General features: G+C 40.0%; 6 protein-coding genes across 7 annotated transcripts in view; 2 read left to right on the forward strand and 4 right to left on the reverse strand.

Moving 5' to 3' along the window:
• The window catches only part of LOC135462431 (disintegrin and metalloproteinase domain-containing protein 10-like), a 46323-nt gene extending 42563 nt beyond the window's left edge, over positions 1-3760 (reverse strand). The window contains 1 exon segment of the mRNA XM_064739657.1: positions 3569-3760. Coding sequence (XP_064595727.1) covers positions 3569-3626 — 58 coding nt within the window. The 5' untranslated portion in view covers positions 3627-3760.
• An 11142-nt stretch (positions 3761-14902) lies between these two features.
• Positions 14903-35496, reverse strand: LOC135462859 (ras-related protein Rab-27A-like). Of its 2 annotated transcripts, none has more exons than XM_064740145.1 (6): positions 35403-35496; positions 21536-21616; positions 20345-20451; positions 19440-19525; positions 18063-18290; positions 14903-16355 (listed from the first exon to the last, which is right to left on the reverse strand). In XM_064740145.1, the coding sequence occupies exons 2-6, from the start codon at positions 21606-21608 to the stop codon at positions 16163-16165; spliced, it is 687 nt and encodes a 228-aa protein (XP_064596215.1). In that variant the 5' UTR covers positions 21609-21616; positions 35403-35496; the 3' UTR covers positions 14903-16162. The 2 variants fall into 2 exon arrangements, with proteins under 2 accessions (XP_064596215.1, XP_064596217.1); XM_064740147.1 differs by lacking the exon at positions 35403-35496 and adding an exon at positions 28001-28012.
• Positions 29879-38828, forward strand: LOC135462540 (uncharacterized). Its single transcript, XM_064739765.1, has 2 exons — positions 29879-29992; positions 38136-38828. The coding sequence occupies exons 1-2, from the start codon at positions 29879-29881 to the stop codon at positions 38826-38828; spliced, it is 807 nt and encodes a 268-aa protein (XP_064595835.1).
• A 2172-nt stretch (positions 38829-41000) lies between these two features.
• On the reverse strand, positions 41001-49011 carry LOC135462743 (AP-3 complex subunit sigma-1-like). The gene is made up of 6 exons (XM_064739975.1): positions 48859-49011; positions 48009-48100; positions 46678-46789; positions 44874-44945; positions 43615-43722; positions 41001-42510 (listed from the first exon to the last, which is right to left on the reverse strand). Exons 1-6 carry the CDS (start codon positions 48925-48927, stop codon positions 42391-42393), a joined length of 573 nt encoding a protein of 190 aa, XP_064596045.1. The 5' UTR covers positions 48928-49011; the 3' UTR covers positions 41001-42390.
• A 2816-nt stretch (positions 49012-51827) lies between these two features.
• LOC135462814 (double-stranded RNA-specific adenosine deaminase-like) lies at positions 51828-86700 on the forward strand. The gene is made up of 11 exons (XM_064740088.1): positions 51828-53100; positions 54560-54710; positions 61897-62102; positions 65305-65452; positions 67395-67572; positions 68214-68307; positions 69910-70065; positions 82619-82722; positions 83286-83468; positions 83987-84227; positions 85664-86700. The coding sequence occupies exons 1-11, from the start codon at positions 51872-51874 to the stop codon at positions 85893-85895; spliced, it is 2922 nt and encodes a 973-aa protein (XP_064596158.1). The 5' UTR covers positions 51828-51871; the 3' UTR covers positions 85896-86700.
• A 5844-nt stretch (positions 86701-92544) lies between these two features.
• Positions 92545-111075, reverse strand: LOC135462541 (GA-binding protein subunit beta-1-like). Its single transcript, XM_064739766.1, has 12 exons — positions 110552-111075; positions 107275-107396; positions 106501-106698; positions 103784-103882; positions 102455-102523; positions 99324-99543; positions 99053-99145; positions 98639-98758; positions 96857-96996; positions 96400-96523; positions 94076-94158; positions 92545-93415 (listed from the first exon to the last, which is right to left on the reverse strand). The coding sequence occupies exons 2-12, from the start codon at positions 107380-107382 to the stop codon at positions 92909-92911; spliced, it is 1761 nt and encodes a 586-aa protein (XP_064595836.1). The 5' UTR covers positions 107383-107396; positions 110552-111075; the 3' UTR covers positions 92545-92908.
• Positions 111076-144179: the final 33104 nt, after the last annotated feature.

Genomic DNA, 144179 nt, shown 5'->3' on the forward strand with positions numbered 1-144179 from the left:
TTTCATACTGCATCTGAGTTTCTAATCCGAGCAAACTGACAGTTCATTAAGGAATATTCGGATACGCCTGTTGGAGACGGTTCAGGTGTTCATGGGACCCAGTCTATAAATGACGAGGTAAATGGCCGTTGTGTTGAACTCACTAGCGACATGGCCTAGAGGAATTTTACGCGTGAAACGATACTTTATTGGATTATCATTACGAAATTTTGTGTGGTGATTGGAAGGGGGAGCTGTTACGATGGGGATTTGGTTCAGCTACTGGTATTAAGTGGAGTGGTTATTCCGTCTGCCACGGGTGTCCAACCATTTAAACATCGTTGTTGGTCTCTGACTGTACATGTAGGTTGAGTAGCCATGAATATGGCGTATCCAAATACACTGTATTCCTCAAAGAACAATCAGTGTACTCAGACTACAAACGTACTAAGTTTATACCTTTACTCATGGAATTTGCTGAGGGTTAAGGGTATATTGAAGAAAACCAGTAGCAGATATAGGTATATGTAACCTAGCATTGCTTACAACTGCTTCTGTCACCTAATGGTTAGAGCCTCAAAGAGAAGTCGGGAGACCCCGAGACCCCAAGACCCCTAAGTTTACACCTTTACTGATGGAATTTGTTGAGGGTTTAAGGTATATTAAAGTAAACCAGTAGTAGATACCAGTCCATGTAACCTAGCATTACTTACGACTACTTCTGTCACCTACCGGTTAGAGCGTCAAAGAGAAGTCGGGAGACCCCGGGACCCCTAAATTTATACCTTTACTGACGGAATTTGTTGAGGGTTTAAGGTATATTAAAGTAAACTAGTAGCAGATATAGGTACATGTAACCTAGCATTGTTTATGACTACTTCTGTCACCTAACGGTTAAAGCGTCAAAGAGAAGTCGGGAGACCCCGGGACCCCTAAATTTATACCTTTGCTGATGGAATTTTTGGAGGGTTTAAGGTATATTAAAGTAAAGCAGTAGCAGATATAGGTACATGTAACCTAGCATTGTTTATGACTACTTCTGTCACCTAATGGTTAGAGCGTCAAAGAGAAGTCGGGAGACCCCGGGACCCCTAAGTTTACACCTTTACTGATGGAATTTGTTGAGGGTTTAAGGTATATTAAAGTAAACCAGTAGTAGATACCAGTCCATGTAACCTAGCATTACTTACGACTACTTCTGTCACCTACCGGTTAGAGCGTCAAAGAGAAGTCGGGAGACCCCGGGACCCCTAAATTTATACCTTTACTGACGGAATTTGTTGAGGGTTTAAGGTATATTAAAGTATACTAATAGCAGATATAGGTACATGTAACCTAGCATTGTTTATGACTACTTCTGTCACCTAACGGTTAAAGCGTCAAAGAGAAGTCGGGAGACCCCGGGACCCCTAAGTTTACACCTTTACTGATGGAATTTGTTGAGGGTTTAAGGTATATTAAAGTAAACCAGTAGTAGATATCAGTCCATGTAACCTAGCATTACTTACGACTACTTCTGTCACCTAACGGTTAGAGCGTCAAAGAGAAGTCGGGAGACCCTGGGACCCCTAAATTTATACCTTTACTGATGGAATTTGTTGAGGGTTTAAGGTATATTAAAGTAAACCAGTAGCAGATACCAGTCCATGTAACCTAGCATTGCTTATGACTACTTCTCTTACCTAGTGGTTAAAGCGTCAAAGAGAAGTCGGGAGACCCCGGGACCCCTAAGTTTATACCTTTACTGATGGAATTTGTTGAGGGTTTAAGGTATATTAAAGTAAAACCAGTAGTAGATATCAGTCCATGTAACCTAGCATTGCTTACGACTACTTCTGTTACCTAGTGGTTAGAGTGTCAAAGAGAAGTCGGGAGACCTCGGGACGTTAAACCTCTAGCCTACATACATATGACTGTATTGCGAATGTATATGATAAAGTATGTGTACATGCATGACCCATACATCCAGGAAGCAATCTTACTATTACAGTGTCATGTTCTTATCGTCATAGACACCTTATCTGTCATCAGGTATGATCATGTACAGCACATGTAGTACAAAGGCCATATGCAGTTCATTCTGTGTTTCCTGTCTCAAGCTCTTATTTTATCTTATTCTGAGAGTTCTACTTGATACTAAAAAGGTGTTTTGAAGTTTTCTTTGAAGATAGCACGATAACCAACTGGAAAATTGTCTCCTTATTTTTAGGACAAATGTTAGTAGCGATGAATTTTCTCTTCTAGTATCCCAATCATGCCAATATGGCTGAAGAGACTCTGTGACAGATCCGTTCGGCTTTCAGTTGCGATCTATTTACCACACACCGTTTCACACCAACAAGTCATTTTTAAATGATGTCTGCAGATGTCAACTGTGGCACTTACTTCTCACACAGTACACACCCTATATTCCATTTATACTTCACTCAGTATGGGCAAGCCAGACCCAAATTCATGACCAGGCAAACTATTTACATTTGACTCTTATTTTCAGGTTGAACGCACATGCGGGAACAACAATTTTGTCAAGACCCATAACTGTCATGAAGGCAGATGAATTTGGATCTGGAATGCCCTTGTGGGTGCAGGTGAGCTGACAGGTAAAGAGCCACGGCTTACACCTGCTTTGGGATGCAGACATTGTTTAGAAAGGACTTTGTCTCACACTGTTTGGCATGAAATGGAATGTAATTATAATACTCATAACCAAGAGAGAAGCTGAGAATTATTCACAGTTTTGAAGTGATGTCATTGCTGCTCTGAACCAATCATAAGCACAGTATAAGTCACGTGACTAGACTACTGGAGATGAAAACAAATCAAATTTAATCCAGGCGAGATAGGCACTGAATAAGATTTTAGCATGAAAAAGGAAAAATATAGCTTTTAGATAGGAGTTCTTTCTTGAAAAGTAATCAGAATGCGCCTAACCTTCAAATATGATAGTCTCAATGTCCCGTAGTACTTACAACTTTAGAAATCTGCAAAAATCGGCAGTACGCCCATTTAGCTTCATGTTATTTATCACCACCTGGCCCTTGAGAAGAACCAGGATGCCTTATGATAATTATAACCAGAAAGGGTTCCCGTAAAACATCAAAAGCCTGACTCGCTGCAATCAGTAAGATGGCTGACATCATAATCTTGAGTATGATATTAAACCTGTCAGTAAGTAAAGATATCAGTGTGTAAAACTCCAAAGGTTGTTCAATAACTGAAGTGTGGAATTGTATACAACTGCTAAAAGGGACAGACGTGTGTGTGTGTGTGTGTGTGTTTGGGAGTGGGGGTGAGGGGGAGGCATCCTGTACATTTTTTCTCTATAACTGACTGACTTAGTCTTCACGCGGAATCCATTTCTTCATCTTCAATAACTTTCAGTTTCAACGCAGAATGTGAACAGTAAATAGTGATATCACAGATGAAATAATGAAAACTGAACATGTTCAAGAAAACACCGGTTCTTCTCATCGTAAAACAGAGAGACACGCCTATCAGTTGTCGAGATAACAATCAGTGTTTTTACCACTGATTCACTTCCATTCTCAGCTTACTTCGTTTGTTTTCAGTGCAGGGGTTGAAAACTTACCCGATACAACAACAACGTCCAGAATAACACATAGTAGCAGGGAAATTTCGACCCTCATCGCACCAAGCGATCTTCAGACAGCGTTTCCTCTCACAGTCCTTGCCGATCGTGATAAAAATCGACTATCAGATACACAAACAAAACAAAATACCACCATTCACAGTCCCCACAACTTCGCCGATCAAGTAGGTCTTCGATCACCACTGAGCATGCGCTCCGCTCAAAATGACATCAGAAATCAATTTTTACTTCCGCGAGGGTCCAGAGGGTAAAGGCAGAGGGTAAAGAGTATTGCGGATTGCGAGAAGCGGGCAGATATTGTTAAACTCCTCTAGTGGGTATGAATCAGGCTACGTAAAACCGTTGCATTTATTAAAAATTATTAAAATGATATTTAACCGTTTTCTGCCACCTATATTTTTGTACTTCTCGTTCACTTTACAGAATTCTCATTTTGTTTTGTTTGTTTTTCTGTTTATTTTGTTTGTTTGCCTATCTATGTGCCTGTAGGTCTATGCCTGTCATATAGAGTCCATGTGTATGCTGCGATTGAAACACTTGTGTTGTGTCCTACGCACATGATACTGTGGTTTCAAAGCGGTATGACGTCATTGTATATAGTACTGTGTACGTCATTCTATGACGTACCACGTGTAGCGGAAAAAGCCTTGTCCAGGGCTGGACGGATGTAACAATGGGGTCTGAAGGGTATAGAATCGTAAAAGTGACATGTTGAAAATAAACAGCACATTACAGGCGAGGGTCCAGGGGACGCTTTTGCCTCGGAGACTCCGCGACCCTAGACTGCCATAGACGTACGTATATTGTTAAGCAGATTCAAAGCTGGGGCGCCAAAACATGCACGGGGTTTAAATAGTCGTAAAAGAGACATGCTTTCCCAAAAAATGAAACATTAAAAGTTAGAGGGAGTTTGGGGGGGGGGGGGACCATTTATCCGAATACATTAGGCGAGGGTCCAGGGGGGCCAGAAATAAAGGTGCTGGGAACCTCACTACCATGCAGAATTAGAAATAGTCCACGGACTCAATGTGTTTTTTTTTTTTAAATTCTGGCATTCATCGTCACACTAAATCCATCAACGCCTTTCGAACAAATTGCCGCACATCTACGTAATCCAACTCGACAAATTTACCCGCACTAAAAATACTTTTTTCGCCTTTTTGGATTGAATTAAGGTTTAAGTTGTTCTTGCAGACTGCAATCGCAATAAAATACTTTTCTACAGGATTTCAATACCAAAACTCAGTTGCATTTCAAACTCAGAAGTAGATCACGTGGCATTGTAAAATAGCCGTCGACAGGCGAGGCACTTGGTATCGCCGAACTTCTAGCAGTCAACGTGATTACCACGCATCGAGTTAATTGGATTCATAGGTGAGGGTAGAAACTTAAGAGGATAGTATTAGCGATTCCACCATAAAATTTCATCAGTGAGCAGTGGAGGTGAGTTAGATTGCCATACGTCGGAAGGAGATGGGAGTTTGAAATCCGCGCCATGTATTTTGGGACGCGTTGATGTTACGATAACAATCTAAATTTTTAAAAAGCACACTATCTCTGGATCATCTAGATGGACTAACTTAGAAACAGAGGTTCTGGGAAGAACCATAAAGGGTTGTAGGCGGAATCCTCTTAAAAGCCTCGAGTGTCACTGACTTGTGGTAAGGTCTGCAGCCGGCTGCAGATAAGTCGTAGGCCTATAAGGGAAATATTCTTGGATACGGCGTGAAACACAAATCAAATATAAATAAATAAATAAATAAATAAATAAACAAGAGAATAGAACTGACGGTGGCATAAGAATTGGAGCGTCCGCTTGGGAGTCGGGAGGTAGGGGATCAGACCCAAAGACTTTTAAAAATAGTACTTGTTTCTGCCGCGCTTGGCACTCAGCACTGAGAAGTTAGAGTAAGGAAACACGACTGCTGGGTCAGGCGTCAGTATAACGCGACTGGGTGGAGTGTCATGCCTGGTGTCCTCGGCGTAATGCTTGAATGACAGCAGAGAGAGAGAGAGAGAGAGAGAGAGAGAGAGAGAGAGAGAGAGAGAGAGAGAGAGAGAGAATAGATTAAAACATCACTCAGGTAACAGACTTTCTGTTCATTTTGAGAGGTTATTTTTGAGAGCATATAGATGAGGGTTAAAATCTGTCCTAAGGAATTTGTAGATTTCGGGACGTTTATACTTTGCGTGAGCTCTGGGTGACAATAAGCGCTGCACAACGGTCTAATTTCCACAATCAATCGTTAGTCTAAGGCCACTTATTGGTCTGATTGGTGTTTTACGCCGTACTCAAGAATATTTCACTTATACGACGGCCTCCAGCATTATGGCAGCAGGAAACCAGGCCTGGTGGAAACCTACGATCATCCGCAGGTTGCTGGCAGACCTTCCCACGTACGGCCGGATCAACGCATGAAATTGTAGCGCCACTGTATATATGTGCAAAATTCTGAAGTATATAAACACGGTCGTTATACACATGGTTATATCTGTATAAATATATATTCTTAAAGGATGGTTGCAAAAGCACTATAAAATGAAGAGTAATATGGTTTTATTTATTTATTTATTTATTTGATTGGTGTTTTACGCCGTACTCAAGAAAATTTCACTAGTACGACGGCGGCCAGCATTATGGTGGGAGGGAACCAGGCAGAGCCCGGGAAAAACCCACGACCATCCGCAGCCTGCTGACAAACCTTCCCAAGTACGGAACATAGTTTCAAGGAACGTGAAGAAGGATATGCTAAGAAATGAGAAAAACTTCTCCAGTTTTGAGGCATATCTTATAATTCAGAATAAGGCTTCTATTTTATGCATATTTCCATCAATCAATGGTCGGAATTATTCGGAAATGATGATAACGCTTAGCTTAGCTATCCAAATTCGGACAAAATTGTTTTCAAAGCTATCACCGTTGACGTCATCACAGCAGGTTACCTAATTTCCGGACTGACTGCTGGAGCGTCTGGAAAACTGTAGTTTAAAGCCACATGTATGCCCCAAGAAGAAAGCCGATAAACTTTTTTTATAGTTTTATATATTAGGCCTCATCTTGTACTACGCATTAAGAAATAAAAACCATACATCCTTTAATTAAATGTGGACGCGTCATCTTTTTCCTAGAAAGTTTATCCGGAGAGAAACACAAGAATAAATCAATGTGAACCTATTAATTCCTCTTCCTGTGTGGAAAACGATACAAGAAGTCAGGAGGTTTGGCTGATGGAAACGAAGAAAAAAAAATAATAAAAAAATAAAAATTAAATAAATAAATAAATAAATAAATAAAACAAAATAACAAACGACCAAAATATTGACAGTTACAGCGTGGGGGAAACTCACGACCATCCGCAGGTTGCTGGAAGACCTCACGTACGGCCGGAGAGGAAGCCAGCATGAGCTAGACTTGAACACACAGCGACCGGATTGATGAGCAAAAAATATAGATATGTGACGTCAATGCTACATGCAAGTAGATTACTACAGACCACTGTAGAGTCTGTATGATGTTTAAGAAGCATTTACTTTGGTTTAAAAAAATTCTATTAAAAAATTCTCAGAACTAATTTCTTAGACAGTTTTTGATGGTCTGCCATCTGATGTAGCCTATATTTAGTGTTGTCACTTGTCACCTGACGAATTTTCCCACGCGCCAGACAATTGAAATGTTCAATCAGGGAGGGATATCAGGATGAATTGATTTTCAATTAGATTTACTAAACCATTGAAATGGCTACCACAGGCTAATAACAGTTCACTCAAAATACAATCTGCCAATTTTGACAGAAAATCTGGCGTGTGAGTGGTGCTACAGTGTATATTCTGTGATTATAAGATAATACAGTGTCATAATGAACATTACACCCTCTTAGTCTAATAAAGCTTTGCGTTAAATTAACAGAAAATGTGTAGGCCTATGTGTGACGTGGAACAGAACGAATAAATTCAATAGCATCACGCATGCATAACAACAGGGTCTCTCTTAAATCCACTAGGTTATATTATGAGAATTGTGGATGCTTCCACGAAACCAATTCTCCATGCACTCGCCCCTCCTCTCCTAGTATAGCACAGCGTTATCTCAACAACAGTGCTGTGCTCGTGGCGAGTTTCGGTAGTTCATTTAATAACAGTGTGTTTCTCGTCACCACAGCAGACAATTCTGCGCAAGGCCAGTTGGGTAGCAGACTCGAACCTAGCGTATGATGCGCTTCCGTTAATGTATCCTCCGTGAAATCCACACCCGGAGTGACCCATATGACATTTGCCTCTCATTTCACGTGCACTTAGAAAATTAATATGTTAATTTTAACAGAAAGTTAGTCAAGAGTGATGTCTAGAATGTGCTCTGTTGTTATATTCAACAAAATATTCTGTTAGCCTATAATAGAATCTTTATGTTGAATTCCTATAATGTGAGTGGTTTACATTGAACAGAATAATCTGTTATAATAACAGAATTTTATTCTAATTAATGCATGTGAGCTATTCGGCGGGCTCACAAGGCTCCATACAAAAACAATGGAAGCCGGAAATCCTAAAAATGGGACTGAACCAACGTCTGGAACCCAGCGACTGGAAAGGGCGAGCGCTCTAAACGTTAATACTAGATCAAATGTATACATGCATCAATAAAGTATTCTATTTATTAAGGTTATTTTTTTTGTAATGTTGCATCACACAATTCAAGCATAGGTTACACATGCGCAATTAAGGTAAATGTGTAAAGAATTGGCCTCCAAACTGAAGAGTGAAAGAGCACTGATTGGGTAATTCTGTCATACATTTTAGGTTGTTGATGCACTATAAATGTCTGCACTGCTGGTTGGCAACGAGATAAAATGTATTAGAATTTTGTCTGTTTTGGATAGAACTGGAAACTTTTTACCAGTGTTAGTTCCTAACCCCCTGGAGGTTACCAAGGTAATATGACCTATGACCTCACTTCCTGCAACCACATGTTAAAAAAAATGGTGCTCATGCTGGGTTGCTTTTTGATATGTTGGAGAGAAAAGTGCAAGCTGCATGTGGTGGTATGGCACTGTACGACCCGAAAGTTAGGGCATACATATATTTTTGAGGTTGAAGTCGACAGATTCACTGCATAAATAGTAAGGAAAATCAATGCGCCCGTGTAATCTATAAGCTAAAATCGAAAGCCCACGCGCGTTATAAAGTTTAAACATCGGGCGTGGGTTATTTCTAAAGCCCGAGAGCGCGTCTGTTTCCGCTCTTGTCACCCGACCCCTGTTTTGCCTTTTAGCCATACCATGGAGGTATATATGCCCCCATGGTCATGCTAGCGTGCATCGCGTGCCAGTGATGAGACAAGGTGTTTTCGGGTGAACGCAGCGCATCATGAGGTGAACCTGTACGTCTCGATTATCTGCGATTATCGTGTCACATCTTTGTTTAACTGGGCCCTCAGTGGATCGCAGGAATTCCAGGTTAAAAGTTGACTAGGAGTTACCAGGTACATCAGAAAAAGACGACTCTGGCCATTTTACGTCTCCTCCCTCTCCCTCTTGGGAAATAAATAAAATTAGCCTCCAGAATTTGTTGTATTTCGTTGTAACCAAGCATACACATGGTCACAGCCCGTTCCCTACTATCGACAAGACCAACCCTACACCGTTGACTTGAGCCAGCTTTGTCCAGCAATTTATTTATTTATTTGGATTGATGGTTTACACCGTACTGAAGAATATTTCATTTATACGACGGCGCCCAGTATTGTGGTGGGGAAAAATCGGGCAGAGCGCAGTGGAAACCCAAAACCATCCGCATGAGCTCGACCGCATTTATGAGTGGCTCCTGGGTCATGGCGCCGCGTTGGTGTGCTGACCCTTTCGGTCACGGAGGCCGCTCTTGTGTCCTACGCCTAGATTTGTATACAGAAAAAGATAAAGAGCACAAATTAGAAGTTAAAACAGATGACATGTTTATTCTTGTTTAGAGGAATGAAAAGGTAGGGACTGCAGTTTACTGTTACACGTATATACAGATCAAAGATCAGCAGAAAAATATATAATATATATACACATAAGTAAACAGAACAGGAGGACACTGAATTTGTTTACAGGTATGCTCTTGTCTTGTCTCCTTGTTTCACAACTTTATCTGACCTTCCACCTTGGAAATAAAATATTTCATAAATCACAGGTACAACAGAATCACAGTAGGAGTGCTTGAGTACACAAATGACGGTACAGACAAATCTGCAGAGCAAGTACAGTTAGTTTAAATCGTCAACCTTTTCAACCACCAGAGCACTGTTTTCAGTGGAATTTATGAATACAATTATACTTAAAAATGATTTCTTTGTGTCCTTAAACACGTAATCTGTATAAACCTTTGCAAATTATTTCTCTACAATCTATGGTTCTCTCAGAATGTCTCAAAGTATGGTTACAGAAGTGGTTGAAAAGGTTGAAGAATTAGGGTAGGTTAAAACTGCCATTTACCTTGCTGTGAAACAATGGTATTTCTATTCCACAGCTTCACAGTATGCTTAGCCTTACCTGACTAGTGCTAGTACCTGGCATTTCACAGTATCATAACTTGATAGTTCTAGGCATTTCACAGTATCATTATAATTTGACAGTATTAGTACCTGGCATTTCACAGTATCATAACTTGATAGTTCTAGGCATTTCACAGTATCATTATAATTTGACAGTACTAGTACCTGGCATTTCACAGTATCACAACTTGATAGTTCTAGGTATATCACAATATCATTATTTGACAGTACCACTACAGTAATTGGCATTTCGCAGTATCATAACTCACCAGTGCTGGGAATTGACATTACAATGTGTCACAACTCAACAGTTCTAGGTATTTCAATATATCATTAACTGACAGTATTTATACTTGACATTTCAAAGTGTCATTTACTTGACAGTCCTAGTACACGGTACTTTACAGTAGGATTACCTGACATTTATAATACTGGACATTTCACAGTATCATTAAATATACCTCACATTTCAATGATAATTTTCAGTTGCCATTTGACATTATGAGAACCTACCATTGTTCACTATGATTTGACCAAAGAGTTGCCCGTTTTTGTTTTTTTTTTCAAAATTACACATGATGCTTGATGTTTTGAATTTTAGGCTTGTCTATTCAACATATTGATTATTCACAGAAGTTTTAACTGAACTTTCACACCAATGCTGCTTTGACAATACTCACTCATCCACAATAAATTATTACAGAGTTTTGGCTATATACTCACTCTAACTTTTTCACCACAATTAAATTATCTGGCCTTTTTGCTATAACCACCCTAACTTTTCAGCAGTAACGTTGTGTAACTTTTTAAACAATGTTGCCAATAATCCAGGCATCATAAATTATCTGGCTTTTTTACTATAACCACCCTAACTTTTCACAGCAACGTTGTGTAACTTTTTAAACAATGTTGCTTTGACTTTCCACACTCAGACTAACAATCCAGGCATCATAAATTATCTGGCTTTTTTGCTGTAACCACCCTAACTTTTCAAAACAACGTGTAACTTTTTAAACAATGTTGCCTTGACTTTCCACACTCAGGCTAACAGTACAGGCATCATAAATTATCTGGCGTTTTTGCTATAACCACCCTAACTTTTCAAAACAACATTGTGTAACTTTTTAAACAATGTTGCTATGACTTTCCACACTCAGGCTAACAATCCAGGCATCATAAATGATCTGGCTTTTTTGCTATAACCACCTTAACTTTTCACAGCATCATTGTGTGACTTTTTAAACAATGTTGCTTTGACTTTCCACACTCAGGCCAGCAGTACAGGCATCATAAATGATCTGGCTTTTTTGCTATAACCACCTTAACTTTTCACAGCATCATTGTGTGACTTTTTAAACAATGTTGCTTTGACTTACCACACTCAGGCTAACAATCCAGGCATCATTAAATTATCTGGCTATTGTACTACGACCTCTCTGTGACCTCTTATAGTATTTTCGCATGGTTTTTCCCTGTAGCATTGATTAATGTTTTAAGACACAACAATTTTATATTGAGCTTGATATATTTTCAACTTTGCAGTAGCCTGCAGCACTAATTCGGCTTGCCTATTCACCATAATCTTGTCGGTAATTTAACAATTAATTAACTAATTAATAGACTTTTGAGTTACAACAATGATACAGTATGCCATTTCTAGAAAAAGTAAACTAACAAATATATCTGTCCCATATATACATCATGCAAAAAAGGAAAATAGAAAATTGTTAATAAAAATACAAGCTTTAGTCGAAACAATTATCCATGACATATAAGGTGAGTAAAGGTTGAGATTTACCTGAACAATACATATGAGTGGAGAGAAAATAAAAATGGCAATATATGATATAATTTCTTTACAACATCCACTCTGTCGTCATTATTTCCCTCTGCCTAAATTAGAACAATTAGTACATCACAAACAAACCACGTTTGTGGTGCAGGCTACACAGCTGCCATACTTTGAACTTTACCACAGCAGTTATCTCCCCTAGATCAGTTCCACACAATGTTCACTTTCTATTGTTTAGAGCATAAACGAGCTCATGCTCTGAAACTGATTATCCAATTAAATTACATTTATGTGATGGCTTGGAACAGCCAATTGGGTTGTTTGCAGATAACACTTCCTGACTACATACATCAGTGTGTCACCTGGATACTAGGTACACAAAACAAAGTTTCACATGACCAGCTTGTCTACCTGGAATGCTGTGCCCAATGAGGTCGGCCAGCCTTCTACAAAGGGAAGCAAATCTTGTAACTGATAAAACAGCAGTGCCCTCTATCTACTTAAATAACAATACCACTCATTTCAATGCCATCACCAGTAATCATAAATAATAAGAGCTGACATTGTTATTCAAATAGGTAGGGGGCACTGTTGTTTAATCAGTTACAAGATTTGCTTCCCTTTGCAGAAGGCTGGCCGACACCACTGTTCAAAAATGTATTAGACCGTTATTGACCTTAGCCTAGACTAAAGTGCCATTTACTTTATACTTGGATGAGACTGGTATCAAGAGATAAGCTTAGATTAACTCTAATACATTTCTGAACAAATGGCCCCTTGATATTGATTCAGCAAGGTATTAGTTGGAACATACAATAGAATAAACATACCAGATTCAGTAACTAGGATTTTTTCACATATCGTTAAGCAACTTTAAGAATTTCTAACATCCTAGTAGGCAATTCCCTATTCACAAACGCGTTGCACTACGTCTTAAATATTCAAAAATTTTCTGCTTCCCTCACTGTCTCAACAACACCTGCTGCTCCGAGTTTTAAAATATTTTTTTTTAAATTTTACTTCTTGCAAGAAAAATGTAAATGAAGTTGTGAATGAAGGTAGGATTCAAATGGTTGTATTTATTTGATTTGTGTTCCAAGCTATACTCAGTGATATTTCACTTACCGGTACTGGCATACAATAGCACAACAGACTGATTGCACCTCTGTACAAGTCTAATTACTGACAAGGGATTGATTTTTCTGGAAGTGCTAAAACTAGTTACGCCCAAAAGTAACACAAATTCATATCCTTTTCCAAACTTACCCTAATTCCTCAACCTTTTCCGCATATGAAAGAGTAACTTTCAGTGCAATTTATGGACATTCATAACTAGATTTTGGAGACAGAACTACCTTTGTTGGGCTTTGCAAAAAAGTATAATTTCACTAGTGAACACAGAATAAAGCCTTCAGAATATACCTGAATAAACACCTTGTGAACATGCGGTTGATATATTAGAGAAGTAGTGGGTTTCAATTTCTCAAATAAACGAACTATGTATGATTATGTATGAGCTTTTTTCCACGACATTTTTATCGGAAAACAAGTAATTTTTTTATCTTGCCTTAAGCTTTATACAAGAGCTTCCAGTTTACTTAGGGGCTGTCTTGGGCCTATTTTAAATAATACAATTTACAATGTCACCATTTCTCAAAACAAATCCATGCCCTCAACACAAATTTTGTGCCTACTATTGAGGGGGCCAGTTGTGGCCATGAAAACCCTGAAAATATACTGGCCGAGTTTTAATAACCCGCTACAGAAAATGAACTAGTGAAATGTTCACCCGGGTAACAGCCTTTCAACAACATTGTTGTTGGTTATATCATTATGTGAGAGTGTTTCATCTTTCATTTAAAAGTTCCAGTTCTTTTCCAAAACTTGTCGTTGATTCGTCATGTAAGTTACACCCAGTGGAGAGAATTAAGACATGCTTTGTGAAACCAACATAGCAGAAAAAAAAAAAAGAGTTACAGTCTATCGCTAAGTTATGGTACTTTGAAGAAACAGATCCCTGGAGAAAAAAAAAGACGGATGAATGAATAGCCTTAATAAATGGACTTGTTCAACTTTGCAAACCCATACAGGACATGTTTACATGTAGCTTGTCCTGGTGCCATGTCAAATGCAGCACTCTGAGCACATAAGACAAATCAGTCCCAGTGGTGTACTTGTTTGTTACTTTTTGTAATGTCTCACAATTTCTGCCCAGCTCTGCTTGTAAAGCACAGAGCAAGAAGAATGTGTTTAAACACAGATTGGAAATGACAGTCCAGATTGGCCACAGATTGGCCAAGGTCAATGCACATCATTCCAAGGTCATTGCACATCATTCCAAGGTCACTGCACGTTCAAAGGTCACTGCACATTCCAAGGTCACTGCACATTCCAAGGTCACTGCACATTCCAAGGTCAATACACACTGCACTCACAGTCATGCTATTAGTGGCAAGTATGCACAGTTTTCACTCACAGTTTCGGGCTGTTTTGAATTTTCAAAACCCAGAATCTAGCTAGTGTGTTTAAGAATCACTGTGTTATTTACATACACATGTGAGCAATTAGTCTGTTCCTCACTAGATGGGATTTGATGCCTGCAAATGTCCGGTGCTCACTGGCAAGCTTGGAAATATACATATATGTAATGAACCTTCAACCTGCTTCTACAAATAATAAATTTCATTCTCCATGTAAATAAAGTAATCTTCCTCGCCCCTAATATTATTTAAATCACAACCAATATTAAAAGATGTAAATAGATCAGAGGAAAAAAGTTAGATGTAAATATTAATATATATATATATATATATGTGTATAGTATATATATATATATATATATATATTAAATATATGCGTATAATATATATATATATTATATATATATATATATGCGTATAATATATATATATATATATATACACACACACACACACACAGAGTACAATCACATTTGAGTCTTATGTTTTGTTTCTTTTTGTAACATGTGGCAAGTATTCCAGCCAAAATGGTTACCAGGTCTTCACTGAATTACCTCCCTTGTGATACAACAGGTGCTATGACAAAAGTGCAAGATTAGCTTTTGACAGGTGAATCCACAAGTGCGACCTTGTCTGGTTTAACATGCAGTCTGAATAATACAGTGCCATATTTATAGGCAAAAGAATGTAAAAGAAGCATGACATTGGAAGTCACGGAAATCTCTTGAGATCTTCAATTTAAACACTGTTTTTCACAGAGCAGAATTAAGTGCATGTGTAGCAAGCCAATCAGCTTTCAAGATACATGTGGAAGGACCAATCAGGAAAACCAATAAATCAACACTCTTTTTCAACACAACTTTTACAAAAACCCCATCAAAAAAAAAAAAACAATTCGGAACCTGTAGACTGATCTGCTTATCTTTGGCGAATCATCGCATGGACATCCTGACCAATCAGACATTTGATGACTTTCTTGCTTATCAATTAGTGAACAATAAACCAGTAATCACTCTGACCAATAGGGAAGTTTCGAGTTCGAACTCTTCTATTGATGAAGGTAAAAAAAGTTCAACTGTCTCATGTAGCCTGTCAAAAATGTTAGGCAACTATTTTGGATCACATTTACTATGACATGGGCATCCGAAAAAAGTTCCACAAAAGTAATTTAGAGACGAATGATTGAGAAAACTGAGAATCTGAACGTTTGTGAATTTGAGGAGTTCGTAAAGGAACAAGGTGTTATTTGTGCCTCCGGAAAAGGGTGATCGGTGAATTAATGTCAACAAAAGTTGCCTAACATTTTTTAGAAGTCACAAGACACAGCAGGAATGTGGCAACAAAACAATTCCAGCTCGAATTCCCAATGAAAAGAGTAGGTGATTTTGACCAGGGAAAAAAAGTCTGACAATTTACCAATAAGACAGCATCCAGAACAATCAAAAAAAAACACAAGACTCGCACTAGTGAACCAAGGCCAATCAACCGTGACCACTGATGTGTTAAAAAAAAAAAAAAACGGCAAAAAGGCAGTAAGGCATTTTGACCATTCAAAATAGGTTTTCACACTACCCTACAGCTAACAAGTGCTCCAGATAATCTGACGGATCAAAGTGACCTGTCCTACTGACCAATCCATGAGCTCTCCCAGCTTTTCTCACTGGTCAAGCATACATGTACTGTACCGTGTCTGTGGCGTGACCAATCAGAAAGCAGAGTAAGATATTCTGACAACTTGAAATATAAACATTTAACACTTGACTTGTAACAGATCAGCAGGCACATTTGCTCTCTCCTCCCGCTTCGTCGACGTTCTGGTGGGGACGTAACCTGTGGCCATTTTTGGTCGGGATGTCTTTCTTGCCGATGAAGTGCTCCATTCTATGCATTACCAGATCTAGTAAAGCCTCGACGCTCTTAGCCACATTCTGCCCTGTGGCTGCACTTGTCTCGTAGTACGAAAAACTGAAGTGAGAACGAAAAGGTCTTAAAAAGGTGCTTTTGAGAAAAAACACATAATGAAATTCTTCAAACTTTTCGCATGTTTAAAATATGTTTATTTAAGTATATTCTGAAGGCATTTTTCTGTGTTCGCTGAAGCCCAGAAACTGGCTAATCCACCCAATGTAATTTTATCTACAAAAATATCCATAAGTTTCTCTTTCATATCCGAAAAGGTCAAAGAAACAGGAAACATCTACATGTACTTTATTTTGTTAAGAAATTAATCAAAATTCACAATTAACTCTTAATAGATGAAATAGGTGAAAATTAAAGCTGTGTACTAAGTTTCAAATCAATACGATTAAGATCCAAGAACAATCATAGTTTTGTCGAAACCACACAAAGTAGCCAAGCCATGGGTTAAGCGCAAGTATAAGTGGTGATAAGTCCTTGGAAGAATGCATCCACAAACTGTGTCAAGGGGCAGGAAAATCCTCCAATCAAAACAGCCATACTCCTTATATTGCATATCAATGTCGCTCTCTACATTCACTTTACATCACTGCATGTCTATTGGTGGCAGTGATGTAAAGAGAGCTCAGGAGTGACACATGGGCTGTACTAAGGTGTAAGCAGAAAGTCTCCCCTGAACAATCGGACCAATGAACACCATTTTGACAGCCGTTATATAGCAGCGAATGTTACCTATTGGCTGATTAATGGGTCAGATGGGGGCCTCCGTGGCTCAGTTGGTTAGCACGCTAGTGCAGCGTAATGACCCAGGAGCCTCTCACCAATGAAGTCGCTGTGAGTTCAAGTCCAGCTCATGCTGGCTTCCTCTCCAGTCGTAAGTGGGAAGGTCTGCCAGCAACCTACGCATGGTTGTGGGTTTCCACTGGGCTGTGCCCAGTCTCCTCCCACTGTGATGATGGCCACCGTCGTATAAGTTAAATATTCTTGAGTACGGTTTAAAACACCAATCAAACAAATAAATAAATAAACAGTTGGTCAGAAACTTTTTCTCCCAATGAAGAGAGGCCTGTTTTAATTGGATCATAACCTAGGAAAACAATCAGCTCAACTGAAGTGCACCTACACAAGTGTTTGTATGAATGCATAAATGTGCACTGTGTACAGGTACCACTAGTTACCCAAAATCACCATAAATTTAGTCCATGACTAACATGCCCATTTTTCCTGATTCAGAGAGGTCTATTGATTTTAAAGGAATGTTTTGGGGTTTGCTCGGAATATAGGATGCTATTCTACTTGAGCGTTCTAAGTTTCAGCGCCAATAATAATCTTTTGCAACATTTATTTGGTATATCCGGAGTTTACCTATTTGAGGAAACCCACCTGATAAAGGTTTATCAGACTAATTGTGAACTTCTACAATCAAAGGTCAACATGTATATCTGTTGTGAGCACATTAAAGGGAGGCAACCCACCCATAAGAGTTCATAGTTTTGCAAAACTAATTGTGAACTTGTATGATCAAGGATACACACTCCGTGCACACTAAGGGCAGACAACTGAGCCACAGCATTTTTGCCACACTAATTCTAAGCTTCTATGATCGATGGTCTAAAGGCAGTGTCTGCACTACAAGGAGGCAACCCACTTGTGTGAGTTAGTTCAATGACATATATACACCTTGTGCACACTAAGGGGAGATAACCCACCTGTGTGACTTTCAATGCAGTCTTGCTAGAATACATGTACACTTACCCATGTTTCTCTGCAAGCTCCTTAGCCCTTTGTTCAGTCACGGCTCTCTGGTCCTCGAGATCAGACTTGTTCCCGCACAGAATGATGTCAGGGTTCTCGCAGTACGCGTGCGTCTGCAGCTGGGCAATCCAGTTCCTAATGTTCATGAAGGACTGCTCATTGGTCAAGTCAAACAGGAGCAGGAAGCCCATGGCGTCGCGGAAAAAAGCCGTCGTCAAGCTACGGAATCTGAAATATACAATATAGGACTATATTCTGTCAGGTGGCGCTAAAATGAAGCATGGCTTCCTGCTACTCTTTAACGTCAAAAATTGATTGAAGCGCAATGTTTATAATGTTACAAAGTAGCAGTTTGTACATTTATACCATCATTTTGTGTCCATGTGATATCATCATAAATTCTGAGGTCAGTAAAATGGTGTCTGCGTCCTGCTGTCTGCCACGTGCCGAGTTCCCATTTTGATGATGAGGTAGTGCATTATGGTTATGTTGATTTATTTACTTATTTATTTACTTGATTGACGTATAATGGGTGGAGGAAATCAAAGTGCCTCGGGTAAACCACTGACCTTTGACAGGTTACTGACAAGCATTCCCATGTGTCAGTTTCAGATGTACACACCACATTGGTGGATCGCAAGTGTCTTATATATAACAAAATACTGTACTAAATCAACTGTCACACAAACTCTGCTAACTGCCACTTTTATTTCTTTATTTATTTGATTGGTGTATTACACCGTCCTCAAGAATATTTCACTTGTATGACGGTGTCCAGCATTATGGTGGGAGGAAACCGGGCAGAGCACAGGGGAAACCCACGTCCATCCGCAGGTTGCTGTCACACCTTCCCACATACAGCCACAGAACTCACAGCAATCGCATTGGTGAGAGGCTCCTGGGTCATTGCGTTGCACTAGCTCACCTACTCTTAGAGCTAACCATAAAACTATACAAACATTGAAAGCGAGAGGAATCATTTAAGTATCTTTTCCATGGTCGGTATTGAACTCATGTCTGTCCTAGTAAATGGGTATCCCACATTTCATTTCCTCCCAAATAATGGCACCTAATGTGTACTTCTGGTCAAGGAGGATTGTTACATCAAACCTGTATTGTTACTGAACGTTCACTGTACTTCATGTTGCAATGTCTTTTGTGGAGTTGTACTGTGACATCATAACCGTAGGCAGGAAAACAATGTAATGTGTCAGAAAAACTTATGTTACAATGAAAATGACACCAATGTGGAGTCCTGAGTACTTGGGTGTCAACCAGTGTGGTTTAGAATGCCTATTGACATCACAACATGTAAACAGGATTTACCACCACCCCACAACCATCCCCACTAACAATCTTTCACAACCAGGCCCTCACCTTTCCTGACCTGCTGTGTCCCACAACTGAAGGTGGATTCTCTGACTCCGCCCTACTGACCCATCAGCCCCCGGAACACGATGAACCTAGATAACGGCAACAACAACACTGTCATCATGTCATACGTGTTTGTGTGAAGTCATTTACAAAATTAGAAGTCATGAAATAAAACCTCATTCACTATACGTGTGCATGTAGTAAATCTTCATTTTGTTTTCCCTTGTCTGCATCTTCCATAATTTGTGTTTCCATGTCTGCATGTTACATACATGTACTTCACACATTTTTTTTTATGTCTACATGTTCCACTCTTGACTCATTTTCCACATCTGCATGTTCCACACTTGACTCATTTTCCATGTGTGCATGCTCAGTGGGTCACACTTGTAAATACTGGACACCAGTTGTGGAAAATTAGTGGAAAATTAGTCAAGTGTGGAACACACTTGACTCATTTTTTATGTTTGCATGTTCCACACTTGACTCATTTTCCAAGTGTGCATGTTCTACGCTTCACACATTTTCCATGTCTGCATGTTCCACATTCGACTCATTTTTCATGTCCGCATGTTCCACACTGCACACATTTTCCATGTTTTTAACGCTTCACATTTGACACAATTTTTTGTTTGCATCCTGCACACTTCGCACATTTTTATTTTTGCATCCTGCTCACTTGACACATTTTTATGTTTGCATCCTGCACACCTTTCCATGCTTTTACTTCTTCACATCTGACCCAATTTTTTACGTTTGCATCATGCACACTTCACACATTTTTTTTTGGTTGCATCCTGCACCTGCACACATTTTTTTTGGTTGCATCCTGCACACATTTTTTTTGGTTGCATACTGCACACATTTTCCAACCACGGGCAATAAACTACATGTGCATCTATACTCACCACACGCTTTTCTCTGAAGTCAATGCCTACGGTTGATATAAATTTCGAGTTAAACTGTCCATCTGTGTATTGGTAAAGGAAACTGGTCTTCCCTACACCAGAGTCTCCTGAAATAATCATACAACGCATTTTATCTATTTATTTATTTTACAATGCCTCTTTCAATGAAAGAACAAATCTATTCTTGGCCAAATATTGTTCAAACAACTCAAGGTGCACTGGAATTCATGGGCACACCTAGAGACTCCTCGACCGACATATGACTGAAAAATTGTTTAAGTACGACATTAAATCTCAAGCATGTATGAGCACTGTCAACTACATGTACATATTGTTAGCAATGGTCAGACCAGGGGGATCAAGAAATTCCCTGTTCTGGGCCGAGGTTGTACCTTGTGTGTCCTATAGACTGACAGTACATATTACTTACATGTACCACTGTATACTTTCTGTGAATCACCAGTTTAGTGTAACTTACCACCATAAAGTAACTTACTAGTGCAATGTACATGCAGGTGAACAGTGTAGTGAAATTTATCAGCATACTGTAACTAGACACTTACACAGCAGAGAAACTTACCAGCATACTGTAACTAAACATTTACACAGCAAAGAATCTTACCAGCATACTGTAACTAAACACTTACACAGTAAAGAAACTTACCAGCATACTGTAACTAAATACTTACAGCGTAGTGTAGCCTACCAGCATTCAGTAACTACACACTTTCAGTGCTGTGTAACATACTAGTAGACTGTGACTAAACACTTACAGTGTAGCACTTACCAGTAACTAAACACATACAGTGCAGTATGACTTACCAGCATATTGTAACACTTACAGTACAGTGCAAATTACCAGCATACTGTAACTAAATATTTACAGTGTAGTGTAATTTACCAACATACTGTAACTATACAGACTTTCAGTGCAGTATAACTTACCAACTTACCAGCATACTGTGACTAAATACTTACAGTGCAGTGTAACTTACCAGCATACTGTAACTACACACTTTCAGTGCAGTGTAACTTTCCAGCATATTGTAACTAAAACTCTTCCGATGCAGTGTAACTGTACCAATGCCAAGTAGACTATGTTACCAAGTATTCTGTGACTTACCTGCACATGTACTGTTAAAATGCAGTATACTGTACACGTACAACGTAAATGTACAGGTGTTAGCTTACCGAGGGCTAGGAACTTGATGAGGTAGTCATAATCCGTGGTCCCCGTGCCGTGGGAGGGGGTGGAGTCCCCCATCCTCAGATCTACAACACAGGATAATTACACCAGCGTGGTAAATTAAGATAATTACGTTTACGGTCAGTACATGTGTAAATCAGTCCCTGTCAGAGAGTGCTCAGTGGGTCACACTTGTAAATACTGGACACCAGTTAACATCATAAATATTTTTGATACATGTACATGTACAATATTTTCATGGTGCGTTCATACTTACAACCAACATCCACAGACCCCCAACCCCCACCCCTACCCCCCCACTCTGAAGTGCTCATAAATTAAAATGTTTACACATGTATGGTCTCTGACTCCGCCACTGCTAAAATAATTTAATTTTGATTTAAATTTACCCATGAGTACATGTAACCTGGACTATATGTACACTGGTACATGTACTATAAATTTCCATTCGGTGTGTATTCGGTTAAGGCACTTGATAGGATATTTTACAAGTATGCTTTTCAAAGATTGAGATCTACATGTAGTTGAGCAAAAAAGTGTGTCCTTTTGACAGTTTGAGTACTTTGTTTCCAAAACAAATGTTTTTTTTTAGTGAGTAAAACTTATGTAAGCGTATAAGACAACTGTGTACATGTAATCTTGTTCTTAAACAGTTTCAACCATCTCTGCAAGCACTATTTTGAAACATTCAGAGAAAACTACGGGGTGTAGAGAAAAAAATTTGCAGAGTATTATGAAGCTCGCATCTTTTAGTCACACAAACGACTTGTTTTTAGTGTCATTTTCAGAATAACTGTTTACAACTTCCACTAAAGAAAAAGTGCTTTAGAGGTCAAAAAGGTTAAAGATTTCAAAAAGGTTAGAGGTCAAAAAGGTTAAAGAGATCATGTCGCGAATGTGAACAGTAACAGCTGTGCACATATGAACAAGTTCATAAATAGATTTATTTATATTTATTTGATTGGTGTTTTACGCCATACTCAAGAATATTTCACTTGTACGACAGCAGCCAGCATAATGGTGGGAGGGAACCGGGCAGAGCTCGGTGGAAACCCTCAACCATCCACAGGTTGCTGGCAGACCTTCCCACGTACGGCTGGAGTTTCACAATAGAAGGAACTGACATAGGCATATACATGCATACATGTACAGTCTACATGTATGTACTTGTATACATTTACATGTAACAGCCAAAAGTTACTCTAAAGGATGTCAAATTTCATCCATGACTAAGCTGCCTATTTTCCCCCCATTCTGCGAACTTTATTGATTTTTAGAAAGGTTCTTTCAGAGGTGTTTGGAAGGTGTCCTAGTGGGAAAGTGTAAATTATAGCATCAAAAGTAATATCTCGTGACATTTATTTGGCCTCCAAAAGTGCTCTTTTATGGTCAAATTTTTAGGTCATTTAGGGTATATGTACCTGTATGTGCAACTATATACATGTCTAAGTTTATTTACTGATTTTGATTGCTGTTTTACGACATACTCAATAAATAAATAAATACAGAGTTGAGTGGCACAGAAATGTTCTCTAAATTATACCTGGGATTAAGAGACGTCTGTTAATCTGGGATTAAGAGACGTCTGTTAATCTCAGCTTCTATGTAAAGGAGACCAATGATTGTTTTTCAATACACATACATATACTGTATATATGTTGTCTGCTCACTCATCTAAAACCATTAACAGTTTATCATGTACCTTCATCGTTTTTACTTCTCCAGGTGAACCATGCTTAATTAACCACACCTGCACACTCCGGTGAATCAACCATGTACAGGCAGGTACAGGGACATGTATGCGCTGGTGACAATACCAGGGTGCAGCCAGGCACAACTGCTGCCATATCATATACAGGCATGTAGTACAGTGTTTATAGAGTAAACACCCCTCTAATCACCACATCACATCACGTGTACTGTACATACATGTACATATCTACATACTGTAATTCTTCAAAATTTTCCCAGTTTTGCAAAGTGTTTATTCAAGCATATTCTGAAGACAATCTCAGGCCAAGTTCAGAGCTTAACAAGAAGGATAATTTTATCAGTTTAAACAGAATTAACACCTTGCAAACATGAGAAAAGGTAGAGGAATTACAGTAGTCTGAAAAGCAGCTATTGAGAGTGTGGTTGGAAATGACGAAGATCAAATCCAATGTTAGAAATAAACCTTAAAAAAAAGTTTCCTTTAATTCTGAAATAGTTCTTACATGAACTTTTATAGGTTTCACATGAACTTTTATAGTTCTCACATGAACTTTTATAGTTCTCACATGAACTTTTATAGTTCTCACATGAACTTTTATAGTTCTCACATGAACTTTTATAGTTCTTACATGAACTTTTATAGTTCTCACATGAACTTTTATAGTTCACACAAATTATTCACTCATAATATACAGTTTTTTTAGAGTTCAGTGTCTTTGATGTAAAGATGTACCGCACTTCACCTGCTACATGTACATAATCACCTGTTTCAGTTTTTTGTTGAAAAAAAACAAAAAAAAAAAAAGGAAATTTAGAGTGTGTTATTTAACAGTTATCTACTTATTTATTTATTTATTTGATTGGTGTCTACACCGTACTCGAGAATACTTCACTAATATTTATTTATTTATCTGACTGGTGTTTTATGCCATACTGGAGAATATTTCACTTATAGGACGTTGGCCAGCATTCGGGTTGGAGGAAAGTGAGCAGTGGCTGGGGGAAACCCATGACCATCTGCAGGTAGCTAGCTGACCCAGTTCTCTACAGCAGCTCAACCATAAAGCACATGGTGCAAAGGTATGAACATGTAAACTGTAACCCAGGGAAATGCTAGCCTCAAAACTAAGGCTAACAAAAAGTGATAGCATGTTATAATGTGATATGCATGATGTATTTTCTGTAACCAGGTGACTGATAAGGACAACCCAAAGGTATATTTCTAATACACATGTAAATACTCAGTGCTGTACAAGTCAACCCCAGGACCATAAAGTCTAATTTTATCACGGACTACAAATGCGGGTTACAATTCTGTTCCCGCTAAGTGTTACAATGAGTCCATGAAAACTGAGGCTGGTCAGGATCTAAAGAGACTAACAGGAGAACAAAGAGATGACTGTGTTACACCATACATGTACATTCCAAGTGATGGGTAAAAAAACCAAATGCGCAAAAATCTGAAGAAAAAAACAACAACTTTTTTTCTAAAAAAATAATGAAATGTTCATATTATTAACTTCATTGTAGGAGTACATCCCTGACAGATGTCAATGATATACATTTTATAATATGCACAGAAATAGCTTACAATGGCACAGAATCCCCAAGCATACACGTCTTGTCCACAGAATATGTTAGATTCAGAAAATTTTGGTAGAGTCTTTTTTGTGGGATTTTGAAAAAAACTGCGCCCAGCGCACTGAGGTGAAATGAACCAAAACAGCCAGGGCACTGGAAGCCACACATTTTGTGTACATGTACATGTAATTCTATGTTTAGAACGGCATTTGTAATGCCGACCATACGTGGGAAGGTCTGTCAGCAACCTGTGGATCGTCGTGGTTTTCCCCAGTGCTCTGCCCGGTTTCCTCCCACCATAATATTGGCCGCCGTCGAATAAGTGAAATATTCTTGAGTACAGCATAAAACGCCAATCAAACAAGTAAATAAATAGAAAGGCATTCTCTGCCATTTGAAGCTACATGTACTTCTGTGTATATTATACAATGTGTATGACTGACATCTAGCAGAGAGGTTGTTTTATTAAGTTTATTGCAGGATTCAACCATTCATTTTTTTAAAAAAAAAAATAAATTAATTTGATTTTTTTCAAATTTTTGCCCGTTTCACTTTTTAGAAAGTAGTCCTTCTGACAGACACCACAAGACCCTGTATCCAAATCTGATATCGTTTTCCAAATGTTGTGTTCCAATACCCAACAAATAAATCCTGACGGACAAAATCTTAAAAAATAAGCCCTGGGAGTACATGTACATACGAATCAATGTCTTTATAAAGACCTATAATTCAAATGAATAAAACACAAAATCTAACTATATGTGCACAACCAATATGCAAGTATCAAGTGACCCACATTTGTACATATTGTTTAAAAAAGTGCAATATTTGTCAATTATCAATTACAAAGGCTTCCAAACCAAAAAAAAAACAGAAAAAATCAACAAGGTGGGGTGTGGAATATGAGGGGTGTACATGTGATGTTTGGGTGGGGACTATGACGTCAAGGTAGGTGATGAGAATTGTGTCTGGAGCACAGAGTTTTGATCATGTGTGGGTATGATGTCATGTCTTGTCACATCTGAGTAAGGTGTCACGTCTGTATGGGAACCCATGTCTGGCTGAGGTGTCACACATCTGTATGGAGAGTCATGTCTGGGTTAGATGTCACACATCTGTATGGGGTTTTGCATCTGGGTGACGCACATCTGTATGGGGAGTCATGTCTGGAAGAGGTGTCGCAGATCTGAATAGGGTGCTGCATCAAGGTTGGTGATGAGAATTGTGTCTGGAGCACAGTGTTTTGATCATGTGTGCATATGATGTCATGTCTTGTTGTCACATCTAAGTGAGGTGTCACGTTTGTATGGGGAGTCATGTCTGGCTGAGGTGTCACATCTCTGTATGTGGAGTCATGTCTGGGTGAGGTGCCACACACCTGTATGGGAGTCATGTCTGAGTGAGGTGTAACACATCTGTATAGGAGTCATGTCTAGCTGAAGGTTAACACATCTGAATGGGGGGGGGGGGTCATGTCTGGGTGAGGTGTCACACATCTGTATGGGGAGTCATGTCTGGCTGAGGTGTAACACATCTGAATGGAGTGCTGCGCTTGGTGGGGTGTCACACCTCTGTGTGGGGAGTCATGTCTGACTGAGGTGTCACACCTCTGTATGGGGAGTCATGTCTGGCTGAGGTATCACACATCTGAATGGGGTGCTGCGTCTGGGTGAGGTGTCACACATCTGTATGGGTGTCATGTCTGCTTGAGGTGTCACACATATGTATGGGGAGTCATGTCTGGATGAGGTGTCACACATCTGTATGGGGAGTCATGTCTGGCTGAGGTGTCACACATCTGTATGGGGAGTCATGTCTGGATGAGGTGTCACACATCTGTACGGGGATTCATGTCTGGCTGAGGTGTCACACATCTGTATGGGGAGTCATGTCTGGATGAGGTGTCACACATCTGTATGGGGAGTCATGTCTGGATGAGGTGTCACACATCTGTACGGGGAGTCATGTCTGGATGAGGTGTCACACATCTGTACGGGGAGTCATGTCTGGATGAGGTGTCACACATCTGTACGGGGAGTCATGTCTGGATGAGGTGTCACACATCTGTACGGGGAGTCATGTCTGGATAAAGTGTCACACATCTGTACGGGGAGTCATGTCTGGCTGAGGTGTCACACATCTGTACGGGGAGTCATGTCTGGCTAAAGTGTCACACATCTGTACGGGGAGTCATGTCTGGCTGAGGTGTCACACATCTGTACGGGGAGTCATGTCTGGCTGAGGTGTCACACATCTGTACGGGGAGTCATGTCTAGAATTACATGTACAGGTATTCCTACTTTCTACCATCCATACCAATTCCATCTCAACAATGTATGTCATCTACATGTACCTGTAAATAACACACTGGCGTCAAAATGTTTGATATTGCAAGTACCACAAAGTGATGACTTCAACAAAAACTTCACTTTGTCATTGTGAAAACAAAATGGACGTGGATAAGATCCAGCAATCATTTATGTGTCTGAAATTATAAATATTTGCAGGATAAAACCTCATCTTTGGGATGAGCTACATTGAATTTGAGGTCATTATTATTTTGATCTCTTGAAAACGATTGAATGATCAAACATCTTGACACCAGAGATGGAGACAACCACGCGATATAACCCGTCCTTCCCAGACTATAAAAATCCCATATGGCTGTACACCATGTAAATCTATTTTGATAAGTAACATTTATTGCTTATTAAACCACCTTTTAATGGAATCTGCATGTAAAATATTCACTACTAAGATCTATGAAAGTTAATATGGCATGTAAAATGTGAAAATAACACCAAAAACAGGATTCTCAGTAAAATGTACAAGGAAGCATATATATTCTGACACTGAATGTTTAAGGTGAATTAATTACAAAAGAGACAATGTACACTTAATTCACTGTGATGTCATATAACCTAATATACATATGGTTAAAACTACATGACGACAAAAATATCAGCAGTCTTTACCCAGATATTACATAAATTCATGTTTCAAAAGCCCACGGGGGGTGATTGGGGGGGGGGGGGGGGAGGGATGATGACTCTCCCTTACCCACGAACAGCTAAGGTTCCTCCACCATGAAGCCACATGTATTAAAATGTACAACATTTGTTCTTTTTTTCCCAAAATATTTCAATACATCTCACCAAACTCCTCTTCTGCTCCCATCAATCTGAGCAAAAACAAATGCTTCATGAATCTATAAATGTGTCATTAACATATGAACACGTCATGAAAATATGTGTCATGAACATATGAATGTGTCACGAACACTTGTCATGAATCTATAAATGTGTCATGAACATATGAATATGTCATTAACATATGAACGCGTCATGAAACTATGTCATGAACATATGAATGTGTCATGAACACTTGTCATGAACATATGAATGTGTCATTAACATATGAACGTGTCATGAAAATATGTCATGAACATATGAATGTGTCACGAACACTTGTCATGAACATATGAATGTGTCATGAACACTTGTCATGAACATATGAATGTGTACTATAGTATTGTGATTTTTCAGCCTTTTCGCATGTTTGCAAGGTGATTATTCAACCACATACTGAAGGCATTATTCTGCGCCGATTGATAAAATTATACTTTTTGTGAAGCTCTGAAACCGGCCAATCCAATCAATGTAGTATTTGTCTACAAAATCAAATCAAAAGTATCCATAAATTGCACTGAAAGTTGCTCTTTCATGTGAGAAAAGGTTGAGGAATTAGGATAAGGTATACAATTAAAGGTGCTGAAGGCACCGTGGCTGAGTGGTTAACATGCAAGCGCAACACAATGACCCTCAAGCCTTTCACGGTTGCACGTGGGAAGGTCGGCTGGTAGACAGTTACCTGCAGATGGTAGAGGGTTTTCCAGAGTCGGAATCACCATTATGCTGGCCGCCGCTGTATATACAAGTGAAATATTCTTGAGTTTTTGTAAAAAAAATCAATCAAATCAATATCAACAAATTTAGATGCCTAAAACCACATTTTATACTTAAATTAAATTTTATTCAACAACACACAAGACTCAAAGATTTTGTGATCAAAATTTTTTAGTTGGAATGACCTAGGATTAACATTGTCTATCTCAATTCCAGAAATGACACAATGTTGGTAATTTCTCTTGCTGTGGCTACGCTATCATACTTCGGCACTGACCTCGGCAATTGTCGACTGCCAAGGTGAATGGGGTGGGTTGATTTCACCTATAATAATAATAACAAACTTTTCACAACAGAAAAGGCTATAATAATATCCATTACAAGTGACATGTGTGAAATATCAGAGTCTAATGGTACAAACATTATGAACTGTTGCAAATTGAAGCACAACTGTCCACAACTGATCACACCATTATTTTATGCACAATCTACAGTATATACAACTGACTCACTGAAATACTCTACTGATGACACTAGACATGACACCTAGCCAGGCTTTTCTTAAAAGGGTGCTGCACTCTGCCATTTAAATACTTACCCTGCTTTTGTTTTTGTCAGGTACATGTACATTGTTAATAAGCCGAGACAGCATTTCAGGAGTCTCACCAGTTCAAGGAAATTTCCTACTATTGATTAAACCAGTACAAATGGAAACAAAAGTTTTTTCTTGTTTCAAGTTCTGTCTGACTGGAATGCCATACTAAAGACTGACACCTAAACTAACGAGTCCTAAGTCAATTCCCATGCACAAGTACACTCATACACAAACAGGCAGATTTCTAGATTAAATGCAAAAGTTGGGCATCTCAATTTCGTGCATTTTGCAGTGCACATATGGTGAAAAGAAAGAAGAGTACAAATACATACATGTACAACGTTAGCCCAAGGGTTTCAGCTGCAATGAAGAGACAGATGTTGCATGCCAGATGTCTTAGCGGTAACTAAACTCTGACTTACACCTGAACACCCCCACTGGCCGGGTCTTTCCATGTTTTCGATACGCCGCCAGTTTTCAAGATAAATTTGTCACACCCTTGGCACTTGGACACTTTTCACCACACAATGATAATGACTTCTCAGACTCTGAATGGAGAGGAGCCGAGCTCAATGCCATCTCCAGGGACAGCAAACTGCCATCAGCAACAGGAACGATACGGAGTAAACCCTGCCAAAAGGCAGCTGGTAACAACTTGTATTTTCATGGCGAGTAGACCTCAGGAACTGTTTCCTGCAGTACATCTATACATGTACACGTTCATTTCTGCCAGCAAATTGACAAAATCCAAGAACAAAATTTTCAGCTCTCCTTAAGCCAACATTTAAATGAACTCTGGCTGGAGCAGGGTACATGTAAGAGAACCTATCACTGTGCACAGTGCGTAGCACTTAGCTTAGCCTCCTGTGGAAGCCCGGAAAAGCGGCGTTTGCATGCACACATACACATGTACATGACTGTACAGGAATGACAGTGGAGGGATAGCTAAGGGAGATTACATGCACACAAACTAGGGGAGCTATAATAGTGATTACCATCAAATTACCACTGTCATTAACTCTGTCCTTTCGCTGCTGGTAACAACTTTCGGTACATTTATCCATGTACATGCCCGTATCCTAATATAAAAACCACCATAATGCATTTCTACGATAACTCTATGAAAAGAGAGAAATTCTATTAAAAGGGAATCAAATACATGTATAATTACAGGCATTTTCTTCAAACGTATCACAATTCTGTGTGACTTCTCTATTTATTTATTTATTTATTTATTTATTTGATAGGTGTTTTACGTCGTACTCAAGAATATTTCACTTATACGATGGCGGCCATCATTATGGTGGGTGGAAACCGGGCAGAGCCCAGGGGTCTTTATTTATTACTTTGATAAATCTTATACATTAAAAATTTCACCTTGACTTGAGTTCTGTGTAAAACACAAATCAAATAAATAAAAATTCATCTGATAACGAATTTCACCCAATTGTAGTGCAGTCTTAATTACAAAGATGGTTAAAAATATCATGAATCATACACATGCTGGTGATCTCCCTGCATATGTGCTGTTATGTCATTGTTAGCCTGCACGTACTAAACGTGTACATGTATACTGGGCAAAAGGTTAGCCAGCCCCCTGTCCGCCTGTTCAAGTTTCATTTATTTATTTGATTGGTGTCTTACGCCGTAATATTTCACTATACAATGGCGGCCAGCATTATGGTGGGAGGAAACCGGGCAGAGCTCCGGGGAAACCCACACCATCCCAAGGTTGACGGCAGATATTCCCACTCACAGCTGAAGAGGAAGCTCTTGCCCAAGTGGTCGTGGAATAGAAAAACAGTGCCATTTGGACACCTTATTTTCAGCACTTTTAACACTGGAGAGGTAGGAAAATATGAAATCTGGATATCCTGCTCTACCAAGCTGCCCAAAAAAGGATGTTTGGACAAGACACTGTCTTTGACATTTCTGGCTAAGCCCCTGATGTAGGGTATCCTCCACATACAGTGTATGTACATGAAGCTGTTCCTACATGTAATTTAACCACATGTGTGTACAAAATATATTGGTACAATACTGTATATGCCCCAAAAAATTCTCCTCATAAAACTACATTTATAAAGGCAAAATTTTTTTTTTGGATTTGATTGGTGTTTTTTACGGCGTACTGAAGAATATTTTGAGCACGACGATGGCCTGCATTATGGTGGGAGAAAACCGGGCAGAGCTCAGGAAAAACCTATGACCAACCGCAGGTTGCTGGAAGACTCACACAATACGACATTCAGGGCAGAAGCTAGCATTTTTCAACAGGACATCATTCAACATCGTACCTTCTAAACAAAACCTCAAACTACCTAAGATCAACAGAACACTCTGAATCAGCCTAAGTCTATTTTCACCCACAAAAGTGCATTTAATTTTAGAAGAAAATAAATGTCACAAAAAATATTTTTTTTGGGTGCTAACAACCTACAATTTATTTTCCAGCAGGATATCATCCCATAATCCAAGCAAACCTCAAAGGACCTTTCTAAAATCAATAGAATTCTCTGAATCAGGAAACATGGGCACGTTAATCATGCATGAAATTTGTGGCCATTCACAAATGAAAGGAGGTGAGATGGCAAAGGTAGGGATTCGGTCCAAAAATAATAGTTTTTGACATTTTTTTTTCACTTTTACAATTTTAAAACATATGACATGTATATATATGTGTTTTGTAATACATGTACATGATCATTTAAAGTCTTAACTCTGGAATCCATTATAGATGCTACCGCCAAATCGAAAATAACTGAATGTTTACTTTGGTCAGTTAGATACAGCTTTGAACCTTCTCAACTCCTGATATAAGGAGGACACACAGTTTATCTGCAGACTAATTACGCTTTTCTGTACTTTTTCCCCAAACATTCATCTTAGTCTACAATGAATACGTGTAAACAACTGCCTGTGTAATGTTCCACTTTTCAGTCGATGATTGACAGCAAAGGTAGACAGGTCATTTGTGGTGACTCTGACACACTCCAATTCAGCAATGGGTCAAACCTCTGTCTAACTGCCTCACTATCTCACCTTACATCAAATATTATCACAATTCAGATATAATTCTAGGCCTAAGATTGGTTGGTCCACCTGGATAGCTATCGTATTTGCTAAACAAGTAAGTATGACAGGCGAAGAAGACAACCTTAAGCGTTGGACATTTTTTTCCGTCTACCCAGATACATGTATGTGATTGGTCGGGTCTGCCTTGGATAAGCTATCGTATTTGCCTAACAGGCATGACAGGCGAGAAAGACAACCTTAAGCGTTAGATATTTATTTTTTTCCGTATACCCACATACATGTATGAGTGGAGTCACAAAGGCACTTGCCAGCTGATAGCAACCATTGACAACACTCATCTGCACATCCACGCAGTTAGGGACGCACGAGCATTCACATAGCAAAGCTAACTGGTAATGCTACTACATGTATCAGTCAATAACTTTTCTTTCCTTCATTTTTGAAAACAGTTCTAGTGATTGAGCAGCCAACAACAACAACACGTGGAAAAAAATGAAAACAGTTCTAGTGATTGAGCAGCCAACAACAACAACACATGGAAAAAAAACTTCCCAGCAACATCTTTTTGAGATAATTATATTGCACACATTTGCAAAATTAATCAAAAATAACTTTCTAGCAGTTCATTTATTTTCTCACTGCTCAACTGTGTAAGCTCCCCCTCCCCCCCCCCCCCCTTCTTCTCATCATGTGTGCCATAACGTCGCTTTGGCCTGCTGCACAACGTCTTTGTCCGTAATACTCTTCATTGATGTGATTGTTGTGCAGGTATACGGCTCAATATTTCCAGGCTGCAGACAGCTGTTTACCGCCATCCCTGTAGCCACCTACTTTGAATACTCTTACTATTTAAATCAATAGTAATTGTGACATAATTACTTTCCATTCAGCCGCCTACTTTTGAACTCTGACCACCTTCTCCAATTCTAATTGAAAATCCTGTATTTCATCTCAGGTATCAATATTAATCAACATGCTGGTAATCAACATGCTGGTAATCAACATGCTGGTAATCAACATGCTGGTAATCAACTAAGCGAGTACTGGTATAACATGCATGAAGTTTATATGGTATATGGATCAATCAATTGGGTCCACAATTTATTAGCAGCTCTGTTAAAAAGTTTACTAGCAGAGGGAGACTTATACTAACTTTAGCTGGTAACAAAGTCCCAGTGGTCTTTTCCCTAGGACAAGAATGGTTTTATGGGTTTTATGATCAAAGCCTGGCTTAAGGCTTTGTGTCCAGATTTATGCAGGCCTACAGGGTACCGGAGGTGGTTAGTGTGCCCTGTGCAATGACCTAGGAGCCTCTCCGGCCGTACATGAGAAGGTCAGGCAGCAACCTGCAGATGGTCATGGGTTTTACCCCTGGGCTCTGCCCGATTTAACTCCCGCCATAATGCTGGTCGCCGTTATATAAGTGACGTTCTTGAGAACAGCGTAAAACACCAGTCAATTAAAAACTATATAACAAAGACTGAACCTGTTTAAACATGACATTTCCAAAAGGGCTCCTCATTTATTTATTTATTTGATTGGTGTTTTATGCCATACTCAGAACATGTCACTTATATGACAGCGGCCAGCATTATGGCGGAAGGAAACCAGACAGAGCCCGCGGGAATCCCACAAACCCACAAACCCATGACCATCCGCAGGATGCTGCAGGCATTCCACATACGGAACAGGGGCCCTCAGAAAAGCAACAAAATGAATGACATGCAAATCTAGTAAAACCAACAGATTTGCAACCAATCTGCTGGGCCAAGGCAGCATTGATTGGACGAAGAGCAATGACATCAGGTACATAAGATGTACGTTGTCCTGCAGGTCACACTGGACTTATAACCTGGAATTCCTAATCAAACTCACGTCTGTCCCTTTTTAAGGTGCATGATTGTGCTCGCACTCTTTGGCGCTTACAAACCTTTAGTGAGGTGTGCTGATAAATGAGCAGAAATTTTATTTCATTAGTCAGCAGACAAAAGACTTTTCCGAGGATCTAAAGTTTTTTTATGGTACAATTAACCACTCACTGAATAATTGCATTGTTTTATTTATTTATTGATTTGATTGTTGTTTTATCCCGAATTCAATAAAATTTCACTATATATACGATTGGGGCCAGCATTATGGTAGAAGGAAACCAGACCGACCCTGAGTGAAAGCCACAACCATGCGCAGGTTCACTGGAAGACCTTCCCACGGCCGGCCGGAAAGGAAGACTTGAACTCACAGTGATTGCATTAGTGAGAGGCTCCTGGGTCACTGCTGCCCCCCCCCTCTCCCCCCCCCTCCTCGAAGTTTTATTTCACTCACCCTTCACCACGTAATTTTGCTGGATATCAACCAGTCAGCAAATCGTAATAAGCCGTCAAGAGCATAATGATAAAGCATTTTCTTGGTTGACAGCATGCAAAATAAATATTTATTTCAAATCAATTTAGCCTGCTAGTGTATAATCTATTTTGTCCGGTACTAATTTTTGTCCATGTAGGCCTACAGATAATACTGTACTAGAAGAGTAGGACTATATATATATTTCAGTAGAGCTTTTGCTCTTACCTTTTTCAACCATACTCTGTGGGTGGGATTGTGTGTATGCGAGGAGAGAGAGAGAGAGTGGGAGTTGGGGGGGGGGGGGGGGGGGGGGGCGGTGTTGATGAAAAATCCAAGCTCAACCTATGGTAACCAGCTAACGAGACTCGATCGGCCCTGTTATGGCTTTATTTTACGAATCTACATCTGGCAGTGCCAATCCATGTACTTCTAACACCCATCAAAAACTCCTAACATATATGTCACACACTGCTTGCATAATAGTAACGTTCTCCCAACGGTGTTGTTGTTGTTTACCTTGTTTACCTGCAACAGCAACCTGTTAGTGTTAGTTCGTCAACAACATATTACCGAATCGAAGGCCGACAAAATCACAACATGTTCATCCAAAAACACACAAAATAGACGAGGAAATAATCGGTGACAACAGGCTCTCTGCAACAAGAAAGACTCACTTACCTAAATTTGACTAAAATCTCCGGCCAAATACAAAACTACTGTCAAGTTTTCTATAACATGTAACTGGTTCCCCTGCAACCTGCTCAATGATCGGCCATTGTTGATACATTAATGCAACAAGTGGTCTCCCCATTGGCTGCAAATCCGGTCACGTGACGCGGAAATGAATCTGACAGAAAATGGCGCGAAATTCATTCGTATGAGGGAAATGATAAGGTACATTACGACGGCCGGCTGACTGGAGTAAACCTACAACTAATATGCCTAGGATAACAATCTAATAATGAAACCCACTAAGAATAATAATTAACAAGAATAAAGATATTAACATAGCCTGACTCGCGGGTTATAGACCTTGTAATGCAAGTGTGTACATTGTGTATTTTTGGGAAGAGGCCTGCATTTATTTATTTAGCCTATTTATTGCACTGGTGTTTTACGCTGTACTCAAGAATATTTGACTTATACGACGGGGGCCAGCATTATGTTGGGAGGCAGCCGTGCAAAGCCTAGAGGAGACCACGGCCATCCACAGGTTGCTGTCAGACCTTTCCACGTACGGCCGGATAGGAAGCCAGCATGCATGGTACGACGTTAAACCCCAAGCACTCACTCACTCACTCCAGCATTCATGAGGTGGACTTGAACTCACGGCGACCACATTACTGAGAGGCTCTTAATAATCTTAATAAGACATGTACTAATGTGAGTCATTATAAAACATACATGAAACGCTTTCTTATATGTCTTAATAAGGACTATATGATGTGGCTTAACATATAAAAGTACGGCAAAGTAACCTGCCTGCTGTGGTGCTGTCAACGGTGATAGCTGTCAAAATAACTTTGTTGATAGGAGAGCCCGAAATGGGGACGCTAAGCTGGCCCTGCGTTCCCAGCAAACTCGTCGATGACGTCATTTCCAAATATTTCGGATTTATTATGTGACCGATATTTATGTGACGGAAAATATGCATAGAATATTGAGTGCTCTTAAAACATATAAAATATGCAGAGAGTATAGAGTGTTCTTAAGAAATATAAAATATGTATAGAATATAGAGTGTTTTTTTAAAAAATAAAATATGCATAGAATATAGAGTGTTCTTAAAAAATATAAAATATGCGTAGCTATTTTTCCACAAAACCGTAGCACCATACATATACCTACTCATGTATACTTTAACCCCCTGTATAGCAAGATGTCTGTTAATCTGTGCAGGGACAGTTTTTTTTTTTTTTCGGACACTGGAGTCCTATTCACGATTACTGTAACCAGTACCTCAAACGGCAAAGTCACGGCTTCTAACCATGCAGTATAAGCACTATAGCAACCGTGGACTTGATGAGATCGATTTCATCCAAATTCCAGTATACTGAACTCGTCAAAAGGTGGAAAGTCAAGTGGAATCAATTAGACACGCACTAAAGCTGTCTCTCTGTGGAATACAGATGTCCAGACTGGACCGGAAACCAGGGGAACCGCACGTCGTTAAGCGCCTTGTCATTTTGGTCACCATCTCAAGCCGTATTACAAAAGGCCAATTTCTATTTCAGTTGGTGAAGGCAGTAAGGTTATTCAGCTGTAATTGGATGTAGGCAGCTAGTAGTATATATTAGGACACATTTCTTGGTCCCAGATAGGGCCAAAAAAGTGTTTGAATATATATATATATATATATATATATATATATATATATATATATATATATATATATATATATATATATATATATATATATCTTTTCCCTCTTGTTGGTGTTTTATAGCTCTGTTATACTTAACATTTTATTTTTTTTATTCACTTATTTATCTATTGTAGTTTAGCCCAATACTCTAGCTTGAAGTTTCTCATTTAAACTTCTGGATGTCCGAATTTACAGATTACCTCTATTCATTTGTCAAGCCGACGAGGTGAAAGATAACGTGGGAGGTTTACGGAAATCAAGAAGAACGTATATAATATTCGGAGAATCACATACTTGATAATGACTGATCACTTATAGCATGCTGGACAACAGGACAGTCTGCACGGTATATGTAAATTGTAAAATTTGGATATGTCGCCTTGAAGCTTGAGATTTAGGTACCTCAAGGAAGTGAAGCGTTCACATGCCCATCCCAAAGCCATATACCAGTAAGTTAGCTACGTATCCCCAAGTCGCCAATGGAGTTTATGTCCAGTTGGGACATCATATCTACATGGTGTCTTTGGCATGATGTTACAGTGAATGCATGAATGAATGAATGAATGATTATGGCTTCCCGCCAAATCGGCAATGTTTCAGCCATATCAAAACATGGACCAGTGAAAAGTTTCCGATTGAATGAGAACACCAAAAATAAAATAAAAATAGACGAACATGTTTAAAGCCAGTCAAAAAACAACCAAACCTGGTGTTCCAGTGAGACAGCACCATGTATAGAAACTAGATGTAGCTCGGCAAGGAGAACAGTCGATTCAAGGTAAAATTATTAACAGTCATAATCCATTTAATGGATTTCCTGATGGCACTCTCCAAGATATAACTACTTTTGTGAAGAAACCAACGAGTTTTTTTTTTGGGGGGGGGGGGGGGGGGGCGTTAAACAGCAATCAAACAATTCTCACTGTGGTTCTGTGGGAAAAGGGACAGGTAGAATGTTATAGGATCGCTATATCACCTTTACGCCACGAAACGAAACGTATGGCGAAGGCATAAGTGGAAAAAAAATCTTGAAGTATGGCTTTCAGTCACGAGCTGTATCAAACAAGTGCCCCAGTACTGTGAAGTGCCCCAGTACTGTGAAGTGCCCCAGCACTGTGAAGTGCCCCAGTAGTGTGAAGTGCCCCAGTACTATGAAGTGCCCCAGCACTGTGAAGTGCCCCAGTACTATGAAGTGCCCCAGTACTATGAAGTGCCCCAGTACTGTGAAGTGCCCCAGCACTGTGAAGTGCCCCAGTACTATGAAGTGCCCCAGTACTGTGAAGTGCCCCAGTACTGTGAAGTGCCCCAGTACTATGAAGTGCCCCAGTACTATGAAGTGCCCCAGTAGTGTGAAGTGCCCCAATACTATGAAGTGCCCCAGCACTGTGAAGTGCCCCAGTACTATGAAGTTCCCCAGTACTATGAAGTGCCCCAGTACTGTGACGTGCCCCAGTACTGTGAAGTGCCCCAGTACTATGAAGTGCCCCAGTACTATGAAGTGCCCCAGTACTGTGAAGTGCCCCAGCACTGTGAAGTGCCCCAGTACTATGAAGTGCCCCAGTACTGTGAAGTGCCCCAGTACTATGAAGTGCCCCAGCACTGTGATGTGCCCCAGTACTATGAAGTGCCCCAGCACTGTGAAGTGCCCCAGTACTGTGAAGTGCCCCAGTACTGTGAAGTGTCCCCAGTACTGTGAAGTGCCCCAGTACTGTGACGTGCCCCTACCCACGTCGGTTTGATCCGTCAGAGTTACTCTCTCCGAGAAGAACCATATATAACCTTATGGCTTCAAGGTAGACCGTACACAAGAAAGCACTTGTGTTAAAATCTAACACAACTTGTCTTGTTTCATTCAATACAGAAATGTATTACCTCAATACAATCATAAATGTCAAGTAGACATTTTGTGTTTCAAAATAATAAAGCACAAACATGATCTTGTGTTAATTATGTTAATTAATCAGCCACCACAGACAATACAACACAAAGGGACCACCAATATGTTTGAAAATAGACGAATCTTGGTCTGTAAAATTTATTGCTGAAGCCACGTTCCAATTTACGGTTCAGAATGGAAACCATCACTGAACAAAAGGGACATCACTTTGTTGAAAACAGGCGAAATTTCTTTTTGTAACATTTACCCGAGACGTCCTGTTCTAATTTTTAATTCAGAATAGAGTCCATCATTGAACAAAACGGTGGTATAATTTCGTTGAAAATGGGCGAAATTTGTTCCGTAACATCAATAAAGACCTGTTCCAATTTTTAATTCAAACTTAAGTTCATCACAGAACTAAACGGTCATATACTTTCGTTGAAAATGGACAAGACGGTCGAGGCGTGACTCGTCACAGTGAAGCCGTTTTGAAAGAAAGTCTGGAAAACTCTATACAAGTTTAATTCAGCAAAACGGTCTCATAATTTTCGAGCGTTATAGTGAAGCCAATTATATAGGTCTACCAAGCTTGGATTCACTAAGATGGACCATTTTGACAAAAAATCTGCAAAACTGAAACTGAGGAACGAGCTAGGTCAGTCAAATCAATCACCAATGATTGTTATCCGTTTGCTAATCACAATTTGCAAGGCTGCAAATCAATCACCCGCTCATAAATATTCTATTTTCAATCAGCCCTTTCATGTCATCCATTGGAATATTCTTCGTGTCATCAAACCCCAAACAAATAATACATTACTTTTAATCCGATGTTAATCTATTAATCAAAAACAACACAACAGAAAATCTTCTTGGTATATACGCCTGTACAGGTGTATATTATATATATAATATATATTAGTATATATTGCTCCATTTTTGTTGACAAGTCATTGATAATACGTGTACATCAGTTCCCTTTTTTTTGTTTTATACAATCCCGTGTAATTTTTGGAGTACATGTATACTTCAAAATAACACATATACATGCATACAACAATATTTGAATCAGGCAATTGTCAACAAAAAGTCTGTCTGTACTTTACACCAGAAACATAAAATTTGTATCCACTAATGGTATTAAATGTTAACCCCCGCACGGTGATGAGGTTTCGTCAATCAGACTGGTACATTGCTCTTGTGGCACAACCATGGTCTTGTACCTTTTCAGAAGGCTGAATATATCATCCATGGGATAACCGGGTATCCCGGCAAAACGGCATGTTTGATTGATTTAAAATTCCTACAGTTCGACTGCTGCTGGTTCTCTCTTTTCAGAGGAGTATAATTTGTCAAGATTGAATCAGTTTATCAAATATCTTGGCACATTCCGGTCATCTCTGGCCGAATAGCGGCTTTAACAGAAATGTCACCTTCGGCAAAAAAATCTCCGGTATGGCGAAGATATTCGGAATCTTCAATTTTCACAAAACACACGTAATCCATAAAATCCTAAATCTCAACAAATAATGTTTCGCTTTATTGGTCCCTATAGCTTCATTATTTTAAATGTGAAGTATTTGTAAATATTGATACAATAAAAACTAAATATGAAATCCAAGGGGATAGAACATATAGTTTTGAGTGGCCACGTGCAAATCGCACTCCGCAAACAAACCTTATCAGAAACCGATATGGTCACATTAACTGCTGCCAGCTTAGAAGACTTGAAAATCAAGTGATCCCATTGATTGCATCTTGCATTGAGATCCCTTCAGATTAGATCGATATAAACACAGCATCTACATAAGTAAGTGGAGTAAAACATGTCTATTTTTCGAATCTTTCTGTACGCTGTGGGTATTAGCCACTTTGATTTACACTAAATACACTGTATGATAATCCAACAACTTATATTTTCTTTAATGGATAAAATTTAAATGATATTCAAGATCGATATTGGTCAAAGAACAGAAAAAAACAAAAACAAAACAAATGACAATGCGAGTTAAGCTAACAAAGAGATAGCATTATGATGATTGATCGCACACATCCATTGAAAGTTCAGTCATCTCACTCTTTGCCGTCAGGCATGTTGTTAATTCTGGCTCACAAACGGCAAAACAATATTTATGATGATCCCAACAAAACTGACGAGTTCTGAGGCCATTTGTCCATGTCTCGTTTTCTTCACGTTTGTTTCTGAGTGCCTCATCTTACAGACAACGATATACCATACATTTCCTGACAAATCTCAAAAACATACATTCCATACTCTTTACCACAGTTTCTGTAGAATTGCATTGAATAATTTATTTATTTGCTTGTTATTTATCTCAAGAATTAGTCTGTTATTCAATGGTGCTCAGCTTTATGGAGGAAAGCGGAGTGCCTGTGGGTAAAACCACCAACATCTGGCAAGTGACCAACAAACATTCCCATGGAATGGATTTTATTTATTTTTATTTTGATTGGTGTTTTAAGCCGTACTCAAGAATATGTCGCTTATACCGCGGCAGCCAGCATTATGGTGGGAGGAAACTGGGCACAGCCTGGGGGAAACCCACGACCATCCACAGGTTGCTTTCAGATCTTCCCACTCACAACCGGAGAGGAAGCCAACATGAGCTGGACTTGAACTCACAGCGACAGCATTGATGAGAGACTCCTGGGTCATTACGCTGCCCTAGCGCACTAACCAACTGAGCCACGGAGGCCCCTCCCATGGAATGGAGACGTGGAAGTGGAACAAGTGGTCTTGAATGCACTAGGCTGTGCTGAGGGCTCCACCAGCGTGGTCAACCTTTTGCGGTCATCAAAGTCCCATAAACAGTGAGGGCAAGTGACAGAAACTACAAATTCAATCTGTCATGTCCCAGTATGAGCCTGCACTGCATGCCCCCTAGCAATTGGATCATCTTAACCACTAGGCCACGATCCGTTTTGATCGTTTCAGATCACTGATTTTGTTTTTGACACATTATGATTTTAATAGTTGAAGGAGTGCATCTGCTGAGAGAAAAAAGGTCTTAAAGGTCTTGGTCTTAAAGCCTCTACATTCATCAACCTCTTGGCTTTTCGGCAAGTCAGTCAAAACTACGTGCGGTTATTTGGTGTCCTGAAAATCCCAACGGATTTTATTTTTGCCCACAAAGGATTGTCTGGGAAGTTACATGTCCTTGTAAGAAGAGCAGGCAAACAATATTGCACATTTGTTGTCGTGAACTTTTTATCAGAGGTCAAATTTAACCGTAAAAATCAATGCTGTTGTAACAAGAGTTGCCTGCAAGCAGAACTTCATGGCTTTCATTGATGTCCCCTCCTCGATGCTAGCTTACACTTTAATAACATCTCTGCACCTACATACATGCACCAGCTTTACAATGATTTCACATTTTTAAATTAAATACATAAAGTTATGTTTAGAATTTAAGATTTGAGATGGATGGTAAGTCCGGTAATTTGATGTCCTTAATCTTCTGGGGTATGTTCATCTCCTTGACAGCGGATACGGCGCGGGCTGGAGCAGCAGCAATGCCCGCCTACAACCAGACAATGAGTCATTTGATTATGGTTTAAGGTAATTTTTCAGACATATATATGTAGTGGATAACAAATAAGTGGACAAGAAATGCAGTCTGGATTGTTTCAGATACACAGTTGTAAAGCCAAAGACAACTGACCAGGCTAATATCCCAGAACATTCTTACAGAAAAGGTCTGTCTCACACTCCCCAAAACACCCTCATCTGAAAAATTGGGCTAGATTAGTCTGTTTCTCAACATTGGCAATACAATTTCATATTTAAAGGGAAAATGTGCTGGACATAGATAATAACAAAGATTTTCTGGAGAAATGTTCAGTTGGGTAGGGCCTTTTCTGTGGGTAGGTAGGGTTACGTGAAACAAACTTATTTCCACAGACAGCAGCATATGCATTTAGGGTTAAAGTGGTCAAATTATTTACTGATTCCTTGTTGATGGCAATTTTTCAACTATTTACCGGAACACAAGCACCTTGACATATCCTGCCAAATGGTCATCTGAACAGACAGTACAGACAGATGTGCAGAGACAGACAGTACAGGCAGACATTATAGACAGATGTGCACAGATAGACAGTATGGGCAGAAGTGCAGAGACGGACAGTATGAACAGATGTGCAGAGACATACGGTACAGACAGATATGCACAGACAGACAGTATAAACAGATGTGCACAGAGCGACATACACAATAAGACAGACATGTACAAGCTGACAGACATGTACAAGCTGACAGACATGTACAAGCTGACAGACATGTACAAGCAGATAGACAGACATGCACAGACAGACAGACATGCATGTACAGACAGACAGACATGCATAGACAGATAGATATTTACAGACAAACACACATGTACAGACCAAGAGACAAATACGACTGGAAAGACATGTACAGATCAAGAGACAAATACAACTAGAAAGACATATACAGACCAAGAAACAAGTACAACTTGAAAGACATGTACAGACCAAGAGACAAATACAACTGAAAAGACATATACAGACCAAGAAACAAGTACAACTGGAAAGACATGTACAGACCAAGAGACAAATATGAGCAGGCAGACATATACAAGCCGACCAAATGTACAAATACATACCTCCGATTTTTCAAGTTTATTCTGTTCTTCTATGCGTGTGAGAATCTCTGTCATATTCGTTTCCAGCACCATTCCCCCCATCACTAGTTCTGACAATATATGATGGACCTGTAGACAAAGGTGTCAGCCAAGGCCAAATTAAAAAGGTGTTTGTTTGGAGAAACAAAGTCCAAATTTCATTTATTATTATTATTATTTTTTTTTTTTGAAGAATAGATTCCATGTTGTGTATTACAAGTGCAAGTTTTCTGAATAATATATGTTAACAATGATTTTCAAGTTAATTGTTTCAAGCTTTAAATGGATAAAAAAATTTCAACAAAAGAATAGCCCCTCCCCCTCCTCCCCCCATACAACTATTTAAGTCTCAATTAAATTTTCTTTACATTATTATTTTTTCAATAACTATTTAATGCAATTATTCACTTTATGTACAAGGGGTGAGGAAACCAGGTTGCCTGGAACAAACCACTGCCCTTCGGCAAATTATGGCAGACTTTTCCACTTATATTACACTTATGTAGTATACATGTATATCCTGTTGGTGGAAGTCGAGTGGTCTCCAGCGAACATCAAGTATTGTGGACCACAAAAATATTGCCAGCAAGGCCCTGTGCAAAACAGGGCAATCTTAGAAAAATATTCCATTTTTATAGTCTTGCAACTGTATCATTTGAATGCCAGAAAAATGTTTCAGTTTAAACCATGTGTCTAAAGACAAAGGTGTGCACCTCAGAATAGCATGGTGGCCCAGGCAACTCCACATGTATGGTATGAAAACAGTCCACTGTTCTGGCAGAATGACTTCATCATCAACACTTTTAATACTTGTCATTTGTAATCTGTGACCATTTTGACAATTATCAGGCTAATTCGAACATAATGAACATGTGCTTTCATGCAAAATTACGAAGCTGGGAAATTCAGCAAAACACAGTTTTACACAAGCACACATTTCTGAGAATATTTCACTTCTTTGTGCTGCCTAGTTTCACTTCAATAAATTGTTAACATACCAAGTTTACATATACTGTGATGTGTGGAACAGCAATATTTTAATCCATGACAAGCAAATATTTAAAACCGTTTTAATCATGCACATTCTGACTCATACATTGCCCGATCCGTGCAAACTTCAGCACTGTAGTACATGTGTGAGCGGAGGACACTGACGCCTGACATAAAACCATCACTCAAACAAAACAAAAACAAAAACCAATCAGAATCATGGACGGTGACCTAACTTACATACTTCATACCTGATCTACATGGAATATCAAGTCTAACTCGCAAACATTTTCAAATCGTTTGTCCAGCGTCTCTACGAATACCTACAACAATAAGGGCATGTGCACCAGCTAGGGAAACATACAAGTATGACATGCTGTTAGAACTGCTATATATACATTCTACAACTGGGGGTCATTTCAAATTTACAGCAACAAATAAAGCAAAGTCAAAACATTCAATTCAGACTTGTGTTTTTGCACTATGAACAAATCCTACTCTTTTACAAATACATGTACATTAGAATACGATAAAGGTTACTGTAATGCTGAAATGACCCCTAATCTACCTGAAAACCACTTCTACACTTTCACAGGTGACTCTAGACAGTGTGTAGTGTCATACCTTATCGACATGGAATATTAAGTCAAGTTCACAAACATTTTCAAAACATTTGTCCAGTGTTTCCACAAACACCTGAAAATTGAAATGCAATAATGACTCATTCAGAGACAAAAGAAATCAATGAATTCAGTTCAGTTATTTTTAAGATCTTTTTAAGAGAAAATTGACTGTATCAATCAATCATGTGATGATCAGGTAAACTCATTGACTTACACATTCAGGATAAAAAAAAATTGAGGATATCAATGAGAAAACACAAATTAAAGAAAAGCTGCAAAACAATGATCTATCGTCTTGTTCGCACTGAAATGCACACAGTGCAAAGTTTGAAATTATTTGCAAAGACTGCTATACGGAACTGGGACCTGCTTAGCACTTCCATTTCTCGAGAAACTGTTCACCTATATGAATCAGAACATACTTTATTCATGTTCTTAGTCTCTTTCTTTTTAAAATGACAAGATCGCCCAAATATTAGGTATTTTTACATTATTACAGAATGACACTAGTATCGGATATTTTCTCAAGAAGTAAAAGTCACAAGCTTTTTGTTACTCCCCACGACCAGCATTGTATGTTATGTGAATGTTTAAAAATAATTAAAAAACTGAGAATTCTGCCAGAATATTTAAATGAAGCACTGTCAGTTCAGTGGAAATGGCACGTGCACACGATAAACTTCATATGTAAAACAAACATAGCTGATTACATGTGTAAAAGAAGGACTTACATCTCGCTCATAAAGATATGAGTATGTTGTTCATTAGATGGTCTAACCATGTGAAAAAAAAAATAACAGAAACTCAATATTCCTGCTAGAATTACATATACTGTCTAAAATGAAGAAGACAGGGTACTTAATTCATGTATAACCCCTTACTTGAGAATGTTGCATTCCTTTACTAATGAACTTACCCACATGTGATACATATGCGCACTATGACTGCTAAAATAGTGTAATCTACGAATGTCAGGTTGAACCAACAGAAAAATAGCTGTTGCCACGCATGGCCACAAAGGCCACTCCTGTCTTCAAGGTTTTAATGCCAAATGATTTTTCAACATACCAAGTTTACATATACTGTGATGTGTGGAACAGCAATATTTTAATCCATGACAAGCAAATATTTAAAACCGTTTTAATCATGCACATTCTGACTCATACATTGCCCGATCCATCGAAACTTCAGCACAGTAGTACATGTGTGAGCGGAGGACACTGCCACCTGATATAAAACCACCACTCAAACAAAATTTATTTATTTATTTTTTTATCCACTTGAATGGCGTTTTACTCCATGCTCAAGAATATTTCACTCATATGACGGCGACCAGCAATTATGGTGGAACAAAATCCAAGCAGAGCCCTGGAACAGCAAATCCAAGCAAACCTTCCTACCTGAACGTAACTGCACTAACAATGCTACTCACCTGAATGAGATCTAGAATACCCAGTTCACTCTCTGAAGAATCCACACAGAAGACAAAGTAAAGAGTGGCGTAGTGACGGTAGATAAGTTTGTAGTCGGATCCACCAATCAAACTGGGGAAAAAGGGGGAAAACATGAGCTGATAATGAAGCCATAATTTAAAGGAAAGACAACAAATAATATAACCTAGGTTATCTAGGAGGAGAAGTTAAAACAGACCTGAATGACAAACACACATTTAGGAGAAGTTAAAACAGACCTGAACGACAAACAGACATTTAGGAGGAGAAGTTAAAACAGGCCTGAACAACACACACGCATTTAGGAGGAGAAGTTTAAACAGACCTAACGACAAACACAAATTTTTTTCTGGCGTGCTTGGTAACTTTTTATAAAAAGTCAATTTATAAGACGGAATTCACACCAGGTCATGGGATGCACCATTCTATGCCAGATTTGATAAAACACATTCACTCCTCCTGAGGAAGTACACCGGGACAGAACACGAAGACGACAGCTGTGGGTAAACCAGAATGTTTAATATCGCACTACACAGACTGCCAACAGGCGGGAAAACCTACACAAAGAACACCAACCGCTGTAGACATGTGCAATAGAGCGAAGACATCACATGGATTTAGACACAGCGACCAATAGTCAACCTACACCAATACTGGCGTTAGAACAAGTGAAAACACCACATCAGATCACTTCTACCCGGTCATACATGTTTGGTTAAAAGGTCAACTGGGGTTCAGGTAACATATTACGCAGAAAACACTGTCCTAGGATTATAGAATAATTCATACCTTATTGGTTAAAACTGATAACATGACAGGTCTTCCATTGACTCAATGTGCCTAATTTTGCTTACTCTGAATAGTCTGGTTGTGCAAACATCACAAAAATAAAAAGTTACGCGTTTTAAGCTTTCAGTGGAATGACTTATCGATGGGTCTTTGGTCTAGGGGTAACTCTTTCCAAATCTTTCTAAAACAAGGCATTTGCAGCTGTTTTAAAGTGGATTTAAAGGCCTATTTCATTTCGTAAAGTGCTTTGCAGAATTCCGCAATGTGCTTTGCAGAATGAGTGAGTGAGTGCTTGGGGTTTGACGTCGTACTTAACAATTTTTCAGTCACATGACGATGACTTTGCAGAATGACTGGGCTTTGGATTTTTCAGTTCAATAATTAAGTGTTGACGCCATGTTGATGATCTTTAAGATTTCTGTGAATATCAGAAATAGTTGAAAACACACATCAACGTTTAATTCAATTCAACTACTTTTCCCACAAATGTGTGACGATGACTGACTAGGGAAAAAAAACTCACGTGCCACCCTCTAAAAAGTTGCAGACGTTGTCATCTCTTTTGGATACCAAATGGAATGTTTCCCTGATGACCTGTTGTTGCATGTCTTCAGCCTAAAAAACAAAAACAATAACATTACTGTTTGAGATTCACAGGCTGCGGAGGCAGTAGCATAACCTGGCCTCTCCACACAGTGCCATCAGCTCCTATGTCACTTGTCCGAGATTGGTTTGATGTTAGGTTTGGCAAAATTTTGTTTGGCAAAGGCTGGCCACAAAACAATGTCAGAGAGCACTTCATTTGAAAACCTGATGCAGTTGCCTGTCCTTGTTGAGACTGTAAGTACCTTTGTTCACTTTGAGCATCAGCAAGGAATCTTGGATTAGAAAATAACATACTGACGTTGTACTTACGATGTATCAACTGACGAAAAGATAAGGAACATACAGTAAGTGTCTGCAAACTTAAGGCCGTGGAGGCCTTTTAGATTGATAATTTTTGCCAGGGAAACAGCATCAGGTCTTTAAATGCCCACTCTAACGTTGGTTTAGGGCCATCCATGGCCGAACAAAATTTTGCCACAGATAAAGTACGTCAGAGCAATCTCGGTCTACTGTATCACAGGCGTGCTAAAGAATAAATTAAAGAATAAATTAAAGAATAAATTCTGAACATCTCAGCTTAAATTTTCTTCACTTTGAGGAGCTTTCAGCTTTCAGCCTTCACGCTCTGGCCCTTCTAATGGAAGATACAAAGTAGTTCTGAAAAGTGGACATCTGTTTTGGTGTTCTCCTGCAAGCTGTTGACTGTTGTTGTTGCAGTGACTTTAGTTTATATCACAGATAACACATTGAAAGAAACAAAAACTCACATAGTACTGATAGAATCGGCTCAACCTGGGCTTTCCGTGGTTGTTAAAGACAAGGATTGCCTTAATCATTTTGTCGTTTATCTGCAGAAAAAACTTCAAATGACTAAATTGTTCCTTTTCTATGACAGCATCACAAGATCGAAAATAAACCGGAAGTTGGTTGAGTGCACTCTCCACGACTTACCCTTTGTAAATTTTAGGCTGTACGAGTTCAGTCCCTTCAACTGCGAAAACTTACAGCATACTGATAAATTAAATTTTAATGACTTTTTTGCAACACACGGCTTGCATTAACCGAAAGATAAATTAGCCTTTCTAGTTCCTTGTCGAAAATAACGTAATAATTCATTTTGCTTCATATACCTATTTTATATTGGTCAGGTTCGGGTTTTATATCAAGCCGTAAATAAAGACGCCAAAACAAGTTGTGGCGCGTACGTCACGTGACCAAAATTTCCACCGGCATGGCAGACAAAAGTGTGTCAGTGTTGCGTGTCTGGTGAATACATTGTTGAATATTCATTGTTTATTGGAGCGATATCCCTGAAACGTGGAGGACTAAGACATCTGAAGAGTCACTTTCTAAATCATGGTAAATCTTTTTGTGTTTTTGTGACTCTTCCAACCTAAACATTGTGAAAGTATATCAGAGTATACAGAGTTTTGAAAAAAAATCGTCATTCAGGTGTCTATATTTAGCTGTTTAACTTTACTTTCGGTTTCCATTCCGAGCGGTAGGTGATGATGTCACCGCATTTTCCGGTTGGCGCAATACTTCACGACTCCAGAGTGAGCAAACGTAGGTTTCTAGCTACCTATTGTTGGGGGAAAACCTTGTGTCAGCGATTCCTTGCAAATATTGTCAGCTGATGTCATATGGCCTGACTCTGTGGAGCTTAACTCATTCAGAATTGTAGACTTTGCACCAGCCAGTATGCATGTAGCCAGCATAGAAGGAATGAAGCACCTGGAAAGTCATTGATGGTATTTGTGGGGAACTCAAAGAATCTCTCACCGAATACATTGTGGGAATCTTGTCGAATCAAATCGTCAGTATTCATGTAAGAGACTTAAGGACTACATGTGTATTTGATGAAGGGATCTATAGCTGTTTTTTGCACCATAAATTCAACGCATTCCTGCAGTAAAAAGAAAGTGAAAGTTTTTTGCTGATTCTGATCTGGAATCCTGTTAAACGATCAACGTGAATCCTCATGCAGTGTTGATCCCTGTGCAGCATTAATCCCCATACAGCGTTAATCCCTGTACAGTGTTCATGTCCCTACAGCATTAATCCAAGTACAGTTTTAATCACTGTACAGTAACAGGTAATGGGATATTATTAAACAGTGAGACTGATTGCACTGCTAACTCTCTGCTCTGTTTGGGAAGAATTCGCCCAATACTGAGGTTGTATTGTTGAGAGCTGGCATCCATGTTTCAGTACAGAAGGGTAAGTGTGTGTAGTGTGCTATCATGCGTAATTTTACAACCATGCGTTGTGTTCCAGAGAAAAGAGTCCAGCATGAGAACATTCAGAGACAGGTCCAATGCACCCGACAGATTTCGCAGCGGACGGGGCCGCAGTCGAGAAGAAGGGTCATTCAGGGGCCGAGGACGGGGCCGAGGGTCTGGTGGGGGGAGGGGGCGTGGTCGAGGGGTCAGTCGTGGGCGAGGGAGGGGTGGGCGTGGCCGAGGCGGGCGTGGCCGAGGTGGGCGTGGCCGAGGTGGGCGTGGCCGAGGCCGTGGTGGTGTGGAGGTAGATATATATTTTGTACAGAATTCAGATCAGTGGTCTGTTTCTCAAGGCGGTCACGTTGCGTCAGTCGCAAGTACCAAGGCTGTGTATGCCATTAGTATGCTAAGTTCTGGTGATTAGACTGGTGTAATGATGTGCCTCCTGTGAGAAACAGTCCCCAGTGTTTCAGCTACCTATGTTAAAGACATGCAGGTCTTTACTTTCAACGAGAATCCAAATCTTGGTTGAGAGTAAAACATGACCTCAGTAAAATAATAAAACAGTCCCTTCGGATTTCTGTGAAGTCATAAAAAGAATTTTATTGAATGTGCACTAAAACTAAAATCTTCTGTAGAACAACAGCTTTGTCCATAGATATCTGTTGATATTCTGTTAAAAAATGACGAAAATAAACGCCTGAAATGGGCAATCTGTGAGAAAGTCTCTCGAGAGTTAAGGGTTTTGTGAGTAGGAGTAGCAAATTACAGTACTCTAAACTGTATTTGTATGAACCTTGTGGTTAATATTTTAGTGCTTTCTACCATCTAATTCCAACTTGAAACATCCAGTACTTTGTAGGCTGATGGAAGATGGATTACGGTTTATCATTCAATATCAATGTCTAAGGTAAAGTGGCTTGCCTTTCTGCAATTTGGTACACCCACATTGTACTTGGAAAATTCGTCTGGAGGTTTCTATAAAAGTGCTATATAGCTGTTCCTTCTGACTCCCTCTGCAAAATTGGCAGAGGAGGCAAACTAGGGTAATCCATCAATCCTTTGCCTTAATATATATTTTACTTATAGATGTGTTATTTCATTTCTTTATAATTGTTACAACAAAGTCATAGAGTGTGACTTTATACTGTAACTTCTGAATACTAGTACATTCTTAAGAAGAAAGTAATTTTATTTATTTATTTGATTGGTGTTGTACGCCGTACTCAAGAATATTTCATTTATACAACGCCGGCCAGCATTATAGTGGAAGAAAACTGGGTAACCATCCGCAGGTTGTTGCAGACCTTTCCTCGCAGTCAGTATGAGCTGTATTTGAACTCACAGCGGCCACTTGGTGGGTGGTTCCTGGTTCATTGCGCTACGCTGGCGTGCTGATGGGCCAGAGAGGCCCCCAGTATGATTTTAAGGCTGCTTTTCACATGATTTAGGGATTATTATGTTTGAATTCATGTAAAGTATGCTAATTTTATTTCTTTGCACGTAGAAAGCTCGATATCCTGTTAGGAAGCAGCTGGTCCGTACAATCATTGATTTGATGTGCCGACGAGGACCAATGAGATCACGTGATGTGGCTGACCGTCTTGGGTTCGGTTCCAAGTTCGAGATTAACCCTACACTGTACTACATGCAGCGTCATCGACTAGCTCAGCAGGAGAATGCATTCCCACTGAAGTGGGGTTTGCCTGATGGCTACAACCATGAGTTCAATCGCTGGAGTGTGGAACAAGGCTTAAAGGAAGAGTCTGAAGAGGATGAGAATGACGATGAAGAAGAAGAAGATGATGATGATGAGGAGGAAGAGGAGGTAATGATTATAGACGACGAAACGCCTCAGCCAACGACATCTGAGATGAAAGCGCAGTCTTCAGGTGCAGCTGCACCGATAGAGCTGTCTCCAGAACAGCAAGCACAGCTGCAGTTACTGATGGCCATGAAATCCAGACCACTTGGTACAGCTAGTGTCAGTCAATTGGAAGCCAAGTTACAAATGTCTGCAGAGGAGATCAACCAGTGGCTGCAGACGATGGGAAAAGTTGGATTGGTCTCATTGGTGGACAAAGATCAGAGCTTGTGGGTGATGACAACTCAAGGGGAAAATTATCTAGCTGTAGCGACCCCAACAACTAAAATAGCAACAGTGACAGAAAAAAGTGGGTCAGCAGGGCAGGCAAAAAGTGGGTCAGTAGGTCAAGCAAAAAGTGGATCAATCCGTCCATTGCCACCTCACTTGTATGTGACAGTGAATCCAGATTTTGCCCCGTCTGAAGAGGAGGTTACTCAAGCCAAGACTGAAGGCCAGAACATGGACACAGAAGAGCCAGCCCAAGAGTCACAAGTAACAACAACATTAGAACCACAGGAAGAATCCGTGGTACAGGGCTCTACTGAGGAAACATCTACGTCCACAACCACTTCCACAGTCACTTCCACATCCACTTCCACAGCCACTACTTCGACCCCAAAATCTGGGAGCAGGCCTCTACCTCCTCACATGGTCGAAATGGAACGAACTGGGAAACTGCCAGAGAAGTTTTTAGAATCGCAGTTTCATTTGTGCTCGAAGGATCTGAAAGCGGACAAGGATGTCGTGGCGGGAAAATCAAACCCTCTAATCAAAACGTACAAGTTTTCCACGCTTACCAAAGAGAGTTACGCAGTCCTGAACAAAAATCCAATCAGTGCATTGATGGAGTACGCTCAGTCCCGTCAGCTCAGCGCCTCCATTGACCTCGTCAGGCAGATAGGACCTCCACATAATCAGAGGTGAGTCACGATATCAGAGGTGAGGCATGATATCAGAGGTGAGACATGATATCAGAGGTGAGACATGATATCAGAGGTGGGGCATGATATCAGAGGTGAGGCATGATATCAGAGGTGGGGCATGATATCAGAGGTGGGACATGAGATCAGAGGTGAGACATGATATCAGAGGTGAGTCACGATATCAGAGGTGAGGCATGATATCAGAGGTGATGCATGATATCAGAGGTGAGACATGATATCAGAGGTGGGGCATGATATCAGAGGTGAGGCATGATATCAGAGGTGAGACATGATATCAGAGGTGGGGTATGATATCAGAGGTGGGACATGATGTCAGTGGTGAGGCATGATATCAGAGGTGACTCATGATATCAGAGGTGGGTCATGATATCAAAGGGATGTTAAAGGATACATGAAAAGATATTAAGAAACACGGAGTATGATTTTAAGGGAAATGAAGAAAAATGTGCCAAAAACTGAGAAAAAATGTTCATTTTTAAAATATGTTTTGTTTCTAAATAATCCCTCTGTTTTACGCATATTTTGTGTCAGTGGTAGGAAATATTTGGAAGTGATGTCATCGATGACCATACTGGGAAAGTGGGAACAGTTTAGCACCCCTACTCCCTGTCTCCCCTTCCCCTCCCCCCCACCACACACACATTTTGCAGCAAAGTTGTTTTGACAGCTATCATCATTGCCGTCACCACAGCAGGCTGTTAATTTCCTGACTGACCTTTGTTGGCCTTGGGAAGAGTAGTTCTCAAGAAGCCATTTTTAGCCCCTAAGATGAAAGCCAGAGAAGCTGTTTTGTACATGTACATGTACTTTCATATGTTAGGCCACATCATAACACTTTTGTGTTAAGAAAAACAAAAAACGAACGCTTCATTTATCCTGTAAGTCATAATCAAATGTGAATCATCCGTGAGGATTTTTATACGTGTGTAGTCACTCAGTGTATCTACATCTGTACATAACATGTGGGGAAGTTTGTCAGTAAATTGCCAAGGTCGGTGGTTTTATTCGGAGATTACAGATTCCTCCATCCTAAAAGTTGACTGTTATCAAGCAAGCTTGAATATAAACAGAAGCCAACAGAGATAGTGTCCTGCACCAGATAGTGTTTTACAGGGGGCAGACTGTTTGGTACAGGACAAAACTGCCATATAGTTAACAATGTAACTGGTTTAAAAAATGCGATTAGCCATAAGGTTTGTCATTATGTCCTCCATCAACTTAAAAAGGCTTGTCATGAAAGTGAAAGAATTTTTGTGTAAGGCGTTATACAACAATGAAATGAAATGAAAAAACTACACCATGTAAATTTGCTGATTCAATGAAATCAGCAACCCTCTGAAATGAAAAATTTAGTCCAGTGTCAGGATATTCACACCAAAAGCAAACAAGAAAAAAAAACACCTGTAACATGAATTCTTCTTCGTTCTGCACCTAGGTTTATAATGGCCGTCACCATTGGCGACCGTCATTTTCCGAGAGTCGAGGGAACCAATAAGAAAGAGGCGCGAAAAGAAGCAGCAGACGTGGCGCTGCGACTTCTAGTGGAGGAAGGCGCTTTCAACACGAGCAAGAAAAAGAAGAAGAACGTAAGTTGGTCCAAATTTTTATTTTGATGAGTGAGAATGTTTTCATCCCAGGGGCCATCAGAATTAGATTGTGTGGTATACCAAGCTAACAATGAAGCTATAGAAAGTCTGCTTTGTTGCCAAACTCCCAATTCTCAAGTTAGTTATTTTAAGTGAAGACGAAAAAAGATTTAAAAAAAAAGTCATATTAATATACAAGTATGAAGTTTTCAGTGTGTTTTTCTTCCGTTTCACTTTAACAGCTGCTTTAATATCCCATCTATCCTTTATTGGAAGATCTTGAAATCATAACAGATGCTAAGCATTTTGCCTGCCTTTAGTTTAGAATGCCTTGTATGACAAAGAAAGCCGAATTATTTGGATTTTGTTACTCCTATACCTGAGGAGTAGTTAAAAACAAAATGTGTGGTAGTTTCTGTAGAAGAAGCCACGTGATGAAATTCCATAGACATGACATTGAATGTGGCAGATATCACATTGAGTGAAGCAAGACTGCGTTGACATTGAATGCTGTAGATATCATGTTGAGAGAGGCAAGACTGGATTATGACATTGAATGTGGCAGATATCACGTTGATGAGGCAAGACTGCGTTGACATTGAATGCTGTAGATATCATGTTGAGAGAGGCAAGACTGGATTATGACATTGAATGTGGCAGATATCACGTTGATGAGGCAAGACTGCGTTGACATTGAATGCTGTAGATATCATGTTGAGAGAGGCAAGACTGGATTATGACATTGAATGTGGCAGATATCACGTTGATGAGGCAAGACTGCGTTGACATTGAATGCTGTAGATATCATGTTGAGAGAGGCAAGACTGGATTATGACATTGAATGTGGCAGATATCACGTTGATGAGGCAAGACTGCGTTGACATTGAATGCTGTAGATATCATGTTGAGAGAGGCAAGACTGGATTATGACATTGAATGTGGCAGATATCACGTTGATGAGGCAAGAATCCGTTATGACATTGAATGCTGTAGATATCACGTTTAGTGAGGTAAGACTGTGATACGACGTTGAATGTGGCAGACATGTTGAGTGAGGTAAGACTAAATTATGACATTGAATGAGGCAGATATTACATTTAGTGAGGTAAGACTGTGTTATGATTTTGAATGCGGCAGATATGACGTTGAATGTGGCAGATATCACATTGAGTGAGGCAGATATCACGTTGAGTGAGGTAAGACTGTGTTATAACGTTGAAATGAGGCAGATATCATGTTGAGTGAGGCAAGACAGTGTTATGACATTGAATGAGGCAGATACCATGTTGGCTGTGTTATGACATTGAATGCGCCAGATATCACATTGAGTGAGGCAGGTATTACATTGAGTGAGGCAAGACAACGTTATGACATTGAATGCGGCAGATATCACGTTGAGTGAGGTAAGACTGTGTTACGATGTTGAATGCAGTAGGTATCACGTTGAGTGAGGCAAGAATGCGTTCAAAAATACAGATGTCCAGGAAAAATTGGATTCTGCCAAACTTACAGTAACAGGTTTTATACACTGCATTTATTTTGTTTCTCCATGTAGATAAGTACCCTAAATGACAATAATTTTCGTCCATTACTAACTTGTTCATTTTTCCTGATAGTTAGAGTTCTGTTGATTATAGGAAGGTGCTTTAAGTTTTGGTTTGGATGGTAAGATGACACCCTACTGGAAAAATGTAAGTTTCAGAACCAAAAATAATTAATTTATTTGCTTCTAAAATGGGCGAAAATTGGGGTCATTTACCATCTCGATCCAAAGTTATCATTTTACACTCAGTAGTTATATTATTTGAGTAACATTTAAGTACAAAATGAAGTGTAAGTCCACTTTATTTCGGAAAATACGGAAGTGAGAGTTGAATTAAATGTACAGTTAACTGACGAAAAATTGGTATTTTGTTTTGATCTAGTCCCAAGATTGACAAGCTGATATAGAGAGCAGCTACTGGGCCTGACTCCGGTTAAATTGGAGCTAAGATTGACACACATTTGTGTTGCTGTTTACTTTTTTTCAGGACGTGGCTGCCTCCATACTCCTCACAGTGCTTTACATTCCCTTTACATCACTGCCACCAGTAGCCAGTTTTGTACAGAAATCTTGAACAAGGCCAAGGTCGTTGAGGTCATGGTGATGAGACAGGAAGTGATTTCAGAAAACACAAAACAGTCCATCTCAACCTTCATCTCTGAGAATATTTTACACACATGCATTCTCTTTATCTAGAGAATCTTTATCTAGAGAATCTTTATCTAGAGAATCTTTATCTAGAGAATCTTTACCTAGAGAATCTTTATCTAGAGAATCTTTACCTAGAGAATCTTTACCTAGAGAATCTTTATCTAGAGAATCTTTACCTAGAGAATCTTTATCTAGAGAATCTTTACCTAGAGAATCTTTACCTAGAGAATCTTTATCTAGAGAATCTTTATCTAGAGAATCTTTATCTAGAGAATCTTTACCTAGAGAATCTTTATCTAGAGAATCTTTATCTAGAGAATCTTTATCTAGAGAATCTTTACCTAGAGAATCTTTATCTAGAGAATCTTTATCTAGAGAATCTTTATCTAGAGAATCTTTACCTAGAGAATCTTTATCTAGAGAATCTTTATCTAGAGAATCTTTATCTAGAGAGTCTTTACCTAGAGAATCTTTACCTAGAGAATCTTTATCTAGAGAATCTTTACCTAGAGAATCTTTATCTAGAGAATCTTTATCTAGAGAATCTTTATCTAGAGAATCTTTACCTAGAGAATCTTTATCTAGAGAATCTTTACCTAGAGAATCTTTATCTAGAGAATCTTTATCTAGAGAATCTTTATCTAGAGAATCTTTATCTAGAGAATCTTTACTAGAGAATCTTTATCTAGAGAATCTTTATCTAGAGAATCTTTACTAGAGAATCTTTATCTAGAGAATCTTTACCTAGAGAGTCTTTATCTAGAGAATCTTTATCTAGAGAATCTTTACCTAGAGAATCTTTACCTAGAGAATCTTTATCTAGAGAATCTTTACCTAGAGAATCTTTACCTAGAGAATCTTTATCTAGAGAATCTTTATCTAGAGAATCTTTATCTAGAGAATCTTTATCTAGAGAATCTTTATCTAGAGAATCTTTACCTAGAGAGTCTTTATCTAGAGAATCTTTATCTAGAGAATCTTTATCTAGAGAATCTTTATCTAGAGAATCTTTACCTAGAGAATCTTTACCTAGAGAATCTTTACCTAGAGAATCTTTATCTAGAGAATCTTTATCTAGAGAATCTTTATCTAGAGAATCTTTATCTAGAGAATCTTTATCTAGAGAATCTTTACCTAGAGAATCTTTATCTAGAGAATCTTTACCTAGAGAATCTTTATCTAGAGAATCTTTATCTAGAGAATCTTTATCTAGAGAATCTTTACTAGAGAATCTTTATCTAGAGAATCTTTATCTAGAGAATCTTTACTAGAGAATCTTTATCTAGAGAATCTTTATCTAGAGAATCTTTACCTAGAGAATCTTTATCTAGAGAATCTTTATCTAGAGAATCTTTACTAGAGAATCTTTATCTAGAGAATCTTTATCTAGAGAATCTTTACCTAGAGAATCTTTATCTAGAGAATCTTTACCTAGAGAATCTTTACCTAGAGAATCTTTACCTAGAGAATCTTTATCTAGAGAATCTTTACCTAGAGAGTCTTTATCTAGAGAATCTTTATCTAGAGAATCTTTATCTAGAGAATCTTTACCTAGAGAATCTTTATCTAGAGAATCTTTACCTAGAGAATCTTTATCTAGAGAATCTTTATCTAGAGAATCTTTATCTAGAGAATCTTTATCTAGAGAATCTTTACCTAGAGAATCTTTATCTAGAGAATCTTTATCTAGAGAATCTTTACCTAGAGAATCTTTATCTAGAGAATCTTTACCTAGAGAATCTTTATCTAGAGAATCTTTATCTAGAGAATCTTTACCTAGAGAGTCTTTATCTAGAGAATCTTTATCTAGAGAATCTTTATCTAGAGAATCTTTACCTAGAGAATCTTTATCTAGAGAATCTTTACCTAGAGAGTCTTTATCTAGAGAATCTTTATCTAGAGAATCTTTACTAGAGAATCTTTATCTAGAGAATCTTTACCTAGAGAATCTTTATCTAGAGAATCTTATCTAGAGAATCTTTATCTAGAGAATCTTTATCTAGAGAATCTTTATCTAGAGAATCTTTACCTAGAGAATCTTTACCTAGAGAGTCTTTATCTAGAGAATCTTTACCTAGAGAATCTTTATCTAGAGAATCTTTACCTAGAGAATCTTTATCTAGAGAATCTTTATCTAGAGAATCTTTATCTAGAGATTCTTTATCTAGAGAATCTTTACTAGAGAATCTTTATCTAGAGAATCTTTATCTAGAGAATCTTTATCTAGAGAATCTTTACTAGAGAATCTTTATCTAGAGAATCTTTACCTAGAGAATCTTACCTAGAGATCTTTATCTAGAGAATCTTTACCTAGAGAATCTTTATCTAGAGAATCTTTATCTAGAGAATCTTTATCTAGAGAATCTTACTAGAGAATCTTTATCTAGAGAATCTTTACCTAGAGAATCTTTATCTAGAGAATCTTTATCTAGAGAATCTTTATCTAGAGAATCTTTACCTAGAGAATCCTTACCTAGAGAGCTTTATCTAGAGAATCTTTATCTAGAGAATCTTTATCTAGAGAATCTTTATCTAGAGAATCTTTACCTAGAGAATCTTTACCTAGAGAATCTTTATCTAGAGAATCTTTATCTAGAGAATCTTTATCTAGAGAATCTTTATCTAGAGAATCTTTACCTAGAGAATCTTTATCTAGAGAATCTTTATCTAGAGAATCTTTACCTAGAGAATCTTTATCTAGAGAATCTTTACCTAGAGAATCTTTATCTAGAGAATCTTTATCTAGAGAATCTTTATCTAGAGAATCTTTACTAGAGAATCTTTATCTAGAGAATCTTTATCTAGAGAATCTTTACTAGAGAATCTTTATCTAGAGAATCTTTATCTAGAGAATCTTTACCTAGAGAATCTTTATCTAGAGAATCTTTATCTAGAGAATCTTTACTAGAGAATCTTTATCTAGAGAATCTTTATCTAGAGAATCTTTACCTAGAGAATCTTTATCTAGAGAATCTTTACCTAGAGAGTCTTTATCTAGAGAATCTTTATCTAGAGAATCTTTATCTAGAGAATCTTTATCTAGAGAATCTTTATCTACAGAATGCACAGAATGATTCTAACCAATACCAAACCCAATTTTATTGATGATTGGCCCCAAAAGTCAAGCTTGTCTATCGCTGGCAGTGATGTTGAGGGAGAGTAGTGAGCAAAGCATGTGCTGTAAGGAACGGGCTATTTCCAGATATCTTACTTAAAAAAAAAACTTCTGGAGGTCAAAGCTGTGGCCTTAGCTTGCTTGAAATGTGCAAATCTGTCCTTGAAAAATCTTTCGTTTGAAAATCCGTCCTTGAAAAATATTTTGTTCGAAAACTGTCCTCGAAAAACCTTTTGTCCGAAAATCCGTCTTTGAATTAAGGATAAATTACCTGTGTCCATATAGGCCATTAAGTGAACACCTGGTTTTATACCCTATTTATACACCTATTGGGACCAGCTTTATATAAACTTTGTGGCTGGAATTGAAGAAGATAATTGAATAATTACACATTGCATATGAATCAATGTCCATCAGTGAAAAAAACCCACACACCAGTTTTTTGCTGAATGACACATCAAACATTATGTAGAGGAAAACATTCCAGAATTTCCAAGAAGAATTAGAATATTGTAATAATGTAACTATGATATACTCCACTAGGTCTGGCAGCAACCTGCGGATGGTCGTGAGTTTCCCCCGGGCTCTGCCCGGTTTCCTACCACTGTAATACCTGCCGCCGTGGTGTCGGTGAAATATTCTTGAGTACGGTGTACAACACTAATCAAATAAATAAATATACTCCTCTATTCCTTGATGTTTTTGTGCCTTAGCATACTCAACACAGCAGTCACAAAAAAACCATCATAATACAAGTATCGACTTGCTTTCCAAAACAGGTTACAATTGATAACAGCTGGCGATTCATAACATCTTTTCTCACACTACCGCATAAAAATATTTGTGAAGCAGACGCTGTCGTTGTATGGACTGGCAATTTGCACAGTAATTGGACACATACATGTGTATTAAAAATCAAAAAAAAAAAATGTATTGAAGACCTTATTTGCATTTATACAAAAATTGTTTTCAAGTTTCTTTTTCTCTTTGAAGAAAAGTTACAAAAATACTGAAGACCAGATTTACAACTAAATTTCCGCGCTTTTTCATCTGAACTTTATGTAAGTTTTATGTTTCTTCCACCTTTAAACATTTATCTTTGTTCCCAGCATCCAATCACAGATCCCCATGAGGTTCCCACACTACTCCAGGTGTGTTACTGAGGTCCCCTCAGGTGTATAGCTAGGGTAAATGCCAGGTATTCATTTCCAGTAAGTTGTTAGCATTCAGGTGTATGTATATATGAATAGGCACGAATAATTGCCCCCTGCCACCTCAACGAACTCACCCTCTACCCCTGGGCTTTCCTATAAGCCGGTGACACACGAGGCAAATTTTTTTGCTCATACAGCCGTGTAAATTTCTAAAAGGCCACTTAGTGTGTCCAGGCCTGCAAGGGTGTATTCCGCAGCAGATCTTGGCCGCACCGAAATTCGCTTGTATCAAACTTGTCAGATACTAGCGGAGAAATATGCCAGCGATTTCACTCTGTCCACATAGTCTGCCTGCTCAAGTGAATTTTGGCGATCAAGAGAGTCGAGCAGACCAATCAAACAACATGGAGTTGTGTGAAATTTTGTTTGTGTGACATGGTTTACAAGGTCACATGACATAACCTAGTGACAACGATCAAGGGAAAAATGTGTCTAATGTGTCTGCAACTATTCTGCTAATATCGCCACTGTACGTTGCGAGTGATTGAGATCATCCCTACAAGCGGAAAAATCCACCTAGTGTGTCCCTGGCTTAACTCATATTCGTTTTAGTCAACACTGAAAAAAATTTGAATATTGAATATTGATTTCCAGGAGACGTATATAAAGTTGTTATTCACAGCCTTCTAATGTTTCCTTTCTTTCTCGTTCACCACTGAACAGGCCAGTGCTGTTGCCACGGCAATGGACACCAGTTCTTCATCCACAGGCACTGCCTCCCCTGGCAAGAGTGCCCCCGCCCTTAGCAATGAGAGTTTTGCCGCCATTAATAAGAATCCAATCAGCGCTCTCATGGAGTACGCCCAGGCTCGTCAACTCTCTGTTCAGATCGAGCTGCTTACACAATCAGGACCCCCTCATGCTCCCAAGTAAGTTTTTATCCACAACTGAAGTATAAACTCTGCTGTATTTAGACGCCATTACAGTGAACCTGTGCCACTGGATTGATGAGAAGTTATTTCCTAACCTTTGTTTTATTTATTTAGTTGTTCTTTGTTTAATGTTATGCTCAAGAATTTTTCACTAGTATGCAATGGCAGTGAAACCTACCAGAGTTCCCATGATAAACCAGCCACCAATGGTAAATTACTGTGGTCTTTCCTACGTGTTACATAAGTGCAAAAAATATTGGTTGAAGACGACGAGTGCTTTTCGACGAATGTTAGATGTAAATGGCCACGTGAGAGATCATATCTCTTACTGATTTCTTTGCTCATGTCAGTCAGATGATATTGATGAGGTTTCACTGTCATATTTAATTATCAAACACATGGATCTGATACATTAGTTCAGAATTCTGTGGTAAATGGCCTAAAATTTGGTTCAGAATTCTGTGGTAAATGGCCCAAAATTTTGGTTAAGAATCCTGTTGTAAATGGCCTAAAATTTGGTTCAGAATTCTGTGGTAGATGGCCTAAAATTTGGTTCAGAATTTTGTGGTAGATGGCCTAAAATTTGGTTCAGAATTCTGTGGTTGATAGCCTAAAATTTGGCCCATGACTATGGTGAACATTTGCCTGATTTTTTGAGTTCTATTGATCGTAGAAAAGTGTTTTGAGGACTATTTTTTTGAGATAGCAACCCCTTAATTAACGCTTTTGTTAAATATTGAATCTTCAGTGATATGCCGTAGGTCAGGTAAAATATATGGGAGATTTTTTATGAACTGGTTGATATTATTTAGGTACATGTACATGGTCATTTGCATGAGAAGGCCTGACCTTTTTTAAGGTTTATCTTAGATGTACTTAGTGTGTGAACTATGCTCCAGGATGAGTGACTGTACAATTTACCCCTTTTTTGCTTGCCTGTATAAAGTACATGGAGAGCTTATGTTATACCCTGAGTGAGTGAGTGAGTGAGTGCTTGGGGTTTAACGTCGTACTCAACAATTTTTCAGTCATATAATGACGAAGGAATCTTTAGGGTGCATGTACGTGTAATGTGCCTCCTTGTAGCAGGATGGATTTCCACCGCTCTTTTGTCTAGTGCCGACTTACCGAAGACAAGTAAGCCGCCCCGCCTGAGCCATTATACTGATACGGGTCAACCAGTCGTTGCACTATCCCCTTCAAGATGAACGCCAAGCGAGGAAGTTACAACTTCCTCTTTTATAGTCTTAGGTTTGACTCGATCAAGGATTGATCCTGGATCTACCAGTCCCTACGAATCTGTATCCAGTAATGTTAAGCCAAACGTTAGGGGTGGTGTCCTCAGACGAACTGCAGGTATTGATCTCAAGATTTCCACACATGTAGAGCACAATAGCACGGGGGATATTCCATTGCTGATTGGATGTGTGCATTACAAGTAGCGTAAATTACAGAATTCTTGACTTTTTGAATTCTTGATAGCACAAAGGATAGGGGGATATTACATCCTTGATGTGGTGTGTACATATTAAGTACCGTAAATTACTGAATTCCTGACTTAATGTATTGTGTACAAGAATCAAAGTTAAACAAAATGCTAGGGGTTGTATCTCAAAAAGTACAGCGTGTGTTGACCTGAAGTTTCACATGCATATAAAGCACAATGACACATGGGGGATGTTCCTTATCTGATGCTCTGTGCGCATATTAGTTATTGTAAATTACCAAATTCACGATTTCAGTTCTTCATGCATTGAGCTGAAGTTTTGCATTCATGTATCTCACACAGACGAGCTCTTAGGTACATGTAGCCTTGCTACCAATTCTAAGTTTAAGTTAACTGTTGACAGTGAGGCAACTTCTTGAAATTTTGTCACATTCAGATCCATCTCTAAGCCAACCTTAGAAAAAAATTTGAGAGTTGTTCTCAACTCATTCTATTGTAAATAAATTTTTGAAAAAGTCATCCCTGTGACTGCAGTTGTATGATATTGTGAGCATTCTATATGGGAAGGAAAACCCCTGTGAGTGAATTTCCAGACCCCTAGTAAGTCCCATTGTGAATTTCCAGACCCCTAGTAAGTCCTTTTGTGAATTTCCAGATCCTTAGTAAGTCCCCTTGTGAATTTTCAGACCTCTAGTAAGTCCCCTTGTGAATTTCCAGACCCCTAGTAAGTCCCCTTGTGAATTTCCAGATCCTTAGTAAGTCCCCTTGTGAATTTTCAGACCTCTAGTAAGTCCCCTTGTGAATTTCCAGACCCCTAGTAAGTCCCCTTGTGAATTTCCAGATCCTTAGTAAGTCCCATTGTGAATTTCCAGACCCCTAGTAAGTCCCCTTGTGAATTTGCAGATCCTTAGTAAGTCCCCTTGTGAATTTTCAGACCTCTAGTAAGTCCCCTTGTGAATTTCCAGACCCCTAGTAAGTCCCCTTGTGAATTTCCAGATCCTTAGTAAGTCCCCTTGTGAATTTTCAGACCTCTAGTAAGTCCCCTTGTGAATTTTCAGACCCCTAGTAAGTCCCCTTGTGAATTTCCAGATCCTTAGTAAGTCCCATTGTGAATTTCCAGACCTCTAGTAAGTCCCCTTGTGAATTTGCAGATCCTTAGTAAGTCCCCTTGTGAATTTTCAGACCTCTAGTAAGTCCCCTTGTGAATTTCCAGACCCCTAGTAAGTCCCCTTGTGAATTTCCAGATCCTTAGTAAGTCCCCTTGTGAATTTCCAGACCTCTAGTAAGTCCCCTTGTGAATTTCCAGACCCCTAGTAAGTCCCCTTGTGAATTTCCAGATCCTTAGTAAGTCCCCTTGTGAATTTTCAGACCTCTAGTAAGTCCCCTTGTGAATTTCCAGACCTCTAGTAAGTCCCCTTGTGAATTTCCAGACCTCTAGTAAGTCCCCCTTGTGAATTTCCAGACCTCTAGTAAGTCCACTTGAATACAAAATTACAGCCATCTAAAAATGCTTTCATAGCAAATAAACCTTTCAAGATTGTTGAAAATGAAATATTACATTTTTTTTCTAAAAAGGCCATGTCTCAAAAACCCCATGGAATGGTGAGATATAACTTTCAAGCCTTCCTCATACAGGTTAATGTATTTGTAAGATTGTTTTCAGAAGGAAAAAAAAGGGCGTCGCTACAACAGCCAGCTGATATGACATGGAATGACAGAGCTGTCTTAAAATTTACTTGTTCCAATAAACAGATTTGTGATGGCAGCCACTGTGGGAGGGCGTCAGTTTCCGTGGGTGACCAAGTCCAGCAAGAAAGAAGGGAAAACCGAAGCAGCCCAGGCTGCGTTACAGTTGCTGATTAGCGAGGGCTCGTACAGCTTGACGCCAGAATCGTCTGTGGTGAGTTTACAGCCTGTAATATTAACATATGTGGAGAACATTGGCCTGTTCCATAATTTACATCAGAAGTCCATTACCTAGAAGTAGGCAACTTTTCTGTAAGCTAGTCTCCACGATCGCATGATGTGACGTATCTGCGCAGCCATGTATTTTTCTTTCTCTCTACTGCGCAGCAAATATTTGAGAAGAGGCTAATACATGATGAGTTCCAAACACTGCTGTGTTGAAATGGACTTAAAACGTTATGACAGTGGAAAGTTCTGAAAAAGGACAATAATGTTTTTGATGGCAATTGTTTTATAGTTGCTTGGAAATATAAAAATACCCAATGGGTATTTAACTGCATAGCAACAATGATCAGCAAAATCGTCGTCTTTAAATACAGAGTTTCAGTTTCAAAGTGTGGCCAGTTCTTGTAGCAGCCATTTACAATTAGATTTACCATGATTCAGTTCACAATTTCCACCCGAGAGGTTGGCATGTTTCTCCACCAGATGGCGCGAGCTTCTACAGATGACGTAACATGTGTACTGTGCCGTGGAGACTAGCAGTAGGGAAGTTGAATACATTCTCAGTCCATCTAAACATATTCATATCTTTACTTTTCCAAAAAAACTAAGAGAAAAATGAATTCTTTGCTTTCTGTCTTAAAAATTAGAGGCGTACATGGTAAGGTCTGGCAGCAACCTCCAGATGGTCGTGGGTTTCCCTCGGGCTCTGCACGGTTTCCTCCCACCATAATGCTGGCCGTCGTCATATAAGTGACATATTCTTGAGTACGGCCTATCTGAGTGAAGCCAAATAGAAAAAAGGAAGATTTTCTCATAGATTGAAACGATGGTGTTACTGTTATGGGCACAAACATCTACATAACCCTAGGGCTCGTAAACATCTCGTCCAAAACAAAATCATAGTAATGTTCCTCCGAGCCAAAATAAAGCACAGAAATGTTCAATCGGTAAAGAAAGTTAAACAGTCACACTACCAACCATCAGTATAGAAGAGGATCACAGTCCCTATCTGTTCCCTCAAACTTAACTTCAATAAAAAAATAAATATATAAAAATTGTTGAGCTACCTTTCCAGTGAAACCAGTTCAGTTCAGCACAGGAAGACTAAGGCAACCTCCTCCACGGAATCACAAGCACCAATCAAAAAATTAAACAAATAAAAATTAGAAGAATTAGGGTATATTCCCCATCATTGGTTAGTGGCATCTGCAAGCGTGACTACGATCAAGGTATGTATACGTACTGGGTGAGCAGAGCTCAAGTAAAGCTTGGGTTTATGAGCTGTGTGCTTGCACAGTTTGCATATATACCTTGATTGTAGTCTTCCCACCGGTAGATGCCACTTTACCTGATGATGGGGAAAATATTCTCAGAAAGCTAGTAATATGGGATCATGTTGTACAAAGTGGGGTTTTTTTTTTGCGTCATTATTTCTCACGAGTTTCATAGTGAAGCCTCTCCATATCGGCATATTTTCATGGGGAATTAGTGAAAAAGTTGGTGGGGGCTCCATGGCTCAGTCAGTAAGCGCTAGCGCAGCGTAGTAACCCAGAAGCCTCTCACCAATGCAGCCGCTGTGAGTTCAAGTCCAGTTCATACTGGCTTCCTCTCCGGCCGTACGTGGGAAGGTCTGCCAGTAACCTGTGGATGGTCGTGGGTTTCCCCCGGTTTCCCCTGCCCGGTTTCCACCGACCATAATACTGGCCGCCGTCGTATAAGTGAAATATTCTTGAGTGCAGCATAAAACACCAATCAAATTAGTAAATAATTAGTGAAAAAGTTCTGGATCAGCATGAATGTGATTTATATGAGTAATTAGTATTCTACAGTAATGAGGAGTTTTGGGGTCACCTTACTCAAAGTACAAAAAAGTAATACATGTAAATTATTTGTAAATGTTTTCTTTTTTTTTTTTTTTTGACATTTTCTAGCCTACAGAAATTACAGGCAACATGACACATTTTGACAAAATGGCTGCCTTGAGTCACCAGGCCTTCAACAGTCTAGCTGCAAAAGTCTTTGAGAGTTTTGTGGGGCGTAAAGTTATAGCGGCCATGATTCTGAAACGAGGAGAAGAGGATGATGGGACAGTCATCAGTGTAGGCTCCGGTATGTTTTGTGAATTTGGATTCCTGTTTGTGCGTATATGTATGTATGCTGCGGGTTTTGAATCATACTTAACAATTTTTCAGTGCTATGACAAATGAGGAGTCATTAGGTGTGTTTATATGTAATTATTTATTTCCTTCTTTGGTGTTTTACACCAATATTTCACTTATACGAAGGCGACCATGCAAGCATGCAATGAAATTATTTACAAAGGATCAGAAAACAAATGTAACATACGTGATCAGATCACAGACAGAACATTCAGATTTTGTTCTTTTGCACATGGCATGTACACTACATGAACACGACACGTACACTGTACATACACGGCGTGTACACTGCATGTACACATAATTTGTATCCTGCATCATAGAATATCAAAATGTTCACTTCAGTACCCAACATTTCTCACAAGTTTTTGCACCATAATGCTTGCTGCCGAACTAGGGTATTTGACGGCGGCCGGCAGTATGGTGGGAGGAAACCGGGCAGAGCCCGGCGGGGAAAACCATGACCTTTCCATCTTTGCAGAGAGCATGAGCTGGACTTGAACTCACAGGCTCCTTAAGTACATTTCTTTTTAAATTAATTTTTTTTTTTCATGATAATGTTATTTTTCAGTTTATTGTCGTTGTCCTCAGGTAATCGGTGTATCACAGGTGACAAACTAAGCCTTGAGGGGAACACTGTCAATGATAGTCATGCTGAGATCATAACACGGCGGGGGCTGCTCAGGTAAGCTCACTAAATTTTGCTACAGTAACTCCAATTCCCAGAGGAAATGGGTGGAAACATTACATGAGAAAGGATTTACAGTGAATAGAACTGTGCCAGAATTACCTCCCTTGAGGTTACTCTCCTGTTTAAGAGGTGCGTTTTTTACGAGGAGGCTGCAGTTAGGTGGGACCTCTGAAAAGGGGTTGCATTAATAGTTTGAGAAAAAGCCGCATAATCTAATCGGACACCTAGCATTCGATTGTCAACTTGATTTTAATGTTGTAAACTTATTAAACCTCATGAAATTTTTTAATCAATTCGTATGTAATTTGAAAATCCTGGCTCTAATCACATGTATATACAAAAGGCAGCTTTGGTCAACTGTGTCAGTTGTGTACATGTATGTATTCTGCCTAAGCTGCAAATCATCGACTGTGTTTAAGAGGTTGTGAGATTTCAGGGACTGTCAAAGGCTGACATCTGGTTTTTTCACAGTGTGTTGCCTAGAAAATATTTGTCACAGTTGTGACAAACTTACATACTGCATGCTTTAATGGGTGAGGTTCCACTTGTCCCACACCCTAAAAACTAATCTTACCTCCTAGTTTGCTGACGTGTATCAAGGGAGGTAAGTTAGAGCAGGTCTACTGCGCTGTTAAGCCCCTATAACAAAAAAGTCATGACAAAAACTTATCTTTGACTGTTACTGTAGACTTAACTTGATGTGATTTGATAATATGGCTTGTTTAAAGTATGCGGATATGTCGTTGTATGGGAGTTATGTTGAGATTTTGAAAGTTTTAGCGTCATTAGTGGCTATACTTCAGCGATGGATGAGTGGTGTCAAGCTCATGTTTGATGTCACAAAAGTGGAAATGGCAGAAAATTTTGATTTCTGTATCAACCCCAAAACTTTTTTTTTAATCCACAAAGCAATTTTAATTTTCACAATTGAGGAAGGCAACCCAGGTTATCTCAACCATTATCATTAAACTGGCTATTAAGATACAGATGTTTAAAAACTGGTGTAGCTGTTTGAAATTAGCTCCCCTGTACAGGCTAAAACAGATTTTAGTACCTCAGTAGGTAGTTCGGATAAAACAAGGCTTCAGTATGATTCTCAGACAGGGGTTTGCAAGGTTCGCATTTTCATTGGTCGAAGGATTCTCCATGGCAACAATGTCGAGCCGTTGACAGTGTTGTCTGATGTAATCTAACATGAAGTTTTACTGTCGACCACTTTCCCTTCACGAGTATGACGTAGCTTACACCATATGGAAAAATTCGCTAGTATTGCATGGAAGAACAGTAAAAAAAAATTATTTATTTATTCAATAGGTGTTTTATGTTGTACTCAAGGACATTTTACTTTTACGATGGTGGCAAGCACTATCTTAGGAGGAAACCGAGTACAGCCCGAAGGAAACCCATGATTGTCCTCAGGTTGCTGGTAGACCTTTCCAAGTATGGTTAAAGAGGAAACCAGCTGAGGCCCCCAAAAAATAGAAAAAAAAAAAAAACAATGAACCTGAAGATCTAGCCACAAGAAATTCAATTCCCAGAATCTAAAACTTTTAGCCTGTTCAAATACTTCAAATATAAAGTATTTTGTCTCCACAGGTTTCTATACCAGCAGTTGTTGTTGTACACACCCGGGGAGCCCCATGAACTCTTTGAGGTGGCGCCCTCTGGGAAACTCAAGGTCAAAGACGGGATAACTTTTCATCTGTACATATCAACAGCACCTTGTGGAGATGGAGCTCTTTTTTCACCAAGGTTGGATTTTTAAGATTGTAACCTCAGTTACTGATTTTACAGATATGTGTAACATTGGTTTTAAATTTGGGCTCCTTTAGATGTTAAAGATGGAATCTCAGTAGAGGATTTTCAAGTTCGAACTCTTCCATGGCTGAAGGTAAAAAAAGCCCTGTTGTACCCTGTGACCTGTCAGAAATGTTAGGGAACTGTTTTTGTTTACATTTACTGTGACATGGGTGATGGAAAACAGGTTTCACAAAAAGTTATTAAAATTATACAATTGATGGAGAAAATTTAGCAGGTGAATGTTTCTGAAGGAAAGAAGTGTTATTTGAGCCTCAGGAACATGTGGTCAGTAAGTTAGTGTCATCAAACATTGTTTAACATTTTTGACAAGTCACATCATAAAGGGGGACTTTTTTTTATGTATAGCCACAAAGGAGTGATCTCAAAAATCTGATGTTTGTAGTGTCGAGTATTTGAAAAGTTGTGTATTTTGTATGGAAGTTAGGCAATGAAGACACAAAACTGGCTGGTTTCTGTGAAGTGAAACAATAGGCCAATTTATTTATTGGTTTTTATAATATATAATATAGTATATATATAATATATATATATATATATATATATAATATAATATTATATAGATATAAAGCTGTTGTCAAAAACTTGGGATGTCTCTACCTCAAACCCTGATATCTGTTGACAGGTATGTTGGGAGTTTGGACTTACCAGTCTCTATACTTTTTGGATTATTTAAATTTTTTAAGCATTTTATTGTCACGTGACAAAAAAATATCATAACATTTTTTTTTAAGAATTTTTTTTTTCTAAAATGATATAAAAAGAAACACTTCATTGTAACTTGTAGTATGTGGTGAATCGAACATTCCGGTGGAGACCATGATATACTTTTGTCAGACGTCAGACATCCAACAAGGCCGCTAGTACAGGTTATCTGTGCCCTTGTTACTCTCTCCTCAAGTCAGACGTCCAACATGGCCGCTTGGACAGGTTTTCTCTACCCTTGTTACTCTCTCCCCTTGTTACTCTCTCCTCAAGTCAGACGTCCAACAAGGCCGCTAGTACAGGTTATCTGTGCCCTTGTTACTCTCACCTCAGTCAGACATCCAACATGGCTGCTAGTACAGGTTATCTGTACCCTTGTTACTCTCTCCTCAAGTCAGACGTCCAACATGGCCGCTTGGACAGGTTATCTGTGCCCTTGTTACTCTCTCCTCAAGGCAGACGTCCAACATGGCCGTTCGGACAGGTTATCTCTACCCTTATTACTCTCTCCTCAAGGCAGACGTCCAACATGGCCGCTAGTACAGGTTATCTGTACCCTTGTTACTCTCTACTCAAGTCAGACGTCCAACATGGCCGCTAGTACAGGTTATCTGTACCCTTGTTACTCTCTCCTCAAGGCAGACGTCCAACATGGCCGCTAGTACAGGTTGTCTTTACCCTTGTTACTCCCTCCTCAAGTCAGACATCCAACATGGCCGCTAGTACAGGTTATCTGTACCCTTGTTACTCTCTCCTCAAGTCAGACGTCCAACATGGCCGCTAGTACAGGTTATCTATACCCTTGTTACTCTCTCCTCAAGTCAGACGTCCAACATGGCCACTAGTACAGGTTATCTGTACCCTTGTTACTCTCTCCTCAAGGCAGACGTCCAACATGGCCACTAGTACAGGTTATCTGTACCCTTGTTACTCTCTCCTCAAGGCAGACGTCCAACATGGCCACTAGTACAGGTTATCTGTCTTTTTGTTACTCTCTCCTCAAGTCAGACATCCAACATGGCCGCTAGTACAGGTTATCTGTACCCTTGTTACTCTCTCCTCAAGTCAGACATCCAACATGGCTGCTAGTACAGGTTATCTGTACCCTTGTTACTCTCTCCTCAAGTCAGACATCCAACATGGCCACTAGTACAGGTTATCTATACCCTTGTTACTCTCTCCTCAAGGCAGACGTCCAACATGGCCGCTAGTACAGGTTATCTGTCTTCTTGTTACTCTCTCCTCAAGTCAGACATCCAACATGGCCGCTAGTACAGGTTATCTGTACCCTTGTTACTCTCTCCTCAAGGCAGACGTCCAACATGGCCGCTAGTACAGGTTATCTGTCTTCTTGTTACTCTCTCCTCAAGTCAGACATCCAACATGGCCGCTAGTACAGGTTATCTGTACCCTTGTTACTCTCTCCTCAAGTCAGACATCCAACATGGCTGCTAGTACAGGTTATCTGTGCCCTTGTTACTCTCTCCTCAGGCAGACATCCAACATGGCTGCTAGTACAGGTTATCTGTACCCTTGTTACTCTCTCCTCAAGTCAGACATCCAACATGGCTGCTAGTACAGGTTGTCTTTACCCTTGTTACTCTCTCCTCAAGTCAGACGTCCAACATGGCTGCTAGTACAGGTTCTCTGTACCCTTGTTACTCCCTCCTCAAGTCAGACATCCAACATGGCCGCTAGTACAGGTTATCTATACCCTTGTTACTCTCTCCTCAAGTCAGACATCCAACATGGCCGCTAGTACAGGTTATCTGTACCCTTGTTACTCCCTCCTCAAGTCAGACATCCAATATGGCCGCTAGTACAGGTTATCTGTACCCTTGTTACTCTCTCCTCAAGTCAGACATCCAACATGGCTGCTAGTACAGGTTATCTGTACCCTTGTTACTCTCTCCTCAAGTCAGACATCCAACATGGCTGCTAGTACAGGTTATCTGTACCCTTGTTACTCTCTCCTCAAGGCAGACGTCCAACATGGCCGCTAGTACAGGTTGTCTTTACCCTTGTTACTCCCTCCTCAAGTCAGACATCCAACATGGCCGCTAGTACAGGTTATCTGTACCCTTGTTACTCTCTCCTCAAGTCAGACGTCCAACATGGCCGCTAGTACAGGTTATCTGTAGCCTTGTTACTCTCTCCTCAAGTCAGACGTCCAACATGGCCGCTAGTACAGGTTATCTGTAGCCTTGTTACTCTCTCCTCAAGTCAGACGTCCAACATGGCCACTAGTACAGGTTATCTGTACCCTTGTTACTCTCTCCTCAAGGCAGACGTCCAACATGGCCACTAGTACAGGTTATCTGTACCCTTGTTACTCTCTCCTCAAGGCAGATGTCCAACATGGCCACTAGTACAGGTTATCTGTCTTTTTGTTACTCTCTCCTCAAGTCAGACATCCAACATGGCCGCTAGTACAGGTTATCTGTACCCTTGTTACTCTCTCCTCAAGTCAGACATCCAACATGGCTGCTAGTACAGGTTATCTGTACCCTTGTTACTCTCTCCTCAAGTCAGACATCCAACATGGCCACTAGTACAGGTTATCTATACCCTTGTTACTCTCTCCTCAAGGCAGACGTCCAACATGGCCGCTAGTACAGGTTATCTGTCTTCTTGTTACTCTCTCCTCAAGTCAGACATCCAACATGGCCGCTAGTACAGGTTATCTGTACCCTTGTTACTCTCTCCTCAAGTCAGACATCCAACATGGCTGCTAGTACAGGTTATCTGTGCCCTTGTTACTCTCTCCTCAGGCAGACATCCAACATGGCTGCTAGTACAGGTTATCTGTACCCTTGTTACTCTCTCCTCAAGTCAGACATCCAACATGGCTGCTAGTACAGGTTGTCTTTACCCTTGTTACTCCCTCCTCAAGTCAGACATCCAACATGGCCGCTAGTACAGGTTATCTGTGCCCTTGTTACTCTCTCCTCAAGTCAGACGTCCAACATGGCAGCTAGTACAGGTTATCTATACCCTTGTTACTCTCTCCTCAAGTCAGACGTCCAACATGGCCACTAGTACAGGTTATCTGTACCCTTGTTACTCTCTCCTCAAGTCAGACGTCCAACATGGCCACTAGTACAGGTTATCTGTACCCTTGTTACTCTCTCCTCAAGGCAGACGTCCAACATGGCCACTAGTACAGGTTATCTGTCTTCTTGTTACTCTCTCCTCAAGTCAGACATCCAACATGGCCGCTAGTACAGGTTATCTGTACCCTTGTTACTCTCTCCTCAAGTCAGACATCCAACATGGCTGCTAGTACAGGTTATCTGTACCCTTGTTACTCTCTCCTCAAGTCAGACATCCAACATGGCTGCTAGTACAGGTTGTCTTTACCCTTGTTACTCCCTCCTCAAGTCAGACATCCAACATGGCCGCTAGTACAGGTTATCTGTACCCTTGTTACTCTCTCCTCAAGTCAGACGTCCAACATGGCCGCTAGTACAGGTTATCTATACCCTTGTTACTCTCTCCTCAAGTCAGACGTCCAACATGGCCACTAGTACAGGTTATCTGTACCCTTGTTACTCTCTCCTCAAGGCAGACGTCCAACATGGCCACTAGTACAGGTTATCTGTACCCTTGTTACTCTCTCCTCAAGGCAGACGTCCAACATGGCCACTAGTACAGGTTATCTGTCTTCTTGTTACTCTCTCCTCAAGTCAGACATCCAACATGGCCGCTAGTACAGGTTATCTGTACCCTTGTTACTCTCTCCTCAAGTCAGACATCCAACATGGCTGCTAGTACAGGTTATCTGTACCCTTGTTACTCTCTCCTCAGTCAGACGTCCAACATGGCTGCTAGTACAGGTTATCTGTACCCTTGTTACTCTCTCCTGAAGTCAGACATCCAACATGGCTGCTAGTACAAGTTATCTCTATCCTTGTTACTCTCTCCTCAAGTCAGACATCCAACATGGCTGCTAGTACAAGTTATCTCTGTCCTTGTTACTCTCTCCTCAAGTCAGACATCCAACATGGCTGCTAGTACAAGTTATCTCTACCCTTGTTACTCTCTCCTCAAGTCAGACGTCCAACATGGCTGCTAGTACAGGTTATCTGTACCCTTGTTACTCTCTCCTCAAGTCAGACATCCAACATGGCTGCTAGTACAAGTTATCTCTATCCTTGTTACTCTCTCCTCAAGTCAGACATCCAACATGGCTGCTAGTACAAGTTATCTCTACCCTTGTTACTCTCTCCTCAAGTCAGACGTCCAACATGGCTGCTAGTACAGGTTATCTGTACCCTTGTTACTCTCTCCTCAAGTCAGACATCCAACATGGCTGCTAGTACAGGTTATCTGTACCCTTGTTACTCCCTCCTCAGTCAGACGTCCAACATGGCCGCTAGTACAGGTTATCTATACCCTTGTTACTCTCTCCTCAAGGCAGACATCCAACATGGCTGCTAGTACAGGTTATCTGTGCCCTTGTTACTCTCTCCTCAGGCAGACATCCAACATGGCTGCTAGTACAGGTTATCTGTGCCCTTGTTACTCTCTCCTCAGTCAGACGTCCAACATGGCTGCTAGTACAGGTTATCTGTACCCTTGTTACTCTCTCCTCAGGCAGACATCCAACATGGCTGCTAGTACAGGTTATCTGTGCCCTTGTTACTCTCTCCTCAAGGCAAGACGTCCAACATGGCTGCTAGTACAGGTTATCTGTGCCCTTGTTACTCTCTCCTCAAGGCAGACGTCCACATGGCCGCTAGTACAGGTTATCTGTCTTCTTGTTACTCTCTCCTCAAGTCAGACATCCAACATGGCTGCTAGTACAGGTTATCTGTGCCCTTGTTACTCTCTCCTCAAGGCAGACGTCCAACATGGCTGCTAGTACAGGTTATCTGTCTTCTTGTTACTCTCTCCTCAAGTCAGACATCCAACAATGGCTGCTAGTACAGGTTATCTGTCTTCTTGTTACTCTCTCCTCAAGTCAGACATCAACATGGCTGCTAGTACAGGTTATCTGTGCACCTTGTTACTCTCTCCTCAGGTCAGACGTCCAACATGGCCGCTAGTACAGGTTATCTATACCCTTGTTACTCTCTCCTCAAGTCAGACATCCAACATGGCCACTAGTTACAGGTTATCTATACCCTTGTTACTCTCTCCTCAAGGCAGACGTCCAACATGGGCCGCTAGTACAGGTTATCTGTCTTCTTGTTACTCTCTCCTCAAGTCAGACATCCAACATGGCCGCTAGTACAGGTTATCTGTACCCTTGTTACTCTCTCCTCAAGTCAGACATCCAACATGGCTGCTAGTACAGGTTATCTGTGCCCTTGTTACTCTCTCCTCAGGCAGACATCCAACATGGCTGCTAGTACAGGTTATCTGTACCCTTGTTACTCTCTCCTCAAGTCAAGACATCCAACATGGCTGCTAGTACAGGTTGTCTTTACCCTTGTTACTCCCTCCTCAAGTCAGACATCCAACATGGCCGCTAGTACAGGGTTTATCTGTGCCCTTGTTACTCTCTCCTCAAGTCAGACGTCCAACATGGCAGCTAGTACAGGTTATCTATACCCTTGTTACTCTCTCCTCAAGTCAGACGTCCCAACATGGCCACTAGTACAGGTTATCTGTACCCTTGTTACTCTCTCCTCAAGTCAGACGTCCAACATGGCCACTAGTACAGGTTATCTGTACCCTTGTTACTCTCTCCTCAAGGCAGACGTCCAACATGGCCACTAGTACAGGTTATCTGTCTTCTTGTTACTCTCTCCTCAAGTCAGACATCCAACATGGCCGCTAGTACAGGTTATCTGTACCCTTGTTACTCTCTCCTCAAGTCAGACATCCAACATGGCTGCTAGTACAGGTTATCTGTACCCTTGTTACTCTCTCCTCAAGTCAGGACATCCAACATGGCTGCTAGTACAGGTTGTCTTTACCCTTGTTACTCCCTCCTCAAGTCAGACATCCAACATGGCCGCTAGTACAGGTTATCTGTACCCTTGTTACTCTCTCCTCAAGTCAGACGTCCAACATGGCCGCTAGTACAGGTTATCTATACCCTTGTTACTCTCTCCTCAAGTCAGACGTCCAACATGGCCACTAGTACAGGTTATCTGTACCCTTGTTACTCTCTCCTCAAGGCAGACGTCCAACATGGCCACTAGTACAGGTTATCTGTACCCTTGTTACTCTCTCCTCAAGGCAGACGTCCAACATGGCACTAGTACAGGTATCTGTCTTCTTGTTACTCTCTCTCAAGTCAGCAACATGGCCGCTAGTACAGGTTATCTGTACCCTTGTTACTCTCTCCTCAAGTCAGACATCCAACATGGCTGCTAGTACAGGTTATCTGTACCCTTGTTACTCTCTCCTCAGTCAGACGTCCAACATGGCTGCTAGTACAGGTTATCTGTACCCTTGTTACTCTCTCTGAAGTCAGACATCCAACATGGCTGCTAGTACAAGTTATCTCTATCCTTGTTACTCTCTCCTCAAGTCAGACATCCAACATGGCTGCTAGTACAAGTTATCTCTGTCCTTGTTACTCTCTCCTCAAGTCAGACATCCAACATGGCTGCTAGTACAAGTTATCTCTACCCTTGTTACTCTCTCCTCAAGTCAGACGTCCAACATGGCTGCTAGTACAGGTTATCTGTACCCTTGTTACTCTCTCCTCAAGTCAGACATCCAACATGGCTGCTAGTACAAGTTATCTCTATCCTTGTTACTCTCTCCTCAAGTCAGACATCCAACATGGCTGCTAGTACAAGTTATCTCTACCCTTGTTACTCTCTCCTCAAGTCAGACGTCCAACATGGCTGCTAGTACAGGTTATCTGTACCCTTGTTACTCTCTCCTCAAGTCAGACATCCAACATGGCTGCTAGTACAGGTTATCTGTACCCTTGTTACTCCCTCCTCAGTCAGACGTCCAACATGGCCGCTAGTACAGGTTATCTATACCCTTGTTACTCTCTCCTCAAGGCAGACATCCAACATGGCTGCTAGTACAGGTTATCTGTGCCCTTGTTACTCTCTCCTCAGGCAGACATCCAACATGGCTGCTAGTACAGGTTATCTGTGCCCTTGTTACTCTCTCCTCAGTCAGACGTCCAACATGGCTGCTAGTACAGGTTATCTGTACCCTTGTTACTCTCTCCTCAGGCAGACATCCAACATGGCTGCTAGTACAGGTTATCTGTGCCCTTGTTACTCTCTCCTCAAGGCAGACGTCCAACATGGCTGCTAGTACAGGTTATCTGTGCCCTTGTTACTCTCTCCTCAAGGCAGACGTCCAACATGGCCGCTAGTACAGGTTATCTGTCTTCTTGTTACTCTCTCCTCAAGTCAGACATCCAACATGGCTGCTAGTACAGGTTATCTGTGCCCTTGTTACTCTCTCCTCAAGGCAGACGTCCAACATGGCTGCTAGTACAGGTTATCTGTCTTCTTGTTACTCTCTCCTCAAGTCAGACATCCAACATGGCTGCTAGTACAGGTTATCTGTCTTCTTGTTACTCTCTCCTCAAGTCAGACATCCAACATGGCTGCTAGTACAGGTTATCTGTGCCCTTGTTACTCTCTCCTCAGTCAGACGTCCAACATGGCCGCTAGTACAGGTTATCTATACCCTTGTTACTCTCTCCTCAAGTCAGACATCCAACATGGCTGCTAGTACAGGTTATCTGTGCCCTTGTTACTCTCTCCTCAGTCAGACGTCCAACATGGCTGCTAGTACAGGTTATCTGTACCCTTGTTACTCTCTCCTCAAGTCAGACATCCAACATGGCTGCTAGTACAAGTTATCTCTATCCTTGTTACTCTCTCCTCAAGTCAGACATCCAACATGGCCGCTAGTACAGGTTATCTGTCTTCTTGTTACTCTCTCCTCAAGTCAGACATCCAACATGGCTGCTAGTACAGGTTATCTGTCTTCTTGTTACTCTCTCCTCAAGTCAGACATCCAACATGGCTGCTAGTACAGGTTATCTGTGCCCTTGTTACTCGCACCTCAGTCAGACGTCCAACATGGCCGCTAGTACAGGTTATCTATACCCTTGTTACTCTATCCTCAAGTCAGACATCCAACATGGCTGCTAGTACAGGTTATCTGTGCCCTTGTTACTCTCTCCTCAGTCAGACGTCCAACATGGCTGCTAGTACAGGTTATCTGTACCCTTGTTACTCTCTCCTCAAGTCAGACATCCAACATGGCTGCTAGTACAAGTTATCTCTATCCTTGTTACTTTCTCCTCAAGTCAGACATCCAACATGGCTGCTAGTACAGGTTATCTGTGCCCTTGTTACTCCGTCCTCAAGTCAGACATCCAACATGGCTGCTAGTACAGGTTATCTATACCCTTGTTACCCTCTCCTCAAGTCAGACATCCAACATGGCTGCTAGTACAGGTTATCTGTACCCTTGTTACTCTCTCCTCAAGTCAGACATCCAACATGACTGCTAGTACAGGTTATCTGTACCTTTGTTACCCTCTCCTCAAGTCAGACGTCCAACATGGCTGCTAGTACAGGTTATCTGTACCCTTGTTACTCTCTCCTCAAGTCAGACATCCAACATGGCTGCTAGTACAGGTTATCTGTGCCCTTGTTACTCTCTCCTCAAGTCAGACATCCAACATGGCTGCTAGTACAGGTTATCTGTGCCCTTGTTACTCTCTCCTCAGTCAGACGTCCAACATGGCTGCTAGTACAGGTTATCTGTACCCTTGGTACTCTCTCCTCAAGTCAGACATCCAACATGGCTGCTAGTACAAGTTATCTCTATCCTTGTTACTCTCTCCTCAAGTCAGACATCCAACATGGCTGCTAGTACAGGTTATCTGTGCCCTTGTTACTCCGTCCTCAAGTCAGACATCCAACATGGCTGCTAGTACAGGTTATCTATACCCTTGTTACTCTCTCCTCAAGTCAGACATCCAACATGGCTGCTAGTACAGGTTATCTGTACCCTTGTTACTCTCTCCTCAAGTCAGACATCCAACATGGCTGCTAGTACAGGTTATCTGTACCTTTGTTACCCTCTCCTCAAGTCAGACGTCCAACATGGCTGCTAGTACAGGTTATCTGTACCCTTGTTACTCTCTCCTCAAGTCAGACATCCAACATGGCTGCTAGTACAGGTTATCTGTACCCTTATTACTCTCTCCTCAAGTCAGACGTCCAACATGGCTGCTAGTACAGGTTATCTGTAGCCTTGTTACTCTCTCCTGAAGTCAGACATCCAACATGGCTGCTAGTACAGGTTATCTGTACCTTTGTTACCCTCTCCTCAAGTCAGACATCCAACATGGCTGCTAGTACAGGTTATCTGTACCCTTGTTACTCTCTCCTCAAGTCAGACATCCAACATGGCTGCTAGTACAGGTTATCTGTACCCTTGTTACTCTCTCCTCAAGTCAGACATCCAACATGGCTGCTAGTACAGGTTATCTGTGCCCTTGTTACTCTCTCCTCAAGGCAGACGTCCAACATGACTGCTAGTACAGGTTATCTGTGCCCTTGTTACTCTCTCCTCAAGGCAGACGTCCAACATGGCCGCTAGTACAGGTTATCTGTCTTCTTGTTACTCTCTCCTCAAGTCAGACATCCAACATGGCTGCTAGTACAGGTTATCTGTGCCCTTGTTACTCTCTCCTCAAGGCAGACGTCCAACATGGCTGCTAGTACAGGTTATCTGTCTTCTTGTTACTCTCTCCTCAAGTCAGACATCCAACATGGCTGCTAGTACAGGTTATCTGTCTTCTTGTTACTCTCTCCTCAAGTCAGACATCCAACATGGCTGCTAGTACAGGTTATCTGTGCCCTTGTTACTCTCACCTCAGTCAGACGTCCAACATGGCCGCTAGTACAGGTTATCTATACCCTTGTTACTCTCTCCTCAAGTCAGACATCCAACATGGCTGCTAGTACAGGTTATCTGTGCCCTTGTTACTCTCTCCTCAGTCAGACGTCCAACATGGCTGCTAGTACAGGTTATCTGTACCCTTGTTACTCTCTCCTCAAGTCAGACATCCAACATGGCTGCTAGTACAAGTTATCTCTATCCTTGTTACTCTCTCCTCAAGTCAGACATCCAACATGGCTGCTAGTACAGGTTATCTGTCTTCTTGTTACTCTCTCCTCAAGTCAGACATCCAACATGGCTGCTAGTACAGGTTATCTGTCTTCTTGTTACTCTCTCCTCAAGTCAGACATCCAACATGGCCGCTAGTACAGGTTATCTGTGCCCTTGTTACTCTCACCTCAGTCAGACGTCCAACATGGCCGCTAGTACAGGTTATCTATACCCTTGTTACTCTCTCCTCAAGTCAGACATCCAACATGGCTGCTAGTACAGGTTATCTGTGCCCTTGTTACTCTCTCCTCAGTCAGACGTCCAACATGGCTGCTAGTACAGGTTATCTGTACCCTTGTTACTCTCTCCTCAAGTCAGACATCCAACATGGCTGCTAGTACAAGTTATCTCTATCCTTGTTACTCTCTCCTCAAGTCAGACATCCAACATGGCTGCTAGTACAGGTTATCTGTGCCCTTGTTACTCCGTCCTCAAGTCAGACATCCAACATGGCTGCTAGTACAGGTTATCTATACCCTTGTTACTCTCTCCTCAAGTCAGACATCCAACATGGCTGCTAGTACAGGTTATCTGTACCCTTGTTACTCTCTCCTCAAGTCAGACATCCAACATGGCTGCTAGTACAGGTTATCTGTACCTTTGTTACCCTCTCCTCAAGTCAGACGTCCAACATGGCTGCTAGTACAGGTTATCTGTACCCTTGTTACTCTCTCCTCAAGTCAGACATCCAACATGGCTGCTAGTACAGGTTATCTGTACCCTTATTACTCTCTCCTCAAGTCAGACGTCCAACATGGCTGCTAGTACAGGTTATCTGTAGTCTTGTTACTCTCTCCTGAAGTCAGACATCCAACATGGCTGCTAGTACAGGTTATCTGTACCTTTGTTACCCTCTCCTCAAGTCAGACATCCAACATGGCTGCTAGTACAGGTTATCTGTACCCTTGTTACTCTCTCCTCAAGTCAGACATCCAACATGGCTGCTAGTACAGGTTATCTGTACCCTTGTTACTCTCTCCTCAAGTCAGACATCCAACATGGCTGCTAGTACAGGTTATCTGTACCTTTGTTACCCTCTCCTCAAGTCAGACATCCAACATGGCTGCTAGTACAGGTTATCTGTACCTTTGTTACCCTCTCCTCAAGTCAGACATCCAACATGGCTGCTAGTACAAGTTATCTCTACCCTTATTACTCTCTCCTCAAGTCAGACATCCAACATGGCTGCTAGTACAGGTTATCTGTACCCTTGTTACTCTCTCCTCAAGTCAGACATCCAACATGGCTGCTAGTACAGGTTATCTGTACCCTTCTTACTCTCTCCTCAAGTCAGACATCCAACATGGCTGCTAGTACAGGTTATCTGTACCCTTGTTACTCCCTCCTCAAGTCAGACATCCAACATGGCTGCTAGTACAGGTTATCTGTACCCTTGTTACTCTCTCCTCAAGTCAGACATCCAACATGGCTGCTAGTACAGGTTATCTGTGCCCTTGTTACTCTCTCCTCAAGTCAGACATCTAACATGGCTGCTAGTACAAGTTATCTCTACCCTTGTTACTCTCTCCTCAAGTCAGACATCCAACATGGCTGCTAGTACAGGTTATCTGTGCCCTTGTTACTCTCTCCTCAAGTCAGACGTCCAACATGGCCACTAGTACAGGTTATCTATACCCTTGTTACTCTATCCTCAATACAGGGACAGCGAGAATCGCCTAGTGGCTGAGGTGGACACAGGTCGGGAACATCACCCGACCTTTACCAGCAATGCGCAGGGACTGCTCAGGACAAAGATGGAAGGAGGTGAAAACATTCTTTTGATGTAACCAAATGTACTTATGTATGTGACTAAAAGTACTTGTGTATGTGACCAAGTGTACTTGTTTATGTGACCAAATGTACTTGGTTATGTGACCCAATGTACTTGGTTATGTGACCAAGTGTTCTTGTGTTTGTGACCAAATGTGCCTTTTTAGGTGACCAAATGTACTTGATTATCTGACCAAATATGCTTGGTTATGTGACCAAATGTACTTGTGTATCTCACCAAATGTACCTGTTTATGTGACCAAGTGTTCTTGTGTATGTGACCAAATGTACTTGTTAATGTGACAGATGTACATTTTATGCATTCAGATTTGATTTCATCAATTTCACATGATTCAGTTTTTTAAGTTCATTTCAGATATGAATATCTTTTTAATAAGTTTTCATCACTTACATCGCATACATTTTAATATTCATCATCCCATAAAGATTCAAGTGCAAAAGGCTTTTTTTTTTTTGCATATACCAAAATCATTGTGAAAATCCAACAAATTTATAAAAGACACATCTAAATATTTGATACGCATTTAAATTTGCAGGTGAAGGCACAATTCCCATTGAATCAGACTTCAGAGGTCAGACATTTGATGGAATCCAGCGTGGAGAGAGACTGAGGACGATGTCGTGCACAGACAAAATTTGTCGCTGGAACGTAGTTGGAATGCAGGGGGCGCTGCTAAGCCACTTCTTGGAGCCCATATATCTGGACTCTCTCACACTAGGTATGGGCATTCCTGTTTAGTTCACAACACCACACTATCCAGGTGGTTAGAGCCTCCTGATCAGGAGACAGGAGTTCATGTCCGAGTTTGGTTATGATTGAGGCTTTTAAGACTTTTTCAATACTTTATCACTTAGTTTAGAAAGTGTAGTAAGTGACCTAAAATTTCCTCCAAAAAAGTTGTATTTTTAGAAGCATAAAAATGTCACAGACTGTTAATTTTCATTTTGAAAGTTACATTTTTCCTGGAGGATATCATGACATGGGTGTCCTCAGTTGCGAGCAGAAAAACACCAATTTGCTTATATGATTGGTGTTTTATGCTGTACTCAAGAATATTTCCCTTATATGACGGCTGCCAGCATTATGGTGCCAGAAATCCCACAACCATCCACAGGTTGTTGGCAGACCAAAAAAAAAAGAGAAAACAATTAAGTAATTAATCAATAATCCTATGAGTTACCTGTAAATTCCATTTGGGTCAATCACTCAGTCTAAACCTCTGCACTGTGCCTGTAGGTTACCTGTATGACCATGGACATCTGGCCCGTGCCGTGTGTTGCCGTCTGGCCCGGGGGGACCCACCCCTTAGTGACAGTCTTCCTGATGGCTTCCACCTGAACCACCCCTGGCTGGGACGCGTCACGATGTGTGACCCCCCAAGAGAGACCCAGAAAACTAAAGCTGACAGCATCAACTGGTGTTTGGGAGACGAGACCCCGGAAGTGCTGGATGGTACTTTGGGGATTTGCAATACTGGGTGAGAAAATGTTTTTTATTATAATTCATCGAGTGATTCTTGGTTTCCATTGGTCAGTACACTGTCACATGATATTCCGCTAAACATAATGTAAAACGACTACGCACTCAAACAAAGCAAAATCACGCTCACAAAGCACTATCCCACGTTCATGAGGCTGTAGCCAACAATCTCGTGCTTATATCCAACGATCGCAGGCATTTACTCTGCTGCATTCTTCCTTTGTGTACCTCTCTTGACCACTGCTTGACCACAACAGAACTGATTGATGGCTGGCTTTGTTATTGATGTACAAATTCACCGGTTTTAAGTATCAGTTGAGCAAGTGCGCTGTTTTTTTTTCTCAGTATAATAAAACATGCAGTCCACGCTGGGATATCAAGACTTGTTATACCTCATAGGGTTATTCTCCGTTTCCATTGGTCAAGAGACGGTCACATGATATTCTGCAAAACGTGATGTACAATGATCAAGCGCCCAAGAATTTCAACGTCACGCTTACAAAGTAATATCCAATGTTCATGAGGCAATATCCAACAATCTCATGCTAATATCCAACGATCACGTGCGTTGATTCCACGGCAGTTATCTCCCTTTCTGAATTTCCACCTGTTTTTGAGTGAGGGTGTTAATAATGCTGATTAGAGTTGGTATGCACTTTCTTCTTACTGGTTAATTCTTGTCAAGTATTGCTGTGGGGTTTTTTTGGCATTGGTTTATTTCTAAAAGAAAACAGTGGTCAATCCAGCTCAGGCCTGAGTTGCCATTGAGTTTTCAGTTAAAATTTAATTCATTTAATGGCGAGATTGTTAAAGCACTGGTTCGCTGTAATCACCAAGCCCTTAACGCATGTGTGGTTCCAGCTAGTGCTGGTACAGCTGGGGCTTTTACTCAGCAGGTTTTCCAGATACCTAGCGAAGGTCTGTGGTTCATGTTGGACACGTCGTCTTTAAACACCAATCAAAAATGGAGGATATTGCACAGTGAAGGTTGAATACTTTTAGAGTGAGACATGAAAATGACAACCCAGGAGACGTGAAATATCCATGATATTCAGCCTTCACTGTGCCCTATACTGTTTATTATTTATATTTGGACAATATCATGATTTTGTGTATTTGAACAAGTTAGGCAATGTTGTGGCCTTCACGCACTTGACGTTGCACATAACATTGTGTATTGTTGCATGACCCAGAGATGTGAAAGCAGACTAAACTATTATGACATTATTCGGCTGAGCTCGGATTGGAACGTCGTATAACAAAATGTTTCTTTTTTTTTAAGTCATGGCGTCTGGTTTTGCAATAACAAGATCTAACTGAAGCCAGTGAGGTATCACTTTTATCAGAAAAGTAATAATAAATAAGAGCCGATAAAAATAAATAAATAAAAAAATGAAACTCATTATCATCATGATGTTCCCTATCTTCTTTCAGCATTGAGAAGACGTTATTCTCAAGAGTGCGAAAGAGAGCACTGTATGAGAAGTTCCAGCAGGTGTGCAGGAAGTTTGACCGTTCTGACCTCCTTGGACTGGAGAGTTACAATGATGCAAAAAATCAAGCTGTAGATTTTCAGACTGCAAAGGCGGCCATGTTGAAAACATTTGCGGTCAACAAGTGTGGGCCTTGGGTGGGAAAACCAGTTGAGGAAGGAATGTTTTCATGATAAGAGCTATCTGCTGTTTGGTTGTCATGATTGGAAATCATTGTCTTGACGCTGCATAAGTTCAGAATTCATGGACTGCCATTTTATGTTTGGCTGGTGTTTTTATTTGATAAAAATGTGAAGGAAATTCATCAGTCTGATGGAGATTTCAAATTAGTTTAATTCTTTTAACCTTTCAAGCTTTGAGCCAGTTTTTTGAATCAAGGACAAAAGGTGACATCCAACTTGTGAATACTTCATATTTTTGACAGTTTGATGGTAAATTTTACAGAAGAAGTCCTTTATTTTGCCCCGAAATTACACAATTATCACATCTTGAGAAAGGTTTGATCTTTGTGAGCAAACGTTTAGGTGTGAAATTCTATAAGATTGGATGAAGCAGATAAAGAACAGCTTTTCTCCACTTTTTAAACAGGAGAGTAACCTCAAGGGAGGTAATTTGGGTCGTGTGCTGTCATTATAAATTTCATCATTGTTAATACATGTAAAGTATCATTACCTTAAAAGCACTTCACGAAGAGCTCTTAACCTTGAGCCACTTATATACCTACAAATGATCCAAAAGTGTATTAAAATTTTCTTTCCGAGTTAGCCCTGGACAAGCCACTAGGCATATATTGTCCGTTGACCAATAAAAATAGTTACGCCCCTTTTTTGTGACATATTGCCGAATGCTCATCTACATGAATCACTTGTGGATTTTACTGGTTCTCCAGTCTGTCGGTTTTACTCATTTTTATGCATGCAAATAACACAAAAAGATGAAAATACATGTATTTACATTTGAGTTCCCAAATTTCCTGGATCAGGCCTTAGTTGCTTTTTTTGTGTCTTGAACGCTCTGCCTACAGAACTGTTTCAATGGGAGCTTTTAAACTTGAGGTGGGTATGTATCTATGACGACTCTTGAAGCTTACTGACTGTAGATCCTGACGGTAAAGCCTTCACAGAGTTATGCCCCTTCTTTTGACTTATTGCCTTTTCTCGTCATGAATAATCTACCTACAGAACCGTTGCTCTTAAGAGCTTTTGCATTGGAAGTGTTTATGCACAGGCTGTTAGCATTTGTAACTGTGTCTGGGCCTATGACCAAAGATGGTTTCAAACTACAATGGGGATCTGGGCAGATCTTTGATATGCGTCAGTGTTGAAATCATGTTTACCATCTTCATCATGTTGGAAGAGTGCTAAATGAATAATGTACCGGTACAATCAAAATGGACAGATCAGGAGATTTTGGCTAGAAAAAATCAATCCACGCAAATCCAATCAGAATTTTGCTATTGTGTTTTAATAGCCCAAATAATTACCTTTCTCAAAATAGTAACCTTGTCTGTGCGTATGTTCCCATAATAAAGCTAGTAAAGTTTATGATGCCAGTCATTTCATAACTTTTTCCAAATTCGGAATCCTTTTAACACCATGAATAGCAGAGGAACGAGTCTGATATTTTCTGAAAGGCAGTAAGTTGAGCTATTAGGTGAATAGAGAAAATTTTGTGGAGTAGTGAACACAAATTTTTGCCTTAAATCTCTGGTATTTGATAATTGTCATCGTTGATGTTTGAAACATGTAGTCATGAAACTTCATAATTAATAGTGTTGACAATTGTTTTTTCATTCCTGAAACCATTAAAAAATTTGAACACATGCCAGATCATTTTTTTTTTATAAGAGGGTACCCCAATCACCATAAATTTGGTCTATGACTCATTTGTTTATTTTTTTTTCATTCAGAGAAGTTTCAGCACCAAAAATAATATTTTGTGACATTTTTTGGCCTCTTAAAAATGCACTTTAGTGGGTGACATTTTAAGTCATTGAGGAGGTAGTTGTACATGAGGGCAGTTTTTTTTTTTTTCTTTTTTGTTGGATAGAGCAGCATTGCTAAAAATATCTTAGTCATCTTTATTTTTCCAATGCTTGATCGGGTCACACCTAAGACCTTAAGAGAGGAAATTGTAGCTTCCTCGTATGCCGTTCAGCATGAAGGGGACCATGCAACGACTGGTTGACCCGTATCAGTATAATGGCTCAGGTGGGCAGCTTACTTGCCTTTTGGTAAGTTTTAGACATTCGATTTTTTGTTGTTGTTGTTGTTTATTAATTAAAACATGCCCGATTTTGTTTTTTAAGAGCTACAGTTTATTGTACACAGACAGGTTAAAACGGAAAATTGTTAGAGAAACCTGCACAACTTCATATTGTAAATAATGAATGTAAAATAAATACAGGTACATAATTGTATGTCTTTATTACGTTGAAATCATTCCTGTTGGGTGATTTTATTATGTTAAATTAAGGCAGGGATTTGGGGGGGTGGGGTGGTGAGAGTATGTACTTTTTTGTATTCCACCTGTTAATTTTACTGCAGTTTTCAGTCACGAGACACAAAATACATGTAGCTGATTTGTTGCCAGCATGGCATTAAATCTCAGTAAGGCCAGATTCAGTTACCTCCCTTGGGGTCACTCCTCCGTTCGAAAGGTGCATTTTTCGAGTACACGGAGAGTAGCTAGGTGAGACCACAGAAAATGGCAAACGGCAGCTTTCGAAGAGGCACAAACTAGTTGAAGACCTATAGCTTTAAGATATATTTTAAGTTTGTAAACTTATTTGGAAAGCCCAGGAAAATGTGATTATAGGTATTTTTTAAAACATCCATTCGGAAGTAATTTTAAAATCCTGGCCATTATTGAATACAATATACAGCTGTAGTGAAATCCCGTCAGATATATTTTCTACCTGAGCTGAAATACGTTGACTTCATAATAACAATCTCTCAACATGTCTGCCTCTCTCAAAGGCTTTTTTAAAAAATTCTGTTGCGAGAAAATATTTGTCACTTTCGTCACATGACCCTCATGTAGCTTGGTTTAATAGGCGAGGTCCCACTTGACGCCTCAAAAACTAATGTCATTACGTAATGGTCGCTGTCGTTTAGTATAATTAGGTAATTCAGAGCAGGCCAATTATTCCTTCATTTATTTGTTTGATTGATGTCAAACACCACATTCAAGAATTTTTACACGCCCCCGCCATTGGGATAATGATGTGTCGCAACTTACATCTGTCCATTTCCGCGGTTGTCATGGTAACCATATAGCCATTTTCCTCATGTATATACATATACAGTATGAATGGACATGTTTTCAACATAGAGTTTTCATTTTTGGTAGATTTACTCGTCTATTTGCACGATTGTCACGGTAACCACAAACCTCACATAATCATCAACAAGATTCACCTCAGCTGTTATACTCACCACAATGGTGCTGGTATATTCTTTCATACATTTCAAACGGGGCCTCCGTGGCTCAGTTGGTTAGCTCGTGGGAAGGTCTTCCAGCAACCTGCGGATGGTCCTGGGTTTCCACCCACCATAATGCTGGCCGCCGTCGTATAAGTGAAATATTCTTGAGTACGGCATAAAACACAAATCAAATAAATAAATAAATAAATAAATACATTTCAAATAAATGCATAAGTCTGGGTGTATGTTGTGCTCACCTGAACCCTTGTTCACTTGCAGAAAAGCAATTGGGTTTAAGGCTGGAGTGCCTGGGCTAAACCATCTACCTTGAGTCGTCAGCAAATTACTGATGAACTTTCTCATGATGTGAGATGGCTTTAGTGGCCTAATAGTTAGAGAGTCTGCCTCAGAGTTGGGACGTAATGACCCTGGAGTCTCTGACCAATGCGGACCCTGGAGTCTCTGACCAATGCGGTTGCTGTGAGTTCAAGTCCAGCTCATGCTGGCTTCCTCTCCGGCTGTACGTAGGAAGGTCTGTCAGCAACCTGCGGATGGTCGTGGGTTTCCCCTGGGCTGTCCCCAGTTTCCACCCACCATAATGCTGACCGCTGTCGTATAAGTGAAATATTCTTGAGTACAGCGTAAAACACCAATCAAATAAATAAATAAATACGTCAAAGTTGGGAGACCCCGGATCAAACCTGGGTCAGGTCATACCAAAGACTTTAAAAATGGTACTAGTTGCTGCTACACTCGGCGCTCAGTACTGACAGGTTAGAGCAAGGAAACATGACTGGTCGGCTCGGTGTCGGTACAATGTCACTGAGTGGGGTGTCATGTCTGGTGTCTTTGGCATGATACTTCAATGGGTGGAGCACTTTGGTGGCATGAATTTACCTTGCCACAATGAGACACATTATATGTACACACTCCTAATGACTCCTCATCATCATATCATTTAAAAATTGTTAAGTTTGACATAATTAAGTTAAGTAAGTCCCAAGCATTTATTCTGTGCTTTGTCTGGTGGAAACCCACAACCATCCACAGGTTCCAGGCAGACCTTCTCATGTACGGCTGGAGGGGAATCCAGCATGAGTTGGAACAGAGCTCACATTGACTGCACTGGTGCAAGGCCCCTGGGTCCTTGCACCAATCCTTGATACCAACAGGCCAATGTGGTGGTGAGTGTTATGGGTGCATGAGGCAGTGGAAGTAAACCACCGACCTGTGGCAAGAAACAGACAAACTTTCCCACATGTATTTATTTATTTGATTGGTGTTTTACACAGCATAATACTGAAGAATATTTCACTGATATGACGGTGACCGGTGTTACGGTGGGAGCCAGAAATCCATGAGAGGCCCTCAACCAGCAACAGCTTGCTGAGGGAGCCAGTGTTGGTTTGAACTGAACTCACAGTGACCATACAGGTGAAAGGCTCCTTCATCCACAGTGCAATCATTACTGGTATACTGGTCATACAAATGATCTCTGAGCTTGTAAAGCCATGTAAGGCCATTGGAACAGCAATATTTAGGAGCGGTAGATCCATTGTCAATCCTAAGACATTAAAAGAGGAAGTTTGGCATTCAGCATGATGGGGATAGTGCAACAACTGGTTGACCCGTATCAGTATAATGGCTTGGGTGGGGTGACTTACTTGCCTTCGGTAAGTCATCTCAGTGAAGCAGCACTAGATAAAAGAGCAGCGGAAATCTGTCCTGTAATGTAATGTAACATGGAGATACATTACAAGCACTCTAAGGATTCCTTCGTCGTCCTATGACTGAAAAATTGTTAAGTACGACGTTAAACTCCACACACTCGCTCACTCACTCGAATAACAATACCAGCATTATTGATCGCTTATTGCTATCAAGGCGTCACTAATATGCAAGGAAACCAAAGTTAAACCAATCCTTGCAATTTTAAAAAAAAATGACAACAGCAATTAATAATGAAATATGTGTATTTACAATAATGATAATGATTGCAACAACAAAATGGAAACAATTCTATATTTACATTCCTTTACAATGTGATATTGTTGGAAAAAAAGTCCTTCATGCTAAAACGTCATGAATTACTGCAGGTGATCAAATGTGTTAAATGTGAACTGGAAAGTCCACTCCAGGAGCAAAGGTGTGAAATTCTATGAGAAATTCACTGTACCTCTATGACTGAAAATAATCATCTGTACAAATAGTCGAGCAATAACACCCGTTTTGACCTTTATTACATAATCATACCTGCATCAAGACGTTCAGGATTTTCTAACTTATTTCTGTACTTTAATACCACACTCAAAAAGTGTTCACTCATACGATTGCAGGTAGTCTTTGATAGCGTGCCTGGGACAAACCATGAAATTTTCCCCGTGTGACCCACACAGATTTGAACAGAATATTACTAGAATAGAAGTGGGCTTTATTGAACACTAGATGGTTTGAGACTGGGGGAGTAGAGAAACCCCCTCCCCAAAGCTGGGATTGATCCCACACCTTGTGGCATGTTTGGTTATTCTGATATAAGTCTGTCAATCCAGTGGCGCCAAGCCAATCATAATTCACTGATACATTTCATTAACATGAAATAGTGGTCTTTTCTATATTGTACCAGACAGTCTAATGAATGCCAGATAACACAAGACTGTCTGAGATTTTGCAAGATTAAACTAACTGTTTCTATGGGGCCAAATAATATCAATGCATAAGCAACAAGAAACACATTTGTATGAGCCAGCAAAAACGTCTTTGGTAAAAGGCCTAAAATTTTGGCCACAACCAAGTTGCACATTATGACTGATTCTGAGAGGGTTACTGATCTTAGGCAGGTGTTTTCAGATTTGTTTCAAAGGCAGTATGATTCTCTACTGGAATAGTGTAAACTTCATCCTGAAGAGTAATATATTATCATATTTATTTGACTCTTAAAAACTCAACTTTACGGCAAACTTTTAGGCAATTTACCATGCTTTGTTCTTTGCTGCACTAAGGTAAGGCCTCTATTCGAGTATACTAGGAGAATCAAAAAGCCTGAACTTATCAGTTGTCATTGTCAACATTAACAAACATTACAGGAGGGTATGTATATGGGGAGCATAGCCCATCTAAAACAAGTCAAAACACCAGCTACGCAGTGGTATTGAATCTGAGCCCAAGAATGTCACTACAGGAATGCTCCAGGAAGACTTTTGCTTTTCCTGAACACTGATTTGAAACTCGATGCTAATTTTTAATTTTCTCATCAAAACCTGAAGACAACTCATAGTATTAAAATCAAATTCATATGAAGGCAAGTCACAACTGAATGCTATAAACTGTTCTGAAGTTAAAACAGGTTTGTGATCCTCTGACCGGGACTTCTTCCAGACTCCAAAGGTATGGAACATAGTTCAATTTATTTTTCCAAATTTTTCCAATGAGTAAATGTGTAGCACAGTGGTAAAATCCTGATGTGATGCCACTGGTCCCAACATGATTGGAAAAGAGCAGTGTAAAAGCAAAAGTTTCTAATGCAGTTTACTAAGCCAAGAAAGATTCTAAAAAAAAATTAGTCAATCTACTTTCCTTGAGATGTGAGATACCTTCTTTGCCTTAATCCCTATGTTCCCTCCAGGTTCCGTATCATTTCAGACTTCATTACAAGTGCCATCAAGTAAATGACAACCTATTCGCAGCCTTGTTTAGTACCAAACCGGGAGCCCTCGCGATGTGTAAATGTTGTCACATCACTGTTCCGGCTTCAACGTCTATCGTCAAGTCAGAACAGACAGAACATGTACTGAACAGGTTCCCTCTGCCCTTGATTGCAGCTGTGACTTTACAGAACATCCACAACTGTGACAAGAATGCGCTCCTAGTCTGGTGGAGACAGCTTGATCAAAGCTGATGCTCACCACCTTTCGATTCAATGACTTTGTCACCCTTGTCCACCTTTTTGAACTTGATAACTTCCCAGTTATCATGGCGATAACTTCCCAGTTATCATGGCTTGCATTTTTCCGCTCCTGTGAATGGTCAAATCCTCCCAATCTTGTATGTATGCTGGAGTTTATACCGTTGAATTTTGGGGCGGTTAGAGTTGGCCCTTTGCTATGGACTTTTTTCGTGGGGGTGAGTTCACTGAGCCGTTTCTTGTACTCTTCTGTTTCTGCCTCTTTCTCCAGCAACTGTTGTTTGTATTCCTCTGCTTGTCTCTGCACTTCTTCCAGCTGTTTTCTGAGGTCGTCTTTCATTGGCTCCTTCACCCCCTCCGGTTTGACCTATCAGGAGAGAGCAAAAAGAGATATTTCTTTGCTTGATTGGAACAGTCCACCTCAAAAGTGACAGGGGTGTTCACAAACATTTTTATTTATTTGACCTTTGCTTAATGCCATACTCAATAATTTTCTCTTATACAATGAAAGCCTGCAGTTTTACCTGTCTGACTTAAAAACTTAAAAACTTAAAAATCAGCTTGGCTTCCATGGCCGAGAGGTTAACATGCTAGTGGAGCACAATGATTCAGCAGCCATTCACTGTGAGCTCAAGCCTACCTGATGATTGCGTCCTGTACAGTCCTACATTTTGTACGTGGGAAGGAGGGCATTATGGTGGGAGAAAACAGAGCAGGGCCCAGGGGAAACCCACGACCAAGCGCAGGTTGCTGAGAGGTTGCTGTACGGCCTGAGAGGAAGCCAGCATGAGCTGGACTTGATCTCGCAGCAACCGCATTGGTGAGAGACTCCTGGGTCATAATGTTGTGATAGCGCGCTAACCAACTGAAATCTAATTACAAGTTCGTGTGACAATATTAATTATGGGGCTAAAGAAGCCCAGGTGTGTCACTCATGGTCCAAATGTCAGCCTTGTCTAGCGAAAGCAGTGATGGCACAAGAGGCGTCAAGAGTGGCACATGTGCTGTAATGAGTATGACCATCTACCTGGAGCATTAAGTTATTTATTTCACCCGAATCTGTCTCCAACTTTAACTTCTTCACTGCTGGTTCCTCAGAGCTTCCATCCCCTGTACAACAACAACAAATGGTAAAGCAACATTGCTCAAGTTAGGCATCCAAGATTGTCTGATCAAAACATGCTTCTCATACCGTTTTCCAGAAAAGAATTATTTTTTTCCACGCTCCCTCAACATATAAGGCGCTGCTTAGTAAGAAAAATTATCCCTCTGAAAATGTCAGGGTACAAACCTAGATAATTTCAAGCAATAGAATAGCAAATTTCTATACAGTATAAATCTTTGACCTTTACAACCACTAAACCACTTTTTTCAGTGGAATTCATGCTTACATTTTTGTCATGAAAATGACTTGTTTTTGTTACTAAAGATTTGATTGATTGGTGTTTTACGCCGTACTCAAGAATATTTCACTTATACCACGGCGGCCAGCATTATGGTGGGAGGAAACCGGGCAGAGCCCGGGGGAAGCCCACGACCATCCGCAGGTTGCTGGCTGACCCTCCCACTTACGGCCAAAGAAGAAGCCAGCATGGGCTGGACTTGAACTCACAGCGACTGCATTTGTGAGAGGTTCCCGGGTCATTTGATACTAAAGCCGCAAGCTTCATAAAACTGCTCAAATTATTTCTCTACACTGCATAGTTTTTTCAGAATGTTTCAAAATAGTGGTTGAAAAAGTTGAAGAATTAGGGTAAATGACTATTTATCAGGATGTTAAATTTTTAATCTTACACATGCTTTTTCATTTCCACATGCTTTTGAAATCACGCGAAAGCATATTTTTACATACCAAACTTTGGGTGGAATTCAGTATTTTCTATGCAAAGGTAAATTCTACACAAGTTTTGGAAGATATCACAGTGAAACTTAGATTTGGTGGAACTGCTACCACAGAGCCTGCTTATAGGAGTGAGTGAGTGAGTGCTTGGGGTTTAACGTCGTACTCAACAATTTTTCAGTCATATGATGACGAAGGAATCCTTAGGGTGCATGTACGTGTAATGTGCCTCCTTGTTGCCGGACGGATTTCCACCGCTCTTTTATCTAGTGCTGCTTCACTGAGACGAGTTACCGAAAGCAAGTAAGCCGCCCCGCCTGAGCTATTATACTGATACGGGTCAACCAGTCGTTGCACTATCCCCTTCATGCTGAACGCCAAGCGAGGAAGTTACAACTTCCTCTTTTAAAGTCTTAGGTGTGACTCGATCAAGGATTGATCCTGGATCTACCGGTCCTTAAGCGGCATATAGGAGATGTATGAATGTTAAACTACAGCTCAATACAAGAAGTACTGAAGTCGTGAACTTTCTAAATAATATCCACACAGAGCATCACTGATGAAACATCCCTTTCTCAGGTTAAAATGCTTTACATGTATGCAAAACCTCAGCACAATACATGCAGTGCTTTCTGAGATGCCATCCCTAACGTATACCTTAACCCTGATTCTAATCCGTAATACACTAAGTCTTGAATTTTGTAATTAACATAATTAACATGCACACAGAGCATCGATGATGAAACATGCACCTCATGCCATTATGATCTACAATAATCCAAAACCTGAGCTCGGTATATGCAGTACTTTTTGAGGTACCACCCTAACATTTACTTCAACACTGATTCTTATTTACAGTACATTCAGTCATGAATTTTGCAATTTACAGTAATTAATATAAACACAGAGCACCAATGATGAAACTAAGCCCTTGTGTTATTGTGCTGTAAGTTAATGCAAAACCTGAGCTCAATATATGCAGTACTTTTTGAGGTACCACCCTAACATTTACTTCAACACTGATTCTTATTTACAGTACATTCAGTCATGAATTTTGCAATTTACAGTAATTAATATAAACACAGAGCACCAATGATGAAACAAAGCCCTTGTGTTATTGTGCTCTAAGTTAATGCAAAACCTGAGCTCAATATATGCAGTACTTTTTCAGATACTACCCCCTTATATTTACATGGATCATTTAACATTTCTTTTTCCTATTATCCTATTTCCCTATAAAATTTGGGACAGAAATTAGTAGTGTTGTAAGTAGAATATTACATTTCTTTACCAGCCTTTTGGAAAAGTAACCATACGGGTATGTTGTTCATTAGGTGAAAAGAAAAAATAGATAATATTCCTGCTAGAATTGCACATATACTGGTTAAAATTAGCAGACCAGGTGTCCCCAAATTTTAGAAGAAACAGAATTATTAGATGTCAATGGGGGGCCAATGCTCAGGGTATGACATAACCTACACCTGTACAACACCTGTAACCAAAATGCTCACCTGAAGCATTGACCTCTGTCAGGACTTCTGCAGTCTCTTCCTGAACCTCCACAACCACTGTGTTAGAGTCTGGCTCTTGGTCTGTCACGATGGCTATCACTTCTGAAACACGCACATACACGTACTTTTAACGGGAGATTCAAGGACAAAATACACAAAAGGTGCAAACAGCAGTAGAACACATCGTTTCCTTCTGTGATGTTGCAGTTCTGCTGAACCTCGATAACTGTTACGACATACCGGAAAGAACAAAAAAAGGTCGTAGTTTTTGTACCGTTTTGATGCGGGCAGGAAGGAGAGTTACAACTTCCCCATGGTGACAGGAAAAGGAAAACCACCAATGAGAAGAATATGACAGTTGAAAGACTACAAACATGTCTACAGAAGTAGCTAAAGCATTTCTCAAAGGTGCTGCTCAAGAGTATTGAACATAAAAGGCATGCTGGTGAATGCTCACCTGTGAGTTGGCGATTTCCTCCTCCTCATAACCCTCAACCACTGTCTCCTCTGTGACCTCTGTGCTGACCTCAGGGGTGACCTCTGACCCCTGTTGCAAGGCCTGCTGCTTGATCAGGTTGATAGCCAACTTTCCAGCCTCTGTACGCAATAAATTTGTACCACTGCTTAATGTTATGTTAAATATAACTGTGTTTATATCACATGGTGTACTTGTCATACAAATTCATCCAAAAATATTACATTTTTAGAGGCAAATAAACAAAGGTCATCAAATATTATGTTTGGTGCTGAAACTTACATTTTTTTTTCAGAAAAATATAATCCTGCCTTCAAAACACACTTTAAGCACTTTTCCAAGTTCAATAAATAGCCGACTGGGCTTAAATGCCACATCGGCAGTAATTCATCTATGTCATACTGAACTAGGGCCAATGAAACAGTCAGACAAAACAGAACAGTTATTCTTTAACTTCGTTCAAATATAGTACATGCACTATTTTTAAAATAAATCATTAAATGTGTTTTTTGGGGGGGCCTAAACTGGTGTTTCTTGACCACCATACATAAATACTCTATACTCCTTACAGCACATGTGCTGCACTCTACATTAGGATTTTGCCACCACTAGCAAATTCTGTGCAGAAGTCTTAAACAATACCAAGGTCTCAGGGATCATGGCAATGAGACAGGAAGTGATGTCACAAAACACAAAAAACTATGTCTCAACCTTTGTCCCTAATAATACTTTATACACATGCATTCTCTTTAAGTAAAGAATTACCAGCATGACTCTAACCAACATTTGAAAGAATTTTATTGATGAATGCTGACTAACTAAATTAACAAGTCCATGTGCCTCGCCAAGGCTTCAAAGGTCAAGACTATCTGGTGGTGGCAGTGATTTGAAGCGAGCGTAAAAAGTTCACAGATCAAGACTGTCTAGTGGTGGAAGTGATTTAAAGCAAGCGTAAAAAGTTCAAAGGTCAAGACTGTCTAGTGGTGGCAGTGATTTAAAGCTAGAGTAAAAAGTTCAAAGGTCAAGATTGTCTAGTGGTGGCAGTGATTTGAAGTCAGTGTAAAAAGTTCAAAGATCAAGACTGTCTAGTGGTTGCAGTGATCTAAAGCGAGTGTAAAGAGCGACACAAGCTCTGTAAGTAGTATGGGCCTTCTCTTGACAAAAAAAAAAAATATGTTAGTTGGCTGACAAATTTTTCTGACCTAACATCTATAAATATCATGTGCACAGTAAGGGAAGAAAGTCCTGCCACGGCGGCCAGCATTATGGTGGGAGGAAAATGAACAGAGCACGTGGGAAACCACGACTATCTGCAGGTTACTGGAATACCTTCCCCCATGCGGCCGAAGAGAAAGCCAGCATAAGCTAGGACCTAAATAAACCACACGCAAATTAATCTACTCATTCACATGGAATGCAGATACAAAAGCAACATTTTGCCAGAGTAACTTTACAATTATCTGATCAAAGAGGACACTAAGGGGAGATCACCCACCTGTAACAGTTAGTTTTGCCAGAGTAATTCTAAATTTTTCTTACTGAAGATCCCTAGAGTACATCGTGCGCACAATAAGGGGGGACAGCCCACCTGTTACAGTTAGTTCTGTCAGATTAATTCTGAACTTTTATGATTAATGACATATATACATATGTGCTCACTTAGGGGAGAGAAACCCATTTGTGAAAGTCAGTTTTACAACACTAATTCTAAACTTCTACGATTACTGGTACACATTAAGTAGACAGTAAGGGGAGACAACCCACCTGTTAGTGTAATACTTTGTCCACTCTCCACAGCTGAGGCCAGAATATTCCCATCATTTGTCGAAATCATGGTGATTCCGTGATTCTCCAACAAATTCATAGCGTCTGTCGTACTTGTGGCTGAAGAGACCAAACAGTGTGAACGTTGAATGTGGAAGCATAACTCCGCCATCCTTGTGCAAAGTCGTTATTGTTGTAAAGAGGACATTGTATTGAAGTCAGCAAATTTTGTAATTTACGGTATTACGCATTACAAATCAATGATGAAACATTGTGCTCTACATGCTTGCAAAACCGGGGCTCAATAAATGCAGTACTTTTTAATTTACACCATCCTTAACATTTACTTTAACAATGCTTTCCTAGTTATTGGACACTGGCGCTGACAGGTGGGCTAAAGAAGATGCGACTCACCCAGAGATGCGTTCCCCAGAGGCGCTGTCGCCTCGGCCAGAGCAGCCAAAGTCGCCAGGACAGACGTACTACTCTGCTCAGAGCTCTCTGAAACTGTAAAGAACATGACACCATCAGCCAAACCAGAACAGAGCTAGAGAATGTAGACAATACTGCGATTCATCTGAAGTTTGGTTTGTAAAAATGTTGGGGTTGGACTTGTTACAGATTTATCCCAAATTCAAAAGCTGCAAACATGTCTCTGAAGTGTTTAATTTGGTACAAGGCATACCGCTGATGGAGGGCTTGTGATCATTTTGGACCACTCTAATGGGCACAGCACCTATAGTTGTGGGGATCGAGCTGTGTAACGACACCGGAACTTCTGTTAACGTCTCCGTCTCCACTTCTGTGATGATCGTGTCTGTGTCCTGAGGAATGTGTTCGGTGAGTATCTCCTCCGCTGTCACTTCTTCTACCACAGAGTTGGCAGCAACAGTTATCTCCCCATTCTGAAAGTGCAAAATGGATTCATACAGTAATATTTATTTACAGTGTCACCTCAGTATATTTCCTTATTTATTTACTTTATTTGTGTTTTACCTTCTACTCAAGAGTACTTATTTATTTATTTATTTATTTGATTGGTGTTTTACGCCACACTCAAGAATATTTCACTTATACAACGGCGGCCAGCATTATGGTGGGTGGAAACCGGGCAGAGCCCGGGGGAAACTCATAACCATCTACAGGTTGCTGCCAGACCTTCCCACGTACGGCTGGTGAGGAAGCCAGCATCAGCTGGACTTGAACTCACAGCCACCTCATTGGGGAGAGGCTCCTGGGTCATTATGCTGCCCTGGCGCGCTAACCAACAGAGCCACGGAGGCCCCTGCCTCACAATAAAGATGCCTCGACATACCATGCAATCAGATATAACGCGACCCAAATCTTGTCCCCCCAAAAGTCTGTTGTGTACTTTCATGTGAGAACAGCTACAACTGCACATGAATGAATATTTTTCACCAAGAAATATTAGTAAAAAATACGACATCATTTGCTCCATTTTCTACTGTTGGTGTGTCACCCATGTGTTATTTGATATTTTAGGCTTAAGCTTTTAAATATTATGTGATTATAAGCAAAAAGAAATGTATTTTACTATGAATAATGGAAGAGGTTGTAAGCTGGTTACATTTTCTTTGCGAGCAAGTTTGGTTCCAAATGCACATGTGACATTGTGAGTGAGTGCTTGGGGTTTAACGTCATACTCAACAATTTTTCAGTCATATGACGACGAAGGAATCCTTAGTATGTAATGTGCCTCCTTGCTGCAGGACGGATTTCCACCGCTCTTTTATCTAGTGCTGCTTCACTGAGACGACTTACTGAAAGCAAGTAAGAGTACTAAGACGCCCCACCCAAGCCATTATACTGATACGGGTAAACCAGTCATTGCACTATCCCCTTCATGCTGAACGCCAAGCGAGAAAGTTACAACTTCCTCTTTTAAAGTCTTAGGTGTGACCCTACCCAGGATTGATCCTGGCACACGTGACATTGTTGTTTCTGTGTTTGTGCGGCTTCGTCAGCAATGCAGAACACACTTTCCTCGCTGTGACAGGCATACCTCATAAATGGATTAATATCTGAACACTTTCAGTAAATGCTGATAACTTTAATCAAATTATTGAATGGCTATAAAGCGAGGTGTGAAATGCGTGGGGTGAGATTTGGCTTAACGGCATGCTGACATGAGATGAACTTAACCATTTGAGAATGACTTCTTAATGTTTTTTTTCCTCTTTCCTTCATTTAATACTCTGATTTAGCATGACATACATTAAAATCGTGAACATTATTTTTGTTGTTGTTGTTGTTCAGTAGTTATAACGCAGTCACGTGATCTGGTTTTGGCAGTCGTCTGCAGTCTGCCATGTTGAGTCTGTAGCTTGCAAGTTCCAGGAGTTACTTTTGATATAAGCAGACATGGACAAATTGGAAATTGGAGATACCAAATGCATTGTACCTTATTTTATTTAAAAATAAAGTGGATGAAACTACATTATTTGAATTCAGCTTGTGGAAATGTTTAACACGCATCGAGTTCTGCAGATCAGCTCAGGCCTGTGATTACGTGATACGAAGCGAGATATGACTTACAGGACGCTGCTGGAATGCTTAGGTAACAAAAAATCTAATGCATTTATAGTAAACACACCGGCCCAGATAGCACAGTTGGTAGAGCATCCGCTTCGGGACCGGTAGATCCAGGATCAATCCTTGATCAAGTCACACCTAAGACTTTAAAAGAGGAAGTTGAAACTTCCTCGCTTGGCATTCAGCATGAAGGGGATAGTGCAACGACTGGTTGACCCGTATCAGTATAATGGCTCGGGCGGGGCGGATTACTTGCCTTCGGTAAGTCGTCTCAGTGAATCATCACTAAATAAAACAGCGGTGGAAATCCGTCCTGCAACAAGGAGGCACACTACACGTACATGCACCCTAGTGATTCCTTCGTCGTCATATGACTGAAAAATTGTTGAGCACAACGTTAAACCCCAAGCACTCACTCACTCACTATAGTAAACACTGCTGAGAAAACATTTAACAAAACACATTTTGCACTGGTAAAACTTTGTTCAATGTCAAAATCGTGATCTATAAGATAGACTGTAGCCGTACATACTGTAGTTGTAAATACTGGATCCGAGGTCATTTCATTATAGCGCGAGGTACATGTAGCCTAAAACGCCTGTCCCCAAAGCAGCGTGCTATAGCAAGGCTGCACTGTATTTATCTAATTGATGAATTGTAGAGCCCAGGGGAAACCCTCGACCATCTGTAAGTCCTTCGCATGTACGACTGGACAAGGTTCAGTAGGAGCTAGACTAGATGTCTCGCTACCATGAACACAAATCAAGTAATTAGATAAATTAAGCGCATTTTGTCTAAGACCCACAAAGTGCACTTGTCACTAACGATATTATAGAACTATATTTATTTTTATTTATTTATTTTATTGAGGTTTTACAGTGTGGTCAAGAATAATTCACTTATACAATGGTGGTCAGCATTATGGTGGGAGGAAATAGTAGAAACTCACAACCAACCGCAGGTTGCTAGCAGACCTTTCCATGTATGACTAGAGAACACCCTTTATTAAGATCTGTAAAACATCGAGATGAAACCTTAACAGTTGTATGTACCTTAGCCGTAATACCATAATAATCTACATCAGAACATTAATTATGTTGGATTGGACTGGACAAAGTCGAAGTCAAACAAATATACGTTTATTCTATTATTTTGAAAGTTCATTTCCTCATCATAATTTTGAATATTGGTGAAGTATTTTAATCTGAAAACTACGTACATGTAACGAGGCACAAATCTGAAAGTCACACAGAAATCAGTTACCTGAGACAGCAGACCGATCAAATCAAGTCGACCTTTGTCTCCAGCGATGTCCAAAGGAGATTTGCCAAACTGAAAGATGAAATACAAATTTAGGCAAACTTAGAAATGAGTTAAAGTCCTGCTCATGCTGGACCCCTCATCGGCCATATATGGGAAGGTCTGGCAGTATAAAGCGGATGGTCGTGGGTATCCCTTGGGCTCTGCCCAGTTTCCTACTGCCATAATGCTGGTGGCCACCATATAAGTGAAATATCCTTGAGTACAACGTATAACACCACACAAATAATTCAATAAATCAATCAGCCAGCAGGAGCAGGTAACAGGGTAAAAATAGTTAAAGCCTGTTTACAATAGATGCTTCTCTCTCATCCCACCCCAACCCCCACCCCCACCCCTTCTGAATTTGTAAATTGTTATTCTCAGTCCATGAAAGTTGGTGGAGATTTCTGGAATTGTCCAGAGGTTGTGTTATCGTGTAACCAAATGTTAAGAAGTGGAATGTTGTACCACGACTGAACTAACACGACAAGGAAACAACTTTATGAAATTTTACATTATTTTCGCACCAATAGTGCACTCATTATTCTCTAGGGAAAACTAGAACATAACAGCAAGGTTCATAGAGTGATAGCTAAACGGAAGAAAATGAGCATACATGTAGGTTGATATACATCACATAAACAACCTGACAAACCTGAGGGCTTCATGCAAGACCACACAAAAAGCTGCAGGAGTGGTCCACTTATTGCCACCACAGTTGCAGAGCCCTCTGGAAGAAGGGGAAGCTACCCAATGCGTACAAAAGACTATATGGAGATATGGTATGGAGATCAAAACCTGGGCAGCAAGATGACAACAATGTAATAGTTGGCAAATGGTCACATGTACCTGGAGAAATACTGCCTATTGTCAGTTTATATGTTCCTCAGTCAGGGTTTTACTCTGTTCATGTCAATGCTTAAGTATTCCTCAACCTTTTCGCATATGATTAAGCAAATTTCAGAGAAATTTATGCACATTTTTAATTTGATTTTGGAGACAAAACTGCATTGGTTGGTTTGTCAGGGCTTTACACAAAGTATAGGTTTTATCAGTCAACACAGAATACTGCCTTGAGAACAATGCTTTAATAAACACCTTGCAAACATGCGAAAAGGTTAAAGAATTACAGTAGTAGCAGAATACATGTTCCCTGGAACCATGGCTTAAGGCTGAGCTGCATTTCAACTGTCAACCTCATAAGTCTTATGAATGAACCTCCAATAGGAACAAAACTAAGGGCCATAACTCTAGATAGACAGTCTCTTATTATCCTTGTCCTTAACTCACCTTATTTTCCACATGTATCTGAGCTCCTTGTTTTACCAGCATTTCTATCACAGGGGGGTGGCCTTTCTCTGTGGCCCAGTGCAGTGGGGTCATCTTTAACTACATCGACAGAGGAAACACAAAATCATTGGTTGAGCCAGTTGATAGCCATCTGGTTTTCTAGTCATGATGTTGCAAAATTGTGGTTATGTTGTAAGATACCGTAGAGTTAACCAGGGGATATTAATATGATTGGGCAAACAGACCCCCTAGCTAGAAATCAAAAGGAGGCAGAGTGCAAAGGTACAATTTTAAAAAAGGGGGCCGGGTGTGCATTTTAGAGCCAGGGTGCTGTGTCTTTGTAAAAAGCCGTGCTAGGGGTATGTTGGGTATCTGTTATAATCAATATTACCTATAATCAATGGCTATTGATTTCCTGAAGTATTCATTCTACACAGCTTGCAAGGTAAGCCAGGAAACTGAAGCCATGTTTCATACATAGTTTTCACTACTGTGTATACCAGCCCAAGTTAAAATGCAGTGATTAGCCCACAGGTGCCGAAAAGCGAAGATGTCACGACATGAAGGGAGATCACCCACCATATCATAATGTCACTACTCAAAAATCTTATACTCAACCTTGTTTCATTATAATGGTAATTCTCTTGAAGGAAATGTAGCGTTTTTTTGGGGCTCAGAAATTATTTTCACACAGAAACCTTCCACAACCACATATAATCCAGGAGATGCACCAATCAGTTTGTTAGATTTAGTATTTATAACTAAACATTTCATCAATAAAAAAAACGGGAATTATTAGAGATAAACAAATGTCATAATGTTAGGTTTGGTGCTGAAACTTTGTAGATTTTCCCAGTAGGATATCATTTTATCTTCCAAACAGTCCGCGTAGCACATTTCTTGGAGGCTGACTCTCAGACTCAGGCAAAATAACTTTAAAGCCTTGGATAAAATTTTAAAGGACAAGAAAACACAAAAATGATGCCAAAATCAGATGGCAGAGCATCAAAACTTAATTGCATTGCAAATATGGTCTTCAATATTTTTTTTTCGCTTTTTTCTTTTTCAAGGGAAAGGGGTATTAGAAAATATTTTTGTATGGTGGGTATTTGGGACCAACTTTTGGTATTTGTCGTCACTGCACAATAATGTCCTAAATAAGGATGTGATGCTTGTCGAATAAATTTACTTGAATGTAAATTTGCTGTTTAATCTGAATTATGATAATAATTATGAATATATTAAAAATATAAATATGACCAAAATCCAGGTTGAACACATCTGTTAGCTGAAGAGACCAAATTTGGTGCAAATATATTTATTAAACATGCGTTACGTACAACCCTATTTATTCCATTATTACACAAAGACTACATATACCGAGAGGTGGTCCCAAATATCCACCATACAAAAATTATTTTCAAGTCTCTTTTTAACTTTAAAGAAAAACAGAGAACAATAATGAAGATGACATTACAAATAACTTTGCGCACTTTTAGTTTCATCTGAGCTTTATGTAATTTTTATGTTTTCTCCACCTTTAAAATAAACATAAAGTCAGCATGTTCTAAAAATATTTTTAAAATTCTACACCATTTATCAACAAAATAAATCGCAAACAATCGTCAGTACCTAGCCACTCATTTCATGATGCAATTTTGCCATGTTTTAGCTATCTAGGGTGACATCACAAAACCTAGGAGCTCTCCCGCACCATCGGTATTAAACAACGCAGCAATAAGAAAATACACACAAAAACGACCGACACCCAACCAAAGAGTATCAGTTCTGTTCCGTGTTCAAAGGGGCAATGTTTCTTTCAGTTTGGCGATCGGTCAGTGAGATGTTTGTGGACACAAGAGTCATGTTTTAGTGGTCCTGCTCGTCCTCGTCCTGCATGGGTGTAAGCATTAGGCCTAGCTGGCGGCACCGACATCAGGAAATCAAAGTAAATTGCCCGTCAGTGCCATATCTCCAGTACTGGAGTTCTTCTTCTCAGCTTTCAACACTTTACAGAATTTTTTTACATATTTCTCTGTGATAACTGTGTCCTATATCCTATTTTTGTATGTATACATAGTGGCAGACTTTTTGTTCACTTTAAAGGAGAAGAAAACTTAAAAACATGACACTATAGGCTGAAAAGAGCACATTTTTTTCTATCTGGTGGTGCCGGCTGCATAATTTTGCGATTTTTCCTTGCCATGCACATAAAGCCTTAAAACGACAAAGCTGTCATAGATCGCTTCCTCCATCTTTAACAGCCTGTAATTTATGCTGGGGGTGTGTTGCCTCTCAGGCAGTGAGAGACGTTAAAACTGCCAGCTTGTTCGTGTAAACTCGAAACCTACATCCAACATTCCGGTTTCCCGATCCTCAACCGGAAAATGAACTGTACTGTTCGCTACCTTCTGGAAGAAGAGTTCTACCGGAAATGTACAAACTGCACTTCAGCGGTTTCTGACGGCAATCCTACTCCTAACACAGAAGACTTCAGGGCTAGTTCTTGGGCGAAATAGAGTCACCCACAGCAGATGTTGGCGCTGACTTGAGGTACTTATTAGAATTTTTTTTATGGCATGCACCTGTGAGGAATTATATACTCCTTTCAATTGTATTTGATGGATACTTCATTTTTCTTCTCCTCTGAGTCAAATTCGGACAGCATGGGATTTTTTTAGAGGTCATTACAGCTATAATCTCTGTTATCCACGTACCATATCCTTGGCTTCCAGGTCAGCCTGATGGGTCAACAGTAATTCCACGATGTCCACATGACCAGCCTGTGCCGCCACGTGAAGCGGTGTGCGATCAACTTTCGTGCGAGCATCTCGGCTGATGCCTGCCCGCAACAAAACCTCTGCTGTCGCCAGGTGTCCATTTTGTGAGGCAAAATGTAATGGTGACGTGCCCAACTGACAAGAAAGGAAAAGTTAATTGTATTGAAAGAAAAGCCCTAGTTTGTAATGTAATATGTTTCTCTTACAAGAAAATAAGTTTAATGACAATGTACATATACCTGAATTATCTCCCTTGTTTCATCCATTTGAAGTAAATACTCTATGATCTACCAGAGCATACTTCTTGCTATAAACTTACATTTAGCAATTTCTGACAAACACATAAAACAAATTTATCTGAATTAAAAATCAAAGAATAAAACCTTTCCATGTATGCTGACTGGAAATCAAACAATCTGTTCCAGCCATTATAGCATTCTTAAATTTATATATATATATATATATATATATATATATATATATATATATATATATATATAACTTATGCACAGATATTCCCTTGGTTTTCTAAATTTCAAATCTCATCTTAGGTAACAAGTTATCAAAACAGGACAATATTTGGAACAGTTCTTGCCTGGAAACCAATGTATCAAGCATAATAGACAAACGGACCTGAAATAATATTCCTCGCTTTTGCAAAAAAAGAAAACATGACTGATTTGAAGATTTATGTAAAGGTTGATAATTTACCCAGTCTGTGGTGAAGGGAGCCCCACTGGACATCAGGGTGCGCACTTCATCCGTGTCACCCTTCTTGGCTGCTTCCAACAGCCTTTTGCCGAGGTCCACCAAAGACATTCTGTCTTGGCCCACTGAAACGAACAAATTTACATACATAAGGCCACACCAATTTTATTTGGCGATTTTTGGGTGACCCTACAATGTAAAAATCCAAAAATGGAAAAAAAATATAACTGAAAATCCACCTTTTTATTTTGTACGGTCTCAATATTTTCTGATTTATCAAGACATTTTGATCACGTAAACCTGTATGTGTATGTCTTCAACAGGAAAAAAATTGAGGAATTAAATTAAATTAAATGATGTTTTAACTTTTATATCTATACCCTCCAATAACGATGGAAAGAAATTTATTCTGCCGTTAAAATAACCAAATTAAATTGTTTTGGTGTAAACATAGTAAAGTTTAGCATTCAAAGACTGGAGGACAATAAGCGCAGTTTTGCTACCCAACGACATCTGCCATATTATAGCTACATGTGCCATAATGACAAAATGCTTAGTTAAGGAACCCAATTTGCTGTATTACCTCCCTTGTAAGACAACAGATACATGTAGCCTTGCAGTGAGTGAGTGCTTGGGGTTTAATGTCGTACTCAACAATTTTTCAGTCATGACGACAAAGGAATCCTTAGGGTGTATGTAATGTGCCTCCTTGTTGCAGGACAGATTTCCACCACTCTTTAATCCAGTGCTGCTTCACTGAGACGACTTACCAAAGGCAAGTAACCTGAGCATTATGAGCCATTATACTGATACGGGTCAACCAGTCATTGCACTACCCGCTTCATGCTGAACGCCAAGCGAGGAAGCTACAACTTCCTCTGTTAAAGTCTTAGGTGTGACTCCACCCAGGATTGATCCTGGATCTATCGCTCCCGAAAGGGACGCTCTACCAACTGTGCTATCCGGGCCGGTTGTAGCCATGTAGAAACTGAAGATTACTTTTTAATGTGTGAACTAGGAGAAGTGGGACCTCCGCTATTGAATCTTGCAGTCTGAAGCAGCAGTAATATAAACAAAAATTACAGGTCATATCTGAGGTTTTGAAGTGCAAAATACACATACATGTTGACGATAGTGAGGAATAGGACTAGCTGAAAGATATATTTTTATGTTGTAGTTTACAAATTTACTACAAAAATACTGTTTTTCCTTTATATTTATACCCAGAGACTTGGCCATTAAGCAAGTGTGTTCAATTTGTAATCTATACTTTCAATCAAAAACTTCAATCAAAAGTCTTGCAAGTTCATACAGATTTGAACGACACGGGGTGAGGGCTCTGGCAAGGTAACGTGGCCCAACGATGTGATTTTACGGAGGCTGCTACCTGTGGTGTTCAGCCAACGGATAAAACTACGTATATACAATCCAGCAACACCATGAAACCAGCCATATTAGTATGCAAGAGATCCCACCTTGTCCCATCTCATCTTGTGTGAACTTTTGAGACTTTTGAAATGCCAACTCGGCTTATAGCCAAAGGGGTAAATAATCTGAGCCTTTTCTTTGTGGCCTGCATCGTAAGATGATAAATGGACCGTGTTCAGCTTTTTTTTTTTGGTTTTTCATCTTTGATTATTATCTTAAAAACTGGACTGCTAGAATAATTGTTTTGTAAAACCTGTTTACTTTGATCTTAAAGACAGTCATATTATTCTGACACAAGGCTAATCAGTCCAGTTTTCTTACTTCATCCTCTCAGTGCTGAGCGCCAAATGAGGTGGCAACAAGTGCCATTTTTAAGAGTGTGGCCTGACACAGCCTGAGTTTGATACCTCGCCTCGGGACCATGAAGCAACCTTTGACTTAAGTCAAAATTAAGCCATTTATTTCTTTGGTAACAAGATTTAAATATTGCTTCAAAACGTAAATTTTAGGTAAGGTATAATACAACAAATTTCACATAAAATAACGGAAAGGAACATACCAAATTTATTGACTGAAAAGTCTCATGTTGCTTTGTGATCTTAACTCTAGGTCTCCCACATTTGAAGCAGTTCATCAGCTAATGAAATGAACCATTTATGGAGAAATCTTTCTAAGCTTTCAACTGTTTTTTTTTTTTTAATCTAGGAAGACAGTAAATAGACACAAAGACAGATCTTTGCAGTGCAGTTACAATAAAATTACTGTAATACCATTACCATTAATCCATGTATATACTCTATTATATAACTGTTAAGTACGTCGCTAAACCCCTAGCACTCACTCACTCTATTATATAACATCATATTTTTCATGGCACAGAACAAGCTCTTGTGAGCTTTATTTCCGCCAAATGTATCACTCGTGTATACATTTGTATTCAGTTTAAGGTTTATGCTGAATAAAAAATGAAAGGAAAATCTCATGACTGCTACAGGGCCAGCAACAGCCATATTATAAGGACTATCTACTGCCTAGCTGTCTAATGATCTGTCACGGTAACAACTTGTTCTTCACCAATTAATGAAATGATTATGGTGTCACGTACAGTATGGTCATATAGCCCCTTAAGCAAGACATGCAAGACAGAGTGGATTCTACATCCAACGTCAGGTTTGAACCCACGACTGGTGTCCCCTTACGATTGAAAGGCTAACACTTTCAAGTGCTGGCCTACTATCCGCTTACCCTAGCATTATAAAGGCAGGGTGTCTTGCTTAAAACCATTCCGAGAAGGCATCACATTTGGATTTTATACAAAGAAAATCAATCATGAAGCTTTTTATTATTCTGTCACTGTTTTCGTTTTGCTTTTGATTTCCCCGATTTGCTATCCTGTTTTTGTAGAACGTAAATCTGTAAATTATCACACGTCCCCCCCCCCCCCCCCAAAAAAAAAAAACACCAGCTGTCAATGAAATATCTTCTTTGCCAGCACAGTATTCCAGTGTGTGAAAACTAAAACCAAAACCGGAAGTGTGAGTCTACAGCCTGAAATCCCAAGCATCTCAACATTTCTACGACAGTCTGTCACCCTTTATTTCAACCCACACAGAGAATCCGGGTCATGATTTGGCTGTTTCGAGCAGCTGACAGCCCACCAAATACAACCGAACCAAGTGTAAACTAATGTCCAAGCGATCGACTGCTTGATGTGACGGCAGTCGTCGCCATTTTTCGTTAGAAGACAAACGGAAGTTGCTTTGGTCAGAAACGGAAAAGGCCTTTGGGACTCAACTTCCGCCTCCGTTACAGATGACGATGCGCACTAAATCTCTTCCAAGGACTAACTTACCGAATGCTAGCCCCGGAAAAGCCAGGTTTGCTTCTGTTTGTGTCGAGAAACTCAAGAACTCCAAACTTCGCCGTCTAACCGGAAGTGAAGAGACATTCCTGTGAGGCGATTTACTGTGGACGATTGAAAACAAAATATCAGTACGAGAGATTTGAAATGTCGAAAATGTTATATACCCCAATGTGTGTATTATGACAGTCGAAGAACGCGATAAGCTAACGCTTAATTTATTTTTTCATAAATAGACAGTAATTTGCAACGGTAACGTGTTTTCTTAAGAATTTATTTTTCTGAGCGAATGAGTAAACAGATCCGTGTGTTATGAGGCGGTGGAGTGCGCATGCGTGTGGGCGGTATAGTCTATTGCAGTGTTGCTGACCTCATTTTATAGTTTTATAGTTACTTGTGTTAAAGCTCACCATCAAATAAACCAAAATAAAGAGCAAGGAAAAAAAAAGTTTTTTGTTTACATTTGTACAATTTTAAATTGTACCTAATGGAAGCCAGTAAATAACCCATCAACATGGAGGTATGGAAGACTATTTCTTGTGACATGCAGGATTCTTTTAAATGTTCAGAATTTCTGATTAGCATGCATAAGATGTTCAGTACGAAAAAAGAAAGCTGTCCCAATAAGTCTGTGGGAAAAGATTAACGACTGATTTTTGCCGATGAGTGGTGGCAAGGTATAGCCTACATAAGTGACATGATAAATATATAAATAAATAAAACCCCCAAAAAATTATAAACTAATTAATTAATGTGATAGATAAATGAACAAATAATTGTCAATTTTTAGAAGTTGTGTAACTGTGTACCGGTGCCGGTATATTTATATTTTACGGGTAAATAATTGTTATTTATAAATAAGGGTAGGCCTTTGTTAGGCCTAAGTCTTTGATAATTTAGATATGTCAGTAGTGATTGGCGATTAAAAAAAAATTATTAAACCATAGAGAAATTAAACCATACTGAACACTATGTCAAGAAATATAAAATACTTGTAACGTGTCGTTTGTAGAAATCATATCTAAAAAAGGTCACTCCAAAACAGGTAGGCTATAAATAATTTCAACAGGAATTTTGTATTTTTATTTATTTATTTTTTAGTTTTATCGTTTTTACTGGCGAGGAATCCGGATTTTCACCCAAAATATTTTTCTGATAATAAACTTAGTCAAACTTTACAAATGTGTAATAAATGGTCATGACGAATCAAGCAAAGTGTGTCAATTGAAAAGGATAAAATGTTCGTGAAATTATAAGTTTTATCTTCTTCTCGTCCCAGCTCTGCGATTTCATGGTCCCAGGCTAACGAGGTCGGAGGTTCGAATCCACCTATGTATGTGGTTTGGCTTTGAAGATCGGAAGTCTTCTCCGGGGCCTAGTGAATGGAAGTTGTTTACTCTGGGTATTCCGGTTTCTGCTACGTGACCAGTACATCTACCCGCCATTAAAATAAGTAAATATCAAAATACAAATCTGAGCACGGCGTTGCAGACAGTATGCAACTAAATTGTAAGGCACACTTTACCCAGTATGTTCGCGTACGTGAGAATGTCTACCAGCATTCTGTGGATGATCGTGAATTTCCGCCGAACTTTACCCGGTTTCCTCTCACTGCCCACCGTCGTATTAGTGAAATATTCTTCAGTATGGCGTAAAACACCAATGAAATAAAAAAAAAAAACAGGTGCATGTAGTACGCTCGATTTGTAACATCACTGGCACCACTAGCAAATTTTGTACCACGACGAGGTCACTGCATGTAGCAGTGGTTCGCAGGGTTGAGGCAGGAAATGATGTCCGAAAACAAAAACAGAAAAAAAACTCTGTTTTAACCTCTGTCTCTAATAATATTTTATTTACATATTCATTCTCCATATGAAAAGAATGATTCTATCCAATACCAGAATCAATTTCATTGCTGAAAGTTGATTAAATATTTCCGCACGAGGAGACCAGTGGTACTTCTAAGCCGAAACAAGCCCACGTGCACGTGGATCACACAGACTCCATGCAGATGTCAAGCTTCTTTAGGGGCAGTGATGTATTAAAGTGTGTGTAGAGTGCGACACATACTCTGTGAGGAATTGTCCCCTTGTTGTATCAAGTATCATTTATGAATTTGTTGATAATTATGTGATTAGCAGGTAGACTATATAGCTGAAGATAATTCAAGTCTTTTTAGATAAAATATGGGATATATATATATATATATATATATATATATATATATATATATATATATATAAGTGTTAAATTAATAGGACGATGCATGCAGTAATTGTCCATGCATTATAGGAACTGTATAGAATCTTCGAAAAGCTCGAGTTCTATATTTTATTGAAAACTACATGTAAGTTGGTATAACGTAATACACTAACAGAGGTCTGAAAGCATGTGACTTTACAGCAGATGTGTAACTAAATTATGGTGAATTCAAAATGTACGTGGTTCTGTAGTTGTTCATATAGGGCCCGGACTCCCAGCACACGAGGCAACGGGTTTAGTCTTGACCTTGAATCAAGGACTACAAATAATATAACCTTAGTGTAAATATTCAGGAAGAGTGATGGAAACAGCCCTAAACGGCCACAGCCATTTTCTTCTGATATGCTTGGTACATGTACGTCAGTAAATCAGTTTTAATCTGGAATTCTGACGAGGTCATCGGATGCGTCATGTTAAAACAACCGGAAACAGGGTATAGCGCCACTCGTACCACACGCACAAACGGTTAAAAGTCAAACCAGGGTTTGGGTGACGCTAGCGGGAAACAGATGAGGTCTCGTTTATAGAGATAAGTCACACATGATTGGTTAAAATTGATAGATAAAATTGCTAAAATCGCGGCGCTTTCGATTTTTCTCAATGTATACTGGTTTAGCTTACGTTGAACTGCGATATCTTTATTTTTTTTGACCAATTTTGTGGCATTTTCATTGGCTCATAAATAACTAATTTGCATACACACAGAAATGAGTGATAAGATTAGATATGTATCTCAAATGGATTATTGAGATACTTGACAACATTCTTAACCACATTTGCATAAAACACAGGAAAACGTACCGCTCCTTCATTTGTGTATTTTATTTGTTTATTTGGTATTTAGTGCTGCCCTGGAAAGTATTCCAATCATATGGCGATGCTCACGTTTCCGGGTAGAGGAAAGGGGAGTGATTTACGTAGATAAAAATACCAGAATACATGTATCAGCTGGATTTCTGGAAACCCTATTGTCTCGGAGAATCGTGAATCTGGAATAGATAGCCCCCATTCATTGTAACGGCTGGCAAACACCATTGCATGTGAACGTGTTTCCAGACAGTCACGTACGAGATAAAGGCTTCACGGCTTGCTGTGCTCTGGATAGTAATCCATAGTTAATGGGTACTTGAAGGGAGTTGCTGTCTGTCTAAGTGTGTTCAGGCCACTTAATGGAGAACTGCCAGTAATACAATATGTCACGGATCCTCCTATCTTTTTATAATAGCCTGTATCTCTGTAAGCAGACAGGGGTTTTCTCTGATCTGTTAAGCGTTTTGTCAGTAAGTAATCAGCCTTTGTCATACAGCGTGGATTCATTGGTTCGAATCCAACCAATGGCGATAATGAGAAATTACACTGCACGTCAAAGAGCATATCGAAAATTACGCTTCAGTAATTATTTTAAGGCATACAAATGACCTATAACCATCTATCAACTCATCAACCAACCAATCAAACAATCAACCGTAGGCATACGCAATCATTGCACCAAATCATTTATTCACTTGACAGTGCACACAATCAATTAACAAAACATTCAATCAACCAATCGAGCAATTAAGTCTGCCTGACCGCCAAACTTCCCTTCCACATCAATCAGCCAGACAAACCCATTCAGGTAGTCTGTCCATCCGCCCGTCCACCCATCCGCCTGTCTGTCGCATTTGTGACCCTGTTAGACTATATAAACTCTGACAGAACACGTTAATAACTAAACATGTATGGGTAAATCCCATTCATAAGCCTGTAACCTATTTTCCTCAATGAAACTTGAACCGCTTCCGTGGTGGAGTGGATAGAGTGTACGCCGCAAAGTCGGGAGATCCGGGATGGTCGGGTCATCCCGTCACTTTAAAACATCACTTTAAAGCGGTACATGTTGCTGGCTGGTGGCTGGTTGGCCCGGTGTCGGTATAATGTGACTTGGTGGGGTGTCATGTCTGGTGTCTTCGATATCATATACTCCAGCAGCGGCAGCACTTAATTTGGCGGCATGGTGTCGCCCTGCCGTGAGAAGACACAGTATATGTACACACACACAATGACTCCTCGTCGTCATGTGACTGAAAAAAATGTTAAGTACGATATTAAACCTCAGGCATGCATTTATTCATTCAATGAAAAGTGCCTGGCGCTTTTCACTGCAGCGTCTCGGTCAACCTGTTCAGTGGTTGATTATAGCTAGAGATGTACTGTCACCTGTGTGGCTGTCTCAGTTTCACATCAGTTTCTTGCGGACGTCCATTATTATATAATGTAATCTAGTGTATAATGTAATCTAGATTATCACGGTAAGTAAACCATTAGAATACGTATCAGCTATACAATCATGCAACCCCCTCTGTTTCCTCCCACCGTAATGCTGGGCGCCGTCGTATAGGCCTAAGTGAAATATTCTTGAGTATGGCGTAAAACTCCAATCAAATAAATAAACTCTGCATCTAAAACAAGCAATCAAGTTAATATTGTGAATTGCTCTCTTTTTATAGGCTTTGGTATTCGCAAAAAACGTATTTATTTAATTATTTGACTGGTGTTTTACTCCGTACTCAAGAATATTTCACTTATACGACGGAGGCCAGCATTATGATGGGAGGAAACCGGGCAGAGCCCGGAGAAGACCACGGCCATCCGCAGGTTTTAACCCATACAAACACCTTCATGTGTATATATAGCTTTAGAGTGCAATTCTTCAATGAAAAGTGCTGCTTTGAGGGCTGCGGTCAGCGATCAGCTAGTATATTTATATCAGTACAGGCCTACATATCCTGAAATAGATAAACAAAATTCACCGGCCTTGTTACATAACAACGCCTGGCAGTGACCGTACACACTGACTTTACCGGTTATCATAATGATTTGTGTAAAAAAAATAATAATGCCGTGTTTAGCGAGGCTACGTGACGGCAGGCAGGTGTCTCCTGCACGCGCAACCCGGCCCTCTCATTCACAGAAGGCTCCTGAGCCTATAGTCATCTGACGACCTCACCTTGTATCACCGCTGAGGGTATCGATCCAAAATGGCGACTGTTGGACGTGTGGCGATAACTCGGCTTGGGGCTTTCACTCCAAAAAGGGAATTCTCTACCACTCTTGCGAGAAAAAGTCAGCCTTGGCAACAACATGGAATCCCAGGATCGGTAAGATATTCAAATTTTCAAATTTAAAAAAATTTAATCGTTGTCGATAAGTATTTCATAATGGTATGACAGATAATCGTACTATGTGTTTGTGGTACTGTTGCATAATGTAGCTCTATCTCCCAAACTGATAGGAACTGTATAAATAGAGTTATCAGTTTCAATCAGTATGACTTTAATTATGCACTGAACATTAATGTGCCTCCATTATTATGACATTCAAAACATCAGTAAATCCTTTTGAGGTTAATATAATTGTCATTGGCATGTGTACAAAATGGCTAACAGAAACGTAGACGTTTCGCTCTAGATCTATAACATTTACGAGGGATGTCAAAGGTCATTTTCCTTTTCTGAGTAATGTTGCACGCTTACCCTGTAAAGCATGCCTACAAACAGCTAACAAATTTTTACTTCCTTGTCAGTGCCCGTGTTAAGTTATGTAGTCGGCTGTGGAAGTCGATACTGCCCATTCTGTATATTGCTATCTCGACCTTTTCAAAAAAATTTTATATGCGTTTTAGAGTTTTCTTTAAACGTATATGTTTAAGACTCGCGAGCCTCTCGCCAATGCGGTCGCTGTGAGTTCAAGTCTAGCTCATGCTTCCTTCCTCTCCGACCGCACGTCTTCCCGCAATCCGGGCACGGTCTTGGTTTTCCTCCCGCCCCTGCCCGGTTTCCGCCGCCATAAAGCTGGCAGGACAAGGCGATGCTGCCTTAGTGGTGCCACCACTGAAGTGCCACGCCAAAGTCACCAACATTTTACGTTCGTTTACGACCGCTACTGGCAATACAACACAGCTAGGTGCGATCTGAGCGTGAAGTCCGACATTCGTAAAGCGTAAACGGACTCTTTCTTGGCATGACACCCAATTCAAATTCGTAGTCCATGAAAAGTTGCCATGCTGATCGCATCAAAAAAGGTTTAAATGCAACTGTTCATGAAAGCATGCATCATCTTGATGTTATAAACATGAGTGCATATAAAGCCTCTAGCTCCGGGTTAAGCGGAATTAAATATCAGGGATCCTGAACGCCCTGTTAATACTAGCCAACAAAAATATTACTATTACCATATACAAGTTTAGATTCAAGTCCAGCTCATGTTAACTTCCTCTCCGACCGTAAGTCGGAAGGGCTGTCATCAACCTGCGGATGGTCGTGGGTTTCCCCCTTGCTCTGCTTGGTTTCTTCCCACCCTAATGCTGGCCGCCGTCGTATAAGTGAAATGTTCTCGAGCACGGCGTAAAACACCAATCTAATAAATAAATAAATTATACAAGTTTAGAAACTTAGACCAAAGGCCTTTGATGCAGTATCGTTGACAACGTATGTTTTTGAATACATATCTTGCGACGTCGATTAAAATCATCATGTTTCAAATCTGATGTAGGTCTAACAAATGCTATAAGACGAGATATGTAAGTGCGCCATATGTAGGGCTGGGTTTGGTGATACCAAAGACCTTAAACATGGAACTCACTTGTTACTCAACATTGATAGCAAGGAAACAGTAATTGTTGTCTCAGTGTCAGTATAATGTGACTGGGTTGGATGTCGTGTCTGGTGTCTTCGACATGATGCATGAACGATAGTAGAAATTTGGCGGCATGCATGAATTCTCCCTGCTACAAGAAGGCTCAGTATATGCACACACAAATGATGTCTCCTCACATGATGAAAAACGTTATGTACATACATACATACATGTTCGACCTTTGTTGGGTGTTTTTTTGTTGTTTTTTTTTTTTGATCTAAAATAGATCGTATTTTTAACGATATCAGTGCATCAAGAAAGGTCACTGTCACTGTTCAATGTATTACAACCTTTCTCGATGTAAGAAACCAGTGGATCGCATATATCCTTACTATCCCATTCATTCATTCATCCATTCATCCATGCATTAGTTCGTTCATTCTGTTACGTTTGACATGGTACATATATAGCGATCAAGTACATATATAGCGATCAAGATCCATAGCGTTTCATCATATTCACGCCTATTACATGTATGAATTGAAATTTATTACATGGCTTAAAACCCGGCGGAAATATATGAATTTATTTATTTATCTACTTGATTGGTGTTTTACGCCGTATTCAAGAATGTTTCACTTATACGACGCCGGCCATTATTATGGTGGGAGAAAACCGGGCACTGCCCGGGGAAAACCCACGACCATCCACAGGTTGCTGGAAGACCTTCCCACGTACAGTATATGAATTGATGCCAGCATAAATACAACAGTGTATCAATGGAACATAAGAACTTCTAGTCTAGGACATCACGAAACATGGATTCGCGTCATTGTTCACTTTCTGTAGCAGTACTAGTGTCATTGCCATCTGTCTCTCACCAATGTGGTAGCTGTGAGTTCAAGTCCAGCTCATGCTGGCTTCCTCTTCGGCCGTACGTGGGAAGGCCTTCCTGCAACCTACGGATGGTCGTGGGTTTTCCCTGGGCTCCGCCCGATTTCCACCCACCATAATGCTGGCCGCCCGTCGTATAAGTGAAATATTCTTGAGTACGGCGTAAAAGCACCAATCAAATAAATAAATTATTGTCATCTAGACATCAATGTGTTTCATCCCTGCAGGGTGCATGTCATGGTGATGTGATACGTTTATTACGCGTCGTTAATACTCTGGTGCAGCGCAATCACCCATTTGGCCACTTACCAATGCGGTCCTTGTGAGTTCAGGTCATGATACATGGCTTCCTCTCCGATCGCTCGTGGAAAGGTCTCTCAGCAACTTGCGGATGGTCGTGGTTAACCTAAGGCTAAGTCGCCTCCCACCATAATGCTGGCCGCCGTCGTATAAGTGAAACATTCTTGACTACCGTGTAAAACACAAACAAAATAAATAAATAAATTCATATTCCGTATCTTGTCGAATGTTTGTCCACTAAGACCTCACTCCCGTGCTATACCCGGTTTCCTCCCACCATAATGCTGGCCGCCGTATAAGTTAAATATTCTTGAGGGCGACGTAAAACACCTATCAAATAAACAGATAAATAAACCACCATAGCATTAGTGGAAATTTATTGAGAATGGCGTTTAACAAAAATCAGTCCATCCATATTTCCAGGTTTTTTCCCATCTTGCCTTTGTACAAAAATATTCATTGCTGTGTATTTTCCCCCCACACAGAATCTCCCGTTCTCTATCAAGAACCGTTACAAGGTCACCCTGGTAATGACCTTGTTCTTCGCCAGTGGATTCAATGCCCCGTTCCTCTTGATTCGCCATCAGCTGCTGAAGAAATAAGCTAAACCAACAGGTTAGAGCAATTAACCGTATCTCAAACTCTGTCAATAAATTAACTGCTAATCATACGTTACTGTTCGTATACTGTTATGCTTGTAAAGAAAGAGTTGGTTTACTATGGTAAACTGTTTTCGTATTCACTCTTTTATTATACACATGTTTAAAAGAGTTTTACATAGTTGTCCAATTCCTTTGTTATTTATTTATTTATTTGATTGAAGTTTTATGGATTACTCAAGAATATTTCACTTATACGACGGCGACCAGTATTATGGTGGTAGGAAACCGGGCACAGCTCAGGGGGAAAACCCATGACCTTCCGCAGGTTGCTGACAGACCTTCCCACGTACGGCCGGGGATCTTTATTGTACAGGTGTATAGGAAACCAGTTCTTATACATATGTATAAACAAATATTATTTTACATACAGATTTCCACAAATGTACACAAGACAACTGCACATACATATGTACAATTTCCACAGAAATACACTGTATGCATGCAAATACCTGTACACATGTGCAAAGGGTTTAGTTATTTAAATATTTTGTAAGTGCCTTAAGCCATACTTCTGTTTCATAGGTAAAGAAAATCTGACATTGTCCTGACACCGATTATTTCAAGAGTTTTGATACTTATTAAAAACATTTGTATCGTTCTATGTACGTGTATCTAATATCAGTGTAGATCCAAGTACAGTGTGGAAATGTCGCTGTACAATGTCATGTTAACCGGATATCCTAACGCCTAGATAAACCTTTTAAAGCTGTTTAAAGCTCATCAAGTGGACCAATCTCACGTTCAAAGTATGTATATAGGCCTACCACCAACGTGTGAATACAAAGTCTGTTAGCTTACGTAACCTCGATGTGGATTCAACTTTTTTTTATTTCATTTTTAAGTAAACTTAAATCATGAACACCAGGTCAGTCTGATGTACGTCTGGTGGCTGTTGACCTTGAGGTTTTCAGATATAGGGACGTTTTGAGTCCCTTCTGCCGATTTAACTCAAATCTGCAACATAGGTATAATTCCCTGTAGTACGCAAGCTTCATCTTCTAAAGATGTTTAGTTTAGGCTAAAAAAAATCAAAATTCGTTAAAATAAGATTTTCGGTTTTTACCAAGAATGGCTCAAATTCTCTCAGTTGTCTTTCAGTAAATATCAGGCTCCCATATACCTGCACAGTTTATAGTGCTAAAATGATCCTGAAGATTGAAACTAAACAGTGCATCAAAAGTAAATTCCCCCTAAAACAATGTTTGAGATTTACTTTGCTCAGTCAATGTGAAATGTTGCACACAGCATCCCAGTAATCAAGTCAACAGACTGTAGGAAGGATTACCCTGTAGATACAGATGAGCACAGGGAAAGGCATTATCGGTCGGATTTTGAAAATTTTACAAACAGAGTGAAGGTAATTTTGACTACCTGTACGACTAGATAATGTTAATATCTCGTATACCCACCACGTTTTTTGTATTACACTTAGACAGCGAGCTCACATCGTATTAATGACGCGTGTGATTCAATTTTGAGGGATGGCTAACCACTCCTTCTGAAGCAGATATCGGACATCAAAAGCGGACACCATCGTAACATGGCGATACAGCGCTTTTTCACCTGCTCCCAGTAATGTTCAATGAGATTGAGATACCGGGAACTGGCGGGCCATTGCATGGGCTCAATACATCCATGTTCACAGAAGACATTTATCACTCTGGCACGATACAGACTACCATTGTTGTCCATAAAAAGAAATCCATTGCCATCTTGAATCTGTGTATAAAATTTTCCAAAATCCGACCTATAATGCATTTGCGCATTCTTACTGGAGCACACCTGTATCCAGAGAGTAATACTTGCTGCAGTGTGTCGACTTGACTATGAAATAGTGTGTGCAACGATTGGGCATATATCGTGGTAAACATCAAACACAGTTTTGGGGAAACTTAGTTTTGATACACTGTTTTCATGCGACCAGGTTTTTGAAATTTAGGATCTGTGTGACTCATTTTGAACGGTGCTATTTACCTGGTGCCTATCCCAACGCTAATCTCTATATATCGCAGTATTTCTACAGGCATGTCGTGGTGTGTATATTTATTTATTTATTTATTGGATTGGTGTTTTACGCCGTACTCAAGAATATTTCACTTATACGACGGCGGTCAGCATTATGGTGGGAGGAAACCAGGCAGAGCCCGGGGAAACCCACGATCATTCGCAGGTTGATGGCAGACCTTCCCACGTACTGCTATATATATGAGAAACATTCTTGAATACGGCGTTAGATATCACTGAACATGTTTATTTTGCCAAATAATAAATAAATACAGTAAATATTTGGAATTTGGTGAGAGACAATACAAGTTAATTTGGAAACTATGTTAAACGTTATACTTGACATACGCGGAAATATCACATATAGATGTAAACACCTTTCCTGCGTACACAGGGACGTCACAGTTTTGTTGTCAGTAAAATGTAAATGCGTTTTATAGCGTAGCCAGCATATTACTGAGTGTGACCACGTTTAAGGAAGCCTATGCTGCTCTATACATTTACATGTGTGGTGCGTGTATGGTGACAACTCTATTTTCTCTCTTCATCACCGGACATCATAAATCACAAACACATTGGCCTTACCCTATTCGTTGATTCTGACCGATGAAGTTGTAGGCTCGAATGCAGCTCTCCCTGAATAAGGTGCGCCTTTAAGTCCAAAGGACCAGCAGGTGGTCGTGGGTTTTGCCTCGGGCTCTGCAGGATCGGTTCCCTCCCACCATAATGCTGACCGCCAAAGCATAAGTGAAATATTTTTGAGCATAAACGCCAATTAAACAAATAAAAGTGTAAGTCAGAAGTTTGTTGGGTGAAGGGCAATGGTTTACCACTAGGTTCTTTTTTTTTTCGTCTGCCCATAAACCTGACCGCCATCATGTACATGTAAGTGAAAGTGAAAGTAATTAAACATATAAAAAAGCACAAATGGCGATTAGATGGGTCATTAAGTTGCCCTGTCCCAAGTGCTCAAAAGTGTATTGAGGGTTAAGACAGGTATTTACTTTGATCTGAGCTAATGTGCCATTAGTTCTGCATTAGCCCAAGACAAGTATTAAGATTTAAGACTTGACTGTTAATACACATTTAAATGACCAATCCCTAAAAACTATATATTCAATAGCACGTTCCAGTTGTGTAGTATACATGTACGTGTACAGAAATGCATTTAGTTGAACGAGTGTTCGTCTGAGATTCATAATTTGACGTGTTTTTCTTTTTTCTCTGTAGGTAGTCCTGATGGGTGTTTTCTTCCTTGTTCTTCTATTCGCTTCTGAAGGTGAAGAGATTTACCTATATATAGGTCTACCCTCGCTTTATCTCCCTCCGTAGCTGAAGAGCAGATAAACTCTAGTGCTTTTAGAAAATGTCCATAATAAGCAGCTATCGTCGATGACGATATAAAATGCTTTCCTTTGTTGCCAATGATAATGATGATAACGATGATGAAGATGATGATGTGATGTTGATAACGAGAATGATGATTAATATAGGATTATATATATAGCCTAACGTGTTTCTTTTCTGATGAAACGGAAATATAATCGTCAATGATTGACTGTTATGTGAGATAGACAACTCTTGGTTATAGCCCGCAATCATATATATATATATATATATATATATATATATATATATATATATGTGTGTGTGTGTGTAACTAATACATATGATTTGACCGATGATCTCCAATCACCATGCAATCACTAAGCAATCAGTGATCTGTTCTTAACATCATTATTTCTCTTATGACTTCAAGAAACAGAAAGTTAAAGAACGTTTATATCTGAGTTGAAGGAGATGTCTTTCGAGCAATCAGATCTTTGATTTAGTACGACGCGTCAATTCCAAAATTTTATGGGAACCATGCATTGATTGGTCAGATCGCATCATCATGCCACAATAGTTTCATATGAAACTGGCATGCGAACAAACCAAACCAAACCCAGACTGCAAACTGCTTTATGCAGTTTTCACATGAGCATGTATCACAGCTTTCCGGAGATAAATTTACTGGTGATTCACAGGTTTATAGTTTCACTTTTTAATTTGTTGTCCGGTATGACCCCTTTTCCCACTTATATTATACATAGGCCTATATCAAGTTTATCTGTTACTTGGTCAAAAGATGAAAGCATAATACTGACAGAAAAGCTTACATAGATTTGTTTTTAAATGTTAAATAATTTAGAACTTACAAAATATTCCTTTTTGACATGGAACATCTACCAGGCAGCTTAACTTTGTATAGTTTTACAACAGTCACTATAGTTAGCTCATTTTAAAAGCTTTGGATTTTCAAGTTATCTGTGAAGTGGTTAGAACGTGAACGCATAATACATAATAGAAATATGCAGAAACAATTCAGAACTTACAAAATATTCCTGTCGGGCAGATATGAAACCTTTAGAGGCAGCTATAAATTTTAGTTAGGTGTGTTTAAAAACGTTACATTTGAATATATATTTATATTATGTCTGACACACCTATGTGTGTAGGTTCTAAACACAGCAACATTTTAAGAGTGCGTGATGTGTGCACAGAAAATTACGTGTAGTTTAGTGTTCACTTGTGCCCTAGTCAGACACAGTGGCCGGAGAGTACAGTTATCAAAGGGAGACAATTTTATTTGTAGGACACCCACTAAAGGCATATATGTGCAGTTTATGTGAGGAATTGTAGTGTTTGTCGTTTAATGTCTTGCAATGCTTTTATCATTTATGCTTTTTTATGCACCTATACGTTGGGGTTCGAAAGTGTGTATCTACCGAAGTATGGCATGTATACCATTAAATATGACTGCTTTGCTACATTAAAATACAATGTTTATAAAGTATTTTGTCAATACAAAAAGCAGAACGTATTTATGTAGAAGCACACGAGGAGTTCGTTCACTCTGAGCCTTGGACAACGAAACCTCGATTGACTGATGCATTGATTGGTGTTTAACCATTTTTCTTACATGACAGCGGAGTCTCCTTGGCCGAGATATTTAGCGTGTCAGCGATGCGCAATGAACCAGGAGCCTCTCACCAATGCGGTCACTGTGAGCTCAAGTCGAGCTCATGCTGTCTTCCTGGCCGACCGTATGTGGAAAGTCAGCAACCTGCGCATGGTTGTGGGTTTCCCCCTGGTTCTGCCCGCCTTCCTACCGTCATAATACTGGGCGCCGTCGTATAAAAGTGAAATATTCTTGAGTACGGCGTAAAACAAAAAATCAAATAAATTTAATGGCATGTTCAAGAATTTATGATTATGGATGGAATCCTTTCCTGGAATAGGATCGACCAGAATGCCACCAAAGCATGAGGAAAATCTAGCTCTAACAAAAGAGAACAAGCCTATCGGTACTTCCGTGTTGCAAGTTAGTAGCATAAGTTGCACAATTAGAACACTAGTATCTTAATAAACAGTGATCGTCTCTTACGTATTTGTGACAAGCAGCAGTGAGATCTGTCATTCCACTTCTCTACGAGTGGTTCTACGTACTTGTGTCCCAATCATCCTTGAACTGTGCATGATTCATTATTTAGCTCGGTTTTCCATTTTTTTTTTCGCTCAGAGTAAAACAAAACCAGAGGATGCTCCGTCTTTGTTTTTGCAACTGTATTGCTTAAAATCGTTGCAATAAAAATTAAAGCAATGAGTATCATTTCCCGCCTAAAGCAGTCGGTTTCAAGCTGTGTAAAAAGACATCATTCCCTACCCGAACTACTTCGCTGCTTTACGGACACAACTGTTCAGACATTTTTACAGAAAAGAACAAAATAGTTCATCGCTTGGAACCGGTCGCGAATTGCTTAAGGCCGGTTGTTAGGCCCCGCTAAGTAGGTTGTGATTTTGCAGCTTTTTATTTATCTGTCTGTCTGTCAGCAACTTAGCCAAAAGATTTAAGCGGGGATTTGGATGAAATTTTGTGGCCAATCCATCAAATTTTTATTTTGATCTCCATCGCAGTCCATGATCACGAACCACCAGGACAGAGTACTGTCCCTTTGCCTGTAGCGCGGAAACTGGTATATTTTCAGCTGTGCACAAGGTTTGCACTTTCAGCATGCTCTCCAGTTTTCCATCCATTTCTCTTATTTTTCTCGTTCTCGTTTCATAGTTTCAAATTTGACATTGTAAATTATCCTTACTTGGACAGCAATATACCGAAGACTTTTTTTTCTTCATTTTTGGATGCTGTGTATTATGTGACGATTTCAGTCAACGTCACAAGTTATTACTGCAAAAACTTGTGTCAAGGTTATTCCATCAAATTATTCCATCAAAATCCTTCAATTTAAGTTTCTTAAGCTTTGCAATGAATATAATTCTCTTGTAAGTAAATATGGACTGAGGATTCATAATCTCTGGCTCTCTGCTTCATGATTGTGTCTAACTCCGCTTAACCCGGGACAAGGGACTGTATATTCATCTTGTAGGATAAGGTCGCCACGTTGCATGTATGAACAGTTGCAATCAAAGCGCAACTGAAATACATATTTTATTATCGACCACTTATGTTTTAGCATGGTACACGTCCTTCCAACATCACTGAAAACAGTTCACTACTTTCCTTTGCATGACACCCTCCTATTTTCGTATTTTGTAAACTTTCTTAGTTCTTTGGTAGTTTGTGTTGCACGTCGTATTGGTAATTGGCCTTGCGACTATTGACCTGGAACGTCCATCTTTTTTAACGGATGCTATATGAATGTCCGTTTCGACGCATAGATTCGTAATAATACGTGTTACACCGATTGTGAATTTATTAGGTTTCCTTTCATACATACTGTATATAAAAAGAATTCAAAAACAATACTCATATACAGTTCATTTCACTTCCATGGCAGTACTTAGTTTCTGTCTTACCCGAAGTTAAGTCTTCGATTTATGGAGTTTCCCTCGCCTCGGTTAATACTGTTTTTCTATGAAAAGTAAAATACTCTAAGAATGCATACCACCACGAGGCAGAGGAGGAGTCTGTATCTAAAACAGCTCATGAATATGCATTTGGTGGTTCATGAATATTCATCACTCAACACATCGGTGTCATGTTAATCATGTTTTCGGCGCATCTCCCTGGATATGTCACGCAGTGAAGTAGACTGTCACTGAGTCCCCTGACTGGAGCGATGCATGCCGAGAACGGAAGCAACAACACGTAAATTCCCACGAGTAGAAACGATATCCACCAGGCCACGATCATCACAATAAACCAGAGGAGAGACCAGCAGATACCAGGAGCTCGGCCACCACTACCGCGACCTTGACCTTTGCCCAGTCCCATGATGCAACGCGCAAAGTTAACGTCGATCAACGCCGAACGATGAAACGATAAATCTAGAAATTCCTGAGGCGATGCTTACTGTCCTTTCGGTGTTACGTCTGCTATCTGAAGAAGAACAACAGAGCACAAACTATTATTGGAATTTCAGGAAATTTCTTCTTCCCCACTAAATAAAATTTCCTTACATCAGATTACACGATAGTCTACTACGTATCAATGGCCATATTCCGTACATCTCGTGCCCCTCTCTACGTCCGCTGCCACCACTTCGGCTTAGCCTCACCACTGGTGTCATCGCGAGAAACTACTTAAGCTAATCAGCATTCATTACTAAAATCGTTTCAGGCCTTGGTTACAATGATATTGTGCATATTTTAGAAAAAGAGAATGCGTAAGTATAAAATTTTATTAGAAACAAAGGTTTATACAGGCTTCTTGTATTTTCTGACATCACTTCCTGTCTTATCACCATGACCCCAGGAACCTTGGCTTTATTCAAGATTTCTGTACAAAATTTGCTAGTGGTGGCAGTGATGTAATGCGAACGTAGAGAGTGGCGCATGCGCTGCAGGTATGGAATATGATCTATGACTTCATACCGTATATTTTTGCATTCAGTAGTTCGTTTCGTTCATGAGAAAAATCAAGCATCTTTTCCTGGAGTTTGATGTGGGGTAAGTATACGCGATTTGACAGAGCGAGTCCATGCCGCCAAAGAGCCACCATTACTGACGTATTATGCCGAACACACCAGACATGGTCCCCCAACCAGTCACAGTGGAAACGGACAAAGCCCGGAGGCAACCGACGACCATCAGTGGGTTGCTGAGAGGCCTTTCCCACTTACGACTGGAGAGGAAGCCAGCATGAGCGGGACTCGAACTTACAGCGATCACATTGGTGGGAAGGTCCTGAATTATTGCGCCATAAAATAAGACGTTAAGCAACAACCAAATAAATACATGCATATGTAGTCCATTTAAACTGTTCATGACTCAACAGCTGGTGTATTATCGCCATTATAGCTTGCGCTTTATGGACGATATTCTGAAAAATGTCAGACACTAATCCCGGTTTCGAACCTATAATCTCAGAGTTGGGCGCCATAGGTGTCAACCGTGTGGGTCATTTGACCAGCAGTTCATTTAACCTCTTTCTGAATGGTATTCGCCAATCTGACACGTTCACGACAGTATGAATAAATATCGGGGAAAATATTTGAACTTACCTTCAATATCGTGATGCGGAGTCAGGCTTATATCACGTTAGTATTCCCTCTGCACACCGCCTTTGACGGATCAGCTGATACTCCTTTAGAGATGGCCACAACATGATCGGACTTTGCCACGCCCCCCTCACAGGATAATGACCCCTGACCCAGGAAAAGATAAAAGCTCAGGCTTATCCCAATTAGAGACTTTTTCTGTGTGTGACAGTATTGTCTATATGATTAAATCCCTTACACTCGTAATAGTCTATTGTTTCTCGTGTATAGATAATGTGTAGGAGGAGGGTCTATACGGTGATACTCATATGTAGGCAGAAATACTGTAAATGTGAGTTAATATATTTTATTTATATATCTAATTGGTGTTTTACACTGTGGGAGGAAACCGGAGAAACCCTCTACCATCTATCTCTTTCATGCTGAGCGTTCAGTGAGAAAGACTATCCATGTTGATATGACTCGACTCTGGATTAAAGCCTGGATTTACCCGTTTATGAGATAGACGCTCTATCCACTTCCGTTACGCAGCCGGTACTTGTCGCATGTTGTTTTCGGTTATAGGTACAGTACTGAAGGATGTGTACATGTAGTAGTATGGGTGTCAGAAATCACAGACAGGGGCTAGTGGAGTTCTACAATTCCTTTCGTCAGACAGCCAACAAGTTGTGATGCATATTGTATTCGAACCAGCGACAGATTAAGACCGAGGAAATGATCCCATACTAGTATCAAACTGTTTAGACCTCATGGCTAGTGAGCATCCGACATTACGGAGATAATAATGTACGCGTTTGTGGAAATTAAACCAATAACGGCCGATTACTGCATTCCTCTAAGGCGGTCAAAATGGCACTACATGTATTGTGTGCCTTTATGAGAAACAGGTCGGAAAGCTCGGGAACAGTATTGTGTCTCGTAGATATCTCCAACGATCTTGCCCATCACCATCCTCAAGTCTACTGGTCTATATTGAACAATGGCAATAGCATCTTGTTTATTTCGTAAAATCAAGCAACTTAATGACATGTAGGTAGATTTGGCCAATGTAGAATCGTATAGTAAACCCTTACACTATTTTCTACATGTGCAATCCCTTAAAAATTAAAGAACTCTATAGCCCATGTTGAGATGGATTACTATCTTCACCCTCGGGACCCTCCAGCAGTGTCAGACGTGCACCACGTGATAACAAAGCATAATCCTCACGAGACTTCTCGCGTGATGACCTAATTCCCCTGCTGGGCGCAGCTGTTTAAATCACACACCACTTAAATTTAGTCTTTACTACTTAGCAAGCTATTTCCGACTGCTGTGATTGAGTAAATGTATTTATTAGGAACATTTATAAGTCGTATGGGCCGTACATGGGAAGGTCTGCGGATGGTCGTGGGTTCCACCGGGCTCTGCCTCTCTCCATAAATGTGGCCGCCGTCGTATAAATGAAATATTCTTGAGTACGGGGTAAAACACCAATAAAATAAAATAAAATAAAATAAATAATTAAATAAATAATTAAATAAAAAAAATAAATAAATAAATAAATAAATAAAAAAATAGAAGTCGTATGATTTTGCGGATGGTCGTGAGTTTCTCCCGAGCTTTCCCTGTTTCCTCTCACCATAATGCTGGCTGTCGTCGTATAAGTGAAACATTCTTAAGGGCAGCCGTTCTTGAAATGAAAGCCGTATGACAATCAAGAAGTTTCGGTAATAACATCTCCCACGTCATTTATGTATCAGATGCTCGAGAATCTGACATTTATTCGACATCTGTCATTTTCACAGGTGAAGAATAAACCGGCAAACCTTTGGTAAGTAACCTGTGAAGTGTTTGATGAGATATATAATTCCCAATCTTTCTCAAAATATTTTCCAAAATTACTATATGTGTTTGCTGGTTTGCTATTATTCCTGGTTTGTAGGCGCAGAAAAGTTTTGTTCAAAAACGTAGTTTACGCTTGTGTGATTGTTTGCGCAGTGAAACGTTCGTTGATAACCGGCTCTTGTATTGTAGTCTACACAGATAAATTGACTGTCCTTAATACTTTCTGTTTTAATGGGAAGTGCCTGAATGTATAGGATGTCTGACGTGTATTATAGGAGACAAAATGTGTCCATTTAGAAGTAATGATTACATATTTTCATACACATATCTATAGCTTTACACAACAATCTGCATAATACAACAATGGTAACACATAATAGGGGCGTTCTGCAATCACCGATGGAGGTTTGTAAAAATTAATGAATGGATGAATGAATGAATGAATTAATGAATGACTGAGTGCTTGGGATGTAACGTCGTACACAGCAATTTTTCAGTCATATGACGACGAGGAGTCATTATGGATGTGCACATATACTGTGTCTTCTTGTGGCAGGGTGAGTCCATGCAGCCAAAGTGCTGCTGCAACTGACGTATCATGCCAAAGACACCAGACATGACATCCCATCCAGTCTAATTATATTGACAATGGGCCAACTTTTCCTGCTTCCTTGCCCTACCCTCTCAGTGCTGAGCATCAAGCAAGGCAGCAACAGGTATTATTTAAAAGTGGTTCGTATGATCGGACCCGGGTTTGATTCAGGGTCTCCTTTTTGAGGATTTCTTGTTTTCCACTAAAAATATGGCGTGTTAGTCTATACATTAATGACACACGTGGGAAAGTTCATCAGTAAATTGCTGAAGATCTGTAGATCACACAGGTCAATCTGGTTTCTTGTACCCATTAAAATGGCAACAATAGTACAAAGGAATAAGTATGAGGGTGATGGCATACACAGCGACAATCTATGAAATACTGTAAAAATCAACCACGATTTTGTCTCGAACATTAGCTCAGGTAATTTTATAAAGAAACATATAACTCATTACATTTAAATGATAGTCACAAATGTCATAATTTCATTTATGTGACTTTTTGACAATCATGACACAAGTCTTGACCCTGGCGTTTTAGTACATAACTATCCCCCCTCTGTACGATAATGGATTATCCCCGTCGAGTGCGTAACAGCTGATCTACCTTACAGATAGCCCCAGTTTTAATCGCGATACAAATTGTAGACCGCTATTAAATAATGTACCCGTTAATGCCCGAAGGTCACAACTGATAAAGCAACCTGAGCTCATCACACATACTTCCCGCTAAAATTCATTTTTTTTTCTGCCTTATGTCCTAGTTTGCTTATTCTCTGAATATAACATGTTGATATCTTTGTTGAAAACATCTTCTGCATATATAATGCAATAGGCCATTAAGCAAGAGGTTTAATGTTTTTTATTTGTTTGTTTGATTGGTGTTTTCACTCAAGAATATTTCATTTATACAACCGCGGCCAGCATTATAGTGGGAAGAAATCGGGCAGAGCCCGGTGGAAACCCACGACAATCCGCAGGTTGCTGATAGACCTCCCCACTTGCGGCCGCAAGATTTTCCTTATGATAACATAGGCCTTTATGTCTGTGTGAATCGCAATGGTCTCTGGTTTAAACTTATACGATGAGCCTAATTCGGTCACCGTGAATACTAATGAACCCATCAAATCTTATGATTTAAACTCAAAAGCATCATAGATTTTGTGACGTCATCGGTCAGGGACCAAGACTATTTTAGTTGGTAAACAAGATCAATATAAATGTGATAGCTGCCGTAATTTGATTTTACATAGTGTCGTGCGTTTTATCATGCACAGTTAGACAATAATGGTACTTTACAAATGAATAAGGATTCTAAACAGTGATTGCAAAAGTGATTCCATATCATGAACCATCATGATGCTGAAATTGCAATTTTTTTTCAATCAAACATATCTGTACAGGCATAGTTCTACGTAGGGGTAATAGCATGCGCCTGCGCAGCTCCTTGCGCTTGCGTTACTTCACGAGCTGCCACCACAAGTTTGACCTTCAGTTTCAACTCTGTGCGCCACCTGTGGCCCTGCTTAGCTACAGCTTAACAGGTACTGGTCTTAATTTTTTTGTACGCGCGAAGCTATAGGTTACTTTCCTTACTGTTTATGTTGTAAGCTTGTCAACTTTCACTCCAAACACATATATCTCCAAATTGTAGGGCACTGTCATACAATACAAGCACATGCAGAACATGTTATCATAAAATCAGCCTTGCATGACCGCCATGTATTTCAGCTGTTGCCGGAAATGAATGACGTCATAGCATTTTTTTTTTCACACTGGCAACACTGGTAAGGTTGAAGCTTCTTACCGTGGGTAAAACTAGTCTCATTTCTCTCCAAAACAGATAAAATTCCAATATATTTTCAATAGGTGTCAGATAACAGTGCAGAAATTTATAATGTAGGTATCAAAAACCTGTAATATCTGTATGGCAGTATTATCCAATCAGAGCCCCTGCAATCTTCAGTTCGTAGCATAATTGCACGTATTGCGCATGTGTAACCTGTAATCAACATTCATCAGCATAGATGATTGAAGTATTCGTTGGAATCATGTTCTGCACACTTTGGATAAAAAAGAATGTCTAGAAATCTAATGTTAACAGAAACAAAAGAGTCAGGGATTGAATAAAAATGGGACAAAGATTGGTCAAGCCACAGCTAAGCTCAGACTCAGGTGTCCTCCCACCATAATGCTGGCCGCCGTCGTATAAGAAAAATATTCTTGAGTATGACGTAAAACACCAATCAAATAGATAAATAAACATTACTTCTTGTTTTATCATGATGACCTCCAAAAACTCTAACACTAAAAGCAATGTTGAGTAAAATGTGCTCAAAATGACAATCTATACCCAGTTGCCATCTGGATGCTGGGAAGGTTCCATTTCGCTAATAAAACAGGGACTGGGTTGTGCTGTCAGACCATCTGTTTCCTTCAAAATTTAACGGCTCACATTTTCCGAGAACAAAGAAAAAATGAACTTATATATAACTAGTTAGGCAGTTAAGTTTAAAAGGTTTAATATTTATCAACGCCGACATCACTTGGCCAATAGGCACTTATTCCGTGTGTGGAATATAGAGGAGGTGGCATCAAACAACAAGCATCTAGGTACACTATCTGGATAAGCGCAACATGGGCAACGATACAAACATAGGCCGTCTGAAGAAAAACGCTGTTCGTTTAACAATCTACCGTTGTTTCGTTGGATGACTCTGTGACTTGTGTCCGCGCACCTGGCTCCATAGTTAGTGTGACCAGAGTAGAAGAAGCTGTAGGCCAGAGTCTGCCGGCTCCACATGGTCACAAAATTCTCCGCAACAATACCATCTCAGGAATCAGCTTGCATTTAGGCTTCAACAGAATCTACAAGTTTCTCCACGAAATAAATCTTTCATTTCTGACATTTTGTTTTTTATTAGTTTGACTTCAATTCCTTAAGTTGCCGATGTGGCGTTAAGCCATAATCATTCATTCATTCAATTCCTTAAAATCATCATTCCCATGTCGTCGCAAAACTGTTATGTTCGAATTCAGAGCTCGAACTGACTTGTAGAGGTGCTGGTGGGAAATGTGCATTCATTGGTTAATAGCTGCCGCGTGTCTCGCTCTGATTGGATGATATATTTGCAACAGGAGGGACAACAAATGGATTGTTGCTCGTTGGGGCATATTGGCAAGGCGGGAAATTCTGAACAGGCGCGTCCCATTGCGGACCGATTTTGTATGTAGCCTTTCTGTTCGATAATCAACCAACTTTTTCTCATACACAACTGTCGGTAACTGTCCCTCCAGCGTTGGAGTTTCCGGTGGATTATTCCAGGGCTCACTAGTTGCCATTGCAAGTTATACTGTTGATCTGCAGGGTAAATTAATGTTTCGGAAAGAAATGAATAAATGAAGGTATGACTGATCGATTGGTACATGGTTAGTTCAAACCTGGTATCAGATGTTCAAAGATGTACCGGGAAGTCACCCTCTGACCTTTTTGACATTGTTGACCTTTTTGATAAGTTGTTTTTTTAGAGTACTTCGTAACGGTAAGTAGGACGTTTACTTGCAGGTGAAATTTTTGCCCGGTTACCTCAGTCGGCAGAGCAAGAGACTCTTAATCTGAGGGTCGGGGGTTCTAGTCCCATTTCGGACACCAATGTCGCGTGGGACTGTCCGGGCTGTGGTAACAATAGAACAGGACAAACTGTTTGTGATTGACGGGCAGAAATTCTTTAATAATGCCTACAGAGCAGAATAACCTGACGAACGAAAAAGCTAAAGTTAAGAAAACTAATGGCAGACAGGTTTGGTATGAACTGCACCCTTCAAGGGCCAGGCAAGTGCTTTTATCTTTGACTAAGTCCTAGCTCATCCAAACAAACAAAAAATCAACCCACTTGCATACAAATTGTCTGCCAACGACTCAGTACAGTAGTAATGTAAGGTCACACCAAAATCTTCAACTGGCTAAAAAGTGACATAAAGACCGACTCTCCATGCAACACGACACCAAAGCAAGCGCTAAACAAGATTTAGTAAAACGTGTTGTGTTAAATTAAAGAAGACAAATACATAGGTGAAACAAGAATGAAAATGGGAAGTCACTGTGACACATGTTAACAAAAAGGAGAGAGAGGCTGTTTTCCGTGTTATTCCCTCCCCTAATGGCCCCATTATTTCATAATGCTAAGTTAGAATAGAAATAAAACCTAGTTTGCCATGTCCAGTTTACCTGGATAATGCAAGGCAGACGGAAGTTGTCCGCTGTTTGAGAACTCGGGAGGCCTGCGGCCCCTTGTTCTTGAACAGTGGACAACTCCCTTTTCTGTGCATTCGTTTGGTGATTTGAATATGGCAAACTACGTTTCATTTTTTAAATTGATAAATCCTTCTGTTCTCAATGACGGTGAATGGTATATATTTGTGTCCCGTTTTTCTAAATGTTATACAAAACTTGTTTTGCAAGTTATTACATTTATTACGTAGATATATTTATCTCGGGTCATATTACCCCCCTTAATAAGCCTTCGAAGCGTTCTGTTTCTTACCTTGCTCTATGCTCCGGATGACACGCTTAATCCAAACTTATTTGCGGTCTGGCTTATTATCAAGAAAAAAATTTTTCATGTAAAAAAGAACTTTTCATCATTCATCATAACAGTAATTCATGTAATTAAGTCTTATGTATGGGATTGGTTAACTCATATCACTAAAAAGTTTTTAATTTTTTTTGACAGTGCACTAAAAATAGTGGAATGGAACAAATGCTACTACTATAACAACTAACCATCGTTGCGATAATGACAACAACAACCAAAAGAAAAATATTAATAAAAATGACTTATTCAGGAATCAATTAAGATTTCAATAGGATTTGAACACAGTGGCGATTCTTTTAGAGGGACTTGTAGACAATGCCATCATAATTTTCTGTTCTTTGTATTTTTCATTTTTTTTAAATTTATGCTCACATATAAACATCAGAACAGTTTTGTTCATTGATTGATTTTTGACTAAAGAATGTTCCACTTTATATGCTATGACAGCCTGGCAGTGCACCAGAGTAAACGATCAACCATCGAACTTTGGCAAGTAATACAGCTGACTTTTCCACGTTGGCGAAAGGCAAGTGGTAGGATGTGAACTTCATGTAAGACTACATGAATTTTCCACCAGGGTCCCGCAAAGAATCAAATAGAAAAAAAAATGACTTTAACGTAGTAAACTCCTTGATTCTAGAAATCAAGTGTAGCCTACATGGCTCTCGTTCTAAAAGCAATAACTAGTGGTGCAAAATTTAGTGATGCTATCATTATTAAATGTTAAGGCCAAGCTGTTGCATGCATCCAATAGTGAACTCTCCGGGAATAGTTTCCATGGAGCATATATTCTCCGCAAACAATACAGAACAGCTGTTTCCGTGTAGTGTTATTATCATTCCAATTCAAAGTAGCTTACTCAAAAGAATTGATTTATGTGGTGTTATTCTGCCACAGTTCCGTTTATTAAAACGCTTCTTCGTACGGAACGACATGCATAATGGATAGGCTAATGGATATCACACGACCTTGTGTATTTAATTTACGTAGGTACAGTGTAGGCCTATATACGCATGTGTACCTTATGTGAGTCACAAAAAGGACAAATTTATAGTATTAGTCAGGCTGGCCTGGGTTTTTGGGACTAAGGTTGTGTTGTTTGGGCAGCCATTTTGTGAGACTAAACTTAAATGGTTTCCAAAGTACTTTAATGGGGCGTGGTGTGAAAAAAAATTTCAAATTTGACATTAATGAGAATGTAGTGTATGCTTTGGGTATTACGTCGTAGTTAGTAAATTTTCAGTCATATGGCGACGAGGAGTCATTGGGTGTGACCGGCCACGTTTGTGCAGTTGGTGGAGCGCCCGCTTTCTGGGCGGTAGATCCAGGGTCAATTCTGCGTCGGGTCACACCTAAGACCTTAAACGAGGAATTTGTAGCCTCGTCGCTGGCTAATCAGGGATTAGTACAACGTTATAGAGTAGACTGGTTGACACGTATCAGTATAATCGATTGGGTGGGGCGACTTAGTCTCAGTGAGGAGCACTAGATGAAAAAGCGGTGGAAATCCGTTCTGCAACAAGGAGGCAAGTTACACGTACATGTTTTTAAAGGACTACTTTCTCGTCATATGACCGAAAATTGTTTAGTACCACTTGTCTAAGCACCCACTCACTCATTGGCTGTGTGAACACATCTTGTGTTTTCTTGTGGCAGAATCCATGCCGCCAAAGTGCTGCTGCCACTGAAGTAACATGCCGAAGACACCAGAAATGACACCACACAGTCACAATATACTGACACCCGGGCCAACCAGCCCAGGGACTGATTCCAAAAAGCCAATTCTGATTTCAGCCAAAATTTGAAATGCGATCTTAATGCTTATTTTTCGGTTTTAGAAATTTGCATGTTGTCCACCTTATCAATGTTATTGTAAAGACAAATTTCTCCAGTACCAAAAACTGACCATTGTGAAGAGATTTTAATCTTTTACCTTAAGTCACAGACGGCTTTGGTAGAATCGGCCTCTGTTTCTCTAATTTTCCTCTTTTTTTTGCTGAGTGTAAATCAGACTATAAAAGACAACGTCATAGCGAGTCTGTCTAAGAGGCTTGTCGCTATCGTACTCACAAGTGTAAGTTACATGTACAATAACGCTTTGATATTCCTGACTATTTAATGCAGTAAATGTGTCAATTTCTACTCCAAATATATATATATCCCCTAACTTTCGCTGGGTGTCATTTTCATATTTCATCATTTCATGCAGCTTGTACTTTGCTCTTTCAACGTCTAAAGGTCGACCACCATTTTTAAAATTTTGTCAAAATGGTAACCAGCAATCTACCAAGTCGAGCGTCCGATTCGGGAGCGGTAGACCCAGGGTCAATCCTGGGTCGAGTCACACCTAAGACCTTAAAAGAAGTTGTAGCTTCCTCGCTTGGCGTTCAGCATGACGAGATAGTGCAACGACTGGTTGACTCGTATCAGGCGTCTCAGAGAAGCAGCACTAGATGAAAGAGCGGTGGAAATCCGTCCTGTAACAAGGAGGCACATTACATGCACTCTAAGGTTCCCTTCGTCGTCATATGACCGAAAAATTGTTGAGTACGACGTTAAACCCCAAACACTCACCAAAATTGCTATACTTTAACTACTGGTGCAAGATAACAGTTCATAAATGTATAGTGTATGAAAAACCTATCATGTCTGGGTGACAATATTATCCAATCAGTGCTCGAGCAGTCTTCAGTTCGGAGGAACGTCTTGGGCCTAGTTTCACCAACTTTCCATGTATGACCTTTAAACTAGTGTACAGATAACTGCCACTGGCGTATAACGATTTCCATCTGTACGAATTGATCATAAAATCAGATGGGCGTCATTAGGTTGCTGCTCTATTTGCTTAGTTGGAGGCCTCCGTGGCTCAGTTGGTTAGCGCGCCTAGCGCAGCGTAATGACCCTGGAGCCTCACCAATGCGGTCGCTGTGAGTTCAAGTCCAGCTCATGCTGGCTTCCTCTCCGGTCGTACGTGGGAAGGTCTTCAGCAACCTGCGGATGGTCGTGGGTTTCCCCCTGGGCTCTGACAGGTTTCCATCCACCATAATGCTGGCTGCCGTCGTATAAGTGAAATATTCTTGAGTACGGCGTAAAACATCAAATAAATAAATAAATATTTGCCCAATTGAATACATATTAATTTAATAATAATTGATTAAGTTTCATTTTCACTACCTACCTATATACATGTACTTATCAAAAGATTTCAGGTAAAACCGTTCTGTATATAGGCGTTTCAAGGGAAAGAGTATTTTGTAGCTCATGATGACGACCATCACTGAAAGACGAGAAGAAATCAGAGACCAACAACAATACATGATGGCTACACCAAAGCATATCTGTCATTTTCTGCTCGAATTTATAGGTATAGATTTCCTGGATGCTTTTTTTGTTGCGTGTAAATAAAAGATGTCATTGGTCTAATGTTCACACGCTGTTATATGTCAGGATTTATTTCTTTATTTATTTGATTGTTGCTTAATGCAATGCTCAAGAAAAATCTACGTATACGATGCTTATGAGTGGTGTTCCGTTGATTGTCGACATTTTAAAATGCCGAATATTACGACCGTTGAGTTCAATGATTTGCTCACGTTACGCCAAGACCGTACTTATGGTTTGCACCATACTCTTACCTCGCGTTCGACGTAAGAGCCGTCAATTCATGGCCCCGGCTCTCTAAAAACTAATACGTACTAATGGTACACTGTGTTGTACCAAAAAATGCACACAATTCTGTGTACCAGCAGTGCACAATTTGTGTAATTCATGTAACACATCCACAGGGACTTGTGTACATATGTGTGTACCGCTGATACACATGTGTATGTGGATATGCAAATTTGTACACACCATCGCTTTCAGAGAGAAGGTTCATGTACACTTCAGATGTACTACTAACGTAGGCAGTGAGTACACTAAAAACACGATTTGTTAACAGACAGTTTCTTGCCTCAGCGACAATAGGATGTACTCTGTTATTATAACATAAAACTGTGTTATATTCAACATATAATGTACTACTCTAATACAATATTTATGCTAAATAAATAGAATACATTTATGGGCACTATACATTTAACAATCATCTGAGGCAATAACAGAATAAATTTTAGTATCACTCAGTCATCAGTCTTTCTGCTAAATTTAGCAGATTATTTTTTTTGAGAGAATATTCCTATTTTAGAATGCTCTACCCCGATCAAAAGCACAAGATGATTTGTATTTACCCGTATTCCAATCTCATCTCTCAACAGTTAGTATATGACTATATAAGTGAATATCTACCATTGCTGTCTTTGAGTGTAGAAAATGCTTTTGGGCATTCCAGGCTTTCAGATTCTGAACGATTTGATTGGTCAATGTCACTTTCATTCTGCTATGTCATTGGTCAAAATAGCGGCCTACCCTACCGTCAAGTAAAGCAGGAAATTAAACCCATGAAATCGTCTAGAATTTGAAAGCGCAGGATGTTCTATCGCAATTCCACCTACACAAAAGGGGAATAGAGTGTTGTACAAAACATTCGAGAAAAGTGACGAAATCTGTGTTGGACTGTGTTGTCAGGACATATTACCGTCTGGAAGACAACAGAGACCACCAGTGAAGAGTGTGTGTGCTATATGTATTGTAACATAATGTGATTAAGACTGCACTACGGGTAGACAAGAACCTGTTAGGATCACATGTCGTAACATCACCCATTCACCAACCCCACTACAGTGAACTCTAGCAGAAACTCGTCTGTCTCGCGTTACTTAGTGCCCAGGGGTTAGTCTGGTATAACTTACTCAATTTAAACCTGTGAATTACAGCAACAACTGGGTATCTTTTCCCGCGGAATGGCGGGTCTGGCTCTGACCATTGGTGAATCGCTTCGGTGACCTAATGGTTAGAGCGTCCGCCTCGAGGTCGAGAGGCCAGAAATCAATCCCGGGTCCGGTCATACCAAAGACTTAAAAGCGGTACATGTTGCTGCCTCACTTGGCGCTCAGCACTGAGCGGTTAAAACTAGGAAACAAAACTGGTTGAGCCGGTGCCAATATAGTGTGACTGGGTAGAATGACATTCTGGTGTCTTCGGTATGATACTTCAACTTTGGTGGTATTGATTCGCCCTATCACAAAAAGACGCAGTTTATGTGCACACACCTCGTCGTCATATGACTGAAAAATTGCTAAGTATTGCGTGAAACCCCAAGCATTCATTCATTCATCCTGACCATTGCCCCCTTGTTATATGGCCTACGTGGGTAAAACGTCATCGATTTATCGAATCGCTATCACTGCTAAGGCAGCAATGAACAAAAAACTGCACAGGTTAGACCTGAATTACTTTAGGTTCTAAGGTCACTTTCACAAAACTTCGTATTTCTCGTAACTTCGCATTTCTCGTAACTTCGCATTTCTCGTGACATCGTACTTTTCGTGACTTCGTATTTCTCGTAACTTCGTATTTCTCGTCACTTCGTATTTCTCGTCACTTCGTAGAAGATGTTGTCTACGTTATAGTTCCCTAAAACCACGTCATTCACGAAAAATATTACTCAAAATTCATTTAAAACTAAGTTTTGTGAAAGTGGCCCGAGTGAAAATTTTGTGAAAGTGTTTAAACTGTTGGCTTGCTGCCACAGCTAGCCTGATCCTTGGAGACGTGTGCTGAAATCCAGCTTCCGCTCCAACATAGGGGTAGTAGCTGACCCAGCTGCGGCTTTGTCAGGCGGTTTGTCAGGTATACTCGTGGGGGGGGGGGGGGGGGGGAGCGGTCATTTACTCTGCTGGGTACTACGTTTTTTCCCGCTCTTAAACCCGATCCCGAGGTGGTTAGCGTTCCAGCACGGTGTAATGACCCAAGAACCTCTGACTCATGAGATCGCTACGAGTCCTGTTAATACTTACTTCCTGTCCGGTTGTATGTAGGCAATGTCTGCTGGCAACCTGCGGATGGCCATGTTTTCTCTCCCCCCTGCTGGTCGCCGTCATATAAGTGAAATATTCTTGTGTATAAGGCGTAAAAAACGAGGTTAATCATGCACCAATCAAATAATTAAACAAGTAAAATCATCTTGGCAAAAATATGATTTTCTCTAAGCGATTTCTGATTGTTTTCACGCGCGATACTATAGAAGTTCTTTTGGTTTACCACTCTAAGGTTTCCATTGCCGAGCCAGGCATTCATACAAAGAAAAAGAGCAAGTAAGACGCATGTAAATATTGTAAAAGTTTATTTTATTTCATTGCTTCTTAATATTTTGGAAGTTATGGGCCTAAAAATATGGGCCCCCAATTATTGGCGAAAATCCTGAGAGACAAAGTCACGTGAGCATTATGTACGGGAAGATTCAGGTATTTGACTGGATTTTGACATCTGAACTCTGATATTTATTTTACCCTTCATACGTATTAACCCCCTCCCCCAAACTCCCCATCCCCTTTTTTTTGGATCCCCGAACCCTCCCGATATTCCAGCCTTGACTCTTTCTCAGCATTTCAGGGTTAATTTTACAAAACACTGCCATAATCTTTAATCTCGCGAGAAAACTAGGACGCGTGATCGCCGTTATCCGTAAATTGACCTTCCAACCATCCCATCCCACTTTTGAAATTGTGCTGCCGTAGTTGTGTTTACCCTGGGCTGCAATTTTTTATACACTGTGTGCAACTTCACACACACTGTATGCATCTGAACGCTCGAGTGAATTCCTTTCATAGATTTTTATTTGGAAAGGCCAAAGGAAGAGAACTTCCTTTGATTCCACTGTCCCGTGATTTGTTTTCTTTATAGCCAACACTTGACAACTTTCAGATCTTTACAATGGCAAAATTTCTCTAGTTCATTTCTCCAGCTATACAAAAACATGTCCGGTTGGCCGTGCAGTCACAAAAGCTTCCTCCGCCCTGCTGCCAGATGAAAAAGGTAAAAAATACAATCCCCCGACATGCTGTATAATGCACAAAATTTTCCAGTTTTAACAATCGATCAGACGCCGATCTTCGTAACAATTCATAAACAAAGTTTCTCATTCGCCCTCTTTCGTTCTCGTGGCGCCTTGTGCGTGATCTCGTGAGAGTTCGCGTCGCCTCGCCTCGAACATTCGGACCGACCCCACCTTAACACAGTGGCTTTCCCGCGACCATGTTTTCAGCGCATGTCAACGGCAACTGGACGACTTTCAAAATGGCATCACATATATCCTTTAGAGGAGAAATGCAGGCGCTGAATGGGATGAGGAGGACGTACAGCCAGGCGATGAAGAAGGCGATGGGCCAGCCGAGGAAAATGAGGATGAGAAACCAGATGATGCCCCATAACAGTCCAGCCGCTCCACGACCTTGACCTTCCCCGCTCCCTTCACCGGCACCTTCTCCCATACCCATGATTCAAACTGCAGTAAACAGAAAGGCAAAAATTGCATTCATTACTATTTATGATTTCTTTGATTTATACGACTGAGATCTAATATACATTTTACTAAGGTCAAAGAAAGAAAGTATTTATTTCGTCTATTTAATTCTTATTTAACTGCGTACTCAGGAATTTTCCCTTTAAACGATGACAAATCATTTTTATGGGCGGAGGAAACAGGATTGTCCGGGGTAAACCACCGACCTTTGGCAAGTTATTGACCTACTTACTCACGAGTGACGTACATATTTGTAAACGTCTGTGTAGAGGGCACAAGAATTAAAACTAATTCAGACTTAAACTCTAAAAAGTATCTATATGTAATCACTTAGGTATTTGCTGATGGAGTTTTAAGCGTTCTTCCCACTCATGTTTGCTTCTGCAGGGAGTTAGAATGGCGCCTCCCACCAATACGGTCGATGTGAGTTTAAGTCCAGTTCATGCTGACTTTCTCTCCGGCCGTAAGAGGGAGACTTTGCCAGCAACCTGCGGATGTTCGTGAGATTCCTCCGATTTCCACCCACTATAATGCTGGTCGCATTCTTATAAGTTAAGTATTCTTGAGCAGGGAGCAAAACACCAATCAAATAAATAAATAAATAGCCAAAACTATCTTCTCTTGTCTTTGTTATAATGATGGATGGAAGTGAAAATGACGGCAACGGAAGACATTATACTTTTATATTATACATTTCATACTTCGTTTAATTGCTCTTTATACAGAATGGTTCTCTAGCAGCCAGGCCACAGCTGATTATCAAACTCCATCGCTGTATTTTTGCATTGAATCTAAAAAGTTTGACGGGTCAATACAATATAATGTTGGGCATTCACATCTTCGATTTGTTCTGCTCGCACATGTGTTTTACGTTTGACGAAGTTCAAAGGGATTTCGCCCAGGGGACGGCTGGCTGTAAACACAGCGGCCATCGATCTGTATATCTGCCAGGAGTCCACAAGGCACCTCTCTGGAAGGTAGGAATACGCTGACCGATCCGGCGTCAATTATTTGCCCTCCCCACCCCCCACCCCCAACCCCAAAATATGGAAGGTCGTATTTGCTATTTTGTCATTTGTGTAATTTTAATACAGTCAACACGAAAAAAGACAAAAAATATATATAAATAACAACAAAAAACAGAATTTTTAGGCAAAGATGACACGATTGACATGAACACATTCTCCATCTTAACAAAAGACATTATTTTCGACTTTTACTTTAATATGTGGATTTCTCTGAGTAATGACAGAACAGATTTTGTTACCGCTAACAATTAATATGTTATATAGGTCAGATTGCTCTGTTATTCCAACAGAATACTTTTGCGGGTGTAACGGGGTACTGTGTTGCCAAGAACATATTATTACGTTACGTTAAATTAAACAGATTAATAGAGTGTAAACCAGGGAAGCAATCGGATACAATTGCGAAGTGGTTATTGCCGTCTTCCATATAACAACACTACATGCTATAGACACATCCCCCTGTCTGTGTACAGAGTTAGAGAGTCCACGCCAGGGGTGTTTACCCCGGGGAACGCTTTAATCTGTGTCCATACCTCAGACCACGGGGTGACATCGCTTCACGCCGTACAAGTATGTCCCAGTAAAATCCCCTACTCAGTTATACAGACCCGTACAGTATAGCCCCGTAAATACATGTATACAGCTACAGCTCGTATAATACAGCTAGGTATATTACCGCCACTCATATTACAGCCCATACAATACAGCTTGTATATTACAGTCCTGTATATTAATGCTCGTATCTTCCTGCCCGTATATTACAGTCCTGTGTATTCCAGTCTCATATACCATAGCCCTGTATATATTACAGCCTCGTTTATTACAACCCGGTAATATTACTGATCGTATATTACAGCCTAGTTATCACGGCTGTAGCCTCGTCTAATTTATTATTATTATTATTATTATTATTATTATTATCATTATTATT

This window comes from Liolophura sinensis, chromosome 2 (genome assembly GCF_032854445.1).
Source record: "Liolophura sinensis isolate JHLJ2023 chromosome 2, CUHK_Ljap_v2, whole genome shotgun sequence".
Lineage (NCBI taxonomy): Eukaryota > Metazoa > Mollusca > Polyplacophora > Chitonida > Chitonidae > Liolophura > Liolophura sinensis.

What these genes read in the sequence shown, in the direction of transcription:
- LOC135462859 (XM_064740145.1), bottom strand. Translation starts at nt 21,608, where the DNA reads ATGGGGGACTCCACCCCCTCCCACGGCACGGGGACCACGGATTATGAC. An exon ending in CATCAAGTTCCTAGCCCTCG is followed by an intron (nt 20,452 to 21,535) that starts GTAAGCTAACAC and finishes TGATTATTTCAG; the next exon opens with GAGACTCTGGTGTAGGGAAG. An exon ending in GACACAGCAGGTCAGGAAAG is followed by an intron (nt 18,291 to 19,439) that starts GTGAGGGCCTGG and finishes TGTATATTTCAG; the next exon opens with ATTCCGTAGCTTGACGACGG.
- LOC135462540 (XM_064739765.1), top strand. Translation starts at nt 29,879, where the DNA reads ATGACTTCTCAGACTCTGAATGGAGAGGAGCCGAGCTCAATGCCATCT. An exon ending in ACCCTGCCAAAAGGCAGCTG is followed by an intron (nt 29,993 to 38,135) that starts GTAACAACTTGT and finishes TATGGCTTTCAG; the next exon opens with TCACGAGCTGTATCAAACAA.
- LOC135462743 (XM_064739975.1), bottom strand. Translation starts at nt 48,927, where the DNA reads ATGATTAAGGCAATCCTTGTCTTTAACAACCACGGAAAGCCCAGGTTG. An exon ending in GCCGATTCTATCAGTACTAT is followed by an intron (nt 48,101 to 48,858) that starts GTGAGTTTTTGT and finishes TTTGTTTTTTAG; the next exon opens with GCTGAAGACATGCAACAACA. An exon ending in ATAAACTTGAAAAATCGGAG is followed by an intron (nt 42,511 to 43,614) that starts GTATGTATTTGT and finishes GTCTGGTTGTAG; the next exon opens with GCGGGCATTGCTGCTGCTCC.
- LOC135462814 (XM_064740088.1), top strand. Translation starts at nt 51,872, where the DNA reads ATGTGCCGACGAGGACCAATGAGATCACGTGATGTGGCTGACCGTCTT. An exon ending in GGAGCTCTTTTTTCACCAAG is followed by an intron (nt 70,066 to 82,618) that starts GTTGGATTTTTA and finishes TCCTCAATACAG; the next exon opens with GGACAGCGAGAATCGCCTAG. An exon ending in TCTGGACTCTCTCACACTAG is followed by an intron (nt 83,469 to 83,986) that starts GTATGGGCATTC and finishes CTGTGCCTGTAG; the next exon opens with GTTACCTGTATGACCATGGA.
- LOC135462541 (XM_064739766.1), bottom strand. Translation starts at nt 107,382, where the DNA reads ATGTCTTTGGTGGACCTCGGCAAAAGGCTGTTGGAAGCAGCCAAGAAG. An exon ending in TCTGGGGAACGCATCTCTGG is followed by an intron (nt 98,759 to 99,052) that starts GTGAGTCGCATC and finishes TGGTCTCTTCAG; the next exon opens with CCACAAGTACGACAGACGCT. An exon ending in AGGAAATCGCCAACTCACAG is followed by an intron (nt 96,524 to 96,856) that starts GTGAGCATTCAC and finishes TCCCGTTAAAAG; the next exon opens with TACGTGTATGTGCGTGTTTC.